Source organism: Rutilus rutilus (assembly GCF_951802725.1).
Source record: "Rutilus rutilus genome assembly, chromosome: 4".
NCBI classification, from domain to species: domain Eukaryota; kingdom Metazoa; phylum Chordata; class Actinopteri; order Cypriniformes; family Leuciscidae; genus Rutilus; species Rutilus rutilus.
Window position 1 is genome coordinate 37317408 of NC_140212.1, and position 144179 is coordinate 37461586.

General features: G+C 39.9%; 6 protein-coding genes across 6 annotated transcripts; 2 read left to right on the forward strand and 4 right to left on the reverse strand.

Annotated features, from left to right (window-relative positions):
- Nucleotides 1-8597: 8597 nt before the first annotated feature.
- LOC311289209 (uncharacterized protein) lies at nt 8598-18175 on the reverse strand. The gene is made up of 2 exons (XM_084407027.1): nt 17006-18175; nt 8598-14156 (listed from the first exon to the last, which is right to left on the reverse strand). The coding sequence occupies exon 2, from the start codon at nt 13888-13890 to the stop codon at nt 11749-11751; it is 2142 nt and encodes a 713-aa protein (XP_084263153.1). The 5' UTR covers nt 13891-14156; nt 17006-18175; the 3' UTR covers nt 8598-11748.
- Nucleotides 18176-18248: 73 nt separating this feature from the next.
- Nucleotides 18249-20493, reverse strand: LOC311289229 (uncharacterized protein). Its single transcript, XM_084407066.1, has 4 exons — nt 19910-20493; nt 19689-19739; nt 19203-19334; nt 18249-18585 (listed from the first exon to the last, which is right to left on the reverse strand). The coding sequence occupies exons 1-4, from the start codon at nt 20460-20462 to the stop codon at nt 18305-18307; spliced, it is 1017 nt and encodes a 338-aa protein (XP_084263192.1). The 5' UTR covers nt 20463-20493; the 3' UTR covers nt 18249-18304.
- A 22847-nt stretch (nt 20494-43340) lies between these two features.
- On the forward strand, nt 43341-44892 carry LOC311289973 (uncharacterized protein). The gene is made up of 4 exons (XM_084408247.1): nt 43341-43413; nt 43635-43724; nt 44487-44615; nt 44755-44892. Exons 1-4 carry the CDS (start codon nt 43354-43356, stop codon nt 44791-44793), a joined length of 318 nt encoding a protein of 105 aa, XP_084264373.1. The 5' UTR covers nt 43341-43353; the 3' UTR covers nt 44794-44892.
- LOC311289972 (zinc finger MYM-type protein 1-like) lies at nt 44601-45899 on the reverse strand (the record flags this gene model as incomplete). Its single annotated transcript, XM_084408246.1, has 2 exons — nt 44601-44680; nt 44742-45899. The coding sequence occupies 2 exons, from the start codon at nt 45897-45899 to the stop codon at nt 44651-44653; spliced, it is 1188 nt and encodes a 395-aa protein (XP_084264372.1). The 3' UTR covers nt 44601-44650.
- A 404-nt stretch (nt 45900-46303) lies between these two features.
- On the forward strand, nt 46304-55807 carry LOC311289074 (uncharacterized protein; the record flags this gene model as incomplete). The annotated part of the gene is made up of 5 exons (XM_084406833.1): nt 46304-47724; nt 50530-50676; nt 50764-50844; nt 54993-55022; nt 55257-55807. The coding sequence occupies exons 1-5, from the start codon at nt 47163-47165 to the stop codon at nt 55805-55807; spliced, it is 1371 nt and encodes a 456-aa protein (XP_084262959.1). The 5' UTR covers nt 46304-47162.
- A 73689-nt stretch (nt 55808-129496) lies between these two features.
- Nucleotides 129497-130371, reverse strand: LOC311290081 (uncharacterized protein). The gene is made up of 2 exons (XM_084408375.1): nt 129758-130371; nt 129497-129587 (listed from the first exon to the last, which is right to left on the reverse strand). The coding sequence occupies exons 1-2, from the start codon at nt 130338-130340 to the stop codon at nt 129517-129519; spliced, it is 654 nt and encodes a 217-aa protein (XP_084264501.1). The 5' UTR covers nt 130341-130371; the 3' UTR covers nt 129497-129516.
- Nucleotides 130372-144179: the final 13808 nt, after the last annotated feature.

Below are 144179 nucleotides of genomic sequence, written 5' to 3' on the forward strand. Positions count from 1 at the left end.
TTGTAAGAGAACGTTCCCTCAGTCAGACTTGATGAACTACAGACTTGGAAGAATAAATATTTTCTGTTTATAAGATCCATCTCAAGTCTCCTGGTCTTGCTTCGATGAAGGAATAAAGTTTCCAACAGTAGCTAGTTACTAGTTACTTTGGATCACATAGGCTATACACATAGGCGTCCTTCGGATGAGACGTTAAACCGAGGTCCTGACTCTCTGTGGTCATTAAAAATCCCAGGATGTCTTTCGAAAGAGTAGGGGTGTAACCCCGGCATCCTGGCCAAATTTGCCCAGTGGCCTCTGTCCATCATGGCCTCCTAATCATCCTCATATACTGATTGGCTTCATCACTGTCTCCTCTCCACCAGTAAGCTGGTGTGTGGTGGGCGTTCTGGTGCAATATGGCTGCCGTCGCATCATCCAAGTGGATGCTGCACATTGGTGGTGGTTGAGGAGATTCCCCCTTCTATGTAAAGCGCTTTGAGTGCCGAGAAAAAGCGCTATATAAATGTAATGAATTATATATATATATATATATATATATATATACACTCACCTAAAGGATTATTAGGAACACCATACCAATACTGTGTTTGACCCTCTTTCGCCTTCAGAACTGCCTTAATTCTACGTGGCATTGATTCAACAAGGTGCTGAAAGCATTCTTTAGAAATGTTGGCCCATATTGATAGCATAGCATCTTGCAGTTGATGGAGATTTGTGGGATGCACATCCAGGGCACGAAGCTCCCGTTCCACCACATCCCAAAGATGCTCTATTGGGTTGAGATCTGGTGACTGTGGGGGCCATTTTAGTACAGTGAACTCATTGTCATGTTCAAGAAACCAATTTGAAATGATTCGAGCTTTGTGACATGGTGCATTATCCTGCTGGAAGTAGCCATCAGAGGATGGGTACATGGTGGTCATAAAGGGATGGACATGGTCAGAAACAATGCTCAGGTAGGCCGTGGCATTTAAACGATGCCCAATTGGCACTAAGGGGCCTAAAGTGTGCCAAGAAAACATCCCCCACACCATTACACCACCACCAGCCTGCACAGTGGTAACAAGGCATGATGGATCCATGTTCTCATTCTGTTTACGCCAAATTCTGACTCTACCATCTGAATGTCTCAACAGAAATCGAGACTCATCAGACCAGGCAACATTTTTCCAGTCTTCAACTGTCCAATTTTGGTGAGCTCGTGCAAATTGTAGCCTCTTTTTCCTATTTGTAGTGGAGATGAGTGGTACCCGGTGGGGTCTTCTGCTGTTGTAGCCCATTCGCCTCAAGGTTGTGCGTGTTGTGGCTTCACAAATGCTTTGCTGCATACCTCGGTTGTAACGAGTGTTTATTTCAGTCAAAGTTGCTCTTCTATCAGCTTGAATCAGTCGGCCCATTCTCCTCTGACCTCTAGCATCAACAAGGCATTTTCGCCCACAGGACTGCCGCATACTGGATGTTTTTCCCTTTTCACACCATTCTTTGTAAACCCTAGAAATGGTTGTGCGTGAAAATCCCAGTAACTGAGCAGATTGTGAAATACTCAGACCGGCCCGTCTGGCACCAACAACCATGCCACGCTCAAAATTGCTTAAATCACCTTTCTTTCCCATTCTGACATTCAGTTTGGAGTTCAGGAGATTGTCTTGCCCAGGACCACACCCCTAAAAGCATTGAAGCAACTGGCATGTGATTGGTTGATTAGATAATTGCATTAATGAGAAATTGAACAGGTGTTCCTAATAATCCTTTAGGTGAGTGTATATATATATATATATATATATATATATATATATATATATATATATATATATGAAGAGTTCAGATGCAAAAGCATCTGAGTGTCATCTGAAACTTTCTTCTAAAACAAGCATTTTTATCAAGCTCGTACATTTAAGTTCAGTAATTTCACTTTAATGCCAATTAGGTACTTTTCATTGCTATTTAAGTGAAATAACTGAACATAAACATTGCTTGATAAATGTTCAAGCAATGAACATAAGCTTGATAAAAATGCTCTTTTAGAAGAAAATTTCAGATGGTACTTAGAGGCTTTTGCATCTGAAGTCGTCATATATATAAAATGATATTATTTAGATATTTTTTTTATTTAAATAACTATTATTTTCATAAGTAGATAGGCTATCTTTGCAACAAAAACAGAAGAGACAAGCATTATTTCTGCCATCTGTAGCCCGAAAATCATTGCCTGTCCTTTGGTTTGTATAATAGTAACTTATACAACTACATTTGGATTATTAGACAATGTCGAAATAAAGTGAATCTGCAGAGTGTTGCATTCAAAGGCATGTAATTGACACAGAGAAGAAAGAGTTAAAACTCTTCACATGTGCTTGCGCTCATGACTGCTACTTAACATCTGAACACAAAAAAACGAACAAAAGTACATCGACGGATCTTCTTCTATCTGTTCTACAAAATATAATCAAATGTATATTTCTGCAAGCATGTTTAAACTGGTTAATTGTGTCTACGGCAGGCAAAGGCATTCGTTTTCAAGTCGAATTCGCACGCCACTGCGCAACAATACACACAAACTACCGCGGGATGGCGGGTGTTCATAAACTGTGAACAATGGTAGCTTATTTAATGTATAACTTTCTAGTAGTGCTATCATGGCGTAATAATCTGTTTGGTTGTAAAATGTAATCTTCCTGTTACGACTCCGAGTCGAGTGTGAATTGAAAGCGCTTCAGACGATTCAGTGCGTGCAGGAACTGAACAGATCCTTCAAACTGATTCGCGAACCGATTTAGACAGATCTGCCAACTTGTTTGATGAAGTCTTTGAACAGAATCGACTCAAAAGAGTGATTCATTTGTGAATTGAGCATCACTCAAGCCCAGAAAAAAGATACATCGCGCTTGGAATAAACTACGCATTTAACAACACATATTGCATTAAAATAAAGTAACGAGAGGAACGTCACCCAACGTAACGAAGTTAAAGTACAGTTTTTTCATTACAAATGTACTCGAGTTAAAGTAAAAGTACCCACATTCTCTAAGTAAAATTTTTCCAAAAAAATACTCAAGTAAATGTAACGAAGTAAATGTACTTCGTTACTACCCACCTCTGGAAATCGAGTCAGCCGACCTGCTGTGTGTAACTGATTCTGAACGAACTCGTCTTTGAGATGAACGTTTTCTAATGCATTTTTAGTCATAAAATGTGAACACAATAGTACATATTTGACCATTCATTTTTTGACATTATAGGGTGTTAAGTGAGCATGTAATTTATTCTGTTATAATGCCTCAAATATATATAGGCTGATATGATATTAACCACAATTTTTAACCTTGAAAGTGGAATATATATGCAATTTATTCTGTAATAACCAATGCCTTATATATATATAAGCTTATATATGTTATTAACCACGATTGTAACTTTGTAAGAGAGAGTGTTGTATAAGAAAAACACTGCAACTTGTTTTATAAAAAAATTTATTGTGAATCTGGTTTATTAAGAAAAACACTGCAACTTGTTTTATAAAGGTTTTTATTATGATAATGCATGAAAGAAATGACTATACTGTACTCGATGTTTAAGCATTTAATCAATTGAAAGAATAACATATAGTAGATAGAAACAACACTGAGTAGTGGAAAGCATATCTTAGCGAAGTAGAAATGGAAGTATTACCTGTTCCTTTACAGACTAAGTGTAGAAGACCCGAGCCAGGAAAAAAAGGAGGGCTTTTTATAAGAAGGTCTTGGAAGGACTGAAAGAGTTAACAATAGATCAAGATTTTGGATTGGATAAATTGTCCATAAGTGATTGACATATTACACTGTACTTTTTATACTTCATATCACACCCTCTTATCACATATTCAATGTCAGGCGCTGTAAATACCCTAACAGCCTCTCCTCAGTTCAATTGTCCTAGCCTGTGTCGTGGCCAATTCTCAGTCTCTGGTTCAGGTCTTCAAAATCAGGTTCAGGTCTCAGAAGAAAACTTTCAGAGTCGAAGTTTCAGGTCTCAGGAGAAATAACTTTATTGAGCAGTTCAATAAAGTGAGATGGTAGCTAAGCATCTGATTTTACAATGGTCTGCATTTGGGTCTTATACCTCATTTTACGTCATTTATTGTTTACTTTGGTATCCAATTAACATTCGTATAATTATCTTTTTCTCTTTGCTCCTCCTCATCACTTCACCACGATTAGAAACACCTGCATTAATGCTCAATTTCTATTGGTGGCCATACCGGCGCATGCGCTTTTCTGATGATGACTTTGCATATGGTTTTTTGGGTACTTTTCCACTCTTTAGCCTTATTTTACCTTTTACCCAGTTTTCTGTCTTGTCCTCACACGACTCCTATCCTCACATGCACTTTTGACATGTCCTGTGTTTCCCATCATGCTTTGTTTTCTCTTTCTCCCTTAATTGCAGGCCTTGTTTTCTATTCTCCCTTGGTTGTAGGCCTCCCTTATTCTAGGCCTAGTTTCTTCAATGTTTGTATCATGCATTTGGACTCATATGAGACAGATATAATTCTCCAACATATACTTATGTATAAAATTCTCCAACACATCCCCCCTTTGGGACTAATTCAGTCCCACCTTCATCTCCTTCTTCCCAGAATGTACTTTCATGAATAAGTCACTTTTCTTTTCTTTACCTATCCAATATGGTCAATATAGACCATCCATCTTTTACCAAAAGACCCCCTCACAAAAGTACACCCTGGAGGAAAATGAGACCAAACATCTCCACCCCCACTTGGCTAGAGTGGAGTAAAAGATCTCACCTTCCTGTAATATCATCTTGTTAAGGGGTGTGTTACATCAATCTTTCAATACCTATCTTGTTGTATAAACTTGGAGTGTAATATCTATCCATCGGTGCCAGAGGTACTGCGCAGGCGCTTCCGGTGGCCTGGAGTGCTATCTGGGTTGCTCCATCGTTGCCAGAGGTGCCCTGGTCCTGCCTAGGGCGCTATCTGGTGTTGGAGCAGACAGCGGGTTTTTAAACCACCAGTTGAGTCAGCTCTTGTTTCTTCAACAATCGATGACCGCGCTTGCAAATAATTCCTCTTTTGCACTATAACTATATATATGCTCCAATGACCCAATGTATATAATTTTTGTCCTCTAACTTGCTACAAGAATATACTTATACATATCAAAAATGTAAAAAATAAAAAATGAATAAAGTAATAAAGTGACTATTAGTGATAAAAACATTCTTATCTTTTTCCTTTATGTCTGGTTGCATTACCTCGTACCACGGGCAATGACCTGCTTTAAACCCTCTATCGTCCCCTCTCATTCACATATTATATAAATGAACAGTAGGTATGATTATATGTAGCAGCAATTTTAATAGGATTATATGTGTATAATGCTTTCAAAACAATTATATGAGTAAAATTCTTTCAAACGATTATATGAATAAAATACTTTCAGGAAAAGGGGCCTTATAAAAAGAAATACAAAAATACAAAAATCCCTCTAACTAACTCCCTATTCTACCCACATTCTAATTATTCTGTCTATTTTTACCCCAAAATAAAATACACAGTGGGGCTATCTCCCTCTCTCACCAAAAACAAAGTAAAATTGTTAAACCCAATATAGTAGAGTAAAAGAGAAAGAAGAAAAACAATAATAACAAGGCACCCCCTTCCTTACTCCTCCACCAGGACTCTTTACAGGAAGTCGTCTAGCTCATCCATGCCTGGTCCAATTGAATGCACTCTGGAGTTGTTGCATCCAGTATCAACTCCCGTTTGCCTCACTATTATATTGACCATCTGCTTGGCAGCTGCGTTGGCTAGCAGTGATCTTAATGAACCATTCTTTCCAGGATCCAAACAAAGAATCAAACCAGTTTCCCAATTGTCTGTCCCTCCCCGCATTTTCTGCGACCTCTTGTCTTAATTCCTTCAGCTTTTTCATGGCTTTTGTAAATGATCCGTCCGGGGCTGTATTATTTGGGATAAATGTACAACAGTCAGTACCAAACATTACACACACTCCTCCTTTTTCTGCCAGCAGCCAATTCAGGGCTACTCTGTTTTGCCACGTCATTTTGCTAGTATACTTTAATTGCTGACCTAAGGCATCAAGTGCTTGGTCTGAGTAGTTAATGAATCTCTGCTGATTGTAGTAAATATAATTAATCCATTCCATATTCTTATTTGGCGTTATCCAGACAAATATTGATTCAAGTCCAGATGCTACCTCGTCTCTAGCTTTGAACTCATGTGGTATCCCTCTTGGCTGTCCAATTGCATCAATAGTAACTTTAGGGTCTGGAACATATGCTCTTTTAACTCTTTGACTTTTCTTACTGAGCTTCTCCACTGTTCCTGCATCATCAGGATCCCAGTTTACGATCCCTACTTCCTGGATTAATCTTACTCTGACACAAAGTCCTCTCCAGTCTACTAGGGTGGCTCTTAGTCGTCTTCCTCCACATAACCAGAAATAATCTGCTATTGCTTCAGTTTGATTTTCTAATGGTCCTATCAATGGAAAACTCAGGGTAGCATTTTCACAGTCATCTTGAATTTGCGTCACTGTCATGTTATTATTTACTGTGGCTGTGGCATATATTAGGCTAGTGGACCTGTACACGTCTGGATCATCGTACATTTCATAGTCTAAATGCCATATTATGGCACATTTACCTATGAATGTCCCCATATCTCTGTAACCTTTAGTCTTGTTGAAACATTCGTATTCTAGTGACATGTCTAGTATGTAGTTATCCGGGATCTCTCGCTTAGATTTATCTATCCTTATGTCTAATTTTTTACACTCTCTCCCCCATCCAGTCTGATTGTAGAATCTCTTATAGTATTTATGACCCAGCATTGCCAGACAGTCTGCTGGACAATATGGTATTATTCGCCCCTTTCTATCACAGTATTTCGAATTAAATTTAGCACAATGCATATTGTCATATTGATTAGGGACTACTCTTAACTTTTTCAAGGGAGAGGGTGAGCATAACACACAAGTACTTGTTGTTGTCTGTTTTACTGTATATTGTGCCCATTTATACCATTCATTATGATAAGCAGTGTCTAATAATTTCTCTTTTCTTAGTTCTGATTCAAATTGATTCTTAGCTCGGACATTCCTTTCTCGAATCGCATTAGCCCTCTTCAAAGCATTTCTTTCTTGAACAGTTTTAACCCTCTTCAGGGTAATTTTCTCTTTAATCTTTTTAGGTCTCTTCGTGGGCTCTTTCTTTATGTGTCTGCTTGTTCTGTTCAAATTAGGCTGGTTCATTTCATTCAACGCCTTGGAGGTCTGGTAGTTCAATTTCTGGAAAGTCCCGTATGAAAAATGTTCAACACTGGAATGGTTCTCTGGTAGAAGGACCTCTCTCTGGAGGCTGGTGTTCTGGAGGCCTTGTGTTTGAGGCAACTGCTGCACAACATGTATCACTAAGAAGACCAGTGCCAGGAGCTCTCTCATTTTCGGGCTCCATGTCTTCTGGATGGTGCATATCGTTCCGCATCTGCATTTCATCTCCTGGTTCAGCGTGTTCAGTCTCCCTAGAATAAGGTTCAGCAACATTATTATCTTCGCCCTCAGCTCTCTGCCCTTCTTGGGCATTCTGTGTTACTTCCGTGTGGTTTTCTTCTGAGCTATCTATTTCCTCTCCTTGCCTCCTATTCCGCAACCTTGGGACCCTGGTGCAATGATTCAAATGATACCACGTTGTGCTGCCCTCTACCTGTACTGCTGTAGGGGTTGCTCGTACTACAGTATAGGGTCCTTCTCGTCTTGGTTGATTCCACTTTCTTCTGAAGACTCTTAAATATACTTGATCTCCAGGAACTACCGGACAGGGAGCTTCCTCCTCTTCCCTGGGCCCCCTATTCTGCTCCTGTGAATAAATAGCTTCATGTATAGCAGTCAATTGCCTCATATATGTTCTTAATTCCATTTGCAACTGTTCTAGGGGCGGTCCTTCGTACGGACCTCTCAAATGAGGCGCAGGCATTGGTCTCCCTGTCAACATCTCATGTGGAGACAAGTTAGTGATTCTGTGGGTCTGCATACGGTAGCTCATTAGCGCAAGGGGTAACGCATCTACCCAGTTAAGTTTAGTGTCTGCACATATTTTGTTGATTTTTGCCTTAATAGTCCCATTCAAACGTTCTACTGCCCCCTGTGACGCTGGATGGTAAATGCAACCTAGTCTCTGTTTCATCCTTAATTGTTGTATTACTGTCTTTACTGTTCTTTGAATAAAGGCTGATCCATTGTCTGAACTAATCTGTGATGGTATGCCAAATCGTGGTATGACTTCTCTGGTCAAGAATTTGATCACTGTTTGTGCTCCTTGATCTGCTGATGGTTCTGCTTCAATCCACCTACTAAACCTGTCTATTATAACTAACATGTATCTTTTCCCTCTTACTGATTTGATCATGTCCACATAATCCATCACCAGATGTTTAAATGGTCCCTCTGGGACTGGAATAGAGCCTATCGGGGTTGCTATTCCTTTTCTGACATTATTCTGTGCACAAATTTCACATTCACTTAAGAATTCGTCTACTCTTGCTTGTAAGTATGGGGACCAGAATCCTTGTCTTTTTATCTTCCTTAGAATCTCCCCCCTTGCGCAATGGTCAAAACCATGCGCATCAGGAATTAAAATGTTTAGCAATGGGGTGGGGGCTATCATATGGCCTTCATGTGATCTCCATATGTTGTTGGCATCTCTCGTTGCCCCCCTTTGCTGCCATAAGTATATTTCAGGTGGTGATGCTCTAGACTGCATTTGGGCAATACTCTCTATGGTTGGGAGAGGCTGAATCAAAACTGAAGGTGCCATGACAGCCAATTGGCACCCAGAGGCTTGTTTTGCATGCATATCGGCCGCATTGTTTCCTTTAATGACAAAGTCATTTCCCTTCTTGTGAGCTTGACATTTAATGATGGCCAATTTTGTTGGAAACATCATAGCTGTAATCAATTCAGTAATTTGGTCTCCATGTTGGATTGGTGTTCCATCGCTCTTTTTAAATCCTCTTTGTTTCCATACCGCCCCAAAAAGGTGACAGACACCATGAGCGTATGCAGAGTCGGTATAAATGTTAGCAGCTTTGTTTTTAGCCAATATGCAAGCTTCAGTGAGTGCTTTAAGTTCAGCCAATTGGGCAGAGCAAGGTTGCTCACAATGTTGTCTTTTCACGGCAGTAAAATTGTCTCCATCTCTTTGTACGACGGCAAAACCAGCATGATTACCTAAGTGGTCTCTAAAGCATGAGCCGTCAACAAAATAATCCACGTCTGCATCAACAATTGGTGTTGATTCCAAATCTGGTCTCAGACGGGTAAAAGCTAGAGAGACAGAAACACAGTCATGAGGTGTTCCTTCACCCTCCAGCGGAATAAAGTTTGCTGGATTTACTGTGGCACATCTTTTTATTGTGACGTCAGGATAAGTCATTAATGTGGAGTATGCTACACATCTAGCTTGTGTCAAAACAAAACGTCCTTGTTCTAGTAATTCTGCAGTCTTATGGTGAGTGTAAATAGTGACTGGATAGCCCATGGTGATAGCAGAAGCTTTATCATATGCAAAATAAACAGCAGCTAAGCCTTGTTGATAACATGGGGGGTAGCCTTGAGCTACATTGTCCAGTTTGGTGCTATAATAGGCGATAGGTTGTTTTTTCCTACCACTGCACGTTTCTTGCATTAATACAGCAGAAGCAAATCCATCTTTTCTGTCGGCCACGTATAAGTGAAAATCTTTGTCATAGTTTGGAATTGCTAAAGCTGGAGCTGTTTGTAATTCCTTCTTTAATGAGTTAAATGCTACCAGTGCCTCAGGATCCCATCTCAACTGTGCTTTAAGAGTTTGTTGACCTGCCTGTCTTATTAGGGCTCGCAGTGGAGCTGTTTTAATAGCATAATCCTCTATCCAATCAGCACTAAATCCAGTCATCCCTAAAAATGTCATCATCTGTCCCACTGTTTGTGGCTGTGGTGCTTTACTGATTCCTTCTAAGTGGCTAGGTGATATTGCCTTTGTCTGGTGTGCAATCAATCGACCTAAGTATTCTACCTGAGGCAGGCAGTACTGCAATTTTTCTCTCGAGGCTTTATGGCCTCCTTCTGCTAATTTAGTCAGCACTTTGATGGAATCATGATGGCACTGTTCCAGCGTTCCTGAGCATATTAGCAAATCATCAACATATTGTATTAATGTACTATCTAACCTCAAATCTTCCAGATCTAATTTCAAAATTTGGTTGAAGATATGTGGAGAATGTCTGAACCCTTGAGGAATTCTTGTGTATGTAAGCTTTTTACCTCGGTAGCTGAAAGAAAAAAGGTGTCTGCTTTCTTCCGCTAGTGGAATGCTGAAAAATGCAGAACAAAGGTCAATTACAGTAAAATAATTAGCAGCAGGTGGAACATTCGTCAATAGCGTATGTGGATTTGGAACCTCAGCTGGCCAATCCTGAACTACTTCATTTACTGCTCTCAAATCATGGACTAGCCTCCATTTTGACTTATCAGCCTTTTTAACTGGTAAAATTGGGGTGTTACAATGACTGGTAGTTTCAACCAATACTCCTGCATCTACTAGTCCATCAATTGTTTTCCTTATCCCTTCTACAGCTTCAGGTTTCAGTGGGTATTGTTGCTTTCTTGGTAACTGAACTCCTGGTTTAACTGCTATCTTAACAGGGTTTGCTGATTTGACTAGGCCCACGTCTGTGTCATGTTTTGACCACAACTGCATGGGCACCTGTTGTTCCATTTCTAATATAAGTTCTTCCATTTTGGACTTCGAGTCATGTTTTCCTTCTGTCTCAACCATTAACTTTGGAGTCCCTACCATGCTAGTTGTGCATAAGATTTTGAGGTATGTCCTGTCTGGTGTTTGAAAAATAAAAGGGTTCTCAGTGGCTTCCCACAATTTTCCAGTGGTTTTTAGCATCATTGGGCCTAAATCTTTTGCCTGACTTCCTTCATTCAGGTATAGAGTAACATGTGGGACTGAATCATCTACTTTAAACCACTTTTTAGTGAATTCACACTCTTCGATTTGTAATGCTGCCCCTGCTGGTCCTATAACTATATAATTTGAAATCAGACTTATATCCTGTCCCTTGGTTTTTTCCAGCCACTCTTTTTCTATTTCTGGATCGCTAAGGGGATCATATCTCATAGTACAATGGAATTCAATTTCTGGGAAGGTTGGCTTCTGGAGCTGCACTTCTATATATTTTCCCCATTTTCCTAGTGTCTTCTCTATGTCCTCATCCAAACTTCCTATCAGGAAAATATTTACTTGCGAGTTTTGTTGATCAGTTCTATCTACTACTGTCATTTGTTTTATGCCTTCATTTTCTACATATATACCTTCAGGAGAGCACCATATTTGTAATTTTAGTCTGCATAACGCATCCCTTCCCAATAAATTAACTGGTGTTTGATCTGACACTAGAACAGGAATTTTTATTTCAGAGTCTTTGACTTTTATGCTGACGGGGGTTGTCATTGGGATTAGCTGCGTCAATCCCGAGAATCCTACTGTCTTGGCATATTTTCCAGACCTAGGGAGGTGAGAGGCATATTTTGGGCTCAAACACGTAAATGTTGCCCCGGTATCAAGCATTATGGGTATTGTCTTGTCCTCTATCTCAACCCGCAGCATAGGCTCTTGGTCAGCATTTGATGTTAACATTGGCAGCTGACCCCTCCCTGTAGGACTCTCTGGGCACCCCTAGTATCCTTGGTCTGGACCACGCCATGGGTTAACTGGTCCCCTCACTTGTTGTTGGTAGTTCTGCTGTCTCTGGTGCCAAGGCTGCTGCATTTGATCTTGTGTGCCATCTCGGGGCCATGGGTAAACTGGGCATGATCTCTTGGTGTGTCCAGGTTGGTTGCATCCCCAGCATACGAGTTGTTGTTCAAAGTTCCTCTGCTGGTTGTTATATTGTCTTCCTCTTCCTCTTCCCCTTCCTGCCATCATTCTATTTCTGTTCTCATGGTTTTCAGGAAGGTATATTACGATGGGAGCGTTTGGCTGCTGTGTGTTTTCCGCGTTGTTGGGTACATTCTGACTCATATTGGTTGGTGCTTGCTGTACCACTTGCGGTGCTTGGCTTGGAACATTTACAGCAGCAATCATGGCAGGCTGATCTCCAGCTTCTTTTAGAGGAGCTTGAACTTTCTTCCTCTTGTTGATCAGTTCGTCTAGTTGTAGCTGTGTTAGTTTTCTCTGGAGGTCTCTTTCTTGATTCTTCAGTTTTTGTTCATTTTTCCTGTATTGTTCCACTGCATGAGCCACATGGTCATTGAACTCTTTTGATGTCTTTGAGCCCAGTCCTACCACGTCTTCCAGCTTGGCTTTCACAGTAGGAGGCATGGCATCAACAATGGCGGACCTGAACAGTGCTGTTATCACTGGATCTCGTTCAGGATCTCTTTCCAGCTCTTGCTTCCATCTTCTTAACTGTCTCTGAACGTAGGTAATTGGGTTCTCTTCCTCTCCCAGTGGCTCCCCTTTTAACAGCTTTGGGTCCATCTGTGTTTGGTAATGTCCTCTTAGGGTCTGCCACAGTGAAGCTCTGTATCTATCCAGTGGCATGGCGTCCATTTTTGTGGAATCAATTGCATGTTTAAGTCCTGAACCGTCAAGGAGTTCATTTGTCTTTGCACCCCCAACACATTTTGCCAACAGGGCCTTGATATCTCCAATGGCTAGTATCTTCCCCATTGTTTCCTCTTCCAGCAATCTGATCCATTTGCCAGCCCCCTCGTGTAGATCAGGGAGGCGGGCTATCAGTCCTTCCAGATCTTGTCCAGCCCACGGTATGTATTGCCCTTGTTGTCCTTTAATCAGGATGGGTAACTGTGTGTGGTCTTTTTCCAGTTGGTCCTCTTCATCTCTGTGCTCAATGAGTCTGCTTGCTGGTCGCTTTCTCAGATTGTCTCCTCTCCTCCAGTGTGGTTCATTCTGGATCATGTCTTCTAGGAGGAGAGTTCCAGACACATTCTTGTATTCTTTGTGAGGACTGACGAGATGAAATCTGCTTCTTTTACTCTTTTGAAGTCTTTGTTGGTCCTCCTCCATGGAATCTTGCAGGGACTTTAGCATAGATTCAGAGATCTTTAGCATAGTTTCAGCTTCTTGATTGATCTTTTCTTTGGTCTTCCGTATCTCTTCCTCCATCTCCTCTTGTTCCTGTTCAACTTGTCGCCTGTCAGTCTCCATCTTCCTTTCCATTTCTTTTCCAAGTTCCTGTAAGGCCTGGCTTGCGTGATGATATGGGTTAGACAAAGTGGGGCTTCTGTGTGAGCTAATCAGCTCTTTCATGTCCATTTCACTGTTCTGGCTTCCCCCATGACTTAAGATGTCCCATCCCAACAAGTCTCTGGTTTCACGCACACCTTCTTCCTTTTCTTCTTGTTTTTGTCTTTCTTCATTCTCATCCTTGAAATTCACCTTGCCTTCTATATTCACTGTTCCTGTCACTAGTGGCAGCTGTTTACCAGTCAGATCATAAAATGGTGCATAAGGGGGTGGGGTTTCTATCACATTATCTTTTTTCCCTACTCTCTCCCTAAGTTCCCTAAGCAGTTGTGCTCCCTTTTCTTTGAATAAATTCAGCACTTCCTGCTCTTTTCCTCGTTTCTCATCTCTTTTCTTGCTTTTATCATGAGCTTTGTGATTTTTTATTAGGGCTCCCATCTCCCTACACATAGCTAAATCAAATGTTCCCTCTGCTGGCCACTTAGTGTTTAACTTTTTGGTCCTTTTTTCCCACTTTTGTGACAAGTTCTTAATAGTGTCACTGCATATTGGATATTGTGATGCAAGCTGTTCTACAGGGGACTCCCCTTGGGGTGACACCGAAGCCATCGTTTCAGCACCTGATTATTTTGTACTCCACTTAGTCAGTTACGGCACAATCTCTGTTTATGTTTAATTCAGGTGTTTGCTTTGTTTTCTTAAGATATTTCAAAATTATTTTTATTGGTACCTCAGACAGTGGCTTCGGCGTCACCTCTTCTACCCCGCCGTATGTACCGCGTTGCCAAATGATGCCTTCTCCCAGATATATTAGTTCAAAATTCCAGGTTATGTTTTTCTTAAACCACCGGCCTTGTGCAGATATTTTTCCTTTCCTATATGAATAAACAAGAGATGGAGTCAACTTCACTTCATTGCCCCCCCACGTAGTTATTGATAAATTAAGTCCCTCTTTAGTGCATGTTTCTAATGTCAATGGTTCGAGTAAGTCAATTAAAATCATTCTATCTTTTTTATTTAAAAACCTCCTTCCTCTATTCCCTCTCTTGCCTTTCCTGTTTGTCCAGAGCTTCGACATTTTCAGTAGTCACTGATGTCTCCTCTATCTCTTCTTTGTTGCGACGTATCTCAACCAACAGATGACGAATTCTACTCGGATTGTTTTTCAACACTACCATCACCACCAGTTTTTCCAATGTCCAATTGTTTACTAACGCTGGTCTGACCTCCACTGTTCCTTTAACTTCAAAAACTGCACCACTTTCCCACCTCACTGGCCTTATGCAAGAACCCACTGTCATATAGAGGTTTTGCAATATTGTTGCTCCTCCCAATCCCTGAGGCCAATTCATCCATGCATTTGTTTTCAGGTATGGGACGTACACTGGGTTTATTTTTATTTCTGTTGTGGACAACAGTGCCTCCAAAATGATAGCCTTAGGGAGGCTGAATCTGTTCAGATGTGGCCTTAGGGCTTCAAAAGTTATTTGGCTTTTAACTATTCTAATCCAATCAACCAAAGGCCACTCTGTCTCAAGTTGAGCAAGATTTGTGATTTTTGTCAGGCCCTGTAAGAGTTCATCTCTCTTTTGTTCAGTCAGTTCCTGTCTTTGCCCTTCCTCACTTATGAATTCCTTTTCCAACCAAAAATGATTTCTTATGCCTTTTGTTAACTCTTGTGTCTGTCTAAATTTTTCCTCTTCTCTTTGCCTTCTGTTCCACCGCCTAAATCTTTCTTTTTCATATTCGGTCACTCCGTCCCACATTTACCCTCTCTTTGTTTTTAGATTTCTTAAAAAAATGTTTTATCAGTTATCTGTATTTCCTTGTTCCCTTCTACCGTCTTTGGTTCTTCACTTCACATACAATTATGCTTATTTTATTTCACTCCTCATTCATACACCCGGGATTTCAATCACACACTGTCATTCATTCATTAAAATTTTATTATAAATGCAAAAGCAATGCTTGTTTTGCTTAGTTCTTACCTAGCAAAGGCTGTGTTTCTCTGTGTGGATCACAATACCTACAGTCTGGCAAATGGCCAAACAATCGACAAAACCAACTTCTTGGAATATTTTTTGTTCTTTGATAACTATATCTCTGTACTTTTCTTTCACCAATGTGTTTCTCACTGTCCATCCAATTTTAATAATTTCTTCTTTTTTTTTTTTTTATAATATTATCTAAATCAAATCCTCTGCTAGTCTTTGCTAACTCTGGCTTTCACTTGAAGCTCAACATAATATAACCTTATGATTAACTAAACACCTGTCTTGGCAGTGCTCCCGGAGTAAGTTTGGTAATAATTTGGTAGAGTGCCCAGACTGAACGGACAGCTGGCAAAATAAACAGACAGCTGGCAATACGCCCGGACCGGACAGCTGTTACCCCCTCCTTCTCTACTCCACTAAGATTCTTCTATGACTTAATATAATAATAATGATAATTTTATATCTTCCAATCAGTTTTAGTTCAGACCACTTATTTCAGCTTATTCTTTTTTTTTTTCAATAAAAACTTATTAGGAGTCCTTTCTTGAAACAGTGCTCTTTCTGTATATATATATATATATATTTAATACTCATTCAGTTTTAATTCAGATTATTTATTTCAGCTTGTTCTTTTTATTTATCCACTTATTTTATTTTATTTATTTTTATATAAAAACTTATTATCAATTTTCCCTTGAAAAAAAAAAATGCTCTCTTAACACATGTATTGAAAACTCTTTCTTTGTTCTCTTTCTGCACTTCTCTCTGCTCTACTGATAGCGCTCTAAAACTGATCTGGCACCACGCCCGGACCGGACGGACAGCACCCTCCTTCTCTGCTCTTCTCCTAGCGCTTGATATAATGATGACTTTATATCTCCTAGTCACTTTTAGTTTTAATCACTTGTTCTATAAAAATTCACTAATAATTTTTTACTCAAATCAGTGCACTCCTTACATATATATATTTAATATCCTCTCTCTACTCTCTCTCTGCACTTTTTGCAGATCTCTCCTCCTAAAGACAAACAAACAAATAGTGTGCTTTTGCACCTTTTGACGCCCCCAATTCGCACTTTTAGCGTTTAAGACAAACAAACAAATATGTGAATACCTCTCACTCACTGTGGCGCACTTTGTTACACACACTTCCCGCGTTTTAACACAAATAAACAAACATGTGAGCTCTTCTCACTCACTGTGGTGCACTTTCTCACACCACGTAGCGCACTTTCTCACGCTACACGCACTTCCCGCGTTTTAACACAAATAAACGAACACGTGAGCTCTTCTCACTCACTGTGGTGCACTTTCTCACACCACGTAGCGCACTTTCTCACGCTACACGCACTTCTCGCGTTTTAACACAAATAAACAAACACGTGAGCTCTTCTCACTCACTGTGGTGCACTTTCTCACACCACGTAGCGCACTTTCTCACGCTACACGCACTTCTCGCGTTTTAACACAAATAAACAAACATGTTTAACACAAACAAACACTTACACTATGCGTGGGTTTTCTCCCTAGGACCCGAAAATCAGACTTTCCCCTTTCTTTAATTTTAATTTTATCCTTTCTTTAATTTATTTTATCCTTTACAGGTTCTTTAATTTATTTTATCCTTTCTAGGTTCTTTTGGAGGAGGAGTATTTAAAATAATTACCAACCATGGTGATAGCTTACCAGCAGTGACCACACAAAACAAAATATAAGCAAAAACTGCTTACCTTTTTATTTTGGCGCCTTTGTTTTGTATGCTCTCCGCCAGAGGTCCACCACAGCTGGTCTCCTTCCCTCCTCCTGGCTGGCGGTCGCCAATTATGTCGTGGCCAATTCTCAGTCTCTGGTTCAGGTCTTCAAAATCAGGTTCAGGTCTCAGAAGAAAACTTTCAGAGTCGAAGTTTCAGGTCTCAGGAGAAATAACTTTATTGAGCAGTTCAATAAAGTGAGATGGTAGCTAAGCATCTGATTTTACAATGGTCTGCATTTGGGTCTTATACCTCATTTTACGTCATTTATTGTTTACTTTGGTATCCAATTAACATTCGTATAATTATCTTTTTCTCTTTGCTCCTCCTCATCACTTCACCACGATTAGAAACACCTGCATTAATGCTCAATTTCTATTGGTGGCCATACCGGCGCATGCGCTTTTCTGATGATGACTTTGCATATGGTTTTTTGGGTACTTTTCCACTCTTTAGCCTTATTTTACCTTTTACCCAGTTTTCTGTCTTGTCCTCACACGACTCCTATCCTCACATGCACTTTTGACATGTCCTGTGTTTCCCATCATGCTTTGTTTTCTCTTTCTCCCTTAATTGCAGGCCTTGTTTTCTATTCTCCCTTGGTTGTAGGCCTCCCTTATTCTAGGCCTAGTTTCTTCAATGTTTGTATCATGCATTTGGACTCATATGAGACAGATATAATTCTCCAACATATACTTATGTATAAAATTCTCCAACACCTGCCACCTGCTGTTGAAGCTTGTGTTGAAGATTGTGAACTGTTTATTTTATGCTTTGTTTTTGTTTAATTTCATTTTATTTTATATTATGTAAACCTATTAATTTTGAAATAATAAAATTACTTAAAATCAGTACAAAAAGAACCAGCCTGCCGTGAGTCTCTACTGTATAAAGAATTGAGCTGAACTAAACCACGGAGCAGTCTTTCGATCAAGTTGTAAGTATGGAAATTTATATACTTATTATTTAGAACGAATTCGACTTACTTTACCTAACCTGAGAATAAACAAAATAAGGTAGAATGTGTTTTAAATTATACACCATAAAACAAGGGGAAGCCAAGCTTCCCTAACAGTCTTAAAGAAATATTATTATATAATAATATATATATATATTTAACCCAGCATTTTGAGTGTACAGTAATCTATTGCAAATTTCAAACACACACATTATACCTCATTAATACAGGTTCATATGTTAATGATTCTTCATGATTTTCATCTTAAATCATACACTGAAGGTTCAGAATTATTGGAATCACATTCTGCAAAGCTCCTGTTATCTTAAGGGAAACAGCAGGAAACCACTGAAAGTGTTGCGGTTATAATGGTCATCATATATCCTCTTGTTAGGCAAAAGTCTCACATAAACAACATCTCCAACCTCCAGGATCAACACAACTCCATTCGAGGAGTTTAACTCATGCTGAGGCTGATATTCATGTGCTATAACCATACGCTCTCCATTCTTAAAAATGGATGCACCTGCTGCAGTTGGGCCATAACCAAATATAGAGATTCTGAACATGTACGCTCCTTTCAGCGGGGCTATGAAAACACCTAAATCAAATAACAAGAGGTACAGAATCAGATGTTTCCTGTATGATTGTTTAATTACAAAGAACACTGTGTAATAGTTTCAAAAGATGGCAGATGATTTCAGGCTGTTTACATGACAACAATGTACTAAAAATGGACAAGTTTTTTCTTTGCATTTTTCACGGACAGACGTTATCAAAACAATCCCCATTAACACGGATTCGTGGAAACTACTTTAAACGCTGTATTCTGCTGCCTGACCAGTAGGTGGCAACGTCACTTTGTAAAGAAACACCACGCACCTTTAGACTGATCACGTAATCACAGTTTTCACAAATTCACGTTTTTGTTGTTTACACGGAGACGATAATGGTATTGTTTCCAAAAACTTGCACTTTGAAGCCCAAATTCAAACGTTTGTGTTTTCAGTCCCCCAATGAATGAACGTGTGAATGAACGGCCAAAGCGCATAAACCTGAATCACATACAAATTTTTACGTGTTTAATTGAAACTGGTGTCGTGTAAACAGCCCCTAATTCTCTAATACACATTACACAACTGCAGAGAGGTCTGAATGGAGCAGAAGGGTTTTCATTACTATAAACTGAGTTTTATGACTCATTACATTGATAATTACCTGTAACTGGGTTGTAGGCGTTCCCTATGTTTGTGATGACGTTCCTGTAGGTTAGTGTGAAGTCAGTGGTAAAAGGACCAGTATGTCCACCGCCAGATTGCATCAGTGAAGCTGAAAAAGCTATTTCTCTGTCTGTTATTGAAAAACATAAGAAATATTGTGATATATTACTCTATTACACTGAGAATGTACAGGTGAAACTCGAAAAATTTGAATATTGTGCAAAAGTTTGTGTATTTCAGTAATTCAAATTAAAAGGTGAAACTAATATATTTAGTATATATAACTATATACATATGCATGATTATACTTTTCAGATGGCTGACATTTCTGTATTTAAAATCCTTTTTTATTATTGTTTTCATGTAATATTCTAATTTTCTGAGATTGCCATTATCATCAAAATGATAACTTTTTCACGATATTCAAATGTTTCGAGTTTCACCTGTATAGACTGAATTTAACATCATTCAAGCACACTTTCACCTCTATTTTCCTTTCTCAACTCCACTTGACTCAGAGTAAGATTTGAGATTTCTGTGAAGGAATAAAGATTCTGTTAAATTACATTTACTCTGCTTATTGTAATAGATAACACAATTTACACAGTATACATTCAATTTTACTCTAACATTTACACTATGCATCGTATTGCAGTGGTGTTTTAATTTGAGGATCATTGATAAATTAATGTTTTGGTGAGGTACCATAATTTTTCTTGTTCAGCTCTTCCAGAATAACATCATTTTTCTTGTTCATCTCATCCCTCAGTCGCGTCTCTAAAGCTCCGATGTTTGCTTTCTGCTCTGAAACTGTGGCAGTCAGTTCTCTGTTGATGGTTTTCTGCTCTGTAACGGTGGCGGTCAGTTCTCTGTTGATGGTTTTCTGCTCTGTAACTGTGGCGGTCAGTTCTCTGATGTTCACTTTCTGCTCTGTAACGGTGGCGGTCAGTTCTCTGATGTTCACTTTCTGCTCTGTAACGGTGGCGGTCAGTTCTCTGATGTTCACTTTCTGCTCTGTAACGGTGGCGGTCAGTTCTCTCAGCGCTGCATGGATGTCACTGAAGCACAGATGGTAGTTTTGTTGGCTGTCAGTTGAAGCTTCATCTCTCAAAGTGTCTGTTTGAGGTGGATTCTGTCTTCCGTCCTCAGATCTGAGCTGTTGACTGATCTCATTCTCATTGAGTCCTCCATCTACCTGATGCTGTACGACACACACAAAGGTTTCCAACAGCAGCAGTAAACATACTAAACCCTTCATTCTTCACTGATGTTTGTTTCCAGCTCTTGCTCTGTCATCCTCACAGCCTCTCATGTTCCTTTATAGTGTCCTGATTTACTGTCTTTGTACTTTATCTGCATTACTTTAGATAAAGAAGTAGGTCAAGTTAATTGTTAATCATAATCAAAGGGATGTTCCGGGTTCAGTAAATGTTTATCTCTATTCATAACATTTGTGGCACTATGTTGATCTCAACAGAAAATAAATTTGACTCATCATATATATGTATATATACAGGGGTTAAAGTGGGCCGGAACGGTCCGGAACTGTGTTCCGGCACCTCAGATAAATTAATAAATAAATAGATTCAAATCAAATCAAATCATTCTCATCAAATTCAATGATTCTCATCATTCATCAAATTAAAACTGAATATCACCGCCTGACCCCGCCTTCACAAACACGCTTCCCGACGTTATGTTCTCACGGTTCTCCTGTCTGATTTGAGTGCATCACGTCTCCCTTCCCCGCTGAACGCCAGCGATTACTAATGCGTGAAATGCACTCACGGTGGTTGAGCGTGGTAAAGTTAGTTTTAGGTCTGGTAAAAAAGTTACTTAGTTCACCTTTAACAGAAGTAGAATTAATATTAATAAATACAAAAAGGTAGTTTGAGGACAAAATCAATTTCATTCTTTCCTTGCTGCTACTACACAACATATACATATAATTTGAATGACATGTATTACATGTATAAAACATTAAATGTAATTATTAACCTGATTTACAACTTTTCATGTACAAGAATGGCCTAGATTTTGGGTTTCCCAGTAACTGGTTTACAATAACTTGTTTTATGGTACAATAATGTGAGCTGTTGTTTTGTGGTGTGTACTTTGATCTTAACACCTTTAACCCTCTGGGGTCTAAGGTGTTTTTGGGGTCCTTGAGATGTTCTGACATGCCCTGACATTTGTGCTTTTTTCAGTTGCTTATAAACATATTAATGGCAAAAAAAAATTACACACTATTTAGCACAAACAGGGCTACCATAATATGTGAGCAACAAGAATGTACATGTCTGCATTTTTGAGAGAATAATGTTTATGCGTGGTTATTGAAAAAACTAAAAACTAAAGTTTCTGAAATAAGGCCATAAAACACATACTAAATATGTGCCAATAAGACTTTTGTCTAATAGATGTCATCGCCTAGTGTTTTTTCTTCAAAATGATGTAAAAATCACCCTGCCTAATCATTCACATAACACAATACATTGATTTGAATTTTGCAAAGCACTTTCTGTTTGGAAAGGCAATATGCGGAGTGGGCGTCACAGATCATGCATATTTAGTGGTTCACACCTTAGGAGACAATGGGGCCTGCATACTTAATTAGCCATTCATTCAGGTGAGTCACTGAGCCACAAGAATGCAAGAGCAACAGTTGGAAGCATCTCAATTCTTTTTTATTTTTCCACATATTGTGCTTGCAATTTGGCCTATAATATCCAAGGAAAACATGTCTAGTAATTGTGCAGTTAATTCTCATACTGTATTTTCAGTTTTGGAATATTTATCCTCTCCCCAAATTTGTCACTAATAAAACACAATAAAAATTATTTAAAGAAAAGGCTTATATTTACCTTTTAATAGTTTGTTTACATCTACCTTGTAAATATATTTTTTTATTAAAAAGGTTACAATTACAACAACAATTCAAGTGTAATCTTTCTTTGTAAAAACTAAAGTATACATTTTATCATACATATTTCAAAGTTAAAAAGGTTACAACAACAATAATTACAATTTCAACAATATTTCAAGTGTACTCTTTCTTTGTAAAAAAAAAGATTATAGGCCTACATTTTATCTATGTATTCATTACTTTGAATATAGCCAACATTGGAACAGCTAACATCTTAGTTGATGACTTTATTTTTGACAAAAATAGTAGGCTATTTTATATATAGAAATTGCTAAACAAAAGCTTATTTGATGTGGCAGTATATTCTACAGTAAAAACTGTACCCAAATCTACTAAACAAAATGTTGTCTTTCATATTTCGCCTGACTGTAACGTTGTTTTCATGAAATATTAGTGCATATTGTTAATTTGCCGTTTAATACGTTGCTTATACAAATAGCCTACATTTTATTTCAACATATTTCAGTCGATTTTTACTCATCTCAGTATAGCAATACAGTTTGCTAAAACAACATCATTCATTCACACACGCGATTTAAATTTAACTTCTGGCAAAGATGAAGTTGATGATAGGCTATTGACTCGCGATCAGTAGGCTAGTGAACGCACCGGAGAAATGCACATTTATTAGGCTACATAGTTTTTTTTTGTTTAGGATGGTTTTGTTTAGAACCAGCTTTCTGTAAATATATTCAAAAAAAATTAGACATGTGAGGCGAGTAGGCTACGGGTTCATGATGATCTCCAGTTCAGACCTTATGTTGTGATTGCTAGCCTATATTTACTTTAACCCTCTGAGGTCGGCAAACGCGCCCCCGCGTTTTGCTGGATTTTTTTCACATAGCAGCAACATAAACTTAAAAAAGTCCGTCATTTACGGTCATATTAATAAAATAAATACATGATTATAAACTATAGAGGGTCTTCTTTTTTTTGTGTACACTCACATTAACATCAAAACCTTGTTTTTATTTTTAAATAAATAAAATAAACAGGGTGCGCTTTCAGCTCACTCTGTCTCCGCAAAAATCTTTTTGAAACAAGTCTGGAAAATGAACTGAAACTCAGCTAATACTTATCACACAACCATGAAACATGCGTCTAAAGAAAGCTTTAAATTTCTACTTTTAAATAAAACAATTCACATTCAAAACAAATATTCTCCTGCAATGTAATCTGTAAGAAACTAAAGAGAAGTACAGTTTCTCCCGTCTCACCTAATTATCGGTAATGAGTTCACACCCACTCGCAGAGCGCGCTATTCATAAGATAATGAGCTGAGGTGATCTATGCAAAATAAGGTAAACGCCCCCTGAAATGCCTTAAAACCAGCAAGTTTCATTTATTCACTTTCCTGTGCTGTTGGAAGATGACACGAGTTCAAATTTTGCTCAGAAGAAGAGCAGGACTCTGACGACGAACGTTTGTATTTTGAGCGACGAACGTTGAGCGACTTGATCCAGCCGTGGATAATATTTCGGGTAAGTCTTTTTAAATTTACTTGCTTTAGTTGACACATGTTCGCATTTATGAGGAAAAAACAATATTACGTGACAGTTCTCCATTATGGACGCGAGCGCTCTGAAGCAGCACTAAAAGACTTTCAAACTTTCACAGAGACTTCAAAACAGAAAGCACAAATCCATTCTTTAAAACGAATTTCGTTTTGTTTTAATTGTATCTTAATTTTAATATTATTTTCATTAACAAATTTCCTGGATTTAATACATAAAAAGTAAATAGGCTAGCAATCACAACATAAGGTGCTTGAACTGGAGATCATCAAGTGGTCTAGTGGTAGAACATTTGCCTAGCGTGTCAAAGGTTCTGAGTTCAAATCTGCACTCATAGTTTTTTTTTTTTTTTTTGTCAAATCAGATTATGTTTATCAGTGGTTGTATATCAGGCAGAGACATGTGTGTGTGTGTATTTTGTTTTGTAATTTCACTGGAACGAAAAGAGAGTCTCCACAACGGATTGAAGCGCGTGTCCGAGTGAAGACTGCGCGAGCCTAAAACAAACACAGTATCCGCGTCTGACTCGCGGGAATCCACGGCGCAAACCTGTGAGGGGCTGTGTTTTCTCGAGCCCCATATCAGCTCAAGAAAACACAAGTTTATTCAGATCATTACTTGTTTACACCGTCTCGCAGCGCTGTGAGGAATAATAATAATAAGGGAAAATGTCCCTCAAAAGGTAGATGTAAACAAACTATTAAAAGGTAAATATAATTTTTTTTTCTTTAAATAATTTTTATTGTGTTTTATTAGTAACAAATTTGGGGAGAGGATAAATATTCCAAAACTGAAAATACAGTATGAGAATTTACTGCACAATTACTAGACATGTTTACCTTGGATATTATACAATTTACAAGCACAATTTGTGAAAAAAAAATGTATATAAAAAATATAAATAAAATTTATTTTTGTGTATAAATATATACACATGTATATGTGTGTGTGTGTATGCACATATATATATTTGTATAAGCAACGTATTAAACTGCAAATTAGCATTTATATTCCTTATAATAAAAATGAAAGACCTATGTTACAGACATATGAAAGACAACATTTCGTTGATTAGTTTTGGATAGATTATACATTTTTACTGTAAAATATCTGCCACCTCAAATAAGCTTTTATTTGCCAATTTTTTTGTCAAAAATAATCAAATAATCAATCAAATCCTTACCTTTGAAATATGTATGATAAAATGTATACTTTAGTTTGTACAAAGAAAGATTACACTTGAATTGTTGTTTATTTAAATATTTACAAGGTAGATGTAAACAAACTATTAAAAGGTAAATATAAGCCTTTTCTTTAAATAATTTTTATTGTGTTTTATTAGTGACAAATTTGGGGAGAGGATAAATATTCCAAAACTGAAAATACAGTATGAGAATTAACGGCACAATTACAAGTTTTCCTTGGCTATTATAGGCCAAATTGCAAGCACAATATGTGGAAAAATAAAAAAGAATTGAGATGCTTCCAACTGTTGCTCTTGCATTCTTGTGGCTCAGTGACTCACCTGAATGAATGGCTCATTAAGTATGCGGTCCTCAGGTGTGAACCACTACATATGCATGATCTGTGACGCCCACTCCGCATATGGCCTTTCCAAACAGAAAGTGCTTTGCAAAATTCAAATCAATGTATTGTGTTATGTGAAGGATTAGGCAGGGTGATTTTCACATCATTTTGAAGAAAAAACACTAGGCAATGACATCTATTAGACAAAAGTCTTATTGGCACATATTTAGTGTGTGTTTTGTGGTCTTATTTCAGAAACTTTAGTTTTTAGTTTTTTCAATAACCACGCATAAACATTATTCTCTCAAAAATGCAGACATGTACATTCTTGTTGCTCACATATTATGGTAGCCCTGTTTGTGCTAAATAGTGTGTAATTTTTTTTTGCCATTACTATGTTTATAAGCAACTGAAAAAAGCACAAATGTCAGGGCATGTCAGAACATCTCAAGGACCCCAAAAACACCTCAGACCCCAGAGGGTTAAATCCAGGAAATTTGTTAATGAAAAAATTATTAAAATTAAGATACAATTGATACAAAACGAAATTCGTTTTAAAGAAAGGATTTGTAGGCTACTTTCTGTTTTGAGGTCTCTGTGAATGTTTGAAAGTATTTTAGTGCTTAGAGCGCTCGCGTCCATAATGGAGAACTGTCACGTAATATTGTTTTTTTCCTCATAAATGCGAACACGAAAAATAAAACACAAAAGACTTTAAAGTAAAACTTACTCCGAAATTGTGTCCTCGGCGGAATTCGCTCTTCAATATGCTGCCGTTCGTCGTCTGTTACAATCTTCCTCTGAGGAAACAACCCGGTATCGTGCATTCTTCCTCGCTGTCCAGAATCATCTGAAGGGCGTCTTTATTACCGGAGAAGCGTGCCATACTCAAAACGCGATGAACTATCAGTAAGTCTGATAGAAACTGTGTTTTTATGGCATTGATCGGGGGGTGAATCGCGCCGGGGGCGGGGCGCCCGCAGCTGATTATAAAGACAATGAGGCAGAAGGAAAAACGGTACCTCTCCTTGCTTTCAAACGGATTACATGAGTTGAAAACATTTGTGTTTTATATAAATTACTTCATTTAAAAGAAGAGATTTCAATCTTCATAAAGACATAACTCACATGCCTGTGTGAGAAGTATTCGCTGAGTTATGATTCATTTTCGGACGCGTTTCAGAATGGACTACACGGACAGAGAGAAGGCAGAACTCGCTTCGTGTTTATTTTTCTTTATTTTGCAAAAAGCACCACACTTTGTTTTTATTGTGAGTATACACAAAAATAATACACATTTAACAGAATCGATTGATGTATGAAACTCCTATGGAAAATCAAAGTCAACAGAGTATTTATGAGTTTCTTTTACACTGATAAAAAAAAAGCGAGCTGGTATCGCCGGCGATACCGTAGACCTCTGGGGGTTAACCTTATTATTTATTATTACACGGCTCTGTGGAATACTTGATTCTGATTGGTCAATCGCACCATCCAGCGGTAAGTTATTCCCAGATAACAATCGCTGAAGACAGAAACACAGGCTCATCCGGGTTACTGAAGTCAGCAGTGCTATACGCTTGCTAGGAACAGTTTTTCTTTGTGGAAGATTCGCATTTGGTAAGCTTATAAAATATTACAACTTAGTCAAATCAGTATTTTGTGTACCGTTATTTAATTATGCCATCCAGTATCATGGACTCGCTCTATCGTTTCATACTAACGAAGCCGCTGCCATTTTGTGACTATTGTTTTGTACACTGTCAGATTATAAGAAACAAACAGGTACGATTTTAAAACAGTTTAATCTGAAATCAATATCACTTATCTCCATAATTATTTATGTGGTGAAATGCTGTGTAATAAGTAATATGACTGTGTACCGTATCTCTTAAACACCCAATGAAAGTACATATTCAAATGCCCTGCTAGAACACAATGGGTCGTAAAATTTCCCTCCAAAGGGAAATATTTTCATTGGCTCACACACATCCAGAGGTTGTGCCATCTTCACGCTTTAAAGTCACTGATCAGCTCTTAGCTCTCGCTCAGTCCCTTTCTGAGATGCTGACGTGAAGATGATGCTGAACTAGAAGTTTCTAAGGACCACCAAGCTTGTGCCAGGCTGCGGCCTTGTCTTTCCATTCACCAAAGATACCCTGACTACCACTGGCTTTCTCTCATCAAGACAACATCAGCAAAGATCAACTGGAGCCTCAACAGATTGCATCAGGACAGTTTAATTCAAATGGGCGAGACATGCAAGTATCAAACTTAGTCTCATTATTTGACACATTAAGTATCCTTACCCCTTAAAGAAGGGTGTGTTAGAACTAAACTGATGGTTTGCTCAAGGCTGTTGATCTGCTGAATTTCAAACAATGCTATAACTTCTTGCTTTCCTGTATTCTGCTTCCCCTTGGTAAACTGTATGCATGTATGTGTGTGTATGTTAGAGTAGTTTAAGTGTTTAGACTAGTTAATAAAATCTTGTTCATGTCACACGTAAAGTTGTCCATGTCTCAACCTCATAACTGGAGTCACTAATCATTTAGATTTTTGCTACTGCTCTTAGTAGTATTGTAAATTAAGAAAGACATTTCCCATGCCCCGGAAATGTACATTTCTTAGAGTTAATAAACAATTGATCCTGAGTGTTCACGGGACAAACAGGTTAATTGATTGTAATATTAATTTACGACAGTAAGTTAATTATATTAACTGATCCAAATATTCATAATCAATTATAACCAGTTATTATTGATTATTAATATTTCATAGAGCTAATTTGCTACACTTATTTTTAGGCTTTGCATTTGAATAAACATTTAGACATGAACACTAGATTGTTTGAATGAGAAATATAAAAAAGTTAGTTACTTGCATCCTAAAATGTTTTAATGATACTCGCATAAGCACACACAAGTGAATATTAATGAATGCAAGGAAATACTGATTTTAACCCATGAAAAGTTAAAAATAGTACTAAAAAAGGCAAACTGCACCTGACAAAAAATATTTTTTTTCCCTTATATAGGCTTAGGCTATATACATACAAATGTCAATTTCGATCTTGATTCAGTATTTATGTCAAGAGTGTGAAGTCACGTGCCTTGCTAACACAAGGTGAAGTTCCTTCATTTTCTCGTGTTAAAAGGTTATTTTAATTACAGTCAATTGCACAGCTCTTTCCCTTTTGAGTGTGTGTGCGTGTTTGGTTCGCAACATTTTAGCTGAACACTAATGCTGCCACTCAGTGTTTTTGTCACTCAGTGGGCGTAACTGCAGTGACTCCCGCCTACTGTAACTTTGTGTGCACAGCCTCAAAGTTAAAAGCATCAAGATCGAAGAGATTGATGTAGTGTAACCAACGGGACACTAGAGGGCACTCCAGTGCAGTAAAGTATATAGAGGGTTGTATAGGGAACAATAAGAATAAATGGATGTTCAGTAACTGAGCTGTTTGCGTGTCATGATGTTTCACCTCAGAGTTTAAGATATAACCATCTGTTACAATTGACAGACATTGAACAAGAGGTTGGGGCTTAGGAGATACAACAGAAGGAATAGTTCACTGAACTGAGCTGATATTTTATCAGTTTTAAGGGGAGAATAAAACTCTTTGTCTCTGCAATAATAATGAGGGTGATAATGTAACAACTTAATCAGGTATTCTGCTTTTTCAAGAATCTGTAGGGGAGAGTGGGGTGATTTGTGCCAGGGGGGGAAGTAGTTCCACCCTTGTTTCTGGAAAACCATAGAAGAAATTGGTCATGTGACCACATCATTTTGAAAAGCAATCACTTTTACCCATCCTCCAAAGAGGAGAGACACATGGCATGAGAGTTAAGCATATTTTAGTGCAAAAAACTGTTTTTTCCCTTTCAAAGTAAAATTTCTATGATTAAGGTTTTTTGATTGTGGTGTCTGAACAATTATAGACAAGTTTGAAAACATTTCACACATGTTTTAGTGCTTTAGTAGGCTACACAATGAGTCTATACAGTTAGCATGATGTTAGCTCTTAACTGCTGGATCATGCTAGTTTTTCAAACTTGTGGGTCCGGGGTGATTTGTGCCAGATCCAGACCCCCTAGACCTACATACTCACAGGGGATAATCTTGAGAAGTGAGGAGATGGGCATGCCTCATCATTGTTTGACTTAGGCCTGCCTACTATTTGTTTAATTTAGCTAACACTGATTTCAGTTTTGAGTTTGCACTATGTTATTAAAGAGAAGTTTTATTCCATTTTTAAGTGACCTATGTCACAATAGGATGTTTAGAAATTAGCGCTGTCTGTCAATTATGTAACATAAGAATAAAGTGACTAGGCTATGTCTACAGGCATCTATTGCCAAAGCCTTTTTGACTGAAATGATTCACAAATATCATATATTGTGTTGCTATGGTGCTCTAAATGGTTGCTAGGGCGTAGCTTGATAGCTTCACAATGATCCTGAGAGACTGATTGGTCGTCTGAGTAAAATGAGCCCGCCCCCTTGTCTCTATGACACTGTGATCCAGAGTTATGTTCAATTCAAAATCCCTATGCAATTGGCCATAGTAGGAAAAACGCATGCTATGGTATTCCAGGGTGACAATATCTAAATAAACCTTAAATGAGTCATTTTGTATTGAATTTATCTTGCTTTCATATAGCATTACGGTTCATAACATTAAAATGTTCTGTTTTACTTCAGAAATCACTGGCACAATTTACCCCCAATGTATTCCCCCAAAGGCACAACTTCCCCCGCACCAGGGGCAAGTTGTGCCATGAGACCACTTTTTTTCCCAAGAGCTGTATTTCTGAAACAATTTATTTCAGATCCAAAGTTATTGTTCTCAGGGATGCACCACATCCTGAAATATATGTACATCCTTAAGTTGAAGGCATTACTGCCATGGCCTCACTTTAAAGTCACTTGAGTAAAACTGGCACAACTCACCCCACTCTCCCCTACACTTCTGACAACTTTGTGAATCTTAAATGTAAAGTTACCCTCTGGGGACCAAAAACGCGCCTGCGCGTTTTGCTCGTTTTTTTTTTTTTAGCAATGAAAATAAACACTAAATGCTCTGTTAATTTTGATCTTTCATTTTCGTGTAATACATCAATCGATCCTGTTCAGTTTCTATTTTTTTTTCTGTATACTCACAATAAAGTTAAAATAAAGTGTTTTGCTTTTTGACAAATAAAGAAAAATGAACATGATGCTATTTCTGCCTTCTCTCTGTCAGTAAACTCCCATTTGAAACGCGTTCAAAAATGATCTATAACTCCGCGAAAATTCAGTCAAACAGGCAAACAGACCCACGGGCATAAAGCTTGAGATCGCATCTTTTAAATGAAGTAATTTATATAAAAAACAAATATTCTCATCTTCTGTAATCTGTATAAAAAGAGAGCGACTCCAGTCGAGCTTATTACGAGCCATTCAAAAGTAATTTGACCACTCCCCGGAGAGCGCGTGCTATTCAAATGCAAATTCTGAGAACCATTTCAGTCTGTGAAACGCCCCCACATCAGCTGTAAACAAAGAGGCATAATATAGCCTACCTTATGGAGAAAAGTTTCTCAGAACAGTGCTGATATGAGGAGCAATATCTCCTGATATGAGGAGCAGATCCCGCTGAGAAGTGAGGTAGGCTGTTTTCTTTTCTCAAGTGTTGATGTGGAATAACGTTATGGAATAACGTTAGTGTAGGCCTATGCAAACCGCAAAAAGATGAATCGCATTTCTATAATATGACTCGCCTTTCTGTGAGATGAATGAAGGGTACATATTTGTAAAGACTGTTTAGCCTAAATATGAATCGTGCGTCTGTGTGTGAAAGAATAAACTGCTTTGCTATAGCCTACTGAGATGAGTAAAAATCGACTGGAATATGTTGAAATAAAATGTATTTGTATAAGCAACGTATTAAACTGCAAATTAGCATTTATATGCCCTAATATTTCATAAAAACAACGTTACAGTCAGTCACTTGTTCAGTCAGACTAGATTTGGGTACAGTTTTTAGGCTACTGTAGAATATACTGCCACATCAAATAATCTTTTGTTTAGCAATTTCTGCTCATATCTAACGTTATATATATATATATATATATATATATATATATATATATATATATATATATATAACTATATTATTTATATATATTATATATATTATATATATATATATATATATTTGCTATATTCAAACTAATGAATACATATGATAAAATGTAGGCCTATAATCTTTTTTTTTTTTTTTTTACAAAGAATGAGTACACTTGAAATATTGTTGAAATTGTAATTATTGTTGTAATTGTAACATTTTTAATAAAATAGCAAAACATATTTACAAGATAGATGTAAGCGAAATCTTAAATGGTCAATATAAGTCTTCTTCTAAATACATCTTTTGTCCTTGCATTGTGGCTCAGTCAGTGTCACACCTGAATGAATGGCTAATTAGGCTATGCAGAGTCATTATGCAGAGTGGGTGGGACATTGTAATCTAAGGTGTAAACTACTCCTCCCCCTCGCATATTGGCTTTCCAAGCAAAACCTGTTTTACACCATTTAAATCAATGCATTTTTTTTTGTGAACGATAAAGCAAGACTATTTTCACATAATTTTGAAGCTAGAACTCAAAGGGACAACATCCATTAGTCAAAAGTCTTGTGGACACATATTTAATATGTGTTTTGTGGTCTTAATTCAGCAACTTTCATTTTTATTTTTTCCAATAACCACGCATAAACATTATTCTCTTAAAAATACAAACATCTACATACACGTTGCTCGCATATTATGGTAGCCCTGTTTGTGCTATATAGAGTGAATTTACACCTTTGCCATTAACATGTTTATAAATAACTGAAAAAAGCACAAATGTCAGAGCATGTCAGAACATCTCAAGGACCCCAAAAACAGCTTGGTCCCCAGAGGGTTAACTTTAAAATCCAATACCGGGCTGGAAGTAGGAATCAGGATGCGGATGGATTGTCAAGACGCCCACAAGAAGAACTTCCTGATGATCTGGAAACGAGAAAGGAGAGGGAAAGAATCAGGCAATTTGCTTACCATCACTTGACCGATGCCCCACAGTTGGTTGTTTCATCAGAAGCAATAGAAGCAATCTGTGACCGCCATCAAGTTTGGCAGCAGTGTGACGACTCTGATTCCTTGTAACAACCAGTGACTTTAGTGGAATCTCTCGCGGTTGGAGTGGATGCCTTACCTCAAGCGTTCCAGCAGGAAGATACTTACCAGTCTGGAGAAATTTCTCAGTTGTCTGAACAAGACTTAAGAAAAAGACAGCGAGCAGATCCAGAAAGTGGAATGGTTATCAAGCAGCTGGAATCCAATGAAAAGTCCTGTCCTAAGACCATGCCCTCTGGATTATCCCTGTGGTTCAAGGAGTGGAATCGTTTGGAGCTGAAAAATGGAGTGTTGTTCAGGAAGAGGCAAGAGCAAGGAGGTGAATCATATCAATTAGCACTACCTGCTGATCTTCGTGATTTGGTAATGAATGAGCTACACGACGGAATGGGTCATTTAGGCATTGAGCAAACTGTGGATCTAGTTCGATCCAGATTCTTCTGGCCTAAGATGTCGTTGGCTGTAGAACAAAAAGTAAAAACCTGTAAGCGATGTGTCAGACGGAAAACTCTGCCAGAGAAAGCTGCTCCATTAGTGAATATCAAAACAAGCAGACCATTGGAGTTAGTTTGTATGGATTTCGTCACTTGAGCCGGACCGAAGTAATACCAAGGACATACTGGTGATAACGGACCATTTCACAAAGTATGCTGTGGCTGTACCAACAAGAAATCAGAAAGCCCAGACTGTAGCCAAGAGTCTGTGGGACAATTTTCTGGTACACTATGGGTTTCCTGAGAAACTACATAGCGACCAAGGTCCAGACTTTGAGTCTCGCACTATAAAAGAGCTGTGCAAAGTAGCAGGAATATCCAAAATAAGAACTACTCCGTACCATCCAAGAGGTAATCCAGTAGAACGGTTCAACCGAACCCTTCAACAAATGCTAGGAACTCTGAATACTAAGGAGAAGTTAAACTGGAAGGATTTCGTCAGACCTCTAGTGCATGCCTACAACTGCACGAGGAATGATGTGACTGGGTTCTCGCCCTATGAACTGATGTTCGGAAGACAACCCAGACTACCAGTTGATTTAGCTTTTAGGCTTCCAGTCAACAGTCAGCCTGAATCCCACTCAAAGTATGTGCAAAACCTCAAAAACCGACTGGAGGAGAGCTACAAGGTAGCAACAGGAAATGCTTCTAAAGTAGCTGCACGTAACAAGAGGAGATATGATAAACGTGTTGTTGCCTCTGACTTGGATGTGGGTGACCGTGTGCTTGTGAGAAACGTCCGTATAAGGGGAAAGCACAAGCTAGCAGATAAATGGGAATCTGATGTGTATGTGGTGATTAAGAAGGCTGGTAACTTACCTGTCTATACAGTCAAACCTGAAAGGAAGGAGGGACCCCTTCGGACGTTACATCGGGATTTGTTGCTGCCATGTGGGTTCCTGCAGATGGACAACTCTGAAGAAACACTTACCAAAGAAGTACCTCAGAAACCCAGAACCAGAACGGGTTCTGCCAGAGAACCTGAGGAATTTGAAATACAAAGTGAGCATTCGGAATCTGACGAAGATCCAATTGAGTACAATGTTCCTGAAAGGATACTAGAAATTGAAACTCGAATAGTGTCAAATACAAACCCTGTTACTTCTTCTGGAAGTGGAAGAACTGTGAACTTACCCAATGTGGAACCTGTGTCAGAGAAGAATGCGGAATATCTCATTCGGGAAGAACCTGTTAGTAATGCAAACTTGCCTGAACCTGTGGAAGGAAATGCAATGGATTTATCGGAGGATGAAGTTGTTGATGAACACTTGGAAGGTGAATCTGAAAGAGGGATTGAAAGAGAGGATGATCCAGAGGAACCTCCTGGTGATCATAACAAATCAGCAGAAACCTTAAAAGGAGAAGATGGGACTTCCGGTTTGACGAACCAGGAGATGGCAGCTTAGAGAACGTGCTCCCGACAATTTCGGACATAATGACCCACTACAACCCGAATATTTAGAAACAAACTTAGTTTACAGTGTGATTTAAGACAGTGGGTCTCGAGAATGCCCAGAGGGGAAAATAAAAAGTCAAAGCAGACGGAGTTACTCGACGTCGATGGAGCTAGCCAAACTTCATCGCCTAGCAGCGTAATGGAGGACGATGATGATGATTCGCATACGCAACTCGGAGCGGGTCAAAGCGAGACCGGGGACTTTGGTCTCATACTTAAAGAGCTGAGAGAGTTCAGAAAAGACCGCAGTCAGCAGCTGAATGCGATACGAGAAGAAATCAATAAATCCATTACTAGGATCTAAGAGGCGGAGAAGAGGATTGACGCGACTGAAACACGGTTACAAGTGGCAGAGGATACCGTGCAGGAGCTGCTACACCTTCAGATACACCTAGACGCTAAGCTGACTGATTTAGAGGGCCGCTCCAGACGAGAAAATATCAGAATTCACGGCGTTAAAGAGGGAGCGGAGGAAAATTCCCCATCGATGGTGATGTATGTGGAGCGCTTGCTGCGGGAGGGCTTGGAGCTTCCGGCTACATTTGAACTTCGGGTGGAAAGAGCTCACCGCGCCTTGATGCCGAGGCCGCTTGGCGAAGCCCAGCCGAGGTCCATCGTTGCCAAGATGTCAAGCTACAGGACAAAAGAAGAGCTGTTGAGAATGGCCTGGCAAAAGCGAGGATTTCAATATCTCGGGAAAAGAGTCAACCTTGATCACGATTATGCCCCGGATGTCTTGAAAAAGCGAAGGGAGTATGCCGAAGCAAAAGCAATATTGAAGGAGAAGAAAATCCGATTTCAGACGCCGTTCCCCGCCAGGTTCAGAATTTTCTACCAGGAGGGAGTTGTGATGTACGGTTCGGCGGAGGAGGCTACGGAGGATATGGCGAAGAGGGGGTTCCCGGTTTCGGTAATTAAACACCCGGACTCGCTTTTGGAGCGGATTCAGCGGTTCACGTGGCATACCGTCAAGAGACCAGGGAACCGGCACAAAGCTGGCAGGGCTTTGGATTATAAGGAAAAATTACAGGCTTTTAGACACCAGGATTCAGGATGACTGTTATGAACTGAATTGGAATTCCTATTGGAATTATTGGAGCAATATGGATCCTTCTCTGGATATAAGCTGAATGTTCCAAAAACACAAATTCTCTGTTTTAATTACAACCCTTCTGTAAATATGAAAAATAAGTATAATTTGAAATGGGACTCAATTAGGTATGGGTTTCAATTAGGTATTTGGGGGTAAACATTCCAATAGACTTGACAAATCTGTTCTCACTTAACTACCTACCCTGAGTGCTGCTCAGACACAGGAGCCAGAAAAGCCTGCATCCTCCTTACCACATGCTGACCATGATGGCACCAACATCTGCCAGAGGTGCATGGTGTTTTATGACAGTTTCATGGCCATTGATCTCTTAAAGCGTACAGCATTGGAGCGTGTAACTCTTGAACAGAGTTCCTCTCACTTGTGGCATGACTCTCGCAAAGTAAGAATCACGGCAAGCACAGCAAAGAAGGTCCCCAGCAGAGTCAACCCTCAGACCTTCCTCAGAGAGCACCTCTACCCCAGGTTCCATGGGAATGCGGCCACTTACCATGGCTTAGAAAGCGAGGAGTCTGCGATACAGTGGCTAGAGGGTTGCGGGTTCTCAGTCAGCCGCAGAGGCACAGTCGTGTCTGCAAGTGAGCCCTGGCTGTCATCAAGCCCAGATGGAGTTTTGAACTCGGAGGAACTGCTGGAGATCAAATCCCCTCTCCTTAAAAGTGGCGAGACTCTGGAGGATCTCTTCAGAAGTCAGAGATATGATGTGAAGATGGTGGAGGGGACACCTCAGCTGCAGCCAAATGGTCCACGGGGCTTCTATGTGCAAGTGCAGCTTGGAATGTTCTGTACAGGGCTGAGGGCCTGTAAGCTGCTCATCTGGGCTCCATCACAGCAAGTTCTGCTACAAGTCCCATACAATGACCAATTCTGTGCCAAGACTGTAGATAGACTGAAAGCATTTTATTTTAAGTATATGCTCCCTCATGTGTCAGATGAGTTTCAGGCAGGCCGTCTTTTGCTATCCACAAGATACATGCAGCTTTGTAAATAAGCAGGAATGCGAATAATTAGGGTTAAAGGAATAGTTCACTTTAAAAATAAAATTCTGTCATCATATACTCTCCCTCAAGTTGTTTTAAACCTGAATTAATTTCTTTCTTCTGCTGAACACAAAGGAAGATCATTCTTCAAAATATCTTCGTGTTCAGCAGAAGAACGAAATTCATACAGGTTTAAAACAACTTGAGGGTGAGTATATGATGACACAATTTTATTTTTAAAGTGAACTATCCCTTTAAGGATAGGATATTAGATAATTGGGGTGGGATGCATTTTAAATTGGTTGTGTTAAACGAGATATATTTGTGATTTTGTGTTTTAGAAAATATAAATGATTAAATAAGTTTTATAAAATCACTTGTGTTTGATGTTTTCAGGAAGCTAGAGACACCTTCTACTGACCTCAATGTAGATATATGTCACCATTTCATTTTCATCAGTAATAAACCAAGATGGTTTTCATTTGCAAATTTGACATGACTTATTCCTTCTAACCAGAAGACTTAAATTAAGTTTTAAGGGGAAATCTACAGAGCTCACATTATATGGTTTTATAATAAATTACTGACAGGTAACATCTGGTCACATTGTAAGGGTTTATTAAACATCTGGTCACACTGTAAAGGTTTATAAAAATAACTATTCACAAAGGTAACATCTGGTCACATTGTAGAGGTTTATAAAAATAACTATTCACAACAGGTAACATCTGGTCACATTGTAAAGGTTTATAAAAATAACTATTCACATTGTAAAGGTTTATAAAAATAACTACTTACACTATTTACACTGATTAGTTAAAGCAAAATGAAAGCAGAATGAAAGCAACTACAAATAAACATTTATTCATCTTCTATATCAGAAATGATGTCGCTTCGAAGGTTGCACAGGGCTGCACAAATTCTTAGAATTTTATCCATTTTAGGGGTGAGATTAATTGGAATGGTTTGAGACAGGACTTTGAAGTTTTTAAGTCGACATATGACCCGCTCAACGTGGACGCGTACATTGGCGATGCGCCTAGTGTTAGTGGTGTCTTTTTCAGAGAGTTGCATGCCTCTCTTGGTGAATGCTGGAAGGACAAGTTTCACCTTCCTTTCATAGAGGAGATCGGTCATGGTGAAGCCTCTGTCTGCCATTACTTCATCGCCTGGACGAAGGTATTCCAGGAACCCTGAATTTGCGGTTATGAATTTATCACTGCACCTTCCTCCATATGCTGGTGAGATGAACATGATCAGTCCACATGGTGCAATGGAAACCAGGTATTTGATGGTGTTCTGGCCGTAGTAATGGCTGTAGGACTCACCTCTCGAGTCAAGGTTGCGTGGCTTTTGAAGGGGTGTCTCTGAACAGTCGATCACACATGTTGTGTTTGGAAATTGCTCTCTGAAACACTGAGGCATTGTTGCCTGGATTGTCTCCCTGGGAAGCCATGGTATGTAACACCTCATCTTCTCCTCCATGATGTCAAGCCAACACGAAATCACCTTGCTTATATTAGACTGAGAAACACCAAAACTTTCAGCAAGATCACCCTGCAATAAATTAAGACGCAGCTTCATCAGAGTGATCAGGAGCTGATCCCAAGTGTGTAGCTGAAAGCTGTTGGTATATGAACTGGTAAGGTGCTCGGCAACTGAATGGAACGCATCCAGTGTCAACCCTGTGTAGAGCTGACAAAGGTGGTCGTTTCTCAGCAGAGTTATGTACAATGGCACTGGCTCAACGCATTGTGTTCCCATTTCAGATGTTGGTGGCTTCAGGTTGAGTTTAGATCGTGAAGCGTAGTTGTGGTCAGAGACAGATGGATCCTCCCATTGTGTTTCTGCATCACAGGTCTGGGGCATGTGGCTGTGATCATCCTCACAGTTGTCCACTGCATCACTAACGCTCATTGATGCATCTATGGAAAAATATAACCATACAATTTTTTTTACATTAGTACTTAAAATAGATCATGAGATTTAATATATGATGGACCCATAGTTACAGAGAACAGTGTGTAAAAGAGAGATCCATTACAAACTCAAGACAGTATACACACACACACACACAATCTCCTCTATTTAAGTCAATATCAATATCAATATCTGAAAGAGAGATGTAGCTAGCTGGCCTGCTTACAGGAATAATGTGAGCTATTATAAGACTGAAATGTAGCATAATATGTTATAATATCGTGAATATTAATTAATTATTTCAGACCCGTAGGTCCATATCACAAAGTAAACAAAACATAAGAAATATGATATTTAACGTTATAGTTGGGCAATGCAAGGTTCGTTGTATTTTGTTAACGGCTCGTTACTGATCTTAAATGTAATCATTGAATCACGAATCTAACGTTAGGCTAACAAGCACATAACTAACAGGTAAGTTAGCTTACCTGAATCTGACAACCTGTTCAGCACCCGGCGTTGCTTCTTTGCCGGAACATCGTAGCCGAGCCATTTCTCGGGGTAAGGGTGTTCGTCAGTCGGCTTCCCGTCCATAAAATGGTATGAACACACATAAGGGTGCTTGGGTGGGCACTTCAAGTTTAGCGCCTTCCGCCATTGCCTCAGGTGCTCCTCGTCTTTAGGTGGTGGGTGTAAATCGTAAACTGCACCACAACACTCAGATCGCATCACATTGTGTTCGAAACACAGTTTGTTCAATTGTTCTCGCCTCTTGATCCAATTATTATGGCAGCCTTTAACTGAACATATAATACTCGACATATTGTTTACGTCTAGAAACTAGCGTACCGGTATGTTCTCTCAGCCGGAAGTTGAAGTCCCGCTCAGCCGGAAGTAAGATGACAAAATGAGCGTAATGGCGCCGCCCTTGTTGCCGTGGAAAATAAGGTGAATAGAAACACTTCTACATTGTCTGAATTATGAGGACTCTGACCCTGTCCTGTTAATACAAAATGTCCCCATAGTGTGGCGTGTATTCATACGAAATGTCTCCATAAACCACATATACACACACACACACACACACACACACACACACATACTGGTTTATGTGGATTAGCCAGACTTTTTCTCCAAACAGGCCCGGTGGTGGTTTAGATGGACTACCCTTTCCTGAGGTCCTAGAGCTATGAGAGTTAGATTAAAACACTAAAAAAAAAAAGAAAAAAATTCAGGACACTTTAGACTTCAGATACACCCTTCAGAGCGTGATACACACCACCCTAAAACTATTGTGGTTTATAGAGACAGTTCTCTTTCTGAAGAATATGTGACTTATAAGGACCAAAACAAACATTATTGGGACTTTAAAGGGACAATGACGTCACTTAAATAATTGCTCATTAACATAAATGCTCATTAACATAAATACACATTAACCTGACACTCTAACATCACCAGTGTTAGTTGGTGACACTGACTAACAGCCAGATAACAGCCTGTAAGAGCTAAACAATAGATTGTCACACAACACAAGTGCCATGACAATGAGAATTGAGCAAAAAAAGACCCATGGTTGCCCATAACAAAAAATAAATAAAATGTAAAAAAACAACAACCTGTTTTACAGTTTGCTTTTGTGACGGCCTCTTTGTCATTCGAACTTCTATTTTTGTACAGCACATCATTACAAACTATAACAGGCAGACAACAACTTAAAACACAAGAGCCACACTTTTTAAAACATTAAAGGAACTTTGGACTTTTGGGACATTAGCTTAATCCCGTATCCCCCAGAGTTAGATAAGTCCATACATACCCTTCTCATCTCTGTGCGTGCCGTAACTCTGTCTGACGCACCCACTGCTAGCCTAGCTTAGCACAAAGACTGGAGGTAAACAGCTCCAGCTAGCATACTGCTCCCAATAAGTGACACAATAACGCCAACATTCTCCTATTTACATGTTGTGATTTGTATAGTCACAGCGTGTACGAATAACAAGGTCACATGAGACACCGCCTTCTGAGAATATGTATGTATACGGTTAGAAGATGGCTAAGAACTGCTACTTCTGCGGAGTGATTTGCTCGCAGCGCCTGAGAAGCCCTATGGTGAGGGGCAGAGAGTTCGCTCAGAGGGTTGCGCTAATCACTCCAGCCAGCAGTGCTTCGCCTTCTATATAGTAAATTCCATGAGAATATAGTTCTCTGTATGTATACGGTTAGAAGACGGCTGTCTCATGTGACCTTGTTATTTGTACACGCTGTGACTATAAAAAAAAAATAGGAGAATGTTGGCGTTATTGTGTCACTTATTGGGAGCAGGATGCTAGCTGGAGCCATTTACCTCCAGTCTTTGTGCTAAGCTAGGCTAGCGGTGGGTGCGTCAGACAGAGTTACGGCACACACAGAGACGAAAAGGGTATGTATGGACTTGTCTAACTCTGGGGGATACGGGGAATAAGCTAATGTCCCAAAAGGTCGGCGTGTTCCTTTGACAATTGTGGTGGTGTTTCTATGTTTGTGTTAGTGTATTTAAATCTTTTCTTTTTCTGACTGCCTCTTTGCAGCTATTCCTCTATTTCGAACAAAGTCCCTTATATTTTGCACTGTTCTTTGTGCCAACACAGGGTCTTCCACCAGTTTGCAGTGACTGCATTCAGCTTTGGTGGCCAGTTTTCCCCTGCTTATATGACCTTTGAAGTGTCGCATTACTGCAGCGACCTCAGCCTTAGACCACACTTTCTTTGCCACTCTTCTGGATCCATGTTCCTCATCAGCATACTTCCCTGGAAGATAGGCAAACAAAAATGAATAGATCACAAAATGTGTTGTCCAGTTGAAGCCATCAAAACATGAGGTCAGTTAATGCCACAGTTGACAAGAAATTGCAGTTTACTTTTCTTAATTCCCTTTGAGTATCAGTTGGTGTCTCACTCGATGTGATTTCACCAACTTTACTAGCCCACATTAGAGTGTGGACAATATGGAGTGTATTTTTAGAATGTCTTTGCTGTTCATCTATTTATGTGGCCAAACCTTTTGATATTTTAATTAATTGCACTAAGTAATACTACAATTAGTAACATGTCTTAAGTAATTTTGGCATTGTACTTCAACACACCGTATTTTAAATGAAACAAAGACTATGGGGTTTAAGGTCTGATTCTCAGTTTAAATCTGATTTCATAAGGTTAGCTAAATAGTGTTGGAACTTGGTCTGAAAGTTTAGTCTTGATATTGAAACCGTACGTAACAATCAGCCTAATACTACTCTTAACCTCTTAATCTTCCAGATTTTGTGGCATGTTGTGACTCAGTCATCCAGACCAATTCATTTTTAGTCTTTTAACCAACTTGCTAAAAAGAGAATTAATAGAACGTACTCATGGGCAATCAAGAGAACATGTGAAGAGGAGGAGGTAACTTTACTTTTATCTCAAATTCAGTATACATTTCATGATAATAAAGTAAGTGTATATGCTCCCTTGCAGACAAGATGTTTTGTACAAATGCAGTACAGTTAAATTTAGGGCTATTTATTAAATATCTCTTTCTTTAAGATTACTCTTGCATTTTGATAGTTGAAAACTTCAGAGACAGGAAACATCACAAAGACGTGCATAATAATCCTTCTGTTAAAGGGATTCTTCACCGTTTTTTCATATTAAACTATGTTATTCCCTTAACTAAGACTAGGGCTGTCGCGATAACCGCAATATTGCAGTACCGCGCTACTGACAAGCCATCCGCAGAGGAATTCAAGTAACCACAGCAACCGCGATATTCGCGTGTTTTCTTTTTTCATAAGGCTATACCCTCGTTTTGAACTTCGTGCATGTGTATTGAATGTTAAATAAGTTAATAATGATAATAAGACGCGGCGATCATGGTTTTATCATGGTGATTTGTACAGAGGCTTTGTGGATTTGCACTTAAGCCTAAACAGACAGTGAATGAGAGAGATCAACTGAGCGCGTGCGATTACCTGCGTCTGTCTTTGAGGTCAAGTCATATTCGTGAAAAGGTTGCCGTGTCCAAGGAAAGTTAAATATTTGTACTGTCATCCTTTTAACGTTTAAAATAAAGGGTATTTATTTACCATGAATGGCATCAGCGACAGCGCTGGTCAGCATTCACAGCGCGAGGAACTCGCATGCGCGGGAAACAAAACTCAGCGAGTCATGCATTGAATCAATGCCATTTGTCTCTATTAAGTGAAGCATCAGCGTTACCCATGCAACGCATTGCTGGTCAACTGAGCCTTGAAAAGTGGAGCTCAAAGTTAAAAATAATTAACCTTGTTTCATTACTATATTTTAATGAATCAACCAGCGTTTCTGAACATGTTGTTGAATGAATGGTTTAAAGCCTTAACTTTTACAACAGACATTGTGTTTGTTTTATAGAATTAAATATTTTCTTAGTAGCCCAACATTATTTTGTTTAAATATGAAGTTGCAGTGACACAGGAAGGCTGTGATATCATTAATATTTCAGGCCATTAAATAAATTTAATGTGTTTTTATGATGTTCTGTTAGTGTACTAAACCTGTAAGATAAATTAATTGGTACCATAGTAACTAACCACAATGATCAATATACAAAACATGAGGGGCAACTAGACCTGACAAGTATATTGTGCTGTGTGTAGAGTGTTATAAAAAATAAAATAAAAAGTTAAAAACAGTGTTTTTATCTTCTTGACTTTAACTAACTTTGTGAAATTGATAGTTCTCAAATAAGAAATGCTTTAACCATAGAACATTTCACATACCAAAATACTGTACATTTTCCATCTAGCTTCAGGTGGAACATGATTTTTATAGCTTTTGTTAGCAGTTTGTTAGCACCACCTAACCAGCACACCATAGATGATACTGACCATTACAGACTGGTAGAACAAGTCATCAAATGCTGTGTTCATCAGAGTGTAGTTTTCATAGTCCACGGTCTACTATATATATATATATATATATATATATATATATATATATATATATAATTATTATTATTTATTATTTTTTGTTGTTTATTCCTTTTTACAGGGCCTTGATGATGAAATGGCTCCAAAGATGTGTGGTACCACAAATCCCCCATCCACAACTGATGATACTGAAGAGGTATGTCCTCACAAAAGATATATTTTTATTAATATCTTGCTCTTGATTGTTAATATCAGAAAAGTTGTCAGTGAGTTTTAAGCAAGGTTTTCCTCTGTCTTTCTGTCAACACTAGAATGTTTTTTTTTTTTTTTAAATTCAGATGTCAAATGTCCTCTCTAGTATCACGTTCCCAGGACTTTCTCTTTATTGTCCTTTTGTCTCTGTTTCATCTTCTACAGCTGACCACTGAGAGCAAGTGCACCCATACAGCCGTCAGCCACCCGAATCAGACTAGTCCAGAGCTCGGCCCACTCACCAAGGTTGGAGAGGTAAGTTAAATCTCATGTACAACTTATTTGTGGCAAAATGTAAAATCTACCAACCTATTTCAATATGTGTGTGTGTGTAGTCACCTGAGTAGAACATGCTTTATGTGGACAGGCGCCTGAGTAGAACATGCTTTATGTGGACAATGGAATGGAAGGACATTGTCTAAACATGCCTTTTCAAGCTTCAGTCAGTATAATATCTGAGTGTATGTGTATCAAACACTGAACCCCCACCCAAACATGACTTGGGAGGTCCATACACTTTGGTTTTTAAGAACACTTGGACTGCCTGCATTGGATCTGTATGTTGGTTTAATGTGAATGCTAAGTTGTTTGGTTACATGTAATGGATAGGCACCCTATTAGTTATACTGGGCTACAAGAAGTCAGCTCCAGACACTGAGGCTAACCACAAATTCCCCATCTACAATTTAAAAATATGAAGAAGGTATATCTTCATTTAGGATATGCTTTAAATAAGCTGCATTCAAACATTCAAAGGAAAAAACAAAAACTCAGATAATATCTACCAGGGCTAATTTCTGTACAAAGCTTCAGTTTCAATCTCATCCAGTGACTTCCCCTGCATGCTGCAAAGGTTTCCTTTCTCCATTGACAAAAGGAGTTTGGAAATCTTAGCCAGTTGTGTTGTGGGAACTGGTAATCTGTAGAAGTCGCGGTGAACACGAATGTGTTCATAAGAGTGTAGTTTTCATAGTCCACGGTCTACAATATTTTTTGTTTGTTTTTTCCTTTTTACAGGGCCTTGATGATGAAATGGCTCCAAAGATGTGTGGTACCACAAATCCCCCATCCACAACTGATGATCATGCACGGCGCCAGGATTTTTTATCTACTGGTGCTAATGGAGAGCTGGACCGATACGTGGGGGTGCTAAGAAAACAATTGATTTTCATTAAGTTACTCTATAATATGTAATAATATGTATAATAATACTCTATATAAAAACGTGTACATGTCTTGCACAATAACAAAAAAATCCCCTGCTGGCTTCACGTTTCTGACACAGTCCACCAGAACAAGATTGAGGCGGTGTGCATGGCAGTGAATGTAGACTGCCTGAGGGACCTCTTCTCTGAATTTCTCTTGGACCCCGTTGTGAACACCAGACATTACAGCAGCACCATCATAACACTGAGCAATACAGGCAGTGTGATCAATGTTACATTTGCTGAGAGTGTTTTTAATCGTAGTGAAAAGTGACGCTGCATCTAATCCGTCAGCTGGCGTGAAATGGAGAAATTCTTCCACAACGTGATCATTTTTCACGTAGCGCACCACGACAGACACTTGTTCCGTTTTACTCAGATCCTTACTCTCATCTACCATCAAAGCAAATATTTCAGCATCTTGTATTTCACCACTAATCTGATCCCTAATCATATTTGCCATAATTTCCAGTATTTCGTTCTGTATATCATGATGTGTGTACTTCGCATTTCTTGGATTTTCTGATATTTTCTGTGCTACTGTTTTGTCAAATTTGCCTATGATCTGTAAAAGTTCTAGGAAGTTTCCCTGGTTGACAGCCCTGTCATTCTCTGTGTCTCCTCTCTGTGAAAGTCCCTGGTACGCAGTGAAATGCAATGACTCCACAACTGCTCGCATATACTCTCTGTTCTCACGGACTATTTTTGCATGTCCATCACTCAGAGCATTACATATTGTTGAGCCAGACTCTTTCTGAATATTCCACTCATTCCACGCTGCCATGGCATATTTATGCTCCACACTGGCATTGTGTGTCTTAAATGAACTTGTCGCCTTCTTCCAGTTCTGGTAGCCATGGTGGGTAAATGCCGCCTTGTCTCCATGGTTACCAGGACACTGAAAGTGCCGGCACGCAAAGCAGAAAACACGGTCCTTTGAAATAGAATATTCCAGCCATTTGTAATCCTCATACCATCTACGACTGAAGTAGCGATCCTGCTGTCCAACTTTGGTGGCCGGATAATGCCGGAGAAGAGGCCGCCTCGGTTCATCTACAGGCGACTGGCTTAAATCAGAGGGAGCGGTGTCGGTGTCAGCGGCACATCTAACTGGGACTGTTGAGCAACTAGCGGCGATGGACAGCTCCGGTGCTCCTTCAGGTCCTGGCTCATGACTTTCTCTCTCAAATTCATTTTTCGAATCTCCCTCTTCTTCTTTGTCCATCTGGGAGACTGGATCTTGGTCTTCATTTTCGATCTGCACTCTTTTTTTTTTTAATAACAAAACGATCCATTGTATTTGTAACAGATTGTAGCCTAAACTAGCTAGCCTAGCCTCACACAGGTTTCTTGTATACAAACAATACCGGATGCGCGCGCATCCATGGGGCAAAAAACAGCTATCTGTTATGCCAAGTTCTGTAAAAGAACATTGTAATTAACGTAATTTCGCATTGTTTGTAATTTATTGTTGTTGACTCAATAATAAACTGCAATTTCAGAGTTGGATCTGTTTGTTTGTGTTTCATATTAATACTACATTATGTAAAACGTCCAACTGTTTATGAATCAAAATCCGGACATACTGTGATGCATGTATGAATTATCATGTTAGACTAAGTTAGTAATGTAATAGCCCAGGGCCAGGGATGCAAACAGCGCGCTTTTCGGCGCCTCACGCTTTTTTCACGTCAGTTTCAATCATTCTCCATTCAGTATTCAAACAGCGCGCGCGCCTCTTCCGGTTACAGCAGGATGCACGGTAAAACTCTCTCCAATATGATATTCACATTATAATGCATGATCTGTAGAGAAAAGGCTGTGGATTTGCATAAAATTACTTTATTTTGTTGGAGTTTGTTGCTGTTTTTAAACGACTCGCTACCGTGTGCCTGTTAGATCACACATCACAAGGACTATGAATCGGCATCAAACGCACAATAACTGGAATTTAAAACTGTGAAGAAACAAATGATCAATAAACTGTTGGACAGATAGACACTAGGATTTGTGCGCTCGACATTTCTTCACTTTGTAAATTGTGCCGTGAACTTTTAAATGCACACTTGTGCAGCGCTGCACACTGAGTCTATGTTGCTTTGAGCACATCATTCTGCACCCGCGATGCGCATACACGCTTTGTGCGCTCTGTTTTGAACTAAGAGCGCGGGTCTTTTGCCCCCTGGTTGCGTGGGCTTAACTGGGGCTACACAGATTTTTGACGGGGCTTTAGCGCCCCCTAGCCCCGGTGTAGCGCCGTGCTTGCTGATGATACTGAAGAGGTATGTCCTCACAAAAGATATATTTTTATTAATATCTTGCTCTTGATTGTTAATATCATAAAATTTGTCAGTGAGTTTTAAGCAAGGTTTTCCTCTGTCTTTCTTTGAAGGAAGAGGCCACCACTCAGAACTATGCTCAACTTGCAAAACTCACACTTGCACAAATCATTGTCTTCAATCGAAGACGTGCTCTGGAAGTTTCGAAAATGCACCTCAAAAGTTTTCATGAAAGGGACAACACAAAGCTCCATGAAGATGTTGCACTGGGGTTGTCGAAGACTGAACAGAAGCTTTGTAACTATTTCAGCCGAATTGAAATCATGGGGAAAAGGGGCAGAAAGGTTGCCGTTCTGCTCACACCAAGTCTGGTGGATGCTTTGTCACTACTTGCCAGTAGAAGAACTGAATGTGGCGTTTGTGCCACAAATGTCTTCCTGTTTGCAAGACCAACGTCAATGAGCCACTACAGAGGACAGGACTGTTTGCGTGTTCATGCAAGCCAGTGTGGAGCAAAGCACCCTGAGTACCTTAGGTCAACACAACTCAGGAAACATGTTGCCACACTCTCACAAGTCCTTAATTTAAAACACAATGAACTTGATCAGGTTGCAGATTTCCTGGGTCACGACATCCGTGTTCACCGCGACTTCTACAGATTACCAGTTCCCACAACACAACTCGCTAAGATTTCCAAACTCCTCTTGTCAATGCAGAAAGGAAACTTTTCCAGCATGCAGGGGAAGTCACTGGATGAGATTGAAATTGAAGGTTTGTACAGAAATTAGCTCTTGTAGATATTATCTGAGTTTTTGTTTTTTCCTTTGAATGTTAATTTATAAACATCTAGACTTGGCGTCGTCAGCATCCATTTCCAAGAAAAAAAAAATCATCTTTCATGTCCAAATATGAGTCGAGGACTACTATTCAGAAATATAAACTCAAGTCTACAGTATGACTGGACAGTAATTCAAAATTATGTTTGTGTAGGTGCAGTCGAATTACGTTAATTATTAACCTAATATCATATTGTGTAATCATTTATCTTATGTGCTCATGGACCACATTAAACATAAACGGGTATAATAGCTCAAAACTACTCAAGTAAGCTACTTTACAAAAAGTGGCAAGTACAAAACCAAGTACTATCTTTTCCCTAGGTCTTTTTATTTGATGTGGCTATTTCAACCACAGATTTTTATGTCCAGCTATTTATGAGAGTTTTACCAGAGCTGTAAACTATTTGAGTAAATGTAATTAGTAACAGTACAACTACAAAGTAGCCAAAAAGATACTCAAGTACAGAGTATCAAAGATATTAGCTACTTTTACTCTACTTGACTACATTTTTGAAGAAGTAAATGTACTTTTTACTCCAATACATTTGTGATAAGTAATGCAATTACATTTTGCATGGCACCTATCTTTTTCTGCAGCAGTTTGTTTCTGCTATAAAGAAGTGATATTTCCATCTAAGTGGCACTGACTGAACTATATATCTTGTGCGTTTTGCCCTTCACCCAAACTTGTCAACAAGTCTACTTTACGTGAATGCGAGTGCATTAGTAGGTGCTAAATCGCAGACGTTTGATTTAGGAGATGAGGTCATGACTGCAGCCAGTGATGAGTCCAAAACCAGCACATCCAGTGCAAGTACAGTCGTGGCCAAAAGTTTTGAGAATTGCATAAATATTGGAAATTGGAAAATGGAAAAGTTGCTGCTTAAGGTTTTATAATAGCAATTTGCATATACTCCAGAATGTTATGAACAGTGATCAGATGAATTGCATAGTCCTTCTTTGCCATGAAAATTCCACGATAAACTTCAAGGAAAGAGGTTCAATTCTTGTTAAGAAGGCTTCAGGGCGTCCAAGAAAGAGCAGCAAGCGCCAGGATCGTCTCCTAAAGAGGATTCAGCTGCGGGATCGGAGTGCCACCAGTGCAGAGCTTGCTCAGGAATGGCAGCAGGCAGGTGTGAGCGCATCTGCACGCACAGTGAGGCGAAGACTTTTGGAAGATGGCCTGGTGTCAAGAAGGGCAGCAAAGAAGCCACTTCTCTCCAAAAAAAACATCAGGGACAGATTGATCTTCTGCAGAAAGTATGGTGAATGGACTGCTGAGGACTGGGGCAAAGTCATATTCTCCGATGAAGCCTGTTTCCGATTGTTTGGGGCATCTGGAAAAAGGCTTGTCCGGAGAAGAAAAGGTGAGCGCTACCATCAGTCCTGTGTCATGCCAACAGTAAAGCATCCTGAGACCATTCATGTGTGGGGTTGCTTCTCATCCAAGGGAGTGGGCTCACTTACAATTTTGCCCAAAAACACAGCCATGAATAAAGAATGGTACCAAAACACCCTCCAACAGCAACTTCTTCCAACAATCCAACAACAGTTTGGTGAAGAACAATGCATTTTCCAGCACGATGGAGCACCGTTCCATAAGGCAAAAGTGATAACTAAGTGGCTCGAGGACCAAAACGTTGAAATTTTGGGTCCATGGCCTGGAAAATCCCCAGATCTTAATCCCATTGAGAACTTGTGGTCAATCCTCAAGAGGCGGGTGGACAAACAAAAACCCACTAATTCTGACAAACTCCAAGAAGTGATTATGAAAGAATGGGTTGCTATCAATCAGGATTTGGCCCAGAAGTTGATTGAGAGCATGCCCAGTCGAATTGCAGAGGTCCTGAAAAAGAAGGGCCAACACTGCAAATACTGACTCTTTGCATAAATGTCATGTAATTGTCAATAAAAGCCTTTGAAACGTATAAAGTGCTTGTAATTATATTTCAGTACATCACAGAAACAACTGAAAAAAAGATCTAAAAGTAGTTTAGCAGCAAACTTTGTGAAAACTAATATTTGTGTCATTCTCAAAACTTTTGGCCACGACTGTAGACTTTGACTATTTAATTTGACTTAACATTATTTTATTTATCCACTATATTGACCAGGCCTTTTTGAAGGATATTGGTTTACGTGTGGCCTTTTTGTGCACTTGAGCTTAACTGAGACTTGAGAGTTTGTAGAAGCTTAAATAGATGGTTCACCCAAAAATGAATATTCTGTCATTTACTCACCCTCAAGTTGTTCCAGACTTGTCTTTGTTCTGCTGTACTAGTCAATGGTTGGCAAGATCTGCTTGGTTACAAAAATATATAAAATATCTATCTTTGTGTACAGCAGAACAAAGAAATGTATACAGGTTTGGAACAACTTGAGGTTGACTACATGAAGACAGATTTTTCATTTTTGAGTGAACAATCCCTTTAAGAGGGTGTTGTTGAGGTGTTCAGTTTTATTTAGATTTTAGAAAATAAACATGACTTCTCATTTTACAAATCAATTGTTTCTTATTTTCACCTGCATGTCTCAGGTGTCAAGGACTAGTGCATCTTTGAGCCTAAATTTAGTACAAGTAAAATACTAAAGTATTGTTAAAATCACTTTTACTCGAGTCGTATTGGTATTGGTAACTTGTAATAGAGTAATTTATGCTGCAAGGTATGTCTTTTTACTCAAGTATGGTTTTCAGGTACTCTTTCCACCTCTGAGTTTTACTAATGCCATTTTCCAGATGAGATTGCGTTAAGTGATGCTGAAGACAGTGGGAGCGAATCTGATGACAGCAACACAGATCTCACCGCATCAGAGCTTGGAACTGTGGAGCCTATGGATTTTGATTCTTCAACCACAGAGCAAGACCATGACATGGGAGACTTTGGTATGTTAACTCAATTCATAGTCACTGTTGATAAAATGTATTTTTTTCCTGTGACAAAAGTAACTTGTTAAATTATGTTTTCAACAGGATCAGTGTCATTTGTGTCGTCCACAGTAAGTGAGAGTGTACCTCCCTCTGAAGGTAAGATTCAGATTCAAGACGTTTATTGTCTATGCACAGAAAAAAAACACAGTGGTTTATACCCTACAATGAAATTCTTACTTTGCCCAACTCCCTTAAAGGGATACTTCACCATTTTTACATATTAAACTATGTTATTCCCTTAACTAAGACGAGTTGATACATACCTCTCTCGTCTCAGTGCGTGCACTCAATCGCTCTGGCGCGCAGCGATACTTTGAAAGCACTGAGCTTAGCCCAGTATATTCAATGGTATCTAACAGCAATGAATTTAGAAGTGACCAAACACCTCCACGTTTTCCCTATTTAAATACAGTTACTCGAGTAGTTACACGACCAAGTATGGTGACACAAAATAAAACGTGGCTTAGAAACGCTTAGAAAAGTGCCACGTTTTATTTTGTGTTGCCATACTTGGTCGTGTAACTACTCGTGTAACTGTATTTAAATAGGGAAAACGTGGAGGTGTTTGGTCGCTTCTAGCTTCATCTCTGTTTGGATCCTAATGAATGAACTAGGCTAAGCTAAGTGTTATCAAAGTGTCACCGCGCGCAAGAGCGATTGAGTGCACGCACTGAGACGAGAGAGGTATGTATCAACTCGTCTTAGTTAGGGCTGTCGCGGTGAAGGACTTTCCCTTGCGGTAATTTTGAGTGGCTCAATAGCGCGATATGTGGTTTTACCGCATTTATTAATTTATTTCGAATTATTTATACATTTATTTGTTGCTATATAAATAAGTGTCACGGTGTGGTCAGCATGCACAAAAACGAGTAAATTTTCAGTAACCAATAAACCGAAACTAAACAGCGTCTGCGCATTGAAAGCCTGTCACTCAGCGCGCAGTTGTTACAGCAACGGACTGTCTTTGAGTGAGTCATTAACTAGCTACGCCCTGCTCGTTAAGCCATGCAGTAGCCACAGCTCAACTTAACCTAGCTAGCTTTCATTTTAAAAACAAAACTACCAAATTTGACCTACTGGCAATGTTACTTCTGTCCTCATCTCTACCTGCTGTCCTCCACCTCTTTAGCCTGAGGCTTAATGAGCAGGACATGTTGATAGCCACTCAAGCTAGCTCAGCTAACATTGTGGTAAATATATAGCATTTTACAGTAATTGTAAGTCACAAGTTACAATTTCTTGCAAATAGGAAACACTTCATGCAAAAATGCAACTATATTTATAAATATAATTATTACCTGTATGTATTTAATCCACTAAATCCAATGACGTCGAGCTGACACTTCCGAGGTGTGGTCCATTAGGTATTTAATTAGCGACTGCTCTAGTCTAGGCCATGCTTCTGGGCGGAGCTTCCCGTCGACTTCCGTTTGTTACCGCCCACGTGCGCAAACCAGCCAATCACAAGACGGCCCGCCAAAATGCCCCGTGTGTATCAGAAATGTGTATGAAACTGCAATATATAACCCAGCTGTGGGGTCGCTGTTCTATACACTGGGATACACTCAAAATCAGGTCAAGTGGTAAATAAGGACTTTCAAAGAAAAAGAGAATTTATGTTGATCAGACACTAACAAATGCAGTTACACTCTTTGATTAATGAGGACCTTGGCATAGTCCCCGTATTACCCTTAGGTCCGGGGAGCCCAGGTGAAATGTCCGGCGTGTTGTCCGTGTAAACCACATATCCCAACACACACTCTCTCTCTCTCTCTCTCTCTCACACACACACACACACTCTCTCTCTCTCTATCACACACACTCACACTCACACTCACTCAAATTCAAATTCAAATTAGCTTTGACTTTTATGACTTGTACAGTATTGCCAAAGCATTGGCCATTACATAAGCAACGGACAAATAATCAACAAAGTCAATAAATCAATCAGTAAACAATTGCATGAATACATTTATATAAACGAAAAAAAGAACAGAAAAAAAAAACACCTTTGTACATTTGTACCAACATTCAGACAAGATAAGAATGGTTCTGACTTTAGTTTTGTCCACTGGCTGACTCTCATAGTTTGTGGCAGGCTGTCACATATTACACTGTTACGGCCAGAGTTATGTTTATTTGTGTATATCTCTTTCATTGATCTGGTTCTCTCTTTCCTAATAGGCTCCGCCCCTGCGCACCTGCAGCCGGTTTAGTATCTAGGCTGGATAGCCTATATAACATCAGAGTGAAGAGAGAAGAGGGCGGAACTTGATGGATACGTTTGTTTTCCACAGCGGCGTGTGATTGTTGCGATCACTGTTTTAACTCTGTGAAGAGTTTGACGTTCACTGAGGGAGAAGGGCTTGAGAGGATTGACGAGGAGTCCTGTGTGCGTCATGATGTTTCCACCAGCCGCTGTTCAACTGTGTTTGAATGTTGTTTGTTTCTATGTTGCATTGGTCTGTTTGTCTATCTCTGTCCTTTATCAGTTGCCAGCTGATACGTGAGTTTTGATCCCATATAAACTATTTCAAGTTGCTATCTTGTCATCGCGTGTCTTTATGTTGCTTACCCTTTATAACGAGCACTTTAATAACGGGGTTCGTAACAACACACACCTCTCTCTATAGCCAGACAGTGGTCACTCAGCCTGTACTTGGTTAGGGTCAATCAACTACTATAGTAATCAACTACTATTTCCATGATGCACTGCAAACTGCGTCATCGTATCAGCAACAACAAACGTGCATTGACCATAGACTGTAAAAAATATGGACAAAGCGTCTGTGACCCATAGACTTTCTGAAGAACGGTTTTGAGGCCGTTTATGGGGGGTATGGGCGGCGCCATCTTGGAAAATCTTGGGAAATCCTAACCCTGCCCACCTTCTGGCCAATCCATATATGGGTAAAAGGGCGGGCTTTGTGTGAGACTGAGCCGGCCGGTGGACCCGCCTCTTCAGCCAAGCAGCCTCAGCTATCTGTAATGTTACAAGATCGACTGGCAGACTAGGCTACTTCTTACCCCCAATTTCCACCAGATGCGGAGTGGCTGCGGAACGGCTCCGCTGCGTGACAGCTCCGTGTTCCGTCGTCCGTCAATACCCACCAGGTCCGTATTTGTTGCGGAACGGCTGCGGTCATGACTGACAGCTGAAGTCACAAGGACCCACGAGATCTCGCAAATTCACGTATGATCGCGCGATATAAGTGCTGAATTGCTGCGGAGCTCTCCGGCATCCGGCAAAAATAGAAGCTCTGCGTATCTGCTCCGGAGGGCTGCGGATCGCCGGAGTCGGAACGCAGCTGTACCGCATTCAGTGGAAATACACTCATTGACTTTAATGGAAACCTATTGACTCCGCCGCCGTGCCGGAGCCGTAACGCAGCCGGTGGAAATTGGGGGTTACAGTCTATGGCTACTACATTCACTGCAAAGCGGCTGAAGAGTACAACCCATCTGAATTTGCTGGTAAGTTGTAACGTGAAGTTCATGTATGTCTCTTAAAGGCATGTTCAGACACCTTATAGTTATGTATCCTGCAAGGTACTATCCGGGTAAACTCATGTGAACAGTTAACAAGTTAGTACTACAACGAATGAACGGAGTTGTGTTTGCAACTTCTAGGTAAAATAAGCTAACAGCTAACTGTTAATGTTACGTTACCCCATTTACAGTAAACTATAGAGTAAGTTAGACAGGTACTCCAACTCACTACAGATACATTGATCTTTGGCATTATTTTTTAGTGATTAACGTTGCCCATTTCTATACTCATTTTATTATTCGTAATGTAGTTATCCTATGAAACATTAACTTGACTGTATGATTCTGTGACACTGGATATGCGGCAGCCATTTCATTGTAACGTTAACATTAATTTACGTTAACATCAACTAGCTCGCTTTATTCCGTCAACGTTTTGCAAAATCTTAGTATTGTATTAGGTGTACATCATTTATTTTTTACATAATATAACATCTATATTGCGCTAGAGTGCTCAGTGGCTGTCTAGCAGCTACTTAAATATCAGCATGACATTGAATTGCAGCCATTTTACGATCCGACATGAAGGTTAGTTAAAGCCAGTTGAAGAGTCCGATGTTGGTATACTTTGTCACTAAAGACCCATTTCAAATAGCACTGTCGCTATTTTGCTCGAGTGGTCAGTGGCAGTCTAACTTTAATTAAAGAGCCGGCAGTATCTTGATATACTTGGTCACCATTTCCAATTGTTTAATGTTAATATTCATTTTGTTTTTCTGCAGTTTTCGTTATGGACGCCGTTAACATAAGAGGTACGTATATTATATATATACAAGGGATGTTTTGTTATGGATTATGCAATGATTAAAACTAAATAACATTTTAGAGTAATGGTTTGCACAATATGTATTTTTACTGTTAAAATCACAATCGCGACTACTGGTGATTACAAGTGTTGTTAGTTGGCACTATTGTGTTATATTGCAATACATTGTAGGTTACACAGGTATGACTGTAATGAAATGTTTACCTTTCTATTTTGGCAGTTCCCAATGTGTGGATCATGGGGGACAGCTATGTTCGCCGTGGAGAGGAGGCGGCAAGGAGGTCCCTGGCCTCTAACCTGGGACTAGATACCCAGGTGAAGTGGTTTGGCTGGGGTGGACTGAGGTGGCGTGGCGTCCTCCCCTTTTTTGCCCAGTCCCTGCGAGGAAGAACAGTCCCGGAGGTCCTGCTCATCCACTGCGGCGGGAACGATCTGGGGAAGATGAAGAGCGTGGATCTCGCCGCAGAGATAAAGCAGGACCTGTGTGATCTCCATCGGCGGCACCCACAGATGACCATCATCATATCTGCAATCACCCAGCGTCGTCGATGGGGATCCACAGACCCAAAGAAGATCGACCGGTCCCGGGTATGGGTGAACAGTGTGATGGTCAGCTTTGTGTTGGGTCTCAAGGGGGGGATCGTACGTCATCCACACATAGTGTTTGACAACCCTGCGTTGTTTCTTAGAGACCAGGTTCATCTGTCTACTAGGGGCAATGACATTTTTTTAAATAGCATCGCTGAAAGTCTGAAAGACTTAATCCAGTAGGGGTGGTTCTGGATTAATCTTTTAGACATGCCTTTTACAGCTGAAATGGCCAGGCTTTTGAATACTATATGTGGTGTGGTGTACCTTGTATCTAGTTTAAATTCATATAGCATTGCTGGCCATAACACTGTTTAACATAATTACTGTTCTTCCTCTACCTTTTTTGTTTGCCGCATTCCCTATTAATAAATAAATAAATAAAAATCCTCATTCACCAATTCAATTTGATTTTTTTATTTATTTGCCCACCACTCCCTTTCACCCTTCCACAAGAAAAGCCCCTCATCCACCCTGGCCATTCCATCCCAGGGGCCTCCTCTCCATTCCACGGCGAATGTAGCTGCCCCACTTCACCCCACCTTTTTATTAATTTATTTATTTGATCTCCCCAGAACAACTCTGGGTTAAATGCCTTGCTCAAGGGCTACCACGAATGAACTGAACGGTCTCCTCAAACCCCTGGAACGTTATTGCAATACTGCAGGGTATGTCATACATGTTGTCCATTATATATGATGGCATCGAGTGGTCTACTCACACCACTGTCTGTTAAAGACCCTGGGCTAAGCCTCTATCAGAAAGACTCGTGCCCCCAGCACCCCATCCACACACAGTGCCTGACAACCCTGCGTTGTTTCTGAGAGACCAGGTTCAAACTTTATGCAGTTTACCCTGCAGTGTACTGCCATTTTCTTTGCCCACCTGCTGTCTGTCTATTATCATCTGTCTACTGGGGCAATGAATATTTTTTAAATAACATTGCGGAATGGCACTGATCTTTATGGAGTTTACCCAGTTCTACTATGTACTGCCATTTTATTTGGCCATCTGCTGTCTGTAACACTTTTTTCTCAGCCAAAATGTACCCAAGCACTTCCAGCAAAATAGGAACATACAAAACGACATGCACCAGTTGTGAAGGAGTTTGAAGCATGTCCAGGGGCCTCATTTCTAAAGCTTGCGTACGCACAAAACGGGGCTGAAAACATGCGTACGCCAGTTCCTGCGCAAAAGGTGGGATTTCTAAAGAAAAACTTGACGTGAAAATATGCGCACCTACACGCAAACTCTGACCCATGCGTACGCACATTTTGAAGACAAAGCAGTTTGGCGACACTGATGGTGAGTTGAGGAACTGACTGCGGATAAAGGGAATTATTGACCCTTTGCAAAATGCCAAAATTTACTTTGACATATTTCAATATTTACAATATTTACAAGTTGTTCATAGGTCCCGGTTACAACAAAAAATACAAATAACATTAAATCACCATTATGGGTCCTAAAGATACATACATGCATGTTTAGTTTAAAGACATAAAAGGAACTATATGCTGAAAGTACGTAAATTTAATTTCTTTCACTTCCTTTCTTAAATGGATGTAGGCCTATCACTCATTATGTGATTAATGTGATAAGGTGTAAATGATTAAATCTGATCGCTGAAAACATAAATAGCCTACTGCAGCAACACTTAAGTGCATATTGTATGATGGATGCGCTGGCACTGCTGGAAGACTATGCCAATGGCAGACTTCGGAGGGAAAGAGTATTCAGGGACCGTGAGGATTTCCTAGCCCATGATGATGAGTGGCTAATAAGCCGCTTTAGATTTCCTAGAGCCATGCTCTTGGATCTGTGCTGAACTTGGCCTAGCATTACAAATACCAACAACACGGAACCGCGCCATCCCGGTACCAACCCAAGTACTTTCAGTTTTAGGATTTTTGGCAACCGGGACATATCAGCGGGAAATAGGCGACAGGTAACTAAGTGTACTTTTTTTTTTAAGCAAAACCTTATTGATTTTAACATTCCTATTAATTTGTCATAGGTCTGGGATTTCACAGCCATCCCTAAGCTCATTAATGCCTGCAGTTTTGAAAGGGATTATTCAAATGACCAATCGATACATAAAGTTTCCTTACACTGTTGGAGAACAGGCCAATATCAAAAGGCAATTTGCAGCAATGTCCGGTTTCCCAAATGTAATCGGCGCAATCGACTGCACTCATATTGCTATAAGGGCTCCATATGTAGATGAATTCATTTATGTGAATCGCAAACATGTGCATTCAATAAATGTGCAAATTATATGTGACGCCAACTTGACTCTAATGAATGTTGTGGCACGATGGCCTGGTTCTACACATGACTCTTTTATTCTAGCGCACAGCAGTGTAGGGAATCGACTTAGGGCAGGTGCCGTTCGCGATGGCTGGCTTCTGGGTAAGTAAATGCATATAATTGTTTTTACATAACAGTTAAAGCCTATTGTACAAATAATCTGTTATACTTTACAGGTGACAGCGGTTACCCGCTCAGGCGCTGGCTACTCACCCCATTCTCAAACCCTCAGAGCGCAGAAGAAGTGCGCTTTAATGATACCCACGCTCGTGCGCGCTCAGTAGTTGAGAGAGCCATTGGCCTCCTCAAGTGTAGATGGCGTTGCCTTGATGCTTCGGGTGGTAGACTTTTATATCAACCAAAAAAAGTATGCCAGATCATCATGGTGTGCGCTATTTTACACAACATTGCACTGATGAATGGTATCCCTGTTCCTCCCGACCTACCACAACACCAGCATGAAGAGCCTGACCCCCAACAAGAAGGACATCATCAGGGAGCAAGGCTCCGTCAGGAAGTGATGCGCCATTTGTGAAGAACAACAGTGCAAAGGTTCATTTTTTAACAAGATCTTTTAATGTAGATGCAATGTCACCCAGCACAACCCTTATTTGCTTAAGCTCATCTGCGATTACAGTAATTGCATTAATGGTGTCTCTCTGTGTCTGCAGAACATCCTCAGTCAGCACCCGGCCACTTCCAGCCGTGCCATGCGGTCGGGACGCACTTGTGCTGGGGACCTCGGGAAACTCCATAGCCCCTGCAAACTCTGTGCTGGGAGTTTCGTCACACTGGGCTCCCGCAGACTCTGCAAGAATAAGGACTAAACCAATTGTGTAATTTATTTTGTTTAATTGAGCACACAAGCAATAAAGTTCTTTACCTGGTTCCCCTGTATCCAGCACATCTGTGTCTCCCTCCCTCTCAGACACAATGCCACACACTGGTTTGGCCGAGAATCGAGGCCATTCGGGTCTCCATTGGGGACAAATCGGGGGCACCTTTGCCCCCACCAGTCGCACACACACTCTGTCGGTGAGAGGCAAGCCGTTTCTTTGCTCCCACCTTAAGATCGGACCACTTCTTTTTTACATCTGGAACCGTCCTGTTTGCCGAAGCAACTGCGTTTACCGCAGCAGTGATGTGTTGCCACTCTAAATATTTTTTTTTATTGGTAATTCCACTGCTGTGGCCACCAAACAAAATAGCCTTCCTTTCATCCACCTCACTCACAAGAACCTCTATTTCTGCCTCAGAGAAATTTCGCTTCTTGCCCTTGCTCTCCATTGCTGCCATGATTTTGTTTTTAAAAAACACAAATTTCCTTGCTCCTTTTAATATGCCAATGAGGTAATTTGCATTGTCTATATATGGTTGAATGTGGGCGGATAAAGGGCGGTAAATGATTTTTTTTTTTGTGCGTGCGCAAATTATCAGGTAGGCTGTGATTTATAAAGTGAAAATTGTGTGCAGGTGTGCGTACGCATGGTTTTTATAAATCTGAATATTTTTTTGCGTACGCTATTTTTGGCTTTTGTGCGTACGTAGATTTTTAGTAAGGATCCTACGCACAGTTTTATAAATGAGGCCCCAGATCATAGAGCTAACTACATGACAGTAACATCTGTCTCACTGAGCCTGTGAAGTGAGATATACTGTGAATAAAATACTGATTATATTTGCTATTTCTTGGGGGCTGGTGATCTCTCAGCAGTTTCCAAGCTGTTTCTTAATTCCTCTGTATTTTAGGTCTTCTTTGGGGCTCTAGATGCTTTGGTGAGGGAATTTTTGCTTGTTAGCACATCATACATGTCCATTACACAAACCTGTGCTAAGCCTCCATCAGAAGGACTCTTGTCTACTAGGGGTAATAAATATTTTTTAAATAACATTGCTGAGTGTCTGAATGGCACTGATCTTGCACTTAAATGTTTATGGGACCTTTCTGTGAACTGTAAATAACAAATGATGATGATATTGAACCCATTGACACTGTACATTTCACTTTTTTGTCTGTAATTGATGGACTGTTTCACTTATGTCAAACCAATGTCTGTTCTTTAAGGATCAGAAACAACCCTGCATTTGATGGCACTGAACTTGCACTTTAAAATGTTTATGGAACTTTTCGATCAACTGTGACCTACATTTAACTCATTAAAACTTGTATCAAACCAGTTTTGTCTATGCTGTCAAACATTTACAACTAAATTGCAGTAGGAGCAAAAACAATCAGTAGGTTGAATTGAAGACCTAGATGCGGAAGTTAATTTGCATTTTTATTTATATGTCTTGAGCATTACAGGTAAATAACACAAAATGTTGTAAGCTAGTAAATAGTCAGTATTGCGGAATGGCACTGATCTTTATGGAGTTTACCCAGTCCCAGTTATTTTTTAAATAACATTGCTGAGTGTCTGAATGGCACTGATCTGATTTAAAGTCTTTGAAATCAGAAGTTGCCACTGGTCAACATGGCTTTTGCTCCATCTGTTAGGATTTCAAACTGTTCCGCACCTTAGGCTGATCTGAAAACAGAAATACTGGTGAATACAATGCAAATGTTATGGCCTAGCTTAGTAGAAAGCCCACTCACCACGTCAAGGTGTAGGCCAAGAGTGAGTACACTGGACAAGACTTACTTAAACCAAGACGCAGACAACATGAAAATGACATTTATATTACAGTTAGTATACACACACATTTATATTACACTTAGAATATATACACACATTTATATTACATACACGCATAAAACGGCCACATATTAAAGAACCAATATGCACTTTTTACTATTAACTTGCAAACAGGATTAAGTGAAATGAACAACAACTGTTTTGGGGTATTTTTTGTTTTTCAGTAACAACATGTTATGTTAAATTTTTTAACTTATGTTAGCGGTAGGTAAAGTAACTCGGACGCTAACTTCTCTGAGGTGATTTAATGCTAACTGTTGCAGTGCCACTGCCCACAGACATTGATGCTAAATAGTGCTAACTACGTGAAATAGTAGTGGATTTTAAGGCTTTGGCTAATTCGTTTATATAGATGTTAAATAGAGTGGGGCTCAATGGGCAACCTTGTCTGACTCCTTGATGTTGGGAGAAAAATTTTGTTCATTTATTTCTTATTTTTACAGCACATGTTTTGTTTTTATACATGGTGTTTATAAGATCAAATGTTTTCCCTCCAATCCCATTTTCTAGTAGTTTTAGGAAGAGTCCTTCGTGCCAGATCGGATCGAAAGCCTTCTCAAAGTCAATAAAGCAAGTGAAGACTTTGGATTTATTTTGGTATACGTGTTTATCCATGATGGTGTGGAGGGTGTAGATGTGGTCAGATGTTCTGTGTTTGGGCAGAAAACCAATTTGACTTTTGTCCAGAATGTTGTGGGTTTTGAGAAAGTTCTGCAATCTTACATTAATAATCAAACAGAATATTTTCCCCAGGTTGCTATTGACACATATGCCTCTGTAATTGTTTGGCTCATATTTGTCTCCTTGTTTAAAGATTGGTGTAATCAGGCCTTGGTTCCAGGTGTTGGGGAAATATCCTACAGTCAAACCAATGTTGAATAATTCGATTATTGTCTCTCGCTCTCATCACTTGCTGTTGTCTCTCTCTCTCATCACTTGCTGTAGCTGAGACCAAGCTTTCCGCACACTTTCACGGCATTAACAACACGCTCCATCACCTGCCGTTTAATTTTCACTTGTTGTCGATGTAATGAAAGCTGGTTTCCACTTATTCTACTCACAATGTCTCCTTTACTTGCCATCAGGAAACAGTCCCTATGCACTTTACTTTTTTCATGCTCCTCAATCCTCTGATGAACATGCTTCCAGGCTTGCATGCCTCCTCTGACAAAAGGACTGTCTGATACAGTAGGCTTTAAAAAAGCGAGGCAAACAGTGCAATAAAGTGCATGACTTGCTTCACAATATGTCAGCCACTTACGATTAAGCCCATCTTTTGTGTAAAAAATATTTGGTAGGGCTCTTTTTGGGGTTTGTTGGGGGTGGAACTGCAAAAAAGGTATTTGGACTGGGGCCGGGCAAAGTAATCAAAACTTTCCTCATTCACTTCATGATCTTTCTGTTTCCTTCCATATTCTTCTCTCCTGTTTCAGTCTCTACTCTTTCTGTATCCTTCTCTCCTGTTTCAGTCTCTACTCTTTCTGTATCCATCTCAGCTGTTTCAGTCTCTACGCTTTCAAAGTCCTCAGCAGTTTCTTTCTCTATTCTGGACCCTGAGGTAGAAACGTCTCTGTCCCTTGCACTGCTTGACAGATCATCTTCATCTACATCAGCTTTAAATGATATATATAAAAAAAAGCTATCATCAACAGTATTACTACTACATAGTTAAATGTAACCTCATTGAGTAACACAATATTTAAAGGGGTGGTAAAACACCTTTTTTCGAAGGCTTGATTGTGTTTGTGGGGTGCACTGTAACATGTGTTCCCTTTCGTGGTCACTCCGAGTTACGTCGGATGACGACGATTGGGGTTTCGCTTAGAAGCCTATCACCTTCGAGTATATAAAACGAGCCAATGGCAATGAAATGCCATGGGTCTGCGGAATTTGCATAGCGTAACTCCGCCCGCCGCAGGGGGTATATAAGGAAGTACGCTGCACAATGCAGACATGCTTTCGCTTCGGAGCCGAGAACTTCTCCACTCCTGCAAGCCAAAGATTCTGAGTTAGTCTTCTCTTACCTTCGAGACGAGCGAGCTCTCCGGTGTTGGTGTGACGGCGATTTCAGCGAGTGCACACTTCCCTGCTGATCTTGTCAGTGATCTGACAGTTAGTGTGATTTCTCCCTGTTCGCTTCAACATCCGCGGAGTTTTCCTCTCACAAAAAGAGCATTGCATGTGGCACGTCTTTTTAAAGATGTCTCGCCCGTGCACTTCTGGTTGTGGTCGCGATGTATTTTCTCCTGATGGGCACAATCTCTGCTTAGCGTGTTTGGGCGTTGATCACGCTGAAGCAGCGTTTGTGGATGATTCATGTTCTCATTGCGGGAACATGACCATGACCGTTCCACAGGAGGATGCAATGTCGATCACTGCATCACAAGGTGGGCATGAGTCCTCGGGAAGTGAGGATTCGGCTGTGTTGCCGCCCTCGGGCGTGGTCCCCGCCGCCCGATCCAGTGCGCTTGCGGCTGGATGATTGGTTTTTGGGAGCGGCCGCTGACATTCGTCGCCGCCCAACCCCAATACCATTCTTCCCGGAAGTGCATGAGGAAGTCACGTGGTCCTGGAAGGCTCCCATGTCTTCCCGCGATCGTTCGTCGGCTTTCTCCACCTTTCCTCCCCTCGATAGAGCTGATGCTTGTGGGTACACTGGGATTCCCACGGTTGAACGTTCTGTCGCGATGCAGCTGTGTCCGGCAGGCGCTTCATCACGTGGTGATCCTAAGCACCCGTCCAAAGCCTGTGGATTCTCGTCCACTCTCGTGGCGAAGTCTTACAGTGCGGCGGGACAGGCAGCTGTCTCTTTGCATGCCATGGCCATTCTGCAGGTCTACCAGGCCCAGATGCTTCGTGACATGCACGAGGGCAGGACAGACCCAGGGCTCGTTGATGAGCTGCGCGCCGCCACCGACCTCGCTCTCCGAGCAACGAAGGTGACCGCGCGCTCCCTGGGTTTGGTGATGTCCACAGCTGTGGTCCAGGAGAGACATCTCTGGCTGAACCTGGCTGATATGTGTGAGCCCGAGCGGACTCGTCTGCTTGATGCTCCCATATCCCAGGCCGGCCTTTTCGGCGGTGCGGTCGAGGATTTTGCCCAACAGTTCTCGACCGCCCAGAAGCAGACTGAGGCTATCAAGTACATTCTGCCCCGACGCTCCGCTGCTCAGCCGTCGGCACAGAATCCTCAGCCTGCTCGCCGCCGAGGGCGCCCTCCCGCGGCCGCCCCTCCCGCACGGCCCCAGCAGCAACCTTCACCCGGGCCGCGTTGTGGAGAGAGCCGCAGGCAGGCGCCACAGCCCTCTCTAGCCCCGCCGCCCGCTAAACGCCAGGCCGAGCGGCGCTCCCGAGACGGGCTGCTCAGGGTTGGCTTCAATTCTGTCCCAGGAGCTGGTAGCAGGGCCACTCCTTCCCCCGGTGGAGGGCCGGGGGAGAATCTTTTGTTCTCCACTCCCCGCTGCTCGTCCAACGACGAGCAGTACTTTGATGTGGTTGAAGACAGAATTGAATTCCCCAATCCTGAGCCGACAGAGTCCGAGGGACGCAGTGCGCGCCACCCTCGGGTCCCGCCACTGCCGCCCTCCTCTGTCCCAGAGGGGGATGACAGCACGCGCCGCCCACGGGCCACGCTCCTCTCATCCCCCTCTGTCGCCAGACCCCTGCCAGAGCACGCCCCCGTGGGACGCGCGCCCTCCCCTGGCCTCCTCTGGCAGGACGCGGTTAATGACCGTGCCCCCGCACAGGGCCGCTATGCCACCCTCGCCGGTGCCGGTCATTCCGCCTCGCTGCCCCACCGACGGTACGTCTGTGGTTCGTATGACCCCGCTGGTGCACTTTCTGGAGGCCTGGCTAGAGCTTCCCAGACTGTCCCGCTGGGTCGCGAGAACCATCAGGCTCGGCTACGCGATTCAGTTCGCGAGATCTCCTCCCCGCTTCTGGGGAGTCCGCTTCACTATGATCGGTGGCAATGCCCCTGTCATGAGAGCGGAGGTCGCCACCCTACTGGCGAAGGGTGCGATCGAGATTGTCCCTCCAGCCGAAATGAAGTCCGGCTTCTACAGCCCTTACTTCATTGTACCCAAGAAGTCCGGTGGGTTACGGCCAATCCTCGACCTGCGCGTCTTGAACCGCTCCCTTCACAGGCTGCCGTTCAAGATGCTAACGGCCAAACACATCCTCCAGTGTGTGCGGCCGCAGGATTGGTTTGCAGCGATCGACCTGAAGGACGCCTACTTCCATGTCTCCATTTTACCTCGACACAGACCGTTTCTACGGTTTGCTTTCGAGGGGCAGGCATACCAGTACGCGGTTCTCCCTTTCGGGCTAGCCCTGTCTCCTCGCGTCTTTACGAAGGTCGTCGAGGCAGCCCTTGTTCCCCTCCGGGAACACGGGGTTTGCATCCTGAACTATCTCGACGACTGGCTGATCCTAGCTCACTCTCGAGACCAGGTTTGCGAACACAGGGACCTAGTGCTCCGGCACCTAGCTCGTCTGGGCCTTCGGGTCAACTGGGAGAAGAGCAAACTCTGCCCCGTGCAGAGGATCTCTTTTCTCGGTATGGAGATCGACTCGGTCGCCATGTGCGCGCAGCTTACGAGCGAGCGCGCGCAGTCACTGCTGACTTGTCTTCGTCACTTCGAGGGCAAGAGTGCGGTTCCACTGAAACTTTTTCAGAGGCTCCTGGGGCATATGGCATCCGCAGCCGCAGTAACACCGCTGGGATTGCTTCATATGAGACCGCTTCAGCTTTGGCTTCGCGATCGAGTCCCGAGGTGGGCATGGCAACACGGCACGCTCCAAGTCCCAGTGACTCCAGCCTGCCGTCAGACCTTCACCCCGTGGGCGAACCTCAGTTTTCTACGGGCCGGAGTGCCCTTAGAACGAGTTTCCCGGCATGTTGTTGTATCAACAGATGCCTCCAACACGGGCTGGGGCGCCATGTGCAATGGTCATGCTGCCGCGGGCTCCTGGACAGGACCCCAGCGCCTTTGGCATGTCAATTGCCTCGAGTTGCTGGCTGTACGTCTCGCCCTGCACCGCTTCCATGCGCTGCTCAGGGGTCAGCACGTACTAGTCCGATCAGACAATACCGCAACAGTAGCGTACATCAACCATCAAGGTGGTCTACGCTCCCGCCGTATGTCGCAACTCGCTCGCCACCTCCTCATATGGAGTCAGAAGCATCTGAGGTCGCTTCGAGCCATTTATATCCCGGGACACCTGAACCAGGCGGCCGACGAGCCGTCTCGAGTTCGGCCTCTCGCTGGAGAATGGCGACTCCATCCCCGGACGGTTCAGCTGATTTGGGATCAGTTCGGCGACGCACAGGTAGACCTGTTTGCCTCCCACGACTCGTCCCATTGCGACCTGTTTTATTCCCTGACCGAGGGCACGCTCGGCACGGATGCACTGGCGCACAGCTGGCCGCGGGGCCTACGCAAGTATGCGTTTCCCCCAGTGAGCCTTCTTGCGCAGACCTTGCGCAAGATCAGGGAGGACGAGGAGCAGGTCATTTTGGTTGCCCCGTATTGGCCCAACCGGACCTGGTTCTCCGAACTAGTACTCCTCGCGACAGCACCTCCCTGGCCAATTCCTCTGAGGAAGGACCTCCTTTCTCAGGGACGGGGCACCTTATGGCACCCTCGTCCCGATCTTTGGAACCTCCACGTGTGGCTCCTGGACGGGACGAGGCAGGTTTGAGTACCCTACCACCTGCGGTGGTGGCTACCATCACTTCCGCTAGAGCATCGTCCACGAGACATGCCTATGCGTTGAAGTGGAACCTCTTCGTCAACTGGTGTTCTTCTAAACATCAAGAACCCACGAAATGCCCGATCAGTGTCGTGCTTTCCTTCCTGCAAGAAGGGTTGGAGCGAAGGCTGTCTCCCTCCACCCTGAAAGTGTATGTTGCCGCCATTGCCGCACATCACGAAGCAGTTGATGGTAAGTCTCTGGGAAAGCACGACCTGATCGTCAGGTTCCTGAGGGGAGCTAGGAGGATGAACCCCCCGCGGCCCCCCTCGGTTCCTATTTGGGATCTTTCTTTGGTCCTGGAGGCCCTGAAAGAGTTTCCCTTTGAACCATTAGAATCCGTGGACCTGAAATACCTCTCGCTCAAAACTGTTTTTCTGATTGCTCTGTCTTCAGTAAAAACGTGTGGGGGATCTACATGCGCTATCAGTTAGCCCTGCATGTCTCGAATTCGGGCCAAATGACTCTAAAGTCATCCTCAAACTGAGACACGGTTACGTCCCCAAGGCGATTGGCAACCCCTTCAGGGCGCAGATCATCTCCCTATCGGCTCTGCCAGCATCCGATAGCGTGGACAGTGATAACCTCCTATGCCCCGTCAGGGCGCTGAGAGTGTACATCACACGCTCCGCCGCTTTCAGGCGTTCTGAGCAGCTCTTTATTTCGTTTGGCGGGCGCACCAAGGGTCTCGCCGCCTTGAAACAGAGCCTATCCAGATGGATAGTGGACGCTATTGCAACAGCTTACGCGTCCAAACACCTGCAGTGCCCTATAGGCATCAGGGCCCATTCCACAGGAAGCACGGCTTCATCGTGGGCTTGGTCCAGCGGGATTTCCATCCACGACATTTGTATGGCGGCAGGCTGGGCCTCCCCCTCCACGTTCGTGAGGTTTTATAACCTGGAAGTTCCCGCCTTGCAGGCTAAACTTTTATCATTATAAGTGATATGTACGTTCTGCCCAGTTGTTATGTGCAGACTACTCTCATGTACTACTAGCTCTTCTGGTTGAGCTGCACTATGGGATGAGATTCTCCATACATAGACTGGCGGAGCCGCTCTGTGTCCCCGTATCGCAGGGGTGGGCAACTTCGGTCCTGGAGGGCCACTGTCCTACAGAGTTTAGCTCCAACCCTGAAAAAATCACCTGCCTGTAATTTTCTAGTAATCCTCAGGACCTTGATTAGCTTGTTTAGGTGTGTTTGATTAGGGTTGAAGCTAAACTCTGTAGGACAGTGGCCCTCCAGGACCAAAGTTGCCCACCCCTGCCCTATCGTATGCTTGTGCATTGTGTTGGCCCGTGCTGCTGGCCGCCTATTCGCCTTACAGCTGTGTAAAGGGGTGATGCTCTCTATGCATAGACCGGCGGTGCCGCTCTATTTTCTCCCTATAAGGTGCTTATGTACTTGTTCGGCCCGCGCTGCTGGCCGTCTTTTCCATGTGTTGTACACAGACCGGCAGAGCCGCTCTGTGTCCCCATTAAGTGCTTACGACGTGCTGGCTCGCGTTGCTGGCCGTCTGTTCCCGCATGTTATGCTCCCCGGGCTTCCCCGGGACTCATGCTCGGATGCTCGGCGCGCACGCCGTTGACAAGGGGTTCCTGTAGCGTAAGCAAACTTACGCAATACGAGAGAACCTCTCGTAAGAGAACGTACTCGGTTACCTAATGTAACCTCGGTTCTCTCTAGAAGAGGGAACGAGTATTGCGTAACCTGCCGTGTTCGCGCCACAAGCTTATTCGCTTCATCCATAAAAACCAGAGATCAGCCTGTTGAGCCCGTCCTTATATACGCTAAGCCACACCCATTCTGGCGGGCTGTGACGCGTAGAGGGGGCGACGTCACGCGGGGCTCACTGGTAGGCTGCTGCAGTTGCTGCAGGTCAGCCAATAAGCACACTGATACAGCCTGCTATGGTCTGCTGGCTGCCGCACTGCGTTGACAATAAATACAAAATTAAGGATAATTTTTGGTTTCAGATCTCGAGAAAAGAAGACTTTACCCGTAGCGTAAGCAAACTTACGCAATACTCGTTCCCTCTTCTAGAGAGAACCGAGGTTACATTAGGTAACCGAGTACGTTTTAGTAGCTCATACTATCCATTGATATATTAGTCATCAGCCCCGTTCCTGAAGCATCAAAATGCTGCAACAAACAAGGAACATAACATTACGCTTAGAAAACAATAAACAAAACCAAAAAAGCTACCTTGCCTTAGCAGCTTGAGTTATGCACTGCAATAATCATCAGCTCGCTCCTGAATGATCAAAGAGCTCAGCTTCCCATTCACCTTCTACTCTTCTGATCGTTTTGTCTCCCTTTAAATTAGTTCTTTCACCTGGTCTAATTTGTGTGACAATTATTAATCCTAGCACCCTTACCGGTCATGCCTCACACAATTCTTCCCCAGGTCTCAGTGTCCCCCTACCTACCACATAGACTAAAAACACATCTCTTTGACCTAGCATACACATAACACATTATCAACTTCTATAATTCAATGTTAGGCTGCATAGATTAGGTTAGCCGGAATCGGGAACACTTCCCATAAATCCTGATGTACTCATTACATCATAAGAAGAATGGCATCTATGCTAATATTAGTCTCTCTGTTTATCCCGAGGTTTACCGCAGTCCGCCGGATCCAGTCCGTACCCAGATCTGATGAAGGACCTGCGCCTGGACACAATGATAATGCAGTCCTGAAGTGTCAACTAGTCTCTCCCCTGTGAAGGGCTCCTTCCATTCCCTTTACCTCTGTTCAAATAAAACGTTGTCAAAATTATTCCAGTTCACATGGATACGCGGAAGCGACAAAAAAAATTTGTATTATGATTTTTTAAGGCCAGACAAGTAATTTGGTGAGGTAAATTTGTAAAGAAAGTGTTACGTTTTGGTTGAACCAGAGGAGGAAGCCAAGTGCAGTAGTCTTTAACCCTCTGGGTTCTAAGGTGTTTTTGGGGTCCTTGAGATGTTCTGACATGCCCTGACATTCGTGCTTTTTTCAGTTGCTTATAAACATATTAATGGCAAAGGTGTAATTACACTTTATTTAGCACAAACAGGGCTACCATAATATGTGAGCAACATGTATGTACATGTTTGTATTTTTGAGAGAATAATGTTTATGCATGGTTATTGAAAAAAATAAAGTTTCTGAAATAAGGCCGGAAAACACATACTAAATATGTGTCCACAAGACTTTTGACCAGAGCCGGACAGTAACGGAGTACATTTACTTGAGTACAGTACTTAAGTACAATTTTGAGGGATCTGTACTTTTCTCGAGTATCATTTTTGGGGAGTACTCATGACTTTACTCAAGTACATTTGAGAGGCAAATATTGTACTCTTTACTCAGCTACATTTCTATCCATAACCGTGAGTACCCGTTACTTCTTCTAAAAAAAAAAAAAAGGAAAAAATAAAATTCGTTTTGTTGGTTCCTCAATTTGTTGGTTCCCTCTCAAACGTGATTGGATTGTGCAGGCACCACTGATTGGGACAGCCTATCAGCAATCACCTTCAGCTTTCTGCCAAAGTCAACTCCATGGTCAGATTTAGATAAGAGACGAAACAATGGATGAAGACGCAGCAGGTCCATCCCGGGAATGTGCCAACCCGTGGCCCCACCTCGCCAGACTATTTCAATTTTCTGAACAAGTTAATGATAGTTTTCGCTTCAAGTGTTTGCTGTGTTTACCAATGTATAATGTATGATAAGCTAATTTTCATTTATTCCGTTGGCATGGCTGGTGTACCGGAACCCCAACACGCTGCTAAAAAGCAAAACCGCCTCTGCAGGTACCGGGAGGAGTGGGTGGGGAAGTATCCATGGATTGCCACAGCCTTAAGCGATGAAAGTAAAGCGTTCTGCAAAGTGTGTAGGAAAGAGTTTGGTGTTTCTCACGGAGGGGAGGCAGATGTTAGGCTGCATGCTAGCAGCAAACTACACTGTACCAACACCACGATAGTACAGACCAGCACGTTGGTCTCGTCCTTCTTTAAGAAGCAGGATGATTCCATGTATAATAAAATAGCTGCTGCTGAGCTGACCTCCGTGTTCTACTGTGTGGCCCACCAACAATCATACAGATTGCTTGACTGTGCGATGAAGTTAACACCATAACTGTACTCTGATTCGGCTATAGCTAAACTCGTCACCTGCGATCGCACAAAAGCTGAAGCACTGGTCACAAACGTCCTGGCACCCCTCGCATCTGACTTCTCCCAGTATCTTGAGTCAAAAGACATATTCTTTTCCATTTCAACAGATGCCTCTAATAAAGGCAATGTGAAAACATTCCCGATCTCTGTGAGATTCTGGACTCCTGAGCAGGGCATCCAGAACAGAGTCTTTGAACAGGCAGCCGAGAGATGCAAATGCACTGACACCTTACTGACACAAACTCAGCATCCATAACATCTCGGCATAATCGGCTGACAATGCGGCAGTGAATTACGGCAGAAAACACTCCATTTACCAAAATCAAAAAAAAAACAACAGCAAGATCCTGCCCGCAAACTGCCCAGCTCACATTATACACAATGCCGTTAAACATGCCAGCAATGCACTGCAAACAGATGTGGAGACTATTGTGATAAAATCATTCAACCATTTCAGCTGTTCTGCCAAGAGAGTTTTCACCCTCAAAGAAATCCACACATTTTTTCAGGACAGAATTGTTGATTGTCAAGATCTCCTTTAATCTCCAAAAACAGTGACATGTGTAGTGGCAGTTGCCTTGTACAGATCCGTTTTCTGTAGCATTTTGCAGTCTCAACGATGAAATTTGTTCTTAGGTTGAAACTGCATCTGCCAAAACTATCAGCCATCGATATAAACCAATTCAGCACCATCGCCACGGACAGCACCGGATAACGTCGCACGTAAGAAGGTATTAAGCAGCTTCCTAAGGTATGGTTCGGGGAACACGCCTTGAAATGGTATACCTTTAGTTAAGTTATACCTTAAGAGTCTTCATGGCGCGCTAAGGGACAACGTTATCGGGAAATCCACCCCAGCTCTTTAAGTTAAATTTGTTGAGTTAACAATTAGTTAAATCGAATAAAATAATAAAACAAAGATTAAATTAAGATGCTAACTATATATTTCTATTTAGCATTGCTTGTTCCACCATGCAAATCAATGTTTTTAAGGTGACAATTTATTACACATTTGAAGATTTACTGTATCTTGAGGATTGTTGTATTGTATTGTATTGTATTGTATTGTATTGTATTGTATTGTATTGTATCTTCTGTTATAAAGATGAAGATTGACATTTCGTTAATTAAAAAAATAAGCACATGATGTTGTAAAAATGAAACAACTTATGTTCTGTTAGATGTTCTGTGTTTTGTCTGCTTTTTGAATTTTGTATAATAATATCTCTAGGTAATGAAGAAATATTATCAAAGATTTTTATATTTTCATAGTATAATGACATCTTAATCACATCCAAAAAAGAAACATTCTCTCACTTTCAACAGCTTTTTGTCCAGCAAAATTCTTAACATCTAAATATTTTAGTGAACACAAAACGATTCAACAACTGAGAAATAAGCTGAACAAATTTCACAAACATTGACATAGATAATTGTAATAATGCATCCCTGAACAGAGCGAGTGTCAATATCAGAAGTAGCAGTATGTGGAGTGTCCACCAGATGCTTTAATTACTACAGTGCATCTCGTCCTTATGGACTGAACCAGATTTGCCAGTTCTTGCTGTGAGATGTTACTCCATTCTTTCACCAAGGCACTTCCAAGTCCTCAAACAGGTAGTGTGACATATGGTCACATGTTGTTTGGCACTGCAAGGACGTTCTGTCTCTCTGTAACACTGTCTTAGGCATTTTACATTTGGACATTTATTGCTCAGTTCACATCTACAGTCCTCATGCCTCCTTTTAGCAGGACTATAGCATGTTCACACAGGTGATCAGAGACCTTTGGCATCTCTCTGCTGGTGTTTTTCAGTCATTTGAAAGGTCTCTTAAATGTCCTAAGTTATTGAAACTGACATCGATTGTAAACTGTTAGTGTCTTAAAGACTGTTCCACAGGTGCAAAAATTGTTTGTGCTTCATAGAAAAAGCATGAAACACATTGTTTAAACCCTTTCAAATAAAAATCTGTAAAAGGTCATCTTTAAAATACAGTGTCCTGAAAAAAAAGGATGTTTTTTAAAGAGTTTATTTGAAAAAATCAAGGACAATTTGATTCAATTCATGACCCCATTACTGTAATATGACGTTTTTTTCTAATGGCAATGGGGAAAATGACAAATTAAAAAATGTTGTGTGTCTAAAATATTTAAATTACCCAAAACTTATTTGGTGCAACTTGTGTTATTTAAAACATAAATCATTTGGAAATATTTCTTTATAAAATATCTGTTTTGGAGCTAACAAGCTTTACATAAACCATGTTTGTCCTATATCAGATTGTGAATGCTGATTCCGAAGCCCAATTGCAAGACAGTGTGGGTAAGGAAGGCCCAAGGTGTTATCTCCATGGCTGGATGCTGCAGGGCTATAAACTTGAGAAATTGCAAGCAGGTAGATGAGGAGCTAGCAAAGTGGTGTGTTTTGCAGCTTATGACAGGTAAGAAGTATGAGGTCTGAATAACTTTTCCAGGCCAAAACAGTTCACAAGGTGTAGAAATAGAAGAAAATGACAGTGATGGCTTTCTGAAAATTACATATCATAGACGTTAAGTCTATTGTGTAACACAAGGAGACATACATTTTTATACAATTAATGTATTTTGTTCATTTGATTGTATAAGTAGTAAACTTTATTGTTCTTATTGTTTATAAGTTCTTATTGTTTTTCTGCCCTAACCATTTTTTTTAGTTCAGTTTGGAGTTTGTTGAAGTGTCTATTAGTTATCACAAAGTAACAGAAAATTATCTGTTTAACAAAATTGCTTTGCAGCCTTGTGTACTTGACTTGCAGAGACAATATCACACCCATTCGTTATATTATTATTATATATTATTTTAAACTTTATTTAATTTAGCTATTTATTGGAAAAAATCATCTAAAAACATGTTTATACTTAGCTTTGCAGAAGGCCTTAAAGCACTTGGAGTGCTAAGTGAGCTGAGAGAACATCCCAAACAAATGACAGCACTGTTCATTAAGAAAGACCGACCCCTGACTGCCGAATTTATGGAGGAACTGTTCAAAATTGAGGCAGCAATTTGAACCAGGCTGCAATCGGTACAACATGGAATGCAGAACAGTAGGCTACTGGAGAGATTTCTTGCAAGGTTGCCAGTGTAAGTGTTTTATGTATAATATATTATATTTAGTTTATTTTTATACTCACAGATCTACATTAAACGATGTACTATATATACTATTGAAACTGCATTACCTCAACAGTGTCAATGGCATGCGTGTCGCTAGAGGATATTCTAGTGTTCACTACTGGAACAAATTATGTTCCAGCACTTGGATTCAACCCCAAACCATCCATTTACTTCCTTGAGGACAACCAAGATTGTACCCTTCTGCTGGCAAGCACCTGTGAGAATATAATACGACTCTCTACATTCCCTAAAACCTACGAGTCGTTCTGTGAGAAAATGTGTTTTGGTATCAGTAATTCCCCTGGTTTTGGTTTTGCATGAATGGAACCACACATATTCTGTTTTCTTCAAATAGTTGGTTTACAATTTCACCGATAGGGTCGATTGGGAAGAAAACCGGTTTGACTTTCAAGGTAGTACGACACTCATAATTTTGTTATTGTGTTTTACAAATTTTGAGACATATGGGTAATTATTATTTTTTTTTCTTAGTGCATGCTTACAAATAAGCACAATCTCACAGGTGTGGTTGAACTTCAAAGTCACACTAATTTTCAGTGTTAATTTTTTATTTTTTAAACACATTGTTGAGCTTGAAGTAAAAGTTGTATTTGTCGCTTACCAACTATACTGTAACGGTCACCAGCTGGAGTGCCCTTGAGAGCCACCACAGGGCACTCCACACCAGACTATCATGTTTCACTCACAAACTACATCTCCCATCATTCTCTGCCTGGACTCATCAGCACTCATTATCACATTCACCTGTGTCTCATTATCTTGTTAGTTTTAGCCTATTTATTCCATGTTCTCTCATTTACTCTTGGTGAAGTTTTGTTTGTGTCACACGGCATCTCTGAGCATTTTCCCTGGTTTCCTGTCTCTTGGTTTTTGGATTCCTTGCCTGTTCCGTGGATTACTCTCTTGCCTCTGACCCCTGCCTGTTTTGTTTTGTTTGTTTGTTTGTTTGTTTAGACTGCCTACCTGTGTTTGACCCATTGCCTGTACTTTAGATTACGCCTTTGGATGGCCCATAATAAAAGCTGCATTTGGATCTCACCTTCAAGTCTCGGAGCAGTTCATGACATATACAGTCTGTACGACCCTTGTTTTCCAGTGTTTTCACTGATCATGTTATCGGTCATGTTTTCATTGATCATGTTATCGGTCATGTTAATATCACTGATTTTAAGTTTTGAACAAAATCTGTTGAAAAATGTTTGGATTGTCAATAGAAACATTGTTTTTCATTAAAGGGGTCATATAATGCCATTTTTGTACAAGCTAATATGATTCTTTAGGGTCTAAATTAAACGTTTGTAATATACTTTAATTAAAAATTCTCATTAGTATTGTAAGAAAACACTCATTTAAAACCAGGTCAAAAACAGCTCTGTTTTCAGCACGCCGTTTAAGTGCATGTGTCTTTAAATGATAATGAGCTTTGCTCACCCTCTGGTCTGTGCATACACCGTTTGAAATAATAACACAATAACCATAACGTGTTGTTCATTATAAACGTGGAATTATGAATATTGAGAACGTCGTACATAGAAAACATGCCGTAATGTACCCTGAGTGTAAACAGCCACATTCATCATGAAGCGTGCAGCAAGCGATTTGCAAAGATTAATATAAAGATTAATATAAAGGTTAATAAAACGTTACTCACTTCTTCTTCTGGAGGTGCAGCAGGAACACGAATAGTTGGTACCGATCCTTTTTTCAGGAGCAGCTTCTTAGCAAAACCAGCTTTATACTGACCCTCGTTTGTAAAGCAGTCTGGTGTGTGAAACAAACATGAAAGCATTGACGTTGATCGTAGGGAATATTCCCTTCGAAAACAAAACTCAGCCACTGCGTCTTCAGCGGTTCGGATTTAGGAACATCAAAATGACTGCTGTGTTCCTTATTGCACCCAAGAACAGAACACCACAATCGCTTAGACGCCATTCTGCTCATAGACAGTGCTCCAGGCTCCAGCGTATCAACATTGACCGTGCGGACTATGATTGACCCGGGGGCGGGTTTGATTTGAAACGCTGCTGTCAATCAACAATCGTGGGAGGGGCGTTCGAACGACAGGGGAAAACATATAAGAAGATTAAAAAAAAAACACTGGATGGATTTTTATCATTATATGATGGTTGTGTACAGGCACTGCCAACACACATTTCAGTACAATCAACTTGTAAAAGTGCATGTACCATTATATGACCCCTAGCAAATGTTCTGCAGCATTTGAATCTATTGTTTTTGGTAGTCAATAGGCTTTTTTTTAATCGTTACTCATAATTCACAACTGGTTTACACAGCTGAAAACACCAAATCATAAACCTGAAGCATTTTCTTCACTTATTGCTACAGATTACAAAACATTTAGCCAAATTAAATGAATTAAACAATGTATCTCCTATTTCTAGAAACTCAAATTAACAGCATTTGCAAGTATGATTTAACCAAGATGTACTGCTCAATACCATAGTTGCCATCATCTTCCATCGGATCAACCCTCTCTCTTAAGTACGCTTCTTGGTCATCTGTCAGTGTTAGTGTACTGTCAGATCTGTGATCAGCTGGACTGGAATTTGAGAAAGTCTCTTCCAAGATGTCCTCGCAGTCATTCAGTGGGTTGTAGCATGAACATGCAGTGTGCTGCAGGACACCAGATGTCCACAGCTGAAGTGGCGTCCAGTTTCGCTCTGTTCTGAGTGCATAGTGATTCCACTGATTGACAAACTCATTCAATGCTTTGTTTATTTTTGGTAGATATACGTAATGCAAAGCATGGATATCTACAGCAGAGGTGGAATCAAGCAGTGAATGTTGCTCCAAAAACTGAAAAAGATCTTTGTAGTGATAAGTCAGAACTCTGTTCAATTCAGCCTGAAGTCTCTCGATGCGTTGGTTATGAACGCTCCTACCCACAATAAAACTTGATCTCTGATCTATCTGTCTGGTCATCTTACTGTCAAATCCATCAATCCTTTTAAAGGTGTTTTCCCACTTCTTTTCCTCACCTAAAACATAAACTGGTGACCAGATGTGCTATTTCCCAGCTAGAGAGAAATAAAGTTAAGCTATAACAAACCTCTGTATTTTCACGTCCAGCATCAGAGCGGACACGTCAAGGAAGGCTGAAGTTGTTCACCCCCTCCTGAAATATCAGCTTTGTTGTTGGTGCAACATTTTAAAGGAGAACTCCGTTCAACCATAGAACCCATCCCCTTTGAAGTTCCAGTAGTGTCAGTTACTTTTCAAATGTTCTATGGTCAGATGAAACAAAAACATTACCTTTTTTGGCAGCAAGCACTTAAGATGGGTTTGGTGCACACAGGGATAAAACCCCCATGTGTAAAATGAAATACTCTGCTGTATCTTTAATGCTGTGGGCCTAATTTTCTGCCAGAGGTCCTGGACATCTTGTTCAGATACATGGCATCACGGATTCGATCAAATATAAGATAATATTTTTTACAGCCATATTTGATCATATTTACCAAGGGGGCAAACACTTTTTCATACCACTGTATAGTTGAGACCACAAACTAGCGCTGTCAGTTAAACGCATTATTAACGGCGTTAACACAAACCCATTTTAACGGCGTCAATTTTTTTTTCCGCGAGATTAACGTTCTTTTTGGCCTAGCAAACTTTGTCGTTTTTTTTTTACATGCTGTTACAACAACTAGTAACATTAGAAAAACTACAACACCACACCGAATCTAGCTAGACCGGAAACAAAACAACAGGCACGCCGTACACACTCGGCGCCCCGAAAACTCCCGCTTCACTCCTGCTCACGCGACAATTCTGCTTGACGCTCACCGTGGCGCGCTGCTCATGCTCCCGATGTGAATGCACTCATTGATTAACATGTACGCCGAAAAAAATACGCGCTGCTCATGTGCCGCTGACGCTTGCGGTTTGAAACAGGGGTTCATTGTTCGCACTGTATTGTCTGTATTTGTTCTGTGATTTACGTTAGCAAAAAATAAAAATAAAATAAAAAAAATGAAAGAAAGAAATGCTTCATATTTTCTTTAAGGATCTGTTACTGTATTAACCCTTTCACACGTAAGTTTAAAATATTCTGGCTGACCCCCAGCGTGAGTTTTTCAAGGCGACCATTATTTAGAATGTGTCACTTTATGGTTTCCATGGTGACGCATCATTGCTTGTCACGTGACACACCACAGCAACAACAGAGCTGAATGAATGATGATCTGCTTTTATGTCATTTTTCCTTTTTTATTCAAAATATTCACAAATTTGTTAGATATGGCATGAAATATCTGCTATTCCGATTGTCAAATATATGCAAGTGGAAGTGTTTTGTTGTTTAAACACCTTTATAACGATCGCGTTAGTTGAGCTGTATGCGCGATGGGCGCCGCCATCTTAGTTTGTGCCGCAGACGCAGTTCAGAGAATCGGATCTGTTGGATTTACAACATGTGAATTCATCCACTTCTCCCAAAATACAAAAAAGTAAGTGGCTGGTGAACTGGGAGAAGAATAGAGTAAACTTTACAGTTACTTACACAATGTGTATCTGATATGAATAAAACATATCTAACTATAATGGAAAGGATTATTATTGCCTCTTCCTTTGACATCAGTGTGTATTTTACAACCTCTAAATGTATTGTTTTTTTAGTACTTATGTCTGAAACCTAAAATAAACATTATGTGGTTGAAAACACTGAAAAGTTGTGATATATGACAGCTCTGAGCGCGCCTGTCTCTGGCTCAGCGCCAGCCAACGCGCGGAAGCACATTTGAATTTAGCAGTTGATCACGTCATGCACTGACCGTTCTAATCACACCGGTGTGATCGTATGCTCCAGGGACCAGCCTAGACTGATCACACCGGTGTGATCGTATGCGCGAAAGGGTTAAAACTAAGATAAAATCAAATCTCCAGAGGTTTAAAGTGATATGATGAATTGGACTTATACGGTTATTCCACATTAACTGGACATATAGCCTACCTTTCTTCAACATTCCAGAAATGTAAATTTTAAGATTGACACTGAAAAATTGTAACTCAATAGAATTGGGAAGCTTTTGTTGTCTATCTTCAAGTAAAATAAAAAATATATAATATAATGTTCACAGTCCAAAAAAAAAAAAATATATTATTAAAAATGTGAAAATATGGACTTATACAGATGGTGGACAACCAGAATGCCTAATACCGCCGCGCCAGCTGCCGCGGCGAAATCACCGCGGCGAAAATAAACCAGCCGCATTTCAAAGTCGTTCCCAAAATGACCGCCAGGTGGCGCAAAGGGACATTGTGCAAAACAGCAGCAATTGCCGTATTTTAAAATGTAAGTGGGTTAAATATAAAACCCTAAGCCTAATAGGCATATTTTTCATATATAAATAGGCCTATTAGGCTACAACAGAATAGAACCGAAGATAGAATCAATTTTAGAACTGAAAAAATAGAATCAAAAGTTAAAAATAGAGACGATATTAGGAGCAATGACGCTGAATATTTTTACTATTCTATTGAGGAATTAGATAAATGAAGAGCTCTGGTGAGCGATACAATTGCATTGTAATTTATAGTGATTTCAAAAGCAGTCCTTAAAAAAAAAAAATAATACATGGAGTGTTGGAGAATTTTCCTTTGATCATGTCTAAGTATGATGTAATGAAACAAAACAAAAAATGATGACAAGCATGAAAAAATAGGCCTGAAGAAGGATGAGAGAATGGAAAATAACCAGTATGCATCAGCAATATGAAGTGTCAAAACAAAGTATGAAACAGAGCACCATTGTGTGAGGTTTGACCAATAGAGAAGACATGTCTAACTGTGCCAAGGTCACCAGGCGTGACAGAGGGGAAGAAATAGATTTGAGAGTATCCATTGGGCACCTAGCGATAAGAAAAAGTATAAGACATGAACACTGGCCAATGTAACCTGAGAAGTCCGGATGGCCAGCCGGCTTCTCACTTTGTTGCTTGTCAATAAAGTTAATTCTTCTGACCTGGAACCTCGACTCTGAGAAACTTCTTTGAGACCTGAACCAAAAAGAACTTTGAATTTGCCACAACATAATTGTCGAGCCGAGCCAGGAGGGACAAGGGGTCGAGGAGTGACCACGGTGGACGTGCTGACAGAGGCCTCACAAAACAAAGGTGCACCAAAAAATAAGGTAAGCAAATTTTGCTTATATTTGTTTTGTGCTGCCCCTGGTAAGCTAACGCCCAGTTGGTGACTACCTTAAACAAAAGACTCCACCAAAAAGAACCTAAAAAGTAATAAAAAGATAAGGAGGTAAAAGGAGGGTAGGTTCCAGGTTTTGAGAAAAAGTGCATGCAGTATCTGTTTGTCTGTCCATACGCAGAAGTGCGTATTCCATTCGCATGAAGGTGCATTGTACATGTGTGCGTCACAGTATTTTATGCGAAAAGTGCGTGTGCAAGATTATATGTTGTATTGTCCCTAAACGCAGGAAAGGTGCGTTATAACGTGAGAGGCACGTTATTTGTACATGGAGGCGTGTACCCACGCGAGAGGCGCGTGGCCCCAACGCAGTAGACGCGTTGCACGTGAGAGGCACGTGATTTGTTATTTGTTGTGTGTGCGTGCAACGCCCTACGTGAAAAGTGCGTTTGAAATGATGAGCACGTGATCCGTTTGTCCTGTTTGATGTTAGTCGTGCAACGCCCTACGTGAAAAGTGCGTTTGAAATGATGAGCACGTAATCTGTTAGTCTGATCTGTTTTTTGTTAAAGTGATTTTTCATCTTAAATAGAAGGAGAGAAATCTGTAGTCTTGTTTGTCTAAAGTGATTTTTCATCTTAAATAGAAGGAGAGAAATCTGTAGAATTGTCTTTTAAGTGATTTTTCACCTTGAGTAGAAGGAGAAAGATCTGTAGTCTGATCTGTTTTTTGTTTGTGAAAGTGATTATTCATCTTAAATAGAAGGAGAGAAATCTGTAGTCTTGTTTGTCTAAAGTGATTTTTCATCTTAAATAGAAGGAGAAAAATCTGTAGTCTTGTTTGTCTAAGTGATTTTTCGTCTTAGAAATAAGGGGAAGGGTCATTTCAGGAGAAAATTAGCAAAAGTGATAATAATAATAAAATACAGTTTACTTATAATGTATTTTTCCAAAAATCCAAAAGTGATAGAAATTAAAAGTTAGAAATTATACAGCTGTATTTGAGTAAAAATTCATGGAAGGGACAGAGACGCAGAGATAAAGTGTTTTTTGGCTGAGCTCTGTGCTTTGCATGAAATTACAGCTGAGCCACTGTCCCGAAATTGTTACAATGGTATAAAAGTGACCTTGGCACCGCTCAGTGAGAAAAAAGGGAGTAATTAGGCTGAGACAGACAAAGGCACATAAAATAAAACTCTTACAAGAAATAATTTTTGAATCAGTGTTATTAAAAGTTAAATGGATGATAAAACAAAAATTGATGACAGGAGAATTAAAATTAAAATAAAGAAATCAAGATATCAAAGAACAAAAAATATTCCACGAAATTGGCTTTGTCGGCTGTTTGGCCATCTTCCGGACTGTAATCGTTGTGATCCGGATAAGAAAACACAGCCGATATTGTCAAAAGTTTGATTGATTGACTTTGACTTTTCCTTTGTTACGAGACAAAGTAGGAAAATAATAAATAAGTGTGAGAGCGGCTGTCTGTGTGTGTGTGGCTTCGAGTGGGTGAGAGAGCAGCTTTGCGTGTGAGAGCAGCTCTGTGTGTGTGACTCTGAGCGGCTCTGCGTGGCTGTGAGTGACTCTGTGCATGGTTGTGTGACGGTGTGTATGAAATCCCGGGTGTATGAGTGTGCGTTATAACAGACTGAAAGCGTTTATATTGAGATAAAGAAATAAGGAGGGAGAGAAGTGACAGAGAGAGTTTTTTCATCTTTTGACACATGAAAAAAGTACACATGTAGTCTAAAGCGAGAGATCTTTATGAGGCAGAGAAGACTAGATTGCAGAAAGGAAGAAAAGATGAGAATGATTTTCAGGAGGCATTAAAACTAACCAACGGTATTAAGAATCACTTCTGGTTAGAAAAAGAGTTCATAGATAATGAAGGACAGAGACAGGAGTTAACAGACCAAGGGAAGAATGAGCTTTTGAAAAAACTGACAGGAATAACAAATTTGAACCAGGTTGAACAAAAGTGGCCCTTTAGTGGATTGGCATAATGTGATAAAAAAAAAAAAACAGATAACTCTTGAAGCCTTGAGACCACATTTGAACAAATTTAATCTTCTAAAAACAGTTCTTTTGAACCCACAGCTCACAGCCATCGAAATAAAGATAGATCCAATATGGATTCCATATATGAAAAGGAAGGAAAGGAGGAATTTGCCTAGAGAACTGAAAGTGGCAACCATTCTGAGAAATGTATATATAAAGGTGGATTCGTACATTAGGTCAGTGAAATGGGAGAGTGACACAATCTTTGAAGTCAAGCAGGGAGGGGAAATCAGGCCAGTCTTTGTAGATAGTTGGACATTGGAAAGACTGACAGTGTTGGTTGTTTTTGAAAAAGATCCAAGAGATATAACTCATTTGTGGGTGTAAATTCACCGAAACAGGCAGGAAATAGAAAGACATCCTGCACCAACCGAGAATGCCGCAGTTCTGGAAGAACAGGAGGGGCGCGAGGGGCAATAGAGGGAGAAGAATTTTAAATAAAAAAGGAAGAAAGACTTTAATTGATTTATTTGAACCATTTGAATCAGACACTTGTAGCAAGGAGGAATTAAATATTTCAGTCATCATGTTGAACGGCCATGAAGTGAAGTTAACCCCATCTCCCACTTATCTGTATAGGGCAGGAGAAGTAACTGCACGAGGACGGTGGTTTGAAAAGAACATTATCTGGAGTTTCGAACTGGTGTGCCTGGGGGAGGACATCATTTGGAAACGAAATATACACAACCAGCTAGAAAAAGTGATGCCGAAGCCATTGTCTGAGGTATAAATACAAACTATTTTGAGGTATCTTCAAAAAACTAAACAGATACCAGATTTTTTAAACTTAACAGAAAACACAAAATTATAATTTGATTAATTGAATGAAGAAATAATTGAGACTTGCAGCAATGGCTTTGATGTCACAGCAACAAGAGACCCCTGTAGAGCAGATTATAACACAATATCCGATATGTAGAGATGCTATTAAAAACTTATCTCGGAAATGGGAAAAAAAAGGACCAGAAAGTTAGGCACTAAGTGGGCAGCAGAGGGAACATTTGATTTGGCTATGTGCAGGGAAATGGGAGCACTAATAAAGAATCACAAAGCCAAAGATAGAAGCAAAAAAAGAGTTGAGAAGAGAGAGAAAGAGCAGGAAGTGTTGAATCTTTTTAGAGACATGGGGATAAAATTAATTAAGGGAATTAGGGAGAAGATAGAAAATAAAAGTGACATAATGGCAACACCACCCCCTTATCTACCCCCGTATGATTCAACCGGTAAACAACTGCCACTAGTGAATGCAACTTTAACAGTTCAAGGTAAAGTGGATTTTGAAGACGAGCCAAGTGATGAAGCAAGTAGAGAGGGAGGAGAGGATGACGACAGAAAAGTGAGCCCTGGCCGCAGAGAAAGCATGATTTAAGGGCAATCAATGAGATAGTAGAAGATTGGCCGGCAGAAGTCCCAAATCCACATGAGCTATTGAAAAAGTGTTCCACCTGCTGCTCATTATTTCACTGTAATTGATCTCTGTTCTGTAAACAATATACATACACTAGGATGCCCTAAGGATTTAAACACTCACCACTTGGTCTTGGACCAAGTCCTGAAGCTTGATTTGGAAGATTTAAGACTGGATAAAATATATTTTATATTTTTATATTGCATATTATAGCACCAAATTGAATAATGTTGCTCAAGGCTACCCACCATGCTATCAACAAGACTTAGACTAATATTTTGAACAATGACATTTTGTTTTAACCCAGGCTAGATGTTTGACATACTCCATGTTACTAACATATCCTGATATTACAATAAGGAGATTTACTGCAGCAAACTCAGCTAATTTTGTCCAGCTAGAGGGGGAGGGAACACCTCATGAATGTATTTTTGCCTATCTAGCCTTTACTTGTCTGAGACCAGATTTGGAATCAACACCAATTGTTGATGCAGACGTGGACTACTTTGTGGATGGCTCGTGTTTTAGAGACCATTTAGGCAATCATGCTGGTTTTGCTGTTGTATAGAGAGATGGAGATGATTTCAATTCTGTTGTGATGCAGCATTGTGAACAACCTTGCTCAGCACAATTGGCCGAATTAAAAGCACTTACTGAAGCTTGCATGTTGGCTGAAAACAAAGTAGCCAACATCTATACCGAATCTGCATATGCTAATGGCGTATTTCATCTCTTTAGTGCAGTATGGAAACAAAGAGGATTCAAAAAGAGTGATGGAACCCCAATCCAACATGGGGACCAAGTTACTAAACTAATCACAGCTATGATGTTTCCAAACAAATTGGCCATTATCAAGTGTGAAGCTCATAAAAAAGGCAATAACTTTGTGATCAAAGGTAAAAATGCGGCTGATATACAGGCGAAACAAGCCTTAGGATGTCAATTAGCAGTTATGGCACCATCTGTTCTGATCCAGCCCCTACCTACTGCAGACAGCATTGCTCAAATGCAATCCAGAGCCTCTCGATCTGAAATACATATATGGCAGCAAAGGGGGGCGACAAGAGAGACACTAACAATATATATGGAGATCACATGAAGGCCATATGATAGACACCAGCCTATTGCTTAACATTTTCATTCCAGGTGCGCATGGTTGACCATTGCGCAAGGGGGGAGATTAGATTATTAGAAAAATTAAATTATTAGAAAAATAAAATTAGCAAAATAAAAAAGACAAAGATTCACAAAATAATGTCAGAAAAGGAACAGCAACTCCAATAGGCTCTATCCCAGTTCAAGAAGGACCCTTTAAACATCTAGTGATGGATCATGTGGACATGATAAAATCAGTAAAAGGAAAAGATACAGAGACAGTTTTCGTAGACAGATTTAGCAGATGGGTCGAAGCAGAACCCTCAGTAGACCAAGGAGCAGAAACTGATAAAAATTTTAACCAAAGAAGTCATCCCAAGATTTGGCATACCATCTCAGATTAGCTCTGACAATCAACAGAACCATTAAGACTAAGATCAAGCAATGGATGCCTTAGGCCATCAGCTAAAATACACCAGCAAAATGACATGGCAAAATAGACAAGCTCTGAATTGGCTACTGGCAGAAAATGGAGGGGTATGTGTGATGTTTGGAATTGACTGTTGTACCTTTATTCCGAATAACACAGCCTCTGATGGAGTTTTTACTAGGGCCATGAAGAAGCTGAAGGATCTGAGACAAGAAGTTGCTGAGAATGTGGGGAGAGACTGAATACTGGTTTGACTCTATATTTGGGTCTTGGAAAGAATGGTTCTTTAAGGTGGGAATAATAATAGCTGTGGCTGTTGTATGTTTCTTTTGTTGTTCTGCTGTGTTGTGCCTTTTCTCAGATCCATGCTAGCCAACGTGGCCGCCAAACAGATGATTAATGTGTCAGTCAAACCATCGGCAGTTGACATCGGGTGCACAAACACAAGAGTGCACCAAATTGGGCCAGGACTGGACGAACTAGATGACTTCCTGTAAGGAGTTCTGGTGAAGGAGTAAGGAATGGGGTACCTTGTTACTTTTGATTTCCAACAGTTTGATTCTGTTTTTAATAGAGAGGGAGGTAGTAACACTGTGTATTTTATTTTTGGGGTAAAATTAGACAGATCATTAGAACATGAGTAGAGCAGGGAGTTAGTTAGAGGGGTTTTAATTGTTTCTTTGATTTTTATAAAGGACCCCTTCCTGAGTGTTTTCTTTTTTCTTTCTTTTTACACTTATAATCCTACTGAGAATATTTTTACATATAATCAAACTAACTGTCACAAATATGAATATGTGAATGAGAGGGGACGATAAAAGGTTTGAAGCAGGTCATTGCCCGTGGTACGAGGTAATGCAACCAGATATAAAGGGAAAAGATAAGAATGTTTTTTACTATTTTTATCACTTACTAATCATTTTACTTGCTATAAAAGAGTTATTTTTAATATTTTAAAGTTTTTTATGAATCAAAAGTGAAGCACATGCATTAGACTACTGGAAATTGTTTTCACGGGGTAAAACAGAGAAATGAATTACAAGTGCGGTCACCAATTGCTGGACCAGTAAGGGCAGACTCAACTGGTGGTTTAAAAACCCACTGTTTGCTCCAACACCAGATAGTGCCCAGGGCACCTCTGGCAACGATGGAGCAACCCAGATAGAACTCCAGGCCACCGGAAGCGCCTGTGCAGTTCCTCTGGCACCGTGGGACAATCATAACTCCCAAGTCTGCACACTGAGATATGTTGATTATGATGAAAAATCAAATGTTTGAAGTAATCTATCCCTTCAAGATTGATGATAGAAAAGGAAGGTGGGATCTTTTACTCCACCCTAGTCAAGTGGGGGCGGAGATGTTTGGTCTCACTATTCCTCCAGGGTGTACCTTCGTGAGTGGGCTTATTGATAAGAGAGATGGATGGTCCATATTGGCCATGATTGAAAGATAATGGAGAGAGGCCTGATCATGAAGATACATTCTGGGACAGAAATGAAGGTGGGACTAGGATTAGTCCCAAAGGGGGGATATGTTGGAGAATTTTCCTTTGATCATGTCTAAGTATGATGTAATGAAACAAAACAAAAAATGATGACAAGCATGAAAAAATAGGCCTGAAGAAGGATGAGAGAATGGAAAATAACCAGTATGCATCAGCAATATGAAGTGTCAAAACAAAGTATGAAACAGACCACCATTGTGTGAGGTTTGACCAATAGAGAAGACATGTCTAACTGTGCCAAGGTCACCAGGCGTGACAGAGGGGAAGAAATAGATTTGAGAGTATCCATTGGGCACCTAGCGATAAGAAAAAGTATAAGACATGAACACTGGCCAATGTAACCTGAGAAGTCCGGATGGCCAGCCGGCTTCTCACTTTGTTGCTTGTCAATAAAGTTAATTCTTCTGACCTGGAACCTCGACTCTGAGAAACTTCTTTGAGACCTGAACCAAAAAGAACTTTGAATTTGCCACAACAGGAGTAGTGTGGCATAATTTTTGAGAGATTACGCGGAACGCGTTTTAGTTAAGATCCTGGTTTCAATGCCCTTAATGTATATAGGCTAGGCTACTGCTTTAAAAAAATGTCACAACGCGTTTTGAGATTGTTTTGAATTAAACATTGAAGTTTAAAATGTAGTGTTTTGCACACCAGGCCGAGTGGCGTTACGCATTGTTCAAAAATCCGGTTTTATTCTGGCATGTTGAATTGGCGTTAGAATTTTGTTTTAGATTTATTAGATTTAGATTTTAGATTTCGTTAGATTTATTTTTCTCATAACAGCTAAAATAACTTAATATATGCCTTGTCTTAATATGACCTACTTAATATAGGCAATAGGCATATAATAGCCTATATAATAAATTAGCAAAACTTGGCCACTAAATATTTAATTTTCAATTATTTTAATTATCACAATTAAAGTTTTAATTTTATTAAATTGAACAAGCGCAACAATCAGCATTTAATCAAATATTCTAAAAGATGTATTATTAATAATAATGTTATTTCAACATAATATTTCGTTTTTTCGACATAATATGTGTGCGTGCAACAAGCAAGATGTGTATTTGTAAATCCGGTGATGCGTGCATTGATTTTTATCAATAAACAAGTGTTTTCTGACAGTGTCGACTGCAAAGATGAAGTTGACGATCGCCATATTTGTAGTGAACGCACCTAGAGAGAAATGCACATAAAGACATAATCAGAGAGTAGCCTTTTTCTTTTCGTTTTGAATTATTTCGTTTGAAGACATTTCAAGCTCTGTGTATTTTATGTATTTATCATGTCTGTGTGAGGCATACGCTGAGTTTCGTTAAGTTAGGAGCTCCAGCTGACGTGCAATGCAAGTGACTGCGCGGGCGCCTCCATGATTAGTGTCTGTTATATTTGCTTCTCTTACTTATTAAATATTAAATATTTTAACAAATATGATACTAAATGAGATTATTTAATGGCTACAACAGTATAGTAGGCCTATAGACTCTATTTGTACAAATTGCTGCACATTAATTTAATTAAATGAAACCTTGTAACGAATTCACATTGTAGGGTAGACTGTGTACAGTTGAGACACCTTAAATAACTTGCGTTCGCAGCAAGCACAAGTTGTGATTTTTGCTGTGCACTTGCATATTAGTGTCAGCTGGGAAGGAAATATAGAGACCAGACCTCTTGGAACTTTAATTGAATACATAGCGTTGGTAAAGCATACTGAAATTACATCCCTACAAATTTATTAGGCCCTACTGAAAATAAATGTATCGAATTTAAGCAAAGTAGCCTAAATGTTAAGACTGTAAGCCCTTTGCTTTTTTACGTAGCCTATAAAGGATTCTTATAGCCGACTTTGTGTTAATATAATTTGTAGAGAATTTCTTTTTAACTCAAACATTAACACTGAAATAAATGAAACTAAATTATTGTAAATTTTTTGGCACACCACGACGAGTGGCGCTATGCATTGTTCTAAAGCCAGGTTTTATTCTGGCATGTTGAATTAGTGTTCGACAAACGCGGCTGCGCGTTCATTTGAATGAAGAGCGCTTCTCGCTCGTGTGAGCGAACACACACTGGAACGTTAGGCCATGTCGCAACGAGTGAATCGTGGCCGAGTGGTTGAACTTACGTTATGATCATTTAGATGACACGGGTTCGAATCCCGAATTAACTTGGACTACTGATATTTGTATATTAGCCTATTAATGCATTTTATAGTCTATTGTTGATGCAGAGAGATTTGTCTAGTTCTAAAACATAGTTTTTTGCTTATAGCCTATTTACAAAATAAAAATCACCATGCATTTCCATTTTACACTAAGGAACAAATATTATACAATGACTTTACTTCTGTAGCCTATAATAATTCCAATCGTAATTTCAAAAGCAGTTCTGTTAAAATTTGTATATATATATATATATATATGACGTTTAAACGACAAACAATAAAATCGGAACCAGTATTCTGTTGCGTTCATGGGGCTCGATGGTGTTTTAAGCCCCCAATGGCTCCTTAGAGGCAACTAACCCTACCCTCAACCTTAAACCTACCCATCCCCTCGCTGCCTGGAAGGCGCCGTTGGGGGCTTAAAACACCAAGTGCCGTTGGTTCCAGTGGCAGTAATGCATCCACGGCTTTTCAAAATGTCACAAAGCGTTTTGAGATTGTTTTGAATGAAATATTTAAGTTTATAATTAAGTGTTTTGGCACACCACGACGAGTGGCAAACTCTTTGTTTTGTTTTGCAAACTCCGCTAGCCTGTGGGGGGTTTGGAGAAGGCAATAGTTGCTTTATCGTGGGGGTGCAGGACAGAGGTGTTAATGTTCCGTCTTTCATATGGAGAGTGTCGGAGCCAGCCTGATGAGCAGGCAAAGGCAAAATTCTTCTAAGGATTAATCTCAAAATCTCCAAAAGTCCATATGTAGGCCCTATATCTTATTAAATTATTAATATTGTAGTTTTATTGATTGTATTTAAAGGTTTTCCACACACAATTTCAATTTAGCAGATACAGAGCTCTTTAATTCGCGACCCACCTCGTTTTATTGTAAGGTGAATTCAGCAAGGCATGCTTTATCTTTGAAGGAACAAAAGCTATTTGTTACAGTTTTTTCTTTCGTGATTTGTGTGGATGACACAGCGACATACAGTATTATCAGCTGTATGGTGTTTTTTTACGCTGAAATGCTTAATTTCGAGAAAGACCCGCCGCGCGCAGTGAGGGAGACCAAACTTACTAAAAAAATATCCAGCGAGAGAGAGGCAAAGGAAAACGCCTGTTCTTAATTTATGTTGCTTTGCACTTTTTTCGTTTTGTACCGTTTTAATTTTTTTTATTTAGCTGCAATTTCTTTGACAATAGAAATTTAAAATGTTGCAAGAATAAGATTCTGTGTTTCTTATTTTGCATCACAAAGGGAATAAACTCTATCGATGCAACCCTGTTTAAATAAATAAACTGACACTTTATTCGTACCTTGAAATGTGCGATGGGTTTTCAAACTTAATTAATTTTCTTTTTCTTTTACATTTTCATTGTTTATTTTTTAATTGAAAGCAATACTGTATTGAAAGTATTTTTCTGATTTGTTCGATCTGTTTTGAAAAATGTCTTCCGTTGCTATGGCCGGGTATCACTGTCAGTCATCTCAATCTCGTGAATGATTCACACACACAAAAAAGCGGCTCAATTGGAATGTTGCAAATTTATGTTGTAATGTAGGCTACAATTGATAATTAAACAAGATGATTGACTTTAATAAACAGATGCATATTTAAGCATCAAGAACGGAAAAACATAAACACTGTCGGCAACACTGAGATTCGATCTCAGATCGTTTGATGTTCCGAAAGGCTATTGTTAATGCATTGACCACAGAGCTATCGTCTGAATAGAATAGTTGAATAGTTATAGCCTACCACTCGGTCACGAATTTGTTTTGTTTTATTTTGTTTGAAATGGATTTTTACATGTTCTGCTTTCGTTAATGTTAACCAATTCTGTAGTAGCATAATAGGCCTATATTTTTTCCCTAAAAGTTTGTTTTATTCTCTGCTTTGTTTGTTTATATTTTTACATATTCAATCAGTCTCATTTTTGTTCAAATAATGAAAAAAGGTTGTTGTTTTTTTGGGTTTTTTTTACAAGATCTTGCGCCACGTTTTTTTTTATTTTTATTTTTTTTTTTTAAATAAACAGATAGGAAACTTACCTTTTAAAATGCCGCAGTTGCTGCTGTTTTGCCCTGTCACTTGCGCCACCCGGTATAGCCTAGTCATTTCGCGAACGACTTTGAAATTCGACTGGTTTATTTTTGCTGCGGCAGTAATAGGCATTGTGGTTGATTATTTATTAAAGAATTCAATTGATAATCATAACAACATGTAAGCCTATTTAATTCTGAATATAACAAAGAATGCTTAAACCGACTAACATCGGTTAGTAACTGCAAGTCCTGAAAATGTTTTAATTTTACGGTAAATTATTTTAATTTATTTCACTGTTATGTTTCAGTTAATAAATCTACAAATTAAAATAACACGAAGTATTGACAAGTAGCCTAACCTATTGACATAGCCTTTCTAAATTATAGAAAAACTGGGCACACAATGTTAATGTGTGTCTGCTTTGTTTAAATTTAATGAATTTTAATTCGTTTAACTACAATATTTATCTTGAATTTATCTGTGACCTCAACTCAGATTACTGCCGCGGCAGATTACGTCATAAAGAGAATAAACTGACACTTTTCAAAGTCTGTGATTACAGCGCCACTCAGCGGTAAAAGGCAGCAAATACACATCCCAATTTTGCCGCCGCGGGAACGGCGGCGGTAAAAGTCTCATTCTGGTTGTCCACCATCTGTATGGTTTTTCATCTCAAGGCTTTATTTAGAATAGATAAACATTTGCGATTAATCGCGATTAAATATTTTAATCGCTTGACAGCACTAATACAAACCAATATATAGTTGAGGAAACCAATGTACACAAACCAATATATAATTGAAACCGATGTATCTAAACCAATATATAGTTGAGGAAACCAATGTATACAAACCAATATATTAGAGATGCACCGATTGATCGGCTGGTGACCGGAATTGGCCGATTTTCACGTGATCGGCCATGACCGGCGACCGGCCGGTCAGTCTGACATATGCCGATTGTATGCCGGTCAAATGCACTCGGGCGCCGCATGATTAACTTTTTGAGCGGGACGGTCTCATATGGGATTTTTATTTCAGTGCCCCTGAGAGTACGGTGCCACATTTAGGATGTTCAGTGACGTCGCATAACTGCAAGATTCAAACTGTGCTTTCGCGCGCTGAGCCAGAGTCGGACGCGTTCAGCGCTGTCATATATCACAACTAAGCAGTGTTTTCAACCTCATAATGTTTATTTTAGGTTTCAGATATTTAAATACACATAAGCAACGAGTAATGAGTAAACAAGTTTGTGAATATTTTAATTTGAATAAAAAAGGAAAAGTGAAATAAAAGCGACACATCTGAATGGTCAAACTCAATGAAAACTCAATGAAAAATCGGAATCGGCCTAGAAAATTGTAATCGGTGCATCTCTAAAATATATACTTGAGGAAACCAATGTTTACAAACCAATATACAGTTGAGGAAACCAATGTATCTAAACCAATATATAGTTGAGTAAACCAATGTATACAAACCAATATATAGTTGAGGAAACCAATGTATCTAAACCAATATATAGTTGAGGAAACCAATGTATCTAAACCAATATATAGCTGAGGATGTATCTAAACTAGGGCTGGGGGAATTATCGCGTTAATCTTTGCGATTAATTTGAGATGCTTAATGCGTTAAAAAATAATAACGCAATTAACGCAGCACTTTTTTTTTGCCTCGTTTTAACGACTTCCTGTTGCGGCTGCTATTGAAAAGGCCGAAAATATACCATCCCGCCCCTCCGTGTTCGGAGATCAGGTTTCATTCTCGCACAGCTTTCATGAGCGGGTCTTTTCCGTGCCGCGCTCTCCGTTCCGTGTGTGTGTGTGTGTGTCGGCGCGCTGCTGCGCTCTTTGCTCAATGTCCGTGTTTGCGCTGCGCATTCTGCTCTGTCGTTAACGGCCCAAACGCTCCAATCATGTACCGATCACGCACTGGAAAAGCAAAGTCTGCTCAAATAACGTGAAATTTCTCAGTAGTAGACTTCTGTTTGCTGGGCTGGTATAGCCATGCTGGGCAACAATGGTAAAATGACCTGCTCTGATCACATGCTCTGGTAATAATAGCTTTGTAGGACTATATTTTATTTTGATAATTAGTAAAAAAATATATATATATATGTTAAATTGATTATGTTGATTGATTATTGAAAAAGAATAATATATTGATATATTGATGTTTAATATTATTTTAATACAGGGCTATTTTCTGTTCCTTTTTTTCCCCTGTATTGTTTAATTTAATTAGGTTATTCTAAGTTTAAATATTGATGATTACAAGCTTGGGGGAAATGCAAATAATTGCAATTAATTACAGCAAATTGTGCAATTAATTAGTTAATTTTTTTTCATCGATTCCCAGCCCTAATCTAAACCAATATATAGTTGAGGAAACCGATGTATACCCGAGCCAACCAATGTATGTAACCAAAATATACCTGAAGAAAACAATATATATACAAACCAATGTATAACTGAAGAAACCAATATATACTTGAGGAAACCGATGTATCTAAACCAATATATAGTTGGGGAAATCAATGCATATTTGAGGAGCCCAATGTTTACTTGAACAAACCAGTGTATAAAGGAGCAAACCCATGTACACTTGATCAGACCGATGTATCTAAACCAATATATGTCTGGTTATACCAATGTATTATAAACCAATGCGTTTGTCATTAAACCATACATTCAACCAGTAAACTAATCCATATTCACAAAATACACTTGTATTATTTCCTGAACGGCTTCCCATAAGCGACCATTTTCAATTCATTCCTAAGTCGAGCTTCACGCTCACGCAGTGTATTTTGGGATTGACAGCTGACCGGAGAAAGAGTTGAGAACGTCAAAAGGTTAGGCAGTTCTCGACTTTATGCAAATATCAAGCGAAAAACGTGGTCTGCAACCAATTGCTGTGAGGTTCGGGATATGACGTCTGTCTTTAGAGTTTAAAAATATGCAAATTGTGCCGGAGTTTATGCTGGATTTAGTGCGCAAATCATTTTGTTTACAAATTAGATGCTTTGCAATTGTTATATATATATATATATATATATATATTAGAGCCGCAACGACGCGTCGACGTCATCGATTACGTCGACTATGAAAATGCGTCGACGCGTCACATTAATTACGAGATATTTTGAGTAATGGCGGCTTCTGCTCACGGTCACGGTGAAAACAACAATAAATCAAGACCACGATCATCCAAAGTATGGGAATACTTCCAACTACGCCCAAACAAGAAGGTGCTTTGTTCACTATGTAAAGCTGAAATGGCATACCATGGCAGCACAACTGCTATGAACGAGCATCTTAAAAGGAAACATCCCGTGACTCTGCGAACTCAAAATGACAAGCCAGCTGGGTAAGTAGTAGGCCTAATTATTACAGTGAGTTTTTGGAGTTGTTGTTGCGGTCATACCTGCTGTGTTTCGGTCAAAAACGGATCGACGTTAGAGCTGAAGCTGTCAGGGGTGCGGCGCGGGAATATAGTTCTGAGGGCCGGGCGCGGGCGCGGGCGGTAATGCACTCGTGTGTGTGCTGGTTGCGGGAGAATAAAACGATTCGCGGGACTCCCACAAAATGTAAATATCTACTAATTTAACATCTAAGAACGAATAAATTGTCATTCATCTGTTGCACAAAAGCAACAAGAACAACTAAAACAAAATAGAAACGCTTTACAGGCCAGAGTCTCTATCTATTTATAACATTGTTGCAGCGTTGAACAATTTAGCCAATCACAGACATTTATGTTGATTTCTTGAACGTAATGGCCAATCAGATGCATTTAAGATAGAATCCCCTCACCGCTCAAAATGGACGTTTTGTTCAGTGCTGAATTCTGCACACTGGCAAATCATCTGATTATAGCAAAGAAAGTGTAGATATTATGAAAGATTCATTGTGTAGCCAGTTTCATTGATAATAACAGAGATTTGTGAGCTCGCGATGAACTGAGATGTCAGCTTTTTAGGAATTATTAAGGGAGAAATACATCCCTTGCAGGTCTCTAATGTAGACTTTAAAAACAAACGACTAACGTTATATTTACATTAACAGTAGCCTAGGCTGCAATCTAGTGTATGTGAACCTTTTTGCAGATAAACACAAGTGCATTTTCGGACAAGTTAATTAAGTAAATCATACTCCCACTACAGTAATAACAGACTATAGTAAACAACACATTTCCTAAATAGGCCTGTTACTGTATACATCTTACATTTTATGAAATAGTACCATTAGTTCAAAATAAAGTTTAAAATGCTTCCTGTTTGCATATTTCATAATAAAATGACATAATTAGGCTACCCTTTCTGAAATATATTTTTTTGTCATCATTCATAGATTTTATGTTAAAATAATATACAGATACACTACCCTCTTCAAAATACAGCTGATATATTGTTAGCATTCATAGACTGCATGTTTAAAAATGTTAATGATGTGCTTGTTTTATTTATCAGGAAGAGGCAAAGCTGCGTGCAAGATTTCTTCCATAAAAAGGACGTAACTTTTTGCACACCCCACATGGCCGCTGGACTTACCGATAGCATTCTGAACATGATTGTAAAGGATATGAGACCTCTTTCTATTGTAGAGGGTCAGGGCTTTCGTGAGATGATCAAGGCGTTCCACCCAGGATACACACTTCCCTCCAGGTTCCACTTCACTAAGTTGATGGAGAAGAAATATGAGGAGAATTTTGAGAGAGTGAAAGCTTCACTCAAAAAAGTAAAAACCAAAATCACTCTCACCACAGATGCATGGACCAGTATTGCCACTGAGGCATACTTGGGTGTCACCTGCCACTTCATTAATGAAGACTGGGAGCTTACTTCATTCAACTTGACCACCATGCCACTTGAAGATCGGCATACAGCTGAAAATATTGCTACCTGGGTGGAAAAAGCAGCTGAGAAGTTTGAGATATCCATGACCAATGTAATCGTGGTTGTACATGATAATGCTGCGAATGTGGTTGCTGCTTTACGCATTTTGGAAGAAAAGCATGGGATTGCTTCTCTCAGGTGTGCTGGTCATACATTACAGTTGGTTGTCAACCATGCTCTAAAGGATCCCCAGATCAGCAGGGCACTGAGGGCTGCGAAGAGCCTTGTGGAACATTTAAAAAAAAGTGAGCTGGCCAGCACAAGGCTGAAAGCAAAGCAGCAACAAATGGGTACCCCTGAGCATACGTTAATACAAGATGTATCCGTAAGATGGAACAGTACTTTGCACATGATCAGCCGCCTGCTTGAACAGAGGTGGCCTGTGACGGCAACGCTTTCAGATCCTGATGTCACACCACAAGGGAAGCGCTTCCTGGATTTAAAAAGTGATCAGTGGAGCCTACTTGAGGAAGTAGAACAAGTCCTGAGGCCATTTGAGTGTGCAACTGTCTTCCTGAGTGGAGAGTCCTATGTGACTGTTTCCGCTCTACCTCCGCTGGTGAAGGGCCTACAGAAGTCCATAAAGAGCACCTTATTTGAGAACGCAGCTGTCAAGGCTTTCCAAGGTGTTGCTGCACAGGAGATGACATCAAGATGGGAGTGGGAAACTAAATTCAGAGATGATGGAGAAAATGTATGTATTATTGCAGCAGCCCTTGACCCCAGATTCCGCAAACTAAAATTCCTGCAAGCAGAGGACACTGTAAAAGTTCATCTCAAAGTTCAAGGTCTTGCACTGGAAGAGAAAAGAAGAGAGAGGGAGCAAACACCTGAACATCAAGGTGGGGAACAGGATGACTCAGTCAGTGCAGAGAGGAGGCCAGTTTCTCTGCTGGATACTTTGCTTGGTTCGGATTCAGATGAGCACAGTAACGGTGAAGAAGACACTGGTCACGTCCAAGATCAAGATTCTCACAGCGAAGCAGTGAGGAATGAGATACTTGTGAGGAATGAGACACTTGTGTACTTTGTTGTGGAAATAATTCTATTCAAGAGGAGGAAGAAGACAAGTCGAGACCTTTGAAAAGTCAAAGTATCAAAAAGGTTTATTTCTTGCAAGCTAATTGACATTCACATACAGAACGCATCTGGTATGAGAAGGCGAAGGGCTAATCCCCTTGCCCACGTTATATACCTCTAAAATCACATCCTGCATTAGGCTTCATCTGTGTCAAAGGATCAATTCCTTATAAGGTAATATATGTCTCCTTCAAAATCTTTGTCTACCGTATGTTATATCTTAGACAGAAAACAATATCGTGGCTAGATACAAGTTCCTGTTTTTAGCTGCAGTTCTTCACACATTTTGCTTATCTCTACTTTTGATCTTAAGCTACGCACATATTTTTACACTTAGGAGCTCAAAAGCTACGCACATACTTCACACTTGGAAGCTCAAAAGCTACGCACATACTTTACCCTTGGAAGCTCAAAAGGACACTCGAAGTACAAAGGGTCACTTAAGTGCATATAGTCTCTTCGTTACTTAGAACATTTTGTCCCTGCAAGCTTATCTTAACTTATGCCTTCTAGAACACTTGATTAAATATATTTTAATAACGTGCTTCAGCTTATATGAATATATTTCTTCAAATGCTTATGAGTACAAATAAAATGAAAGATGTTAATACAAGTTGTACACTTCTACAAGTAAAAAAAGAACACATCTAAAAGTAAAAACACATCTAAAAGTAAAAAGAACACATCTAAATGTAAAATTCCCAGTACAAATCCCCCATCTGTTCATTCAAAGAACATACACAACATTTGACATTTACTCCTCCATAATCATAGTAATTTACAACAAGTAAATTTTTCCCATGGTTACTTCATTTCTTAGTCAAACTCATGTTCACTCTCGTTCTCGCGTACCTCACCTTCAGGCACTGTAACTCCAACCTCATTCTCTGGTGCCCTTTGTATCATTGTTACATATTCCCCTTCAGTCATTCTAACCATCGTGGTATTCACTACCCTAGCAGTGATTGCAGAAATACAATTCATAACACATGGTATCATCAAAAGCAAAATCAAAATCAAACATGTTATTGGCAAAACTGTACTTATCACCCATCTCATCCACCCCTCTAGGCCAGAAAACCAGTCACCTATCGAAGATGACATGTCTCCTGGGGTGGCTACAGCCATTTTCATGTGCGCTATTATGTCTGTCACATTTTGATAGACGTCAGGCAAATTAAAACAACAAGACGTCCCTAGCATTTTGCACACGCCTCCGCGTTCTGACGTGATGACGTCCAAAACGAGTCTGTGTTGAATCACGGCTCTTCTTATCCCGCTAAGTTCAGTATTTAGTTGTCCTAACGCATCTTCAGTCTCGTTTGCTAAGCGTAATACTTGCCAAGCCAAGCCATTTATTTTTAGTAAGCTAGCTGCAGTGCCTCCCCCGATAAGGAAAGACCATCCTGTCATCGATATTCTACTCGTCCAAGGATCCCAAAGTTTGGTACCTTGAAACATCCGAGGTATTTTCTCATCAGCTAAGCTTCTTTTTGGTCTCGAATAAGTTTGCTTATCGTCTTCATTTTCTTTATTGAAATAAACTTCTGTTCCTGTATCTAAAAGTCCTGGATAACAGCACCCCATCCATCTCTTAGGAAGGGAGTGGAAAGCGGTTTGACCGCAGACCCACACTGTTCCAGCCGTCGTTTCTCTGAGATCTTCGTCGTCACCGGGACACGTAATAAATGTACCCTCCGATGTTACACATTTGTTATTACCCATTATTATTGTAGTTTTACAGTGGGATGTACCAGTCATTGTTGCCCCTTGTTGGATCTCTAACCTACATAGACACACTTCACCTAATTGTGGCTTTACTGCCCATACATTATCAAAGTTTCTAGTACTGTGGTTTGATGGGCTCTGACACACTACCCCCTTTGGAGCAACTAATTTGCTTCTCCCAGAGTTTGCTTCATTCAGTAATTTCCACATAGCACACGGAATTAATCCTACTAATTCTCCTAAATTAGCTGATCGTAATGGATGGACCCTCCAAGTCCTGTCCATTCGCAGACACCACCAACATGATTGGTTAATAGCCAAAGCTTGTCGTTGAAGTAAACTTAACATACATGCCCTGTTGCCCTCACATTGTATCCTGCTATGCGTAATAGTGGTGTCTTCATGATTCAGATTGAATTGTCTTTCTAATTCAGCATCCTCTTCTTCAGGTATACTAATATGAGTTATTAGTTCAGACAGACTATGGGTTTTCGGTGGCGGATCTATCATTGTAATTTCTATCGGAACATAAGTGTCGGTACCTGAGGTCCACCAACCACAGAAAAATTTACCTCCCCACTGAGTTACACCATCATCGCCTGTGGACAGAGTGACCTTCAGTTTAATTTTAACATTTTCAGTGATTTCTTCAAATTTCATAAGATCTGACACCATCCTATTGTTAAGATCACTAGGTGAAGCATACCCCACCTTGGTCAATAGGCCCTCCCTAATAGCCTCCTGATTACCTCCGTACACATCTTGCCATCCGCATGGATCTTTACAAAAATACATGGCTTTTCCCCATTTATTCAAACGGTCTGGATTATACCCAGGTCCTGCTGCTGAAATAGGATCACATATTATAATTATTTTACTCCCTTTTCCCTTTGTCATTTTCACCTTTATGCCACCGTCCTGTGCTAGGCCTATGGCCAGACTAATTAAGAGGATAAGATTTGGTAACATATTGCCACACAGTGCAACCTCGCCAGGCGAGAAAATGTTCCTGTGAAAAGGATATAAGTCCAGTGTCTCTATGTATTGTTGGTCTCAGGGCCGGTCTGGTAGATATTATTAAACAGTTCACTGCAAGTCCCACACCGTCAAAACACCACAAAGTTCTTGTCACAGTTCTTATTACCCCTAAAATCGCTGAATCGTCCCGTACTATTGATTCGTCTTCTCTCCAATGATGATGATTTTCAAATTGGTAACCTACAGGATGGCATACACCTCTGGTTAGCCTGATCCCTATTAGGTGCTCGTTAGCTGTGTATGGGATTCTTCTTCCGTTGCAGCTACCGCAGGAGCTGGCACTTTTCGACAGTGCGTCCCATGGATCCACGGAGCCCTCTCCGCGACTTTCACTGCAGTGTGAGTTGTCAGCAAAACCTGAAATGGCCCCTGCCACCTCTTTGCTCTCCAGTGTTTCCGCCTCAGATCCTTTATCAGCACGAAATCTCCTGGCCTGATGCTGTGCAGGGCTGTCTCAGCTGGCTCTGGAGCTGCTGCCTGGACCTGTTTTGAGATATCACAGAACACCTTATCCAGTTCAACACAATATTGCAACATGTCATGTTCACATAGAGTGGTGTCAGGCAGTGGTCTAGGTTTTTGAGGTTCCCAGCCCATGTGAGGTGGACGAGCAAACAGAATCTCAAATGGTGAGAGTTGTGCTCGCCCCCTTTTCCTCATTCTCATATAAGTCAAAGCAATGGGCAGGGCCTTTGGCCATGAAAGCCCTGTCTCATCACAAATTTTTACCAGTTTGTTTTTCAGAACTTGGTTCTGTCTTTCTACCGCTCCGGCTGATTCCGGATGATAGGAACAAAAATGCTTCCAGGGAGTACCCAAGAAAGCTTCAACTGCTGAAATTGCACTGTTTACAAAATGTGAGCCATTGTCACTTGATAATTTCTCAGGAATTCCCCATCGTGGGACAATTTCTTGCAGGAGTAATTTCGCCACTCCTTGTGCATCTGCTTTTGCTGTTGGTAGAGCCTCAATCCAACCTGAGAAAAGATCTATGGCAACTATGCAGTATTTCTTTTTATCTGATTGTGTCAAGTCAATATAATCAAGCATTACATGTGAGAATGGTCTTGGCGGCCTGGGATGCCCCGCCTGTCTCATTGCCTGACCCCTGCCGACATTGTTAGTTCCGCAGATCAGACATCTGCTGCAAAAATCTGCTGCCACTGTGGAAAAACCTTTAGTAAACCAGTTATTTTGCATAATAGAAAACATTCCCGTCTTGGAAGTATGGTCCAACCCATGTGTTAGTTTAGCATATGCTGGAAAGAAATGAGAAGGTAAACACGGTTTATTATTGGGGCCACACCATTGTCCATTCTCATAAACACATTCTGCCTCTCTCCATTTTCGCTTGTCAGTTTCAGAGGCGTGCTGTTGCATGGCCTCTATGTCACCTAGTTCCTCATTCAGCCGTGCTGCTGTGGTTATCTGAACAGGAAGCAGAGCCCCAGCCTTTGCAGCTAAATCTGCAGATCTGTTTCCTCTGGAAACGTCATCGCTACCCGAAGTATGGGCCTGACACTTGCAAACGGCCACCTCGTCTGGCAATAACAAAGCATCCAACAATTCACTCACAAGCAGGTGATTCAATATTGGTTTACCATCTGCTTTCAGAAACTTTCGATGTCTCCATAAAGAGCCAAAATCGTGCACAACGCCAAAAGCATACCTGGAGTCAGTGTAAATTGTGACACGTTGGCCACTTGCCAATTTGCATGCTTCAGTCAGAGCAACCAGTTCAGCAGCTTGTGCAGAAAAATGTGACGGCAGTGATTTTTGTTCAAGAACCTCAGTTAATGAAACTACTGCGTATCCAGCCCTGTTTTTGCCAAGGTCATCCCTACTGGAAGACCCATCCACAAAAAGGATCATGTCACTGTTGGGTAAGGCCTCGTCTTTCAAGTCCGGTCTTGGACTACATATCTGTTCCAAAGCTGAAACACAACAGTGTGGTTCACCATCCTGTTCCGTTGGGAGCAGATTTGCTGGATTTAAAACATTACAACGTTTAACAGTAACGTTAGGCATTTCCAACAGCACAAAATTATATCTCAGCCACCGGGCTGCAGATAAATGAGAAGTCTTCTGTTCTAACAAAATTAGTGACACCGCATGTGGTACTAATAGTGTTAGGTCGCTAAAACCTACAAAATCTCTAGAGGCTATCACAGCTCGCTCTGCTGCAGCCACAGCTCTTAGACAAGCAGGGAAACCTCTTGCTACTGCGTCTAATCTCGATGAGAAATACGCCACGGCCCTTAACTTTCCTCCGTGTTCTTGTAACAAAACAGAGGACATGTAACCATCTTTTTCAGCTACTGTCTGCGTAAATTTTTTATCTCCGTTCGGAATACCAAGCGTAGGCGAACTCAGCAATGCCTGTTTCATTTCACAAAAGGCACTCTCTGCCTCTGTGGTCCATGTCAGTTTGTCAGAGGCTGCCATTTCCTGACCATAAATTAACGCTGACAAAGGTCCTTCCTTTTCGCTGTAACTAGGAATGAATGTTCTACAATACGAGGTCATTCCTAAAAATGACATCATTTGTTTCTTTGTGATCGGTCTAGGAATGTTTTGTATCGCTGTGACTCTTTTATCAGATAATGACTTCCCATTTGCTGTCAACACGTGACCTAAAAAGGTAACTTTGGTTTGATTTACAGCTATTTTACTCGGGTTGACTTTGTGTCCCCGCTCTGCTAAGTAGGTTAACAATGTGATGGTAGCCTGCTTACAGATCTGTTCATTTGGACAGCAAAGTAACAAGTCATCAACATACTGCAACAGAGCCACGCCAGGTGGAAGTACCAAATCTTCCAAACTACGTTTTAACGCTTCGCTGAAAATTGTCGGACTTTCACAGAAACCCTGCGTTAAACGTGTGAAGGTGTACGCTTTACCATTGAAATTAAATGCGAACCAAAATTGTGAGTCAGGATGTACTGGAACACTAAAGAATGCATTCGCAATGTCAACCAGCGTGTAACATTTGGTGTCAGCCGGAATCTGAGATAAGATCGTATAAGGATTTTGAACGTTCGGAGTTCTGGCTTGTACTGCGTCATTAACAGCTTTGAGATCCTGAACGAATCTATATTGAGTGGCCTGGTTTGAATCACGTATTTTCTTTACTGGAAAAATAGGTGTACGGACAGGCGAGTCCGGACATTCAACAATGACCCCTTTTTCCAACAAAGAATTAAACACTGGAGTAATGCCCTCAATCGCTTCCTTTTTCAATGGATATTGCATCTTTTTTGGTCTATAGTCAGATTTGGGTTTAATTTGAACCGGTTCACAGCCTGCAATCAGACCCACATCATATTTATCTTTAGCCCATAGACAACTCGGAACTCCCTCCAACCCCTCTGGGATGACTGGGAGGTGCGATAAAGTCAGACTATCAAGTGTTGTTTCCCCTTCCCTCACTGTGACTGCTCTCAAACCTCTCAATGTTTTATGACATGGTTGTTTAAACCATCCGGTACTTTCACTTTGGCAGATCAGTCTTTTTTGATCTATTATGACCCAGTCGGTCAGTTCATGGCATTTGGCCATGAAGGGACCTGCGTCACGCCATTCAGCCTTCACTGGTTTGGCCAGTGATATATGAGGCTGTGCATTTTCCACGTCATAAAACATTGCCTGTTTGTCAGTCAGTTTCACACTCAAAACACACCAGTGGTTTGTCCAATACAGATAATCTGTCTTTACATTTTCCACATCAACATTAAACCAACGCTGCGCATATTCATCATCAGGTTCAGTGCTGACATGTGAAGTACAGTGCAAATCTGTGTCATTTATAAATTTAGACGATGGCAACACTCTGTCATGAGCCTTTATGGTTAAACACGTGTTAGAAACTTGCCATTCGTAGACAAACAAAGGGGTTTCCCCTGTATCTACATGCAACATCCTCATGCCAGCAAAAAGCCCTTGAGTAGTACAGTGAACAGAAACACCCAGTTTACAGAGCAAATCTCTACCCATAAGATTAACTGGACACGTCTGAGTAATCAAAAAACAATGCTCAAATTTTTTCTCATCAATTGAACACTCAAACGGCGTTGAGAATGGTTCTGTGACCACATGACCCGTTGCACTTCTGGAACAGGTTGTTTTTCCAGAAAGTGGAATGGGTTTTGTCAATTCTGTTTCTTTAATTAATGAGTGGCTCGCTCCAGTGTCGAGCAAAAACAATAATGTCTTGTCAAGAACATTTACTTCTATCATAGGTAAAGAATTATGAGCCTTATAGAAAACATTAGCAAGCACTTCTTCATTGCAGAGAGCAGAGTTAAAAGCGAAAGGAAAATGATACTCATCTGATGAAGAGACAGGAGACCCGTTGCTCGCACCCCCCTCCTCTCAATCTGCTTGTTCTGGTCTGTAGGCTGCTTGTGGACAAGTGTCTCGCCAATGTCCTTTTTGTCCGCAAATGAAACAAGTGTCTTGATCTGGGCGTTGTTGATTTTGCGGAAAATGTCTACCACGGCCACGGCCACGTCCTCTGCCTCTTCCTCCACCACCTCTTTGGTTTTGTTGGTAGTGGTTTGGTTTGGGGTTGTTGTTTTCGTTCATGTGTAGCGCTATCAGAGCCAGAGAAAGATCTTTTTCTTGTTTGGTGGTTTTGACTGCCTTTTGCTTCTTGTTGATTCCCTCGTGATGTCTCGCATGACGTCTAATTTCTGTTGTAGAAGCCAATTGCCACCCAACACAGCTTTTTTCAATTTCTTTCGAAATCTCTCTGTCCAGTCCATCCATGAACAAAGTTCTTAAATAGTCGTCATAAGGATCAGATCCCACAGCCCCCGTAGTCGGGTCCGCTGGCGGTTGTCTTTTTTCTATACCACCATGACGGTCAAAGCACTCTTTCAGTCGTAAGAAATATGCTTCAGTAGTTTCATCTTTTCCTTGAGTACATTGACGAACTTGGTGGATGTCCATCGTACGTGGAAATACTTTTTTTAAAGCTTTGACTATATCATCAACTTTCTTTGCGTAGTCATTGTTCATCTGATGGTCGTATTCGACGTGTATCGGACGGGAATCTTCTGGCCAGTAGTCTGACAGTTTAGCCATGTGCACTGGTCCATATTTCAAAACCATTAGTCTCCACAGCTCACCAAGAGTCGGTCTGAATTCTTTGCAGAAAACAACTAAATCAGCACCTAATTTTGCCCCACCTGCTTCGATGTTTGGCAGGTGTTCAGAAGCTTGCTTCAGTTCCCCTTGGGTCCATGGGCGCATTACCAGAACTGCTCCATCTGGTCCGGCTACTTCGAGCATCGGTGCCTGAAAATTTTGGAGATCTTCATCTTCTTCTTCACTTTCACTCTTTATCTCTGTTTCTGAATCATCAGTCTGCTGGCTCTTGCGTTGATTTCGCAGGTTCGGTCGCGGCGCTTGATACCGTCTGCCCATCAACCTGGTCGAATTTTGGTTAAGTTTTCTTTTTGTATGTCTTCGTGAGTGCAAAGTTAAGTCTTTCATGTTTGCAATTAGCAATTCTTCTAGGTCTTTGTTGCATCTCAGCCGCCTTCCTGTTTGATATGGAGCCCCAGAGCGTGTTGACGATGTGTCACCTCTCTTTTCCTCTGTTGCAACATATGTGGGCGGCGGTTCAGCTGGCGCACTGGCTTGCACTCCTCCTGCAGCAGCTCCGTCCCGAGTAGGATTGAGAGCAGGTGGGCGATGAGCCGGATACGCCCCGTCCTCCACCGTCATTTTCACGTATTGACCGAAAAAGGGAGAAGAAGAGTCAGCAATATCACAACAGTCATTTTTAAGATTCTGTAGTGCTTTCTTTGAAGCATCCTGTCTTTCTGTATCAGAGTATAATGGTGCGATGGCTTGACAGACTTGTTTTTGTTGTCTGCGTGTTGCCTCTTCTAACCATTTTACTATGATTTCACCACATTTCTTGTAATTCTCTTTGTCTTTTTTCTTAACAATATGAGTCACCCAATTCACTTTGGTTTGAGTCAACTGTGACACACTTAAACCCCCGTTAAATCCATATTGTTTTATTAAAAACGGCACATAAGCATGGTACCACATTCCCATTATTCTATCCATGGCTTTGTACGAGCTTTTAGAGAAATCAACCCGTTCCTCCTCTCCTTTAGAACTTTTACTTCCCATTGATTCTACTTTATAGTATTTATATTTGCGTATTTAAAATCTTCCCTCTCACGTGGTCACCACGTCTATTTACTGTGTTAATCCCTCCGCCCTAGCGTCGCCACCACGCTCTGCCTAAATCCGTCAATCTAGGACTTTCAAAAATGCCCACATCCGTCGATGCTAGGTCTTTTTCCCAGACAAGTGCCTTATTAAATATCTGGGACACTTACTATCAGGCTTAGTCCCAGAAACGCAAACTTGTCTAGACTTTTGAGAAAAAACTTTCCGTCTTATTCTCAAAATTCTGGCCTTTCTGGAAAAAGAATTAACACTGGCATTTTAAGAATTTAAACTTATTCTCAAAATCCTCTTGGAAACTTACTATCAGGCTTATTCCAAGAATCCTGACCCTTTTAGGAAAAATATTCAATACGCAAATAATTTTCTTATTTACCACGTAAATATTTTTCTTATTTACCGTGCTTTTTGCAGCTTGGTTCTTTATTCAGGATCGCGTCCACCTAGGCCTGCCGTGGTGTCTACAATTCTCCCTCCCTTGCAGTTTAGCTTCGGGGTTTTGGAGCCATAGACTTCTTGTCTTTTTGGGATGATCAGTCAATTGCTTTCCATCCACGGAGGTCATCAGTTTTTGCGATCCATCCTCGTCGCCATTTGTTGTGGAAATAATTCTATTCAAGAGGAGGAAGAAGACAAGTCGAGACCTTTGAAAAGTCAAAGTATCAAAAAGGTTTATTTCTTGCAAGCTAATTGACATTCACATACAGAACGCATCTGGTATGAGAAGGCGAAGGGCTAATCCCCTTGCCCACGTTATATACCTCTAAAATCACATCCTGCATTAGGCTTCATCTGTGTCAAAGGATCAATTCCTTATAAGGTAATATATGTCTCCTTCAAAATCTTTGTCTACCGTATGTTATATCTTAGACAGAAAACAATATCGTGGCTAGATACAAGTTCCTGTTTTTAGCTGCAGTTCTTCACACATTTTGCTTATCTCTACTTTTGATCTTAAGCTACGCACATATTTTTACACTTAGGAGCTCAAAAGCTACGCACATACTTCACACTTGGAAGCTCAAAAGCTACGCACATACTTTACCCTTGGAAGCTCAAAAGGACACTCGAAGTACAAAGGGTCACTTAAGTGCATATAGTCTCTTCGTTACTTAGAACATTTTGTCCCTGCAAGCTTATCTTAACTTATGCCTTCTAGAACACTTGATTAAATATATTTTAATAACGTGCTTCAGCTTATATGAATATATTTCTTCAAATGCTTATGAGTACAAATAAAATGAAAGATGTTAATACAAGTTGTACACTTCTACAAGTAAAAAAAGAACACATCTAAAAGTAAAAACACATCTAAAAGTAAAAAGAACACATCTAAATGTAAAATTCCCAGTACAACTTTGGTGAGCAGGCCATCCCAAAGGATGAAAATCCATTAAAATGGTGGAAAGAAAATGAAGCAAGATTTCCCACCTTGGCCATGCTGGCAAAGTGTTACTTGTCCATGCCTGCAACTTCAACCCCATCTGAACGCCTTTTCTCAGTTGCTGGCAACATTGTGACTAAAAAAAGAGCAAGCCTGACTTCAGAGCATGTAAACATGCTAACATTCCTCCATTGCAATGCTATTTGAGATCTTGCTGACGTATATTGATATGCAGAATTTTTGTTAGATTATCTGGCTTTTTTTTTTTTTTTTTTACGGAGCCCGGGAAGTCACCTGTGGGAGAAAAAAAAAAACATCCGTGGCGACGGTTTTGCAATTTGTCTGCTCCGTTTATAAACCGTACTCACAAATTCTCAAACTGTTCCCTTGGTTTAGCAAATCATGCCCACGAGTTTCTAATCTGCGCCCTCAGATTTGTAAACCATGCCTTCAGTTTTTGCAATCTGTACCCACTAATTCATAAACCATGCCCACACTTTCGCAATCCGTTCACGGATTTGTGGCTGGCCCTCATTTTAGAAGAACACCAGGAGCTACGTTGTTAACTAATCTTATTGTATATTGTTTTATTGTGTATTAAGTGGAATACATCAAATTGTCTTAACTGCATCTGCAAGCTTAAAGTGTAGCGGGTATGGGGTGGAATATATGATTTTTTGATGCATGTCATTCATATTAAATCATATATTCCACCCCATACCCGTTATAATTGAGAATCACTTTCAGCATGCAGATGCAGTTAAGACAATTTGTATTCCACTTAATACACAATAAAACAATTCGATTTGTTAACAACGTAGCTCCTGGTGTTCTTCTAAAATGAGGGCGAGCCACAAACCTGTGGGAACGGATTGCGAAAGTGCGGGCACGGTTTATGAATTTGTGGGTACAGATTGCAAAAACTGAAGGCATGGTTTACAAATCTGAGAGTGCGGATTAGAAACTTGTGGGCACGATTTGTTAACAAGGGAACAGTTTGATAATTCGTGAGTATGGTTTATAAACGGAGTGGACGGATTGTGAAACCATCGCCATGGATTGTTTTTTTTTTTTCTCCCACAGGTGACTTCCCAGGCTCCGTATTTTTTTTGATCTGTTCTGTTACTTGAACTGAGTGAAGTGAAGTTATTCAAATTAGTAACACAGTCCAACTTTTTTTGCACTGTTTAGGTTGTGCAGTGTTTATGTTGGACTTTGCTCCTTTAAACTAAAGGAAACATTTCAGGTGTTCTTTGCACTGTATTAGGCAGTGTTTATGTTGGACTTTGCTCCTTTAAACTAAAGGAAACATTCAGGTGTTCTTTGCACTGTATTAGGCAGTGTTTATGTTGGACTTTGCTCCTTTAAACTAAAGGAAACATTTCAGGTGTTCTTTGCACTGTATTAGGCAGTGTTTGTGTTGGACTTTGCTCCTTTAAACTAAAGGAAACATTTCAGGTGTTCTTTGCACTGTATTAGGCAGTGTTTATGTTGGACTTTGCTCCTTTAAACTACTCAATGCCTTCATATTAATGTATTTTTTGCACAGTGTTTGGCAGAATTTATGTGGCATTGTTACATGATGCACTAAAGTGTTGTTTGCATTTTAATTCTGGCACTTTATTTTTTATACTGGGAAATTTCAAAGTATTTTTCAGAAAATGAATTACTAAAAGTTTGAAATACTTATGGTAGAAGTTGTGCGTATTATTTATTGTAAAGTTTGCCAATGGATCAATCAGCTAATCAATAAAAATAATGATTAGATTAATCGGAAAAATAATCGTTAGATTAGTCGACTAATCGAAGAAATAATCGATAGATTAATCGACAACAAAAATAATCGTTAGATGCAGCCCTAATATATATATATATATATATATATATATATATATATATTAAATATTTCATTTTGGATGTTTTCATTGTGATTATATCATATGGCTGGGTTTGACAGGATATTGACAGGATATTTGCTTGGATCATTTGGAAACAAAGCTTGTCTATTTCCGGATGTAATCGCGTGCATCTCTGATGATTATATTGTCCTTGTGTTGAAAAAAACACAGAATTAACACACTTGCAACAGACACACCCAAAAGCGGAGACATAATAGCATTGGCAGCGGCACTGAGCGGAGTTTTGCTCTTGATATTTGCATAAAGTCGAGAACTGCACAACCTTTTGACGCTCTCAATGCTTTTTCTGGTCCGCTGTCAATCCCACAATGCACTGCGTGAGCGTGAAGCTCAACTTCCATTGGAATGAATTGAAAATGCTTGCTCCGCTCCGCTCGCTCCATGCCAGTGGACACGCACCGTTAGGAGACAGGCCAAAATAAACACCAGCTTCCCTCTTAATATAAGCATCCAGTATGGCGTTTATTTAGTCTCAAAACTCGCGCACATCAAATCTAGGCGCGTACACAGGATACGAAGGCAAAGAACAGTATCCGTGCGCAGAATGCCATCCTCCCGCGGGCACGTTTCTGCACCGCTAGCGCTCAGAAAGTATCCGCGTGCGCAAATATTGTCTTATTGTCAGCACGGGGCTGTGACGCACTCTCGCTTGACCCTCTCCACGCGCTCGCTTATCAAGATGACTTTGGAGGCGGGGACAGTGGCTGATGTCTCTGCTCATTTGATTGGTCACTTTTAACATACAATCACCTTGAGTCTCCCGCCTCTCTCTTTTACTTGCTGTTTTTGAGGGGAAGGAATCAGCCAAGATGTCTGAGAAAAAATAGGTAAAATGAGGAATAATCTGTATAGTTTAAAATCGATATAAAAATATAGACCCAATGCATACCCAGATAGCAAACTGACGTATAATCAACATAGAAATGATGTTGATCCAGCATCCTTTTGCACATCGAAGTAACTGTTGAACAGACGTCAGGCACACCATTGAAGACTAACGGAAAATTGACACAATTAACTAAGTTTGTTTACCTTAAAGGCTGCAATACACTACATGACTTTTGCTCAGATTTTTTATAGATCACACATCTACAAATAAACTGGGTCAAGCGCCTCGCGTTGTGTTTGCACTAGGTAGAGCACATGTATGTGTGGGATTTCACATATTGATGTGTTATATGTGATAGTTAGTTTAACAAATTAAATTATACACAGTTTAACAGAATTTTAAGAATTTTTTAGAATAATTAAGATAAATATGTGTATGTACAGATTAGGTATTAGATAGAAAACAGAATTTATGTTTTTAGGTTTACCTATTCCACAAAATGATCAGCTTATGTTATGTTAATTTATAAAATAATGTTATGTGAATATGATAGGAAGAGATGCAGGACGCTGCACTGTTGGTGGTGTCCCTGCTGCAGAATGGTTTCTCATAAGGAGTTTCTGCGGATTCTACAAACCAGAGGCATACTAGTAATGACATTGAGCAGAACATGACAAGGTTTGTCATATTCAGGCAATAGAGCTTGGACAGTGCTGTTTTTAGTTATTTATTAATTTTCCATCTTTTCAAAATTAACATTTTTTATGTTGTGCGCTTGCACAAACACTGTTGTCTCTTAATGCATCTTACCCCTGTCTCATCTCTTATTTTACTCTTCTATAGATCCTTCCCAGGACTGTTTGGGAAGTCTTTTACCAAAATAAAATCAGCGGGGAAAAAAGAGAACAAATTCTGCTCTTGACATAAAAAGGCTCAGTACCATCAAATGCTCCCCGATTTAGTTCTACTTAGTGAACAAATATGAGGAGAAGACACCCACAAACATATAAGAATTAAACCTTCTTCAGGGATGGGCCAGAGAACAATTACTTTAATGGAAGATACTGACCATTCATGGGTAGGGTTTTTTTAACACTATCTACATTTAACATTTAAAAATTTAGCAGACGCTTTATCCAAAGCGACTTACAAATGAGAACAATAGACGCAATCAAACCAGCAATAGGGCAGAAATATGCAAGCGCCGTGAGTCGTGACCAGCCACAGTTAGTCTGGCACAGTACACATAGCAAAGTTTTTTTTTTATTTATTTTTTTTTATATATACATAATAGATAGATACATATATACATATATAGACTAGTAAGTGTTAGTATTAATGGGTCAAGTGTTGACGAAAAAAATTGCGTCTTTAGCCATTTCTTGAAGATGGGGAACGATAATACCTAAACTTAACATCTACCTTATTGATTAAGTTTATTGAGGCAAAAGTTGTAGTTAATGGTTAGTTAATAGTGAGAATTGGACCCTAATATAAAGTGTGACTGCTTTTTAAAATTTAAAAAGAAAAATTAGGGTGATAAATTATGAATAATCTTCTGTCATTGTGTAAATTATATGTAATCCTGTAATCAAAAAAGTAACTGTAGTCTGATTACAAGTATTTTAAAATGTAATATAATCTATTTCCAAGAACTTGATGTTTGGAATCAGTGTTTCCCACATATTATCTGTGGTGGGTGGACAACTGGACATATTACACAGGCTTTTCTTTAACAAAAAACTTATATACACAACTGTCCACAAAACTTGAGGAGACATACACTAAAATGGCTGATTTGAAAAGGGCATGGATGTTGTACAAGGCTGTTGGTAAGATGATTAATCTTCCTATCTTTATGTACATTGTCTAATAGCAAATTTACTTTACTTAATATTGTACAATATTAAAAAAAAATTGTGTATTGTGCCCCCTGAGGCAGAAGGTTATTCGGGTGTTTACCTAAATTCAGTTGCACGTGGAATATACTCTATTCATAGTACGAGTGCAAGGAGCACTTGATTTGACACCACTTCCTTACTATTCAAAGGAGTTCGAAAAAATGCCAAAAGCAACATGCGATTCCTGTTTAGAAAACATGCCAGTCCAGTTATTAGGTTATTACTATCTTGTGAGACAGTGAAGGTCTCAATTGACTCCGATGAACAGGCATGAATATTTTACCCATAATAATTGCTCTAAATAAATGAATTAATCAGATTTTTTTTGTCCTTTGGCTAATATTTTTGTTTAGTTTTTTTCTTTGTTTTTTTTTCTTGCAGACTGAACATTTCCCGGGGTCACCAGATAATGAGGACCTGCCATCAACCAGTCTTGCCATTGACATTATGCCATCCATTGACAACTTTAAACACCCATCAGTTTAGCTATGCAAGACACAGGACAGCTCATCCCCAACCTGAATGCATGACTCAACACTCTGGGTTTGAAGCAGTCTGTCTCAATCCATGGGTTCTGCAAGTCGAGTATGCATCCATGCTCCAGTATTATGATGATTATGACCAAGATGAATTTACAGAGGAGGAGTAAGTAATATATTATATACCTGAATATATTGTAAATACCTACAAATACCTGTAGAGGAAGCTACTATTACTATTCTGCACAAGTCAGTGTTCTATATGCTGTAATATAGGCTTCACACCTCAAATTTATGTTTTTTTAAAATATTTTATTAATCATACAGGACATTTGTCAGGTGGTGCTGGGGCTACTTGGGGAGAAGTGTCTGTGTTATCCCATCATGTGTTGTAGATAAAATCAGAAATGCATTTCCTTCTGAACAATACCATGGACTGCCTCGGTTACATGCTTAGTATTTTTATAAATGATTCCAAGACTTGATTTGTACCATATCATTCATTTTAATTAAAAATATTTTTTTTGCAGATTTTAGCCTAGTTCAGAGATATTTTCTTGTTTGATAAACACAAGACTGCATGCATTTCACTCATACATTACATGTTCACTTGAAACAACCAAAGGAGGCTGTGAAAAGCGGGAAAAAATTAAACATGCTAGTCTTTCTGTCGTGATGTCGTGAAGCATCGCAGACGCGACGTAGGTTGTCGCCCACTATGACACACTATACGAGATGAAACGATCGAATCTTGCGTCCCGACGCCCGTTGTCGTTTGCGAATCCCCACGACACCCTACGTCAAACAGATCGTGCCAAAATCGGGCTAAAATCATGTAATCTGAACCAGGCATTAAGAGAACAGGAGCTTTGCAGAATCTGATTTCAGTAATTCTGAAACTTCAGTGTATGATTTAAGATGGAAATAATGAAGAATCATTAAAATATTAATCTGTATTAATGAGGACAAATGTGTGTTTGAAATTTGCAATAGATTATTGTATAAAAGTCTGAGATGTCTATAAATGTAACTTTGTATAAAAATTTTCAGCACTGAGACAGACTTTATCATTTTATTTTATTTTTTTACTCTACTTTTAATAAAATATTACATCTAGAATGTTATATATCTGTTATAATATCTGTTCTAATTAAATATTCTACTTTATTACTGATCCTTGATCTGTATATGTTCATCCTACATAAATAAGAGAATAAAGAGACATTGTGGCCTTTTTTCCCTCATTTTCATGAATATTTCCTGTAGCAAATTAGCTCTAAAGAAATGTTAATAATCAATCATAACTTGTTATAATTGATTATGAATATTTGGATCAGTTAATAGAATTAACTTAATGTACTAAAATTAATATTACAATCATCAACCTGTTCGTCCTGTGAACACTGTGTTCATTTTTTATTAATTCCAAGAAATTTTCATTTTGTCTTTCTTACTGTACAGTACTAAGAGTCTGTAGTCAAAATCTACATTGTAAAATAAACTTTGTTGCAAGCAGAGAATCAGAACCAAATATGTATTGTGAACCAGTTTTATTAACTAAATCACAAACATAACTTATCTAAACATACACATTCACACATACATGGATCAAATAGAAAGTGACAGGATGAAACCGTAAACAGGGAATGAAGCTATGGAAAAGATTCATCTAACTATGGAAAGAACCATCAGCTTATTATTTCCAGAGGAACTCATTTAATGTATACTTGCATGGCCTTTGCAGTGAAAGCATTTTGTAAAGTTCCTGAAGAAGCATTCCATGAGTCTCAATTGATTTCTTCGGTGTTGAATAAAGAAATTTTGATGAACTTGAATGGTTTGTTTGACTCTGTTCTGGTTGAGGGCTTTCTCTCTCTCTCCACGAGCACATGGCTAGAGTGCAGATTGTGGCCTACCGGCCCTGGGCCAGAGAAGCCACACAGAGCAACCAGGAGAAGAGAGGAAATCTGAGGAGTTGATGGTTGTCCATTCGTTGATAGTAAAACTGCAGTTTTCTTCTGAGTTGGAATGAAGAAATTACAGGGGGGTTACTGTGAATTTGTCTTTAATAAAGCCTGAGAAAATTTGCTTGACCAATGAGAAGGGTGGAATTTCCAAGCGGGAAAATTCCTCTGTTGGTGATTTATGAATCTTTGTTCTAAGCGTGCTCATTTGCATGTGCAGCTGGATTGGTTGCTGATGAAGAAACTATGAAAGATTCTTGTAATACTAATGTGTTGTGCAGCTATCAATATATCATATACACGATCATTTTGATCTTCAAAGTACCACTTTATAGAGACCAAACATGGTATAGGTGAGGTTACATTGATCGTTGTTTTGATCATAAAATACACAGTATCAAAAAAAATACAAATAATAATAAAATTAAAAGACACTACACAAGACTGTAAATCATTTACACAATGTCCTGGGATGCATGTTCATTTATAGATCAGTTTGTCTATAAATTAATGCAGGAGCGTCTGTTTAAATATATTTTATTTAAAGCTTTTCACATTTTTACAGAACAACCCCCCACCCCATGCCAGCTAATAAGTAACAAGTAAAAAAACAACAACAAAAAAACAAAACAATAATGATAAATGCCTATATATACATACAGTGAGGAAAATAAGTATTTGAACACCCTGCTATTTTGCAAGTTCTCCCACTTAGAAATCATGAAGGGGTCTGAAATTGTCATCATAGGTGCATGTCCACTGTGAGAGACATAATCTAAAAAAAAAAAAATCCAGAAATCACAATGTATGATTTTTTAACTATTTATTTGTATGATACAGCTGCAAATAAGTATTTGAACACCTGAGAAAATCAATGTTAATATTTGGTACAGTAGCCTTTGTTTGCAATTACAGAGGTCAAACGTTTCCTGTAGTTTTTCACCAGGTTTGCACACACTGCAGGAGGGATTTTGGCCCACTCCTCCATACAGATCTTCTCTAGATCAGTCAGGTTTCTGGGCTGTCGCTGAGAAACACAGAGTTTGAGCTCCCTCCAAAGATTCTCTATTGGGTTTAGGTCTGGAGACTGGCTAGGCCACGCCAGAACCTTGATATGCTTCTTACAGAGACACTCCTTGGTTATCCTGGCTGTGTGCTTCGGGTCATTGTCATGTTGGAAGACCCAGCCTCGACCCATCATCAATGCTCTAACTGAGGGAAGGAGGTTGTTCCCCAAAATCTCGCAATACATGGCCCCGGTCATCCTCTCCTTAATACAGTGCAGTCGCCCTGTCCCATGTGCAGAAAAACACCCCCAAAGCATGATGCTACCACCCCCATGCTTCACAGTAGGGATGGTGTTCTTGGGATGGTACTCATCTTTCTTCTTCCTCCAAACACGTTTAGTGGAATTATGACCAAAAAGTTCTATTTTGGTCTCATCTGACCACATGACTTTCTCCCATGACTCCTCTGGATCATCCAAATGGTCATTGGCAAACTTAAGATGGGCATTGACGTGCTGGTTTAAGCAGGGGAACCTTCCGTGCCATGCATGATTTCAAACCATGACGTCTTAGTGTATTACCAACAGTAACCTTGGAAACGGTGGTCCCAGCTCTTTTCAGGTCATTGACCAGCTCCTCCTGTGTAGTTCTGGGCTGATTTCTCACCTTTCTTAGGATCATTGAGACCCCACGAGGTGAGATCTTGCATGGAGCCCCAGTCCGAGGGAGATTGACAGTCATGTTTAGCTTCTTCCATTTTCTAGTGATTGCTCCAACAGTGGACCTTTTTTCACCAAGCTGCTTGGCAATTTCCCCGTAGCCCTTTCCAGCCTTGTGGAGGTGTACAATTTTGTCTCTAGTGTCTTTGGACAGCTCTTTGGTCTTGGCCATGTTAGTAGTTGGATTCTTACTGATTGTATGGAGTGGACAGGTGTCTTTATGCAGCTAACGACCTCAAACAGGTGCATCTAATTTAGGATAATAAATGGAGTGGAGGTGGACATTTTAAAGGCAGACTAACAGGTCTTTGAGGGTCAGAATTCTAGCTGATAGACAGGTGTTCAAATACTTATTTGCAGCTGTATCATACAAATAAATAGTTAAAAATCATATATTGTGATTTCTGGATTTTTTTTTTAGATTATGTCTCTCACAGTGGACATGCACCTACGATGACAATGTCAGACCCCTCCATGATTTCCAAGTGGGAGAACTTGCAAAATAGCAGGGTGTTCAAATACTTATTTTCCTCACTGTATGTATAAGTGCATATACACACAGAAACATATATCCATACATACATATATACATATACACATTGCAAACCTCTACATACACATACATTAAAAGTAAAATACTTAAAAGAAAATGCCAATACCAATGTTTACCCAATTATGAAAAAAAGTGAATTATTGCACCCTGCAAGATGCTATATAATCTACAGTACCACACCTATTAGAATATATGTCCAGTATGTTAAATTCCATGATCCCCTTCCAGAAATTCCATAAAGGACTTCCAAATCTGTAAGAATTTCTTCGGTTTAGGAAAGTCTGTTTTAAGGTCTGTTTCTGTCTTTCCTATGGCCTCTGTCTTGACCACATGACCACATTTTTAACAGCAATAAAACCATCTTATCTGATGGTAGTTATGGTTCTTGCCCTAGTTGGGAGATGGAACCATAGATCCCAGAGTGAGTTTTAAAGATTATTTGTTAAATATAACAAATAATTGTGTCTTCATTGTCTCAGTCGTTACAGACATGTTTTGTGTAAGAAAGATATATGCAAGGAGGCATGAATCATCATGAATATTGATGTGTTTCACACCTGGAAAGACAAAGACCCTCCCATAATGGCCCTATCAGGTGGGACTGTGAGGGAACTAGAACAAACTAAGGAGAGATTTAAAAAAGTTAAAAAATTGCTTTTCGATTGTTTGGATTTATTTACAACACAACATTAATTTTTACAAGTTTGCTTTTTCATTTTACCATGTTCGTGTACGGAGTCTCATGTGAATGTTTAAGTCAGCAGGACTCATCGGTGGCATCTGGAAGAAAATCCATCTGAACGCGCCGGCGCGTTTGTCGGCCCCTAAGGGTTCATCTTACATGCCTGGACATATGTATTGTGATGTTTTATGTTGTGTACATGTAATATTGTATGTTATTTTATTTGTTTACCTGCCCAGGGACAGCAGATGTAAATTAGCTGTTAGCTAACTCTGGTGCAATTTCTCTTAATTGTATCGGCATCATTATAGTACACGAAGGGAAAAATCACAGAAACCTCCGGTTGCGTGAATGGATTGTTGGATCTCACACTTTAATAGTATTTATTGGACAGGCTTAATAAAACGGGTTGTGTGATTGTGAGGAATGATAACCTCAAAATTTACATTTATATGCAAGTTTGAGTGACTTTTTTAAAATCAAATACATTAGCTATTTGTACTCTTTGGGGATTCCCTTTCTCAGCATCCTTTGCTTGAAAAGAGGGTTTCCCGGGTTTGTTGATTGGCTGGCGGCCTCGTCATGCCTGGATTTATGTCTTGGGCGGCCAATCACGTGGTGTGTTGGCAGATAGAGGGTAAATCACATGTCCCGTTTTTTTAACTTCCCACAGTTTAGTGATGATTTCATAAAGATACAATATATTTTACACAGATTTCAATTTATACAAATCTTCTAAATTGTATAAATAATTACTTTTGAGCATTAGTCTTGGGTTAAATGCCTTATGTTGACACGTTCTTCCTTCAGCTAGGCTCATCTTCACAAGCTGGCATGGCCATAAATTACTTTTCTCAGACTGATTATCAAAATTATTGGTGAGAAACAAGTAACTCTTTCTGATCTTTCTGAGGGGGAGGGGGTGTATATGTTAAATTGTGTGGTTGTCTCTTGTATTGTATTGTTTGTTGAGCCCTTGTCTAAAGAGAATTTTCTACCCCTGTGGGGAGATAGACAATAAAGCTTTTTTGAATTTGAATTTGAATGGAGTCTCACATGGCAGATTGTCTGATTTAGGTTCCTACATGTTGATCCAGAGTTTCTTCTTGATTAGTCTGAAAGATTCATTTGGGTCTGGTTCATTCTCAAATCCTAGATATCCCTCCTTTGTTAGGCGATGTGTTGAGATGAAGACGTCGGCGAACGCTGGAGAAACATGGGTAGAAGAAGCAGACACATAAACAGCAAACAGCAAGACAACACCTCCATGACTGACCACTGTACTGTTGCAGGGCCTTACATTATCTGAGAATTAAGTTTGAACTGAGTTTAAGTTCATTCTCTCAATATAGTTTATCACATTGAATATAATTTAGTTCAATTTTGGGATTGTTATTCAAAATTATTTTGTTGTAAGGTGATCCTTTGATCAAATTATGTGGTTGAATTTGTTTTGTTTGTTCTCTTCTAAATTGTTCTAGGTTGAGACCGTTTTACCTTTCATTTTCTGGTGACATCATTTGTAGTAAAAATGATGTGTCCCATCATGCATGGAGCTCTCTGGCTCACATTCAATTTTAAGGTGGCTTACGGACATTAGGCGTGGTGCGTCTATCCGAATATCATGACCTTGACCCTTATGGGGTAGACAGGCATTTTACCTAATAAAAGAAGAAAGAAAGGAAAGGAATAGGTAAAGCAAAACAAAGCAGTTGAGTGTTTCTTGGTATGGCTTACAACTGCTGTTGTGCAGCTAAGGTGTCATGTATCATAACTTAATGAAAGGTGTTCTAAGGTGTTCTACTTGTTGGGTGGATAGTTACATTTCTTATGGTGAGTGTAGCTAAGTCTATATTAGCTAGTTTCTGAAGCTAGTAGTTTCTACCTGTGGGAAGAACATGTTTGTTGAATGTTTTCAATGGTAGATGTGGTTAACTTCTGTATGTTAGTGAGTATGTTTGTAGAGTACTGTAGTGTATGTATGTATATATGGTCAGATCTGTTTCAGTCTGTTTTGCTCCCCTCCTTTTCTTGAAGGCTTGACCTACATGTTTCTTGGCTTATTTTCGATGGGCTTAGATGAAGATTGTTGCATCTTCGCCTTAGACAAGGGATCGTCCGTGATCTGATGGGGATCAGTCCAGTAAGGCAGGAAGTTTTCTGGCAGACATTGGGAGGTAGTTTGCCATGGATGCGTGAAGCTGTAGTGCAGATCTTCGTCTCTGTTGTTGCATTCCTCTTGTGATGCCTTCTGGTCAGACAGACTTTCTGAACTTCTGTGCTTACTGTGGTTATTGTAGCACACACCTGATTCTTGTGTTTGGATCTCGTTTGGTGGTTTCTTGGTGAGTGATGGGTAACCAGGATGGTGTTTTCTGGTACCTCTAGGTTTTCGTCTGTGGTTGGCTGTGAGAGACCCCTTTGTCCTGTGTTGTTGTAGAACAGGTGGTCGTCATCTTCATTATGAACGTGCACCAGATGATCATTGGTCTTCCGTTTCATTGCTAGTCATAACAAGCATGACTCATCTTGTTGGTCACCCATGTTTACCTTGTTTTCGATGAACACTTTCAGTTGCCTCATAAGTTTTTCCATGTCTTCTGAGGGGACACTGTCTTGTTCAGAATCTCTGTTGATGGTATTGGCAGAACTCCAGAAACTGCAGTCATTGTTAAGAATGGACAGCATGTGGTTATAGGCTCACTGAATATAAACCCAACAGATCACTCAGATCATTAGGATCATATCAGCTAGAAATACCAAGGGTTCACTCTAAGCATGGCAAGTCCGCTTTTAGCTATTATGCCAGCCGCAGCTGGAACCAGCTTCCAGAAGAGATCAGACGTGCTCCTACAGTAATCACATTCAAATCCAGACTCAAAACACATCTGTTTAGCTATGCATTTACTGAATGAGCTCTGTGCCAATGTTCGTCCGACTGTTTGTACTGTACTGTATTTTATTTTTCTAAACTGTTTTAATTCTTATTTCTTTTTATTATTTTAACTTCTTCTATGTAAAGCACTTTGAATTGCCATTGTGTATGAAATGTGCTATATAAATAAACTTGCCTTTCCTTGCCTTGCCTTCTGTTAAGCTTCAGTATCACAGTCATCAAGCATTCACATGTGGATATACACTGACAAAGAAACCTGTCATACCAACAAAAGAAACCAAAAAAGGAAAAACAAAAGGGAAAAGAATACATAATCCAAACGACACAATATTTAAATCACAATTCATATCTAAAATAATTCAAGCCGTTTTAATAATCAAAAAATCCTGGAAAAAAAAGTATCACAGGTTATAAAATAAATATTAAGCACCATTTCTAACATTTGATAATAAATCAGAATATTATAAAGTTTTCTGAAGGATCACGTGACACTAAATTCAGCTTTGCATCACAGAAATATATTTTAAAGTATAGTAAAATAAAAAAAACATTATTTTAAGTTTTAATAATATTTCACTGTTATTTTTCTGTATTTTTGATCAAATAAATCCAGGCTTGATGATCATAAGAAACTTCTTTCAAAAACATTAAAAATAGTAATTTTTCTCCAAACTAATGTACTGTGTAAGTAAAAATATACTAAATTTAAAATTAAATGTTGTATAAATAAAAAGGTTAGGAATCATATTTGTTTCAAGTGTTTTTTATTGGGGGCCTCCAACATGAATTTTGCCTAGGGCCTCCTAATGTCTAGAACCGGCCCTGTGTGCAGGGTAAGATTTGTGGAAGTGTACGTAAGATTGTAAATTAAATTTAAATTCATATTTATGTTTATGTCGTTAGCGTGAAGCTGCAGTTTCACAATACATGAATTACACTTACAGTACAGTACAAAACAACAGTAAATGTTGCAAATCTTTTTTCTTACGCTTGAAACACAATTTACACGTTTACAGTGCTTTTCTTGTGCATGCTGTTTATTACAGTTGTATCTCCCTTGTTCTCTGTAATATTTCACAGAATCACTTGATGGAAGATTTGAATAAGCCAGCAAGTGGTGTTTGGATCAGTCAGTGCTTGGTTCTGTTCAGCTGCTCTGTATGAAGGACCAAGACATTTCTGAAGAACATGGACAGATTAAAGAAGGCTGAGTTTTCAGAGGACAGAATTGATGCTCTTGAACCCTTCAGCTTCATCTTTACTAAATTGAATGACATGCATGCATGTTCCTTGAACATGAAGTTAATGTCATGAATCTTTAAGTATTCTGTCAAACTGAACCAGAAGAAAGTGCATAATGTGCCAATGTGACTTTGCATCAGAGGTGGGACAAAGTCATTGTTATGCAAGTCACAAGTAAGTCTCAAGTCTTTGCCCTCGAGTCCCGAGTCAAGTCGAGTCAAAGATGAGGCAAGTCCCGAGTCGAGTCAAAAGTCAAAGCCAACAAGTCTCAAGTCGAGTCCAAAGTCCTACCATTTTAGTTTCGAGTCATTTCAAGTCCTCTTACCACAGAAATAAAATTTATACAAATCATGTACGTCTGTAAGATTTGTATTTATTTAAACCTCTTTTTATACTTTGATTTATAATCAAATACAGTAAAAAACAGAATTTAATTTTCACAAAAAATGCTTGTATTTCAACAGCATATTGCACTAGAACAATGCACAGCATGCAGCTTCAGTCCTGTATTGTATTAACCTCATATTGCAAAACAGTTTAACTTTCAAATAGACACGGGTCGTTTTAGCCTAAACCTTTTTAAACATGTCATCAATAAAATCCTCACTCCTCAAAATTATCACTTCTGAAAAACTGGACCAACCTGATAATATAATTGGAATGCGTGTTGCAGTGCGTATGCGGTGCAAGACCAGCACGCGCAATAGTGCTTTCACATATGCTGCGTTTGCAGTGCGTGATCCGCGGCTGTACCACAAATACATACTCACTATTTGTATTTCAAATCCAGAAGTTATTAGCATCTTTTATTTAAAAAATTTTTTTTGTCAGCATTGCGATTCTCTTTGTACACACATATACACTCTTTAATAGACGTATTCACGTTTAAATACAATTTAAACAACGTATTATTTAATGCATTACTCTTATATAATTATATATTAAGTTGCTCAAACAAGTGGTAAAATATTTAACCATGTACTTATATTAAAATCGCATAGCCTACATTTTAAATTAAAACTTAAAATTGACAAAAACAGCAGACTCATACTCTTTCTTTTGCATAATTTAAATCTTTATACAATAAATCTCGCATGTCACAAAGAACTTGTTTTTCCACCTCCACGAATGAGACGAGTGTTATGTTGCCTTGTTGAAATATGTATTTTCCCTTGATTTAGGCTACCCCGGTCTTACGTCTCAGCATTGCGATTCTCTTTGTACACATATACACTCTTTAATAGACGTATGCACGTTTAAACACAATTTAAACAACGTAGGCCTATTATTCAATGCATTACTTCTACTTATATTAAGTTCCTAAAGCAAGTGGTCAAATATTTAACCATGTAGGCTACTTATATAAAAAAAACAGCCGACTCTCATGCCTTTTATTTTATATTTAAATTAATACAATAAATCTTGCATGTCACAAGGAACATGTTTTTCCACCTCCACGAATGAGACGAGATTTGTTCATTATGTCGCCTTGTTGAGGTAAATTGTAGTTTTCCTTGCTTTACCCTGGTCTTAAAGTGAAAATAGTATTTAATTAAATACATTTATGGTGAGATTACTACATTTTATTTAATTAATCGCATTTATGGTGAAATTACTAAATTTTTAGGTCAATCTGTGTTCATGTTGACCACGAAACATGCGCTGTCACTTTAATTCCGCGCGTGCAGCACATGTGCAGCACAGCAGAAATAGATTTGGTGCGGAAACGATCGCGGCACTGCTGTATACGCACCGCACCTGGAACGGATCGACGGACTGCAACCGCGTGCAGTGTGAAAGCTCTAATATGGCGGCAAATCAATGCCAATAATCACCGAGCACACAACTGATGCTAGCGTGCGCGGTGAATGACTTCCGCGAGAGGATAACAGATCTACACGCGAAGAAACGGGAACTCGCGAGCTCATTCAAACCCTGCGCGCGCGCATGACATCATCTCAGCACGCAATACAAGCCCTCGCGCGCGCGCATGATCATTCCCCACGCGCTCGCGCTTTATCTGCTCTGGCCTGCTGCTTTTGCTCTCTCAAGCACTTTTATTTTTGGCAGTCGAGGGGCGGGACTTACTGTTTTAATAACCTCAAATGTCATTGGTTACTTTTCCCCTTTTCCAGAAGTCAGTTGCGATTGGACGCCTGTCCAATGACTCGTAGCCTAATTCACTTGACTTGAGACATGAGACATCACTTCATTTGTTTTATTTATTGTGGTTTATTAATGTGTAATGTGATTTAATGCATTGTTAATATAGAATAGATTCTTACCAGATACTTTATTAACAGAAAGTCTTATTGCATTGTGTTGTTAAGAGATATTTAGGCTACAGACTAATGATGCATTTCCATGGTTATTAGCATTGCAAATTGACCAATTTTTTAATAAATTTTTAGGTAATATAAGTGGTTAATTATGTTTTCTATTAAATGCAAAAGGGGTTCTGGCTTCTCAAGTTAAGATACAGTACACAGCATGAATTAGCTTACAAATGCCTTTTCAGAATTTGCTACAAAATATAGAGGAACAAAATTAAACCCAGCAAATTATTAAACACAGCAAATTAGATATTAAAATATTATATAGTGATCTTAACCATCTAACTTTTTGTAAGCTAATAACCTAATAAGAGAAAGTATGAGGCAAGTACAGTACACAGTATAAATGATTACACCCCATCTGAACATAACATATCTTTAAAAAATAAAATAAAAAATAAAATATGTCCTAGATAAAGAAAAAATTCTGAATTTGTTGGGTTTCAGAGGGGTGTAATCATTTATGCTGTGTACTGTATCTTAACTTGAGAAGCCAGAATCCCTTTTACATTTAATAGAAAATATAATAAACCACTCAAAATTGACGTAATAGTAATACACAGGATGATAACAACAAGCTTACACAACAACTCTTGAATATTGATATAAACAAGTAATGTATTTTTCATCCAAAGCCCTTGTTATATTTGCAACTATTTAATGGACACGTTTTACATTTCTGAGGTTCTCAGAACCAATATAATTTTGGTTGGGTAAACGTAAATAGTGGTGAATGGGAGTATAGTGATAATGTAGTGGTGATATACAGCAAATACAGGTGAAACTCGAAAAGTTAGAACATTGTGAAAAAGTTCAAAATTAGAAACAAATTCAAAATTAGAATATTGTGAAAAGGTTTTCATAAGCTGTAAGCCATTATCATCAACATTATAACAAATAAAGGCTTGAAAAATCTCACTTTGCATGTAATGAGTCTATATAATATATTAGTTTCACCTTGTAAGTTGAATTACTGAAATAAATGAACTTTTGCACATGAACTTATTCTAATTTTTCGAGTTTCACCTGTATGACTTTACATTCCCATTTTTCTCCAATTTCTTTTAGGTATTTTAATGCCAATAACACAAATCACAGTGTTATAAATATAAAATGTATACAAATTTGGGTCAATTTGCAATGCTAATAACCATGGAAATGCGTCATAGCCTAAATATCTCTTAACAACACAATGCAATAAGTCTTTCTGTTAATAAAGTATCTAGTAAGAATCTATTCTATATTAACAATGCATTAAATCACATTACACATTAATAAACCACAATAAATAAAACAAATGAAGTGATGTCTCATGTCTCAAGTCAAGTGAATTAGGCTACGAGTCATTGGACAGGCGTCCAATCGCAACTGACTTCTGGAAAAGGGGAAAAGTAACCAATGACATTTGAGGTTATTAAAACAGTAAGTCCTCGACTGCCAAAAATAAAAGTGTTCGAGCGAGCAAAAGCAGCAGGCGAGAGCAGATAAAGCGCGAGCGCGTGGGGAATGATCATGCGCGCGCGCGAGGGCTTGTATTGCGTGCTGAGATGATGTCATGCGTGCGCGCAGGGTTTGAATGAGCTCGCGATTTCCCGTTTCTTCGCGTGTAGATCTGTTATCCTCTCGCGGAAGTCATTCACCGCGCGCGCTAGCATCAGTTGTGTGCTCGGTAATTATTGGCATTGATTTGCCGCCATACTCTAACCTGTTAACATGGGTACGGAAAAAAATACGCACCCGCTGGCGCATACGCACTGCAAACGGAGTATGTGTGAATGTGAAACGGGCGTTAGATGCTGTCGAATCAAAACAACGTGGGACTACAGTGATTGGATGTCGTGCAGGCAGCGCGCGCGCTCGCTCGCTGCATGCATACAGGTGGTGCACATTTTTTTCACAGATGCAGATAAACTGAGAGCGGCGCGGCCATGTGGACATTTTTCCCCCAGTTTTCATGGGAAGTAGCAAGTCTTCTCGAGTCAAAAGGCGCAAGTCCAAGTGAAGTCACGAGTCATTGATGTTAAAGTCCAAGTCGAGTTGCAAGTCTTTGTACATTTTGTCGAGTCGAGTCTGAAGTCATCAAATTCATGACTCGAGTCTGACTCGAGTCCAAGTCACATGACTCGAGTCCACACCTCTGCTTTGCATATTCTTTGTTTTTAAATATGGAAGTGTTATAAAGGTTTATACAGTAGGTAGTCAACCAGAATGCCTATTAAACTGCAATTTTATCTTTTAACATACCAGACCAACATTTTACATATGATTTTTGTGGCCCTCCATTTATGCTGCAGAGGACTAATTGTTGATTAAACATGATGAATGTATTTATGATTATTAATTTCCTGGATTAAACACTTTAATTTAATCTATAAACAGTACTATTATATACATATAGTGTACAGTAATCTATTGCAAATTTCAAACACACACATTATACCTCATTAATACAGGTTCATATGTTAATGATCCTTAATGATTTCCATATTAAATTATACACTGAAGGTTCAGAATTATTGGAATCACATTCTGCAAAGCTCCTGTTATCTTAAGGGAAACAGTAGGAAACCACTGAAAGTGCTGTGGTTATTGTAGCTATCATATATCCTCGAGCCAGACCAAAGTCTCACATAGACAACATCTCCAACCTCCAGGATCAACGCAACTCCATTCGAGGAGTTTAACTCTTTCTGAGGCTGATGAGCATTGGCTACAACCATATGCTCTCCATTCTTATAAATGGATGCAGCTGCGTTAGTTGGGCCATGACCATATACAGAGACTCTGAACATGTACGCTCCTTTCAGAGGGGCTGTGAAAATACCTAAATCAAATAACAAGAGATACAGAATCAGCTGTTTCCTGTATGATTGTTTAATTATCAAGCACACTGTGTAATAGTTTCAAAAGATGGCAGATCATTTCAGGCTGTTTACATGACAACAATGTACTAAAAATGGACAAGTTTTTTCTTTGTTTTGACGAAAAACAATCCCCATTAACACGGATTCGTGGAAACTACTTTAAACGCTGTATTCTGCTGCCTGGCCAGTAGGTGGCAACATCACTTTGTAAAGAAACACCACGCACCTATAGACTGATCACGTAATTACAGTTCCCTTTCAGTCGGGTTACGTTCGACTTAGTCGATCGTATACCGACTGTATGGGATAACGCCTAGTGAGCCCGATCACTCTGATTACTCTTAAAATCAAGCCAACAAGCTCTGGCAGGTGCATAATCAACGCCCCGCCTACCTTGCGGGTATAAACACGGAAGTGGATGCACCTACTATTGTCTTTCGCTTTTGGAGCTGATCGGTTTATTCTGATGGTCTCTGATCGAGCGACTATACAACAAGTGTGCCGGTGTTCTTCTGGAAGACTTTCCTGGTGTCGGTGTTTACAACAGTTGCAGCGGTGGTTGCGAGCTACGGAAGCTCTCTTCAGCTGTTTCCACAGCATTTTCTTCTTAGTAAGAGTGTTTTGTTGACGCGGTTGAGGGCGGAAGTAGTGAGTGCTTCACTTTCGAGTGTTGCCGAGGTTGTTCCACTGTGTGCTCCGGCACTGGTGACGGGATCCATTTCTAAAAGAGCAAACACGGTTGTGATTTGTGTGTCTTTTTCAAGATGCCATTTCATCCGTGCGTTTCTGGGTGCGGTCGGTCTCTGTCGTCCTCTGACGGCCACGAGAGCTGCGTCACGTGCCTGGGCATTCAGCACGCTGAAGCGGCTCTTGTGGATGATTCATGTCCTCATTGCGGGGATATGATCATCTCGGTGCTAAGATTGAGACTAGCAAAACGCGGAAGTGTAGTCCCTGTGCCTTTGCCCCGTTCTAGAGCGCCCCCTGGGTTAACCTTCCAGGGGAAACCTGGAATGCCGCAGGGTACGGGTGATCTGAGAGTTACGGTGAGGGGTAATCCGCCCGGCGTGGCCCCGTGCATCCCTCCTGTTTCTCAGGCATCACAACCGATGGAAGCTCAGCAAGAATGCGCCGTTCCCTCTGTGATAGACTGACCGGACATTTCTTTTGGGGCGACTCCGGACGATGGGATGTCCATCGCAGCATCAGAGGGGGAGCTTGATTTGACGGAGGAAGACTCTGTGCCGTTGCCCTCCTCCGGGAGGGTGGCGACGCCGATGTTGGATCCTGAGATGACGTTGGATCCTCATAGCCAGAGATGGCTATGCTCAAGAAGGCCGCCGAGGCGGTTGGGCTCGTGTGGAATACTCCACCGCGTCCCGAACCGTCTCGGTTGGATGATTGGTTTCTTGGAGCGGGCTGGTCTGGTTCTCAGCCCGCCGCTCCGGTACCTTTCTTTCCTGAAGTGCATGAGGAGCTCACTGGGTCACAGACCCAGCCCTGACTTTTCTCTGCTTCTCTTGCTCTGCGGTGGTAGAACAGAACGCAAAGTCTCGGTACTGGACTAAATATACTTGTCTGTTTGGGGACCAGCAGAAAGGAGGGCGGTTCCCTGTGTGATGCTTGGCCCACGTGGGAATGTGTGGCCATTATCTTGGTGGAAGTTCAAGGTGCACCGTGTCCACTTGGTTTAAGAGTCCCTCCATCTGGAGCGTGTGCTCTTTCCTAAGCGTCAACATGGGTGCCTCGCTCAACAGATATTGTGTTAGGGGTTGGGCGACATTACACTAATGTGTACTGAACTCACGGCTTAGTAAGCTGCTTCATTGAAGTCAGCCTGACTTAGCCTGAGTTTAGTGTCGGCTTGCTACGCCATTCCCCTCCTTGGACTGGATAAGTGCGTAAATTTACTCTGGTGAGTTCTACGGAACCCTATTGAGTTCCTCCGAGCCCCCTGTCAGTAGTAGATGTGGCGGAGCGTCTGATACTAGTCCTATCACTTGTATGCTTGTGAAACTTGTGTTAGGTGGGGCCCATACGTTGTGATCCCTACGGTGATCCCGTATGTGTATATCTCTATGGCATGCTTCCTACGGTAAGCTCGTATCTTCCTTCGGCAGAGTCACCTCTGCCGTCATTGACTGGTTGTGACTGGTTTGTGTTTAGGCACTGGAAGGTGGCAGTAGTAGTGGCGTGTTAGAGGATCCTTCCGTGTTTATACCCGCAGGGTAAGGCGGGGCGTTGATTATGCACCTGCCAAAGCTTGTTGGCTTGATTTTAAGAGTAATCAGAGTGATCGGGCTCACTAGGCGTTATCCCATACAGTCGGTATACGATCGACTAAGTCTCCGTTCCCTCCTTCAGGGAACGAGGGTTACATTGGTAACCGAGACGTTTTCACAAATTCACGTTTTTGTTGTTTACACGGAGACGATAATGGTATTGTTTCCAAAAACTTGCACTTTGAAGCCCAATTTCAAACGTTTGCGTTTTCAGTCCCCCAATGAATGAACGTGTGAATGAACGGCCAAAGCGCATAAACCTGAATCACATACAAATCTTTACGTGTTTAATTGAAACCGGTGTCGTGTAAACAGCCCCTAATTCTCTAATACACATTACACAACTGTAGAGAGGTCTGAATGGAGCAGAAGGGTTTTCATTACTATAAATTGAGTTTTATGACTCATTTCATTGATAATTACCTGTAACTGGGTTGTAGGCGTTCCCTATGTTTGTGAAGACTTTCCTGTAGGTTAGTGTGATGTCAGTGGTAAAAGGACCAATATGTCCACTGCCAGATTGCACCAATCCAGCGGAAAAAGCAATCTCTCTGTCTGTTGTTGAAAAACATAAGCAATATTGTGATATATTACTCTATTGCGCTGAGAATGTACAGGTGAAACTCGAAAAATTTGAATATTGTGCAAAAGTTTGTGTATTTCAGTAATTAAAATTAAAAGGTGAAACTAATATATTTATTATATATAACTATACACATATGCATGATTATACTTTTCAGATGGCTGACATTTCTGTATTTAAAATCATTTTTTTTATTGTTTTCATGTAATATTCTAATTTGCTGAGATTTTGAATTTGGGGTTTTCATAAGCTGTAAGCCATTATCATCAAAATTATAACTTTTGCAGATATTCAAATTTTTCGAGCTTCACCTGTATAGACTGAATTTAACATCATTCAAGCACACTTTCACCTCTATTTTCCTTTCTCAACTCCACTTGACCCAGAGTAAGATTTGATATTTCTGTGAAGGAATAAAGATTCTGTTAAATGACATTCACACTGATTATTGTAATAGATAACACAATTTACACAGTATACATTCAATTTTACACTAACATTTACACTATGTATCATATTGCAGTGGTGTTTTACTTTGAGGATCATTGATAAATGAATGTTTTGGTGAGGTACCATCATTTTTCTTGTTCAGCTCTTCCAGGATAAACGTCTGTTGTTCACTCAGTTGCGTCTCTAAAGCTCCGATGTTTGTTTTCTGCTCTGTAACTGTGGCGGTCAGTTCTCTGATGTTTGTTTTCTGCTCTGTATCCGTGGCGGTCAGTTCTCTGATGTTTGCTTTCTGCTCTGTAACGGTGGCGGTCAGTTCTCTGATGTTCACTTTCTGCTCTGTAACGGTGGCGGTCAGTTCTCTGATGTTTCCTTTCTGCTCTGTAACGGTGGCGGTCAGTTCTCTGATGTTTCCTTTCTGCTCTGTAACGGTGGCGGTCAGTTCTCTGATGTTCACTTTCTGCTCTGTAACGGTGGCGGTCAGTTCTCTCAGCGCTGCATGGATGTCAGTGAAGAACAGATGGTAGTTTTGTTGGCTGTCAGTTGAAGCTTCATCTCTCAAAGTGTCTGTTTGAGGTGGATTCTGTCTTCCGTCCTCAGATCTGAGCTGTTGACTGATCTCATTCTCATTGAGTCCTCCATCTACCTGATGCTGTACGACACACACAAAGGTTTCCAACAGCAGCAGTAAACATACTAAACCCTTCATTCTTCACTGATGTTTGTTTCCAGCTCTTGCTCTGTCATCCTCACAGCCTCTCATGTTCCTTTATAGTGTCCTGATTTACTGTCTTTTGTAAATTATTTACAGTGCTTCAGATTAAAAAGTAGTTCAAGTTAATTGTTAATCATAATCAAAGAGATGTTCTGGGTTCAGTAGATGTTTATTCACAACATTTGTTGATCTCAACAGAAAATAACTTTGACTATATATATAATAACTATATATATATATATATTATAATTATTATTATTATTATTTTATATATAAGATCAGTGGGGGGATAATCACAGAAGCACACACCTCCGGTCGTTGAATGGTTAAAATCTCACACTTTAATAGTATTTATTAGCACCTAACAAAGTAAAAAGGCTGTGACTGTGAGGAATGATTACCTCAAAATGTACGTCCAGATGCAAGTTTGAGTGACTTTATTTAAATTAAATATATCAGCTATTGTCACATGCCGGTGATTATCCTGACCTCTGGTATATTTCTGAACTCTGATATAGATGGTCACATGACTCTCTATCTTACAAAAGTTACCAGGTTTATCAGATTTATGTTGACAAAATGTTGCTGATGGAGTTTAACTTGTTGAATCCACAAAATTCCTTTAAATGTTTTTTCCCCCACATGCAACAACATCCTATATTAACAGAAGTAGAACTGAATAAATGCATGGATTAATAAATACAAAAAGGTAGTTTGAGGACAAAATCAATGTCATTCTTTCCTTGATGCTACTATACAACATATACATATAATTTGAATGACATGTATTACATTTATAAAACATTAAATGTAATTATTAACCTGATTTACAACTTTTCATGTACAATTATGCCCACCATAACTTGTTTTATGGTACAATAATGTGAGCTGTTGTTTCGTGGCGTGTACTTTGATCTTAACACCTTTAACCTTATTATTTAATCACCATCCAGCGGTAAGTTATTCCCAGATAACAATCGCTGAAAACAGAAACACAGGCTCATCCGGGTTACTGAAGTCAGCAGTGCTATACGCTTGCTATGAACAGTTTTTCTTTGTGGAAGTTTTGCATTTGGTAAGCTTATAAAATATTAAAACTTAGTCAAATCAATATTTTGTGTACAGTTATTTAATTATGCCATCCAGTATCATGGACTCGCTCTATCGTTTCATACTAACGAAGCTGCTGCCATTTTGTGACAGAGAGACTGTATTAGGCACCTTTCGTCAAAGTGACAGTTTTATTCATAAAAAGGTTCCCACGCTAGCCCCTCCCACTTCCGAGATGTACACCGTAGGATTTTCCCACGCTAGCACCTCCCACTTATGGGCTGACCTTTGTACCGTGGAATTTTCCCACGGTAGCAGAGATGGATTATGGGTGTTTTGTTTGTTCAAAGTAAAAAATTTCAAAAACTATATATATATATATATATATATATGGGCCATTCTACAGAATTGGTGCAAACTGCTGTCCCTCATCCAAAAAACACATTTGAAAAGCATTTAATTATTAAAATCTTAGATGTTTACTAAGATCCTTCAATTATCTATTGAAACCCACAATAATATTTAAGATATCAGTAAGCTTTATATATATAAAATCATAATTTATGGGCTACTTTCAATTAGGAGGTGGCTGTCCCAAACCCTAACCCCTAAATTTCAACTTGTGAAAATGATATTGAAAAAAATTTTGCAAATTTTTCCATTCTTGTTTTAAAAAAAATATTTTTGTTTTTTTTAAAAAAATGAAGTTAAAAAAAATATTTATTTTATATTTTATTTTTAAATCATGAAACTTTATCAAAAAAAACATGTCCCGCATTTTCATGTCACTACCAAAACAGTGAATGTTGTAGTCCATTGGCTGAGACTGATTTTAACCACACTCCTACATTTTTGATCAGGAAATATTCCTATGTCCCTCTCTCTCATGTGCTATATGGTGAGTAGATTGATCCCATCATTTTGAGGTAAATGTGTTCTAAAGTCTAAAAATCTGTGTGTAACTTTAAGGAATGTCACTACCAAACTCATTTTTTCTGCTATTGAGAATTTTTTTTTGGATGTTATTCCATAAAATTTAGTTGTTATATGTGTTCAACTGTTCTGACCAGTGATTGCTAACCATGTGCTGATTAGCATCTTCGAGCTAGGCTCAAAAGTATCTAAAATTGTCACTACCAAAACAGTCACAACCGAAACATTTTCTTGAAGTTTCGGTTGTGACATTGTTTTGGTAGTGACAAAAGGGAACACATAATCCTTTATTTGGAGGAATAAACTACATTTTAGTACAGTTATGCAAATAATTACTACTGTAGTATGTTTTAGTAGTGTTTTAGTATGCAATATTCTGTTAAAATTCTGTAATGTAATGAGGTTACAATTACTTAAGGTTGCAGTCCATGATACTAGCTTAGGTGTAAGGTTGTTGTCAGTAATGTTAATTTATATGATTAACTTGACAGGGAGAATGACATAAAACACCAACATGCCTAAAAAAAAATAGAAAAACTACAACAGAGAGACAGAGAGAATACAAACAAAGGTTGAGGGAAGACCCAGTGAAGTACGAGGAATACTTAAAGGGATACTCCACTTTTTTCGGAAATATGCTCATTTTACATCTCCCCCAGAGTTAAACAGTTGAGTTTTACCGTTTTAGAATCCATTCAGCCGAACTCCGGGTCTGACGGTACCACTTTTAGCATAGCTTAGCACAGATCATTGATTCTGATGAGTCCAGTAGCATTTCTTTCAAAATGACCAAAGAGTTTCAATATTTTTCCTATTTAAAACTTGACTCTTCTGTAGTTAAACCGTGTACTAAGATCGACGGAAAATGAAAAGTTGCGATTTTTTAAGCCTATATGACTAGGAACTACTCTCATTCCAGCGTAATAATCAAGGAACTGTGCGGCTGTACCATGAGTGCAGCAGGCGTAATGATATGACGCAGCGCCTGAAAATAGGTCTAATAGGTTAGACAAACTTAGTCCCGGTCACGTTGGAAGAAGTTACCGAGCTGGGGACTATTTTCAGGCGCTGCGTCATATCATTACGCCTGCTGCACCCATGGTACAGCCACACAGTTCCTTGATTATTACGCTGGAATGAGAGTAGTTCCTAGTCATATAGGCTTAAAAAATCGCAACTTTTCATTTTCCGTCGATCTTAGTACACGGTTTAACTACAGAAGAGTCAAGTTTTAAATAGGAAAAATATTGAAACTCTTTGGTCATTTTGAAAGAAATGCTACTGGACTCATCAGAATCAATGATCTGTGCTAAGCTATGCTAAAAGTGGTACCGTCAGACCCGGAGTTCGGCTGAATGGATTCTAAAACGGTAAAACTCATCTGTTTAACTCTGGGGGAGTTGTAAAATGAGCTTATTTCCGAAAAAAGTGGAGTATCCCTTTAAGGAAAGAAAGAGAAAGAAATAAGAAACGAAGGGAAGAAGGAAAGTTGAAGAGTATCAGTGAATTACCTGACAGGGAGCAAAGAGATGTCAGAAAAGCATGGAGGAAAAGACACAGGATGATGGTGAAAAGACAAAAAGAGGTGGAGACATTTTGCAGGGCTTCCACACCACCTAGCACTTCCAGTGAGGGTGATCAGACACCAGTACACACACACACACACACACACACACACACACACACACACACACACACACACACACACACACACACACACACACACACACACACACACACACACAGTTCAGTGGTTCTGGAGATTTATCTGAATGACTCATAAACAAAATGTTGAAAATGTGCAAATAAAACAAAGTGGTTCTGAGTCTACATTGTAAGTTGTTGTTTTTTTGGGAAGAAAAATCTAGGAGCATACCTCTTCTCACTTGCACCTCAAGACCCAAAGTATAGAATAGCTCTAGGTGTTCTTATAAGATATTTACTGTCAGATGTGTGTCTGCTATATGTACTGACTGCATATGTGGATCATAGTTATTTATTTATATTAACATAAAATGTGGACAGTCTGATTCAGCCATGGCAAACTAATTATTGTGGTCACTACCAAAACATTACTGTCACTACCAAAAATGTGCAGTCACTACCGTAACATGGGATGTTTTGTCAAAAATAAAGTATATTGAATTATCAACTAAGATGTTATGATAGTGTTTGGTTCAATGCATATTCAAACTAATGAATCCTTAACTTTGAAATCAGTACGATAAACTTTATGCCTTCTACAAAGAAAGATTGGGTTCAAAATACAACAAATCTCATAAATCACACTTAAAATATTATTAAAATTATAATCTTTATTGATTTCACCAGTAAAAATATTTTTTAAAAATAGAAAAAATATATATTTATAAGGTAGATGTAAACAAAATCTTAATAGGTCATTATAAGCCTTCTTAATAAATTATATAATATTGTGTTTCGGTAGTGACAAATTTGGGGAGAAGGAAAATATTCCAGCATTTTCTGAAAATACAATATGAGAATTAACTGCACAATTACTAGAAAAGCGTACCTTGGATATTATACAATTTGCATACATGCAAAATTTGTGGGAAAAAACAAAAAAATTTCAAGATGTTTCCAACTCTGACTTTGCACCAATTCTGTAGAATGGCCCATATATATATATATATATATATTACAACTTTTTAAGAAATATATAATAAAGATGTATTCAGAGTTAAGATCATTGTTTTTTTTATTAAAGAAGGCAGTGTTCAAAATCTGTTAAATATTGTGTTAAAATACACCAGTCTTTTAACGTTCATTAATTTTGTAAAATGTTAAAAATGTTAAAACAACAATGAAATAAGTTAAAATTGCATTTTCTCAAAAAAAAAAAAGTTAGCGGTAGTGTTAAAAAATCAACAATTTACAGAAAAGGAAATGTAGCCATTCACACAATGTATTTTGTAAAAACTGTTACATTTCACATAAAACACAAACTAGTTTAAAAACATAACCGTTGTTAATAGTGAGAAGCGGTTCATTTCGACACACCTGTTACAAGCCACAAATCACTCAATGATTTAACAGTTTTAAATCGGATGAAACAGCCTCAACATTCCAACACGACTGATGAGGTAAACAGCAGAAACATTGTGCCATGAATGAAGTTAGAAGACTCTAAATCCCTTAATCACCAGCCTTACAAACATTGAATGTATGTACTGTAGTAATTTACCATGGTTTGACTTTGGACAGAAATGTGGAATATTTAAATATTGAATACTATGTTATAGTAAATAGGGTTGGGTATCGAGAACCGGTTCCATTTTAGAACCGGTAACAAATTTCCAAAAACCGGGTATTCGATAAGACGCACGCATACGATTCCTCTTATCGAATCCTGACTTTCAAATTCGTTATTTCAAATGTAGGCGCGCTGCAAGCACGTTCATAATAGAAGCGACGTGGGCCGTGGGCGATACGAGCATGCGGTGCGTGGCGCTCATTTTTACAGGCGCGCCTATGCCTCGGCGAGATGAAAACATCTCAAATTTTCAGAATGCCGCAAGCGGTGCGCAGGTCATGTGACAAAACACAACCTACCTTTCTGTAGGAAAGCTCGGCCGAACAGCTGATCATAGCTGAACAGGGCGGGTTTTTATTTCTCATCTCCATAAATATATCTAGTAGCCTAGTAAAGCTAATGCAAGGGCTATAAATGAATTAATCCTTTGCTGATACTTCCTCGTCGTCATCATGGAGAGCGCAGTTCATGGTTGCATAGCAACGACAGACGCCATGGGAGAGCAAGCGCTTGTCGCAGCCATGCTTTTCCATGCATTTTTAGATGCGATATGTGAACAGTCCCTAATTCAGGAATCTATGTGGCTTAAAATCATTTTTGTTTAGTTTAAAATGGAGATCACGATTACATACATCAGACAACTACTCAGAACAACATGTTTAGTCTAATAATCTATTTAAAAAAAAAAAATAGTTTGAATAATTAATTCAAACACTAATTAAGTCAGTGTCTCATAAATACTTGTTTAATGAATGAATGATTCACCGTTTTTGAACGAATCTCTCGAGTCTTCTTGAATAAATAATTAAATGGAAAAAAAAAACCAGTCGATTTTTGCCACCTACTGGAGCAATAATGTAATCAACACCTTTATATGAAGAGACTCCTTTCACTTTAGCCATTTTATTGGTTATTGCTTAAAATTGGCAAGAATAAAAGGTAGAAATATTTATTCTTCAAGTATTTGCCCTTTTTTCTTCCTCCAAAAAATATTGGAATCGGAAACAAGAATCGATAAGAACCGGATTTGATAAGCAGAATCGGAATCGCTAAAAATGAAACGATACCCAACCCTAATAATAAATGATATTGCATTAGATTTATTAGGTGGGTAGAGGAATATATAATTCGCTGTGTGTACAGTTTTTACCTGTGTTTAGGCATTTCTCTATAGTGGTAGTGAATGAGTAGCCATGCATGGTTTTACCTGTGGTTACCAAGTCTCACTGTCAGAATTTTTAATTTAAGCCTAACAATTATGAATAAAATAATTCTTACCAATAGCTATGAGCATGTATAATTTATATATTTGTACACAACTGTAAATAAGTTATTTATTATGGTCTTGTGCATACTGTTAGGTACCACATTTCCAAGTAAATACAATACTTTTTTAGGTTTACTTTAGCTTATTTATTAATACAGTTATGTTTCAATAAGGAATAAATAATGTTTCAATAAATCAGCCCTCCTCAACTTTTTGATTTTATAATCCGGCACTCGAATGAAACTAATTGAATAGCCCTGCTATATACCATTATTTACTTACACTAATTTGTCAATATCTGCTTGAAAATCTAAAGCTCTATTATTACTCTTCTCAACAGTCAGATGAATTTCAGACTGAGATGGCAATATTGGACACCAGCATGACTTCAGTCTACAGCGATGACGAGAAAGACATAACTTTTAGTCTATCCAGCAAACAATCCACCTCCAGTACTGCAACTAGTTCAATATCAAGTCCTTCAGAAACGCAATCTGAATGGGATGATAGAAAATGGATAGTCAATGAGTCACATCTCATGAGGCTATTCAGGACCTGTCACAAGTGTGGTGTAGCCATCACTGAGAAGAAAGTGACTGTCCAGTCAAATGACTTATTTCCAGTGATACATCAGGCTTACAAGGAACATCAACAGAACCTAATACAGCGGAACATTAGATTAGATTAGATTAGATTCAACTTTATTGTCATTACACAAGTACAGGTACAAGGCAACGAAATGCAGTTTAGGTCTAACCAGAAGTGCAATAGCAGCAAGTGCAGGATATACAGTGGTTCCATAAGTGCAGAACATGGATATGTACTGAATAAATATAGAGTTGAATACTATTATAAACAAAAATTTACAGATAGATTGTCCTATGAATATAATATACAGATAACTATTACTGTGAACAGAGTTTACAGCTAGATATGTACTGAATATAATAATATACAGATGGCTATTACTATAAACAGAATGTTTACAGATAGATATGTACTGAATATAATATACAGATGGCTGTTACTATAAACAGAATTTTACAGATAGATATGTACTATGAATATATATACAGATGGCTGTTACTATAAACAGAATGTGAGCATAATATACAGATGGCTATTACTATAAACAGAATTTAACAAATAGATATATGTATAAGTTAGGCTAATGAGCAGTATAACAATGGATTTAAAGTAGTGCAAATAAAGTTTGGACAGAAGCTATCCGAGTGAGTGCAGTGGAAAGTAATTGCATATTACAGTTAAGGTACGATATTGCAATGTATATATAAACAGTCGGTACTGTAAATAAACAGTCGGCAGTGCAAATTGAGCATATTCCAGTCAAGGTAGTAGTGCAAGATGCATATGTAAACAGTTGTTACTGTAATAACAGTCAGCAGTGCAAATGAACATTATAGTATTGCAAATAACAAAATGGAGGCAGGTGTGAGGAGGGAGAGGAGAGTCAATCAGTATATGAGGGGAGTGGGATCAATGAGGGTTAGAGTTTAATAAAGAGACAGCTCTGGGGAAAAAACTGTTCTTTAGTCTGCTGGTCCTGGTCCGGAGGCACCTGAAACGCCTGCCGGAGGGCAGGAGAGAAAACAGTCTGTGGGCTGGGTGAGAGGAGTCCTTAAGGATGCTGCGAGCTCGATGCAGACAGCGTTTCCTCTGGATGTGCTCGATGGCAGGTAGTGGAGTCCCAGTGATGCGCTGGGCGGTTTTCACCACCCGCTGCAGTGCCTTGCGCTCTGCAACAGAACAGCTCCCATACCACACTGTAGCACAGTTGGTCAGGATGCTTTCTATTGCACAGCGATAGAAGTTCACCAGGATAGTGGAGGAAAGCTGATTCTTCCTCAGTGTCCTCAGGAAGAAAAGGCGCTGGTGAGCCTTCTTGACCAGGCTGGAGGTGTTGGTTGTCCAGGTCATGTCCGCCGAGATGTGGATCCCCAGGAACTTGAAACTGGAGACACGCTCAACAGCCATTCCATTGATGTGGATGGTGTCGTGTGTGCCTCTTGACACTTTCCTGAAGTCCACGATGAGCTCCTTCGTTTTGGTGGTGTTGAGGAGCTGGTTATTTTCGGTGCACCATGTGGCCAGGTGCTTGATCTCCTCCCTATAGGCAGTCTCATCGTTGTTGCTGATGAGACCAATCACCGTAGTGTCGTCCGCAAACTTGACGATGGAATTAGATCCGTACACAGGCTTGCAGTCGGAGGTGAAAGTGATGGCGAGAACATGCAAGTGATGGCGGAAGGCAAACCGGTCGAACTGTGTGGAGATGCCAGATCTGACTCACCTGGTAACATATTACGTGTGTATTTGAAATTAAATGTAATGGCACAAAAGCACGTTATTTTTTATGTTACTGTTACTGCTGGTTGGCTTACACAGAATATTGTTGAATTTCACATGCCACAGTTGCAAATACTCCACATACTTGTTCCAGCTTCTCTCCACTGATGAGATTATTAAGTTGGCTTGGGAAAGCCAACTTACTGAAATCCTATTTAAACTTATTAAGTTGGCTTGAGAAAGCCAACATATTGAAATCCTATTTAAACTTATTAAGTTGGCTTGAGAGAGCCAACATATTGAAATCCTATTTAAACTTATTATTATTAAGTTGGCTTGAGAGAGCCAACATATTGAAATCCTATTTAAACTTATTAAGTTGGCTTGAGAGAGCCAACATATTGAAATCCTATTTAAACTTATTATTATTATTATTCTTCTTACTAAAAAATCTGACTCAAACTCGTCCTAGAGCTTTAACTCTACATACTCCAAAATCGGCTCAGACACTCAAACTGATCTGACCAAGTGTGCTATATCTTTTCAGACTGATCGGACTTACGGTTTTCCTACAAATGACGATCAAAACTCGGAAAAACTCCCATTGACTTAACATTGGGCATTCTAAAAAAATTCAAACTCACCAACCGACAAAAATTTAAATCTAAATCCCTTGAAAACTAATTCAAACTGCCATTCTATATATATTGGCCAATGAAACTCATTTAAACTAATAAACTCTAATCTCATACACTTATAAACTAATTAACTTAAATTTAATAACTAATTAACTAATAAACTCATGAATTCATAGACTTATGAACTCTTAAACTCATAAATTAATAAATTCTGAACTCTAAACTCATTTAAACTTATAAACTCTAAACTCAAAAACTTGTACACTTATAAACTCTAAACTCATAAACTCTGAGTGTGTGTGTGTGTGTGTGTGTGTGTGTGTGTGTGTGTCTGAGTGTGTGTGTTGGTGTGTGTGTGTGTGTGTGTGTGTGTGTGTGTGTGTGTGTGTTTGTTTGTATCTATCTAACTTATTTATATATCTATCATAAACTTCAAACTACTTTAAACTACTTTAAACTTCAAACCAATTTAAACTTCTTAAGTTTAAAGCTCCCAGCTCCCAAGCAACTCCATAGCAACCAAACTTGAGTACCCTAGCAACCGTTTTGCAAGACCTATATCTCTGTATCAGAACATCGTATAGAGATGAGGTTTGGCTCTTTTGACTCATGCTAGCAAACAGCACTTCCAACATGCTACATATGCTAGCAGTGAATAGCTACATGCTAATAGCGATTAGTTAAGTGTTAAATCATGCCAAGATCATGCTAAGAACTCTATAAAAACTCCATAGTAACCATCTGTGATAACTACCAACCACCTAGTAACACCATATCAACCGCCCTGAATACCATAGCAACCCCCCAGAACACCCTAGCAACCGCCTAGCAACCACCCAAAAGACCCTAGCAACCACCCAAAAGACCCTAGCAACCGCCTAGCAACCACCCAAAAGACCCTAGCAACCACCCAAAAGACCCTAGCAACCACCCAAAACAGCCTAGCAACCACCCAGAACACCCTGGCCACCACCTAGCAACCACCCAGAATACCTTAGCAACGCCTAGCAACACCATAGCAACCACCCATAACACCCTAGCAACTGCCTAGCAACCACCCAGAACACCCTAGCAACCACCCAAAATACCCTAGCAACCGCCTAGCAACCACCCAAAACCGCCTAGCAACCACCCAAAACACCCTAGCAACCGCCTAGCAACCACCCAGAATACCCTAGCAACCACCTAGCAACAGCATAGCAACCACCCAAAATATCCTAGCAACCACCCAGAACACCCTAGCAACCGCCTAGCAACCACCCAGAACACCCTAGCAACCACCCAAAATACCCTAGCAACCACCCAAAAGACCCTAGCAACCACCCAAAACACCCTAGCAACCACCCAAAAGACCCTAGCAACCACCCAAAATATCCTAGCAACCACCCAAAACACCCTAGCAACCGCCTAGCAACCACCCAAAAGACCCTAGCAACCACCCAAAATATCCTAGCAACCACCCAAAACACCCTAGCAACCGCCTAGCAACCACCCAAAAGACCCTAGCAACCACCCAGAACACCCTAGCAACCGCCTAGCAACCACCCAGAACACCCTAGCAACCACCCAAAATACCCTAGCAACCACCCAAAAGACCCTAGCAACCACCCAAAATATCCTAGCAACCACCCAAAACACCCTAGCAACCGCCTAGCAACCACCCAAAAGACCCTAGCAACCACCCAGAACACCCTAGCAACCGCCTAGCAACCACCCAGAACACCCTAGCAACCACCCAAAATACCCTAGCAACCACCCAAAACACCCTAGCAACCACCCAAAATATCCTAGCAACCACCCAAAACACCCTAGCAACCGCCTAGCAACCACCCAAAAGACCCTAGCAACCACCCAAAACACCCTAGCAACCGCCTAGCAACCACCCAAAAGACCCTAGCAACCACCCAAAAGACCCTAGCAACCACCCAGAACACCCTAGCAACCGCCTAGCAACCACCCAGAACACCCTAGCAACCACCCAAAATACCCTAGCAACCACCCAAAACACCCTAGCAACCACCCAAAAGACCCTAGCAACCACCCAAAATATCCTAGCAACCACCCAAAACACCCTAGCAACCGCCTAGCAACCACCCAAAAGACCCTAGCAACCACCAAAAATATCCTAGCAACCACCCAAAATACCCTAGCAACCGCCTAGCAACCACCCAAAAGACCCTAGCAACCACCGAAAATATCCTAGCAACCGCCTAGCAACCACCCAAAAGACCCTAGCAACCACCCAGGACACCCTAGCAACCACCTAGCAACCACCCAGAACACCCTAGCAACCGCCCAAAATACCCTAGCAACACCAAAGCAACCACCCATAACATCTTAGCAACCGCCTAGCAAAAGAACTTTCTGCTCCAAACTTTCTCAAGCCAACTTAAAGTTTGTCTCAACGAACTTTCGCATCTAGTTAAGTTGGCTTGAGAAAGCCAACATATTGAAATCCTATTTAAACTTATTATTATTATTCTTCTGACCCTAAAAAAATCTATATCAAACTCGTCCTAGAGCTTTAACCCTACATACTCCAAACTCGGCTCAGACACTCAAACTGATCTGACTCGGTATGCTATATCTTTTCAGACTGATCGGACTTACGGTTTTCCTAAAAATGACGATCAAAACTCAAAAAAACTCATTCAAAAACTCCATTGACTTACATTGGGGAGTTCTAAAAAATTCAAACCGACAAAAATTTAAATCTAAACACCTTGAAGACTAAACCAAACTGCCGTTCTATATACTACATGAGCCATTGAGACTCATTTAAACTAATAAACTCTAAACTATAAACACTTATAAACTAATTAACTTATAAACTCATGAATTCATAAACTTATGAACTCTTAAACTCATAAATTAATAAACTCTGAACTCTTAATCTCATTTAAACTTATAAACTCTAAACTGATTTAAACTTATAAACTCAAAACTCAAGAACTCATACACTTATAAACTCATCAATTTATACACTTATAAACTCTAAACTCAGACACACACACTGAGTTTATGAGTGAGTGTGTGAGCGAGTTAGTGGGTGTGTGTGTGTGTGTGTTTGTGTGTTTGTTTGTGTGTGTGTGTGTGTGTGTGTGTGTGTGTGTGTGTGTGTGTGTGTGTGTGTCTATCTAACTTATTTATCTATCTGTCAAACTTCAAACTACTGTAAACTACTGTAAACTTCAAACCACTATAAACTTGTTAAGTTTAAATCTTCCAGCTCCCAAGCAACTCCATAGCAACCAAACTCGAGTACCCTAGCAACCGTTTTGTAAGACCTATATCTCTGTATCAGAACATCGTATAGAGATGAGGTTTGGCTCTTTTGACTCATGCTAGCAAACATCACTTCCAACAAACTACACATGCTAGCAGTGAATAGCTACATGCTAATAGTGATTAGTTAAGTGTTAAATCATGCCAAGATCATGCTAAGAACTCTATAAAAACTCCATAGTAACCATCTCTGACAACTACCAGCCACCTAGTAACACCATATCAACCACCCTGAATACCTTAGCAACCGCCTAGCAACACCTAGCAACCACCCATAACACCCTAGCAACCACCTAGCAACCACCCAAAAGACCCTAGCAACCACCTAGCAACCACCCAAAATATCCTAGCAACCACCCAAAAGACCCTAGCAACCACCAAAAATATCCTAGCAACCACCCAAAATACCCTAGCAACCGCCTAGCAACCACCCAAAAGACCCTAGCAACCACCGAAAATATCCTAGCAACCACCCAAAAGACCCTAGCAACTACCCAAAATATCCTAGCAACCGCCTAGCAACTACCCAAAAGACCCTAGCAACCACCCAGAACACCCTACCAACCGCCTAGCAACCACCCAGAACACCCTAGCAACCACCCAAAAGACCCTAGCAACCACCCAAAATATCCTAGCAACCACCCAAAAGACCTAGCAACCGCCTAGCAACCACCCAAAAGACCCTAGCAACCGCCTAGCAACCATCTAAAAGACCCTAGCAACCACCCAAAATACCCTAGCAACCACCCAAAACACCCTAACAACCGCCTAGCAACCACCCAAAACACCCTAGCAACCACCCAAAATATCCTAGCAACCACCCAAAACACCCTAGCAATCGCCTACCAACCACCCAAAAGACCCTAGCAACCACCCAAAATATCCTAGCAACCACCCAAAACACCCTAGCAACCGCCTAGCAACCACCCAAAAGACCCTAGCAACCACCCAAAACATCCTAGCAACCACCCAAAACACCCTAGCAACCGCCTAGCAACCACCCAAAAGACCCTAGCAACCGCCTAGCAACCACCCAAAAGACCCTAGCAACCACCTAAAATATCCTAGCAACCACCCAA

What these genes read in the sequence shown, in the direction of transcription:
- LOC311289209 (XM_084407027.1), bottom strand. Translation starts at nt 13,890, where the DNA reads ATGGCTTCGGTGTCACCCCAAGGGGAGTCCCCTGTAGAACAGCTTGCA.
- LOC311289229 (XM_084407066.1), bottom strand. Translation starts at nt 20,462, where the DNA reads ATGAAGGGTTTAGTATGTTTACTGCTGCTGTTGGAAACCTTTGTGTGT. An exon ending in GTTGAGAAAGGAAAATAGAG is followed by an intron (nt 19,335 to 19,688) that starts GTGAAAGTGTGC and finishes TTTCAATAACAG; the next exon opens with ACAGAGAAATAGCTTTTTCA. An exon ending in CGCCTACAACCCAGTTACAG is followed by an intron (nt 18,586 to 19,202) that starts GTAATTATCAAT and finishes TATTTGATTTAG; the next exon opens with GTGTTTTCATAGCCCCGCTG.
- LOC311289973 (XM_084408247.1), top strand. Translation starts at nt 43,354, where the DNA reads ATGGCTCCAAAGATGTGTGGTACCACAAATCCCCCATCCACAACTGAT. An exon ending in CAACTGATGATACTGAAGAG is followed by an intron (nt 43,414 to 43,634) that starts GTATGTCCTCAC and finishes CATCTTCTACAG; the next exon opens with CTGACCACTGAGAGCAAGTG. An exon ending in CACTCACCAAGGTTGGAGAG is followed by an intron (nt 43,725 to 44,486) that starts GTAAGTTAAATC and finishes TCCTTTTTACAG; the next exon opens with GGCCTTGATGATGAAATGGC.
- LOC311290081 (XM_084408375.1), bottom strand. Translation starts at nt 130,340, where the DNA reads ATGAAGGGTTTAGTATGTTTACTGCTGCTGTTGGAAACCTTTGTGTGT. An exon ending in GCTGAACAAGAAAAATGATG is followed by an intron (nt 129,588 to 129,757) that starts GTACCTCACCAA and finishes ATTCCTTCACAG; the next exon opens with AAATATCAAATCTTACTCTG.